The following is a 133316-nucleotide window of genomic DNA, read 5'->3' on the forward strand; positions in this document are numbered from 1 at the left end:
CCGGGGGCCACTGTCGGTACCCCAGGACTGGGGTACCCCCTCTTGCTGCGTCTAGGCAAGAGCCTTGTAGTTATTCTTAACTACGTCCAGCAGCCGGACCCCTGCGGTCCGGAGCCCTGCTCACCCAACAGCAGTCCCGGACCCGTCCCCTGGTTGGGAAAGGTCCGGGAGCACCACGTGTCCCGGGAAAAGCTGGCGGTCAGCCCAAACGGCCGGAAGCTCCGAACCTCCCGAAGAGGACCGGATCCCCAGGGAATCCCGGACCTCCCATGGGGTCCGGGACCCCCTGTATAGTAACTGGACCCCTCTCCAAGGAAAGGAATCGTCACCCCGCCTCGGGGTGGCCCGGGGCCACCACATGTCAACAGGCCCAGACACGTATATAAGGCCGCTTGGTCTTCTTATTAAGGCTCGCCTACCGCTGCATTCATTACAACAGGAGGACGTCCGCATTGATGTAGCAGAAGCCGAGGCGATACTTTGACCAGGGGACACTATTGATCGCGTATTACCAAGATAGTGGAGCTGCTGGCGCCGCCCACGCCTCGCCTGCCAGTCTGCCATAACAGATGGATACGACGGCTCGACTTCACCCATTATGACGCCTACATAATAGCCTCCACAGGCCACGCCGCAAGCTACGCTCCCCCAACGGACACCTTGCTGACGGGACAAGAGAAGACCACCTTTCGTCGTAGCGCTAGCAGGGCGTGGGAGCGTATCGGAGGAAAGATTCGTAACCACTGTAGCCATTTAAATACTCTGCGTAGTATGCTGCACAGTCACGTTGGGCCCACTTGTCGGGGCCCCAATGTCTTATGTATCCGCCCCCTTGGTCTATAAAAGGGGGCGCCCACTAGAAGGAAAACTCAGGCTGGGTGAGAGCCAGGGCCCGGCAGAGGATAGATTCATACACAACAGAGATCAAAACTTCTCCTAGTGGATGTAGGGTATTACGCTCCGACGGCCCGAACCACTCTCGATCGTGTGTTCTTGTGTGCTTATCTCAGAGCTAGATCAGCCCAATCGCCTAGTACCTTCCCGAGCACTCCCTCTCTGGGAATAGGTGGGTGCGTTCCGCCACCCGGCTGTGGGTACCCTAGAAATCCCGCGACAGCACTAATTCCCGAAATGTGACATCCATACTTACAAACAAGCGCCGCTCACTAGAACTCCAGCACTTGTATCCTTTCTGTCTCGTAGAATATCCCACAAAAATACATTTTATTGCCCGTGGATCCAACTTCCCCACTTGTGGTCTATGATCTCTAACAAAGCATGTGCATCCAAATACTTTTGGTGGAACCACAAACTTGTTTTCACCCCAAAGTATTTCACATGGAGTCTTCATTGAGAGTATTTTCGATGGAGTACAGTTAATAAGATATGTGGCTGTTAAGACAGCTTCACTCCACAAGAACTTTGGCACATTCATAGTGAACATCAGTGAGCGAGCAACTTCCAAAATGTGACGATTCTTCCTTTCTGCAACTCCATTTTGCGGAGGTGTATCTGGACATGAAGCCTGGTGCAATATCCCATTTTTTGATAGAAAATCAATGAACTCCTTATTCACGTACTCCGTCCCATTATCTGTTCTTATCATTTTGACTTGAGTATTGAACTGATTCTTGACAAGTGCACAAAAATCTCGAAAACATTTAAACACCTCAGATTTGTGCTTCATAAGATATACCCAAGTCATGCGAGTGAAGCAATCAATAAATGTAACAAAATACTTCATCCCATTAATAGAGACCACATGACATGTCCAAACATCCGAATGAACTAGCACAAAAGGGAACAAACTTCTGATTCCCTTACTCACATAAGATGTCCTTGTGTGTTTAGCAAACTCACAGGCATCACAAAATAATCTGCTCTTATCCACCCCACACATTATATTGGGAAACGCTTTACATATCTTATCAAAGGAAAGATGTCCCATTCTACAATGTAAAAGCATTACTGATGCTTCCTTTTCTCCCATGGTAGCTGCCAACACCGAGCATAATGCCTCATTAGTCCCTTTTCGATCCATATACCACAATCCACTATGCCTGGTGGCTGTCCCAAGATACTTCCCTGTCCGCCTCTCCTGAATTAAACAACCTTCCTGGTCAAGTATGACTCGACAATCCAATTGATCAACTAAAGCACTTAGTGAAATAAGATTAACCGGAAAAGCCGGCACATGCAAGACAGATGATAATTTAATAGTTGGAGTGCACTGTATAATACCAACACCTTTAATAGGTTGAGGTGTACCATCAGCAGTTTGTATAGTCTCTCTACGTGTGGGGGGATACTGAGTATATGATGCAAATTCACTTGTTGCACCTGTGACATGCCTTGATGCTCCAGAATCTAGAATCCAATTTAATTGTGATATTTGTGATGAAACAAATGTATTAGCATAATTACCTTCATCCATGTATGCGAAGTTGACGAAATCACCATAATGAATCTCTGAATCTTCCTCATTAGATTTTCCTTCACTTCCACTCACCTTGTTTGATTTTTCAACCTCGCCAGTCCTGGAAATCTCTTCTTCTGTACCTACTGCATTAGCCCTGTAGCCACTTCTGCCACCACGACCTCTGCCACCTCCACCTCTAGGAACACCTCTTGTTCCTCCTCTTCCTCTCCCACGATTGAACTTGAAGGGTTTAGGACAATCCCGGGCAATGTGCCCAACATCACCACAGTTGTAACACTCTCTAGTATCTCTAGTTCTCATAGCTGCAAAAGCCGGACGAGATGGAGTTGAAGCATCTTCTCTCATCACTTTGAGTCTTGACTCTTCTTGAGAAATAGCAGCTATGGCCTCCTGCAAGGTAGGCAAATTGGATTGATGAAACATGGTAGCACGTCTTCCCTCAAACTCTGGATTTAGACCCCTTAGAAACTGAACTACTCTCCTTTTTCTATCCACTTCTTTACCCAGACAACACATTCTAAGTGTGGCAGCTCAATTGGATCATAGTGATCGAAATCAGCCCACAAGCACTTTAACTCCTGAACATAATCAGCCACAGATCGCTCCCCCTGCTTGATATTATGGAGGCGATCTTCAGTCTCCACCATCAACATGACATTTCCAGCTCCTGAATACATCTGTTCTATGGCTTTCCACATTTCTGCCGCATTGATAATTGTATCAACAGTGTTAGCAATGGCTGGATTCATAGAGCTCAACATCCATGCCGCCACCAAAGAATTTGCAGCATCCCAATTCTTCCACTCGGCACTCAATTTATCCTTAGGCTCGATAGCCTCTCCATTGACAAAGCCTTCAAGCTTCTTTGCCTTTAACAGACGCAGTGCCCTCCTAGACCATGACAAGTAATTTTTTACCCCTTCCAATTTTACCTCATTCGGCATCAATTCTATTTTCTGGGCTTGTTCTGCACAAATGACAGTTTCCTTACTCGAAGATGGAGCCTCATTCTTCTTTGCTGTAAGCAGTTCCACCAGCTTCCCAAGAACTTGCTCAATGCCTTGTTGTTCACTCATTTTGACTTACAATGGCAGTGGGCAAAGTCCAGCTGCACCTCTGAATTGTTCAACGGAGAGAGCACAAACAGAAAGAAGGCCTCCCAAATCTGCCTCTCTGCATCTGCTCTACCAGCTACCACCACTGCTGCACTGCACTACTCCTCCTACAGAGCTGTGTCTTCTCTGCAAGCCGCCAATGAGGCAACCTTTCTCCAGCCGTAGAAGCAACAAGCAAGCCACTGCTCTCCTCTCTCTGCCTTTCTTCTTCTGAATCACAAGCCTCTGCTTCTACAGATCCTCCTCAAGCAATGCTAGCTCTTGCTCGCTCGTCGTCCTCCTGCTCTTCTTCGCCGTCCAGCTCAAATGCCACGGCATGCTCCTCCCGCTCACCAACACACTCTCCTCAGCGTCCTCGCTTCCCGCCACCAACGGCACTGCCGTGTCGATCCACCAACGACCGCGAGTCCAAACTAGACTGGAGCTCGCGCGGGCGCAGTGCGCTGCGCTGCACGCCTGCCTCGCGGCCTCGCCCGACCTGCCGCTCGCCTGTCCAATCTCTGGGGCGCTGCCTTCACCGCCGGCCGCCGCCTCCTACTGCTGCGCCGCCGGTCCTCCTGCTGCAGATCCGTGCGCCGCGTCCTCCCAGCGGCCTCCTCCTCGCCGGCCCACGGCCCGCCTTCACCTCCCGTGGCCTGCGCCGATGAAGACCGCCGCTGCCGCCACTACCGCGCCCAGATCCACCGTCTTCCGAGCTGCACCGAGCGCACCTCGGCCAGATCTGCCGCCTGCCAAGCGCCTCCTGCCGAGCACCCCTCCGTCCGCCTCAGGTGTGTCGACTCGTCGCCGCCACCATCGCCTCCTGGACCACTGGCTCTGATACCATGTGGAGGTTTGGAAAAAATCTAGTATCTTCTCAATTGCTTACTAGTGCTACATATACACATTACATACATGGGCTGGGCTCTAGGCCCAATAAACTCAACACTACCCAACATTTTTGATAACCGAGTAAAATTTCAGGTGGGTAATAAGTAATAACCCCCCACCGTATAGGTTCCCAAAAAATATTTTGGTAATATTGTTGTTCACATCACTAAGGAACTACCGCAGTTTGCTGTGCACTGAAGCCGAGTATTTCCACACCTAGGATAGCTCGCAAAAAAAAAGAAAATTTGGAAAAAAAATCTAAATAATTTGTCTTGCTTCTGGACGCCTCCATGTAGCTCTCCATATAGACTTCTCTAATAGAAGCAACTCCACGCCTGAAACTCTTTGCTTGCTAAACTTTTGCTTTCATTTTTTTGAACCAAAAATAGTTTGTTTGGTTCCCACAGTTTATTTGCCGAAAACTTTGTTCCTGAATGTTTTGCAATCACGTCCCATACATTCAGGCAGATACAATTTATCGGGATTCAAATGGCATATATAATCATGGGTCAGGATTCTAATGCCAACTGGCCTCTAGGCTAGCAAGTAGAAGTAGCAACCACGCCATGTATATATAGTATGATCTCTCGATGACCGGTGATTAACTGCTAGACTTGAAGTCCTAGATGGTCTGTGTTGGTATAGAGCATGACTGCAGTAAGTTTCTTCAACTGCCCACCGGTACAGTAATAAATTGAAGTTGCTGTCTATCTAGTATAAATAAACCTGTCAACTGGAAAGCCAGATGATGACCAGGAGGGTGAGCAGATGGGAAGGTTGAAATGACGGCAGTTGCATAGCAAGAAGACCAGTTGCCTGAGAATGGGATGCATGGGGAATGGTAGCTGCGCCTTTAGATCCAGCAAAGCTGAATTCACAGAATCTTCTTGTGCCAGTTATAGGAGCTTTTGCTAAGCATAGGACTTGTTTATGGACGGAGGGGCCTCGGGTGCAAGACTGCAAGGTGCACTCCCACCCGCAGTTGCAACGGGAGCTGTCAGCGCACGCTGCTACTGCGGTGCCACCCGTGGGCTTGCACATAGGCCGCATGCGCCATGGCAGCTGGTCTCGTCCTACTGCCGAACGATGTCACCAACAACCCGCTTGCACGCACCACGTAATTAATAGGAATGATGGCTTGATTATCTGCCTTCAGTCAAAAAGAAAAGGTTGGCAAATTATCACCGTGCGTGCCTTCCTTTTCTGATTCATGCTGGGTTTTCTACAAATCACGAGTTCGTTGTTGGAGATATCGTTGGTGTTATGTCATTCGTTCATCTAACCCTCGTCTACCCACGACCCAGCATTTTCTATTTAACTTGCGTAGTGATAATATTTCACTGACACCTCCTGGCAGCACCTCATTGAAAATATATATCGTACAAGAGACTTGCGAAGTCGATTTCCACTCTACAGCCAGCTAGCGCATGGAAGTTTATTGTTTCCCACTAAAATTTTGCTCCAATCTCACAATCGGATTTTCTTCTGATGTTCATGGTTTTCTTCTGGATTCTGAGGCATGGAAACCCAAGCATCAGATCAACTGATGATCTGATCCACTCTGAACTAGGCGCGGTGGCCACGATGGAGGATTTTCCGCGGCTTGATCACCAATTTGCTCGACCAGACGACCACTGGGCGCCGGTGATTAGTGACACGGCCGGTGAGACATTCTGCTCAGACTGCTCTTCCTATGGGTGCATGGAAACGACGCAGCAGGGAGCCAGGGAGGATTTCCGACGGCGTCCACTTTACCTCACGCTTCCAAAGAGCACAACCGTTGATGCTCTGCTTCTCTGGTGCACTAATAACCGTGCGGATGCAATTACGTAGAATCCTAATGCCCCCCTTCTTTTCCCCTTTACCGTCGTCCCGACAGGCCTGTATAACAGTGTTTTTGTTTTTTTATAACCGAGTAAAATTTTAGGTGGGTAATAAAGTAAGTAGACATTTTACAATGATTGGAAATACTTCTTAATACTTTCCAATGCCTCCCAAATACAAAATAGTTTTTTCGTGGATTTTATTGTTCCAAGGGCACTATGGTCATTGCGCATCCTAAATAGGCACTACCGGCTATCACGGAAGCGAGCAGGAGCACCGTCGCCCTCTTCCTCGCACGCCGCCGCCGCCGTGCCCTCGCCCTCGCCTGGCTCCCGCCGGCCGCTTGCAGGACATCGCGTCCCTTCGCGCTCCGGACGGCATCCTCCACCACGCCGCCTCCACGTCGCCCTTGCCCTCTCCCCGGCGCCGCCTCCGCCGCACCGCGCCCTCGCCTGCGTCGGTGCCCTGGCCCTCGCCCGCCGAACCCTTGCCCTCCTCCGTGCCGGTTACCCCCGCCTGTCCGCCGCCGCCTCTGTCTCGCCGCCGGCCGCCTGCCTCGTCGCCCTAGGGGCTCGTCACCCCCCTCCCCGTGCAGGCCGGCTCACCTGCCGCGCAGCGCACAGGCTGTAGGGGTGCCGCCGCGCTACGCAGGCTGCAGGCGCAGGCCGCCCTGGGGGCAGGGGTGCACGCCCAATATGCAACGAGCAAGAGCCAAGAAGCAGCCAGCCAGCCTGCAGTGAACCAAGGTGAGCATGAGATTGAAAAATTTATTCATATTCCTTGAAACTATGTCATTGCAATTTATGATTACTTATGGATTTGTGAAAGATTTAGCAGCAATTTAGACATGTAGTTAATATTTTTTTCTGATGATACATGAATACTTGTAGATTATTGTGCACTAGTGAGAAGAAGTACCTAATAGGGACTAGAGAAATACACAGTTATATACTCCGATTCGAATACTAGAGACGAGATTGTGAAGCCTGGTATTTTAATTAGTTTGGCTTGATCGTTGCGGCTGTCCAACTTGGATAACTTGTTCTGTTTGGTTTCTTAGAGTTGTAGTAGGCAGAGACATTTTTATGAAAAGAAAACAAGAGGATTAATTAACGTTATTAGATTCATGGCGAAAAGTTACACTCATCTCTGAAAATTTTTTGCAAATAAACTTCATTTAGCACTCCATGCATGCAAGATTCTTTGGGCCATTATCACCATACGTGCCTTCTTTTTTGTGGTGATCAGAGTGCTGGTTCATAGAGTCCAAGACAACATTCCTTGGATTGTTGAAGTGCTGGTTTTCTACAAATGGATCACGAGTATGTTAGTTGTTGGAGATATCGTTGGTGTTATTATACTATTGTTGGAGCATAATATAGTATCATTTCATTACAGCAATTTCAAATCACGGAACAATGGCAGTATCATCATTCGTCTAGCCCAGCATTTTTTATGAGTAAAATAGAAGGGCAGTTCTCGAGTTTTTTAGATTACACAGTACAACTTAGACACTCACCCCTATGAATACACGTACGCTAACTCTACCCCTATGACCATCTTCGAAGACTGAGCTGGCGAAATCTCGAGATTGACGAAGTTACCACAGGTATCTCGTTGTTGACAGAAACGTCGCTTACCACTGAATGCACAACGCCGATAAATCTAGAATATTCACTCTCATAGGAAGTCTAACCCAGGATCTGAGTTGCTACTGAAGCTTCTATAACTACTAGGTTACAAGCCCTTTCGCAGAGCGGTCCTCGAACATGTCTCGAGGTATCATATAGGTATAGTAGGGCCATTCGGGCCACCCGGCCCAGCATGGCCCGGGCCCGATTAAGCTCGATCTGATTGGCCTGATTACTTATTCACACTGGGCCGGGACGACCCATGTGCCGAGGCCTTGGCCCAGGCACGGCCCGAAGGCCTGTTATCTGTGCTGGGCCAGTCCAATATTCCGTACGGGCTCTGCGTGCCGGGCCGGCCCGTGAGTCCATATAGCTATCAACCCCTTCTTTAATCCAGAATTATCTCAAAATTTCAAATCTGACACAAAAAAATTATTAAAAAAATCTTGACATATTCTTAAATTTAAACACTTTAATTCACATATACACCTTAAAACATACATATACACAAAGACAGACGCATAGACGGGAGGGCGCTTGGACTCTAGGGCCTCAATAGGTCTTTTCTGCTCGGGCTGGCCCACGTGTCGAGGCGGGCTGAGCCTTAATCATGTCGGGCCGGGCTGGCCCAAATGCCGAGGTGCCGGCCCAAGCACGGCACGACACCCATGTCGGGCCAGCTTGAGCCCGAATAATATGGTGCCGGGCTGGGCTCATGCTGGGCCAAACAAGCGGGCTGTGGGCTGGCCCACGGGCCTCGGGATGGATGGTCAAATACATATAGGTCCTAAACTCTCAAAATGTTTTTTAGATCCCTAAACTTGCGTGACTGATTTTATCAGCTGCTACCGGTGGTGACCGATCATACTCCTAGTGCTCTTTTCACAATCTAATTTAGTATTTAAATATTTTTAGCTTAAAATTGTATAAAATAAGAGTCCAATTCTTAGATTATTTAGACTAAAATTTTAGGCTTTTTACCACCCCTGCTGCTACACTTGAAGCCCGCAGTGCCTCGCTCATAATTATTAGCTCGTATCCGTAGACACATGGAGTAGTTTGTTTCTTCATCTAATTAACCACCAGTACCGTAAGAAATTGAAGTTGCCGGTAGTGTGTGTGTGTGTGTGTATATATATATATATATATATATATATATATATATATATATATATATATATATATATATATATATATATATATATATATATATATATATATATATATATGACCAGTGTACACGAACTCGTCAGCTGGAACGCAATGGCAGCAGTAGCTAGCATGGCCGAGACGTTTTGCCTGGCCTGGGAACGGGATGCACGGGGAATACGCTACTAGAATTAGGGGTGGTAAAGGGTCCAACATTTTGAACTAGAAAATCTAAGGATCGGGCCCTAAAAGGGCCGGGCTCTAAACATATGTATTTTTGAACTAAAAATTTTAAGGGTTTTATTGGGCTGTGAAGAGGCCATTAGGGCCATGGCCCATTACCACCCCTAACTAGAATTCTAAGAATAGCCAACTGTTATTAAACCGTCGGGTATTACTGTATACCATCACCAAATACAATAGCTGAGTGTAAACCGTCGGCAACCTCCCGTCGGGCACTCTTGGTTAGGGATTCCACTTTTGCCTGCCTGACGGTTGGTCATACTATTGCCGATAGTAAGTTACCAACGGTTGGCTGTTTTGAGGCGAACTACGGCAGACCTATTGGACTAGCCTGAACATATATTTCCAAGCAAAGGTTACTGAAGACAGTTTACCGCTTACAGGAGCAGTGGATGAGTAGACAGGGGAATGGAGGAAGCAGAGGGAACAATGACAAAGCCGAAACGAAAAGGATTACCAACGGTTGACTGTCGTTTCTTCATGGTCAACGTGCTTTTTCCACGATGGATGAGTTTGGCATGCTTCGCCGATAGAGTTCTGGTCGGGGACATGTTCATTGAGAGTTTGTTTCACCCATCGGCGACATGTTCATTGAAAACACCTGTCTAAGATATAACCATGGCCTTCATCATCGCAATTGCCACAATTCTCATTACCTTCGTGGTCAAAGTATCCCTCACTGTCAGTGTTATGTATATAATCATCCTCGTCTTAATGTCTGTAGACTGTAGTCCCTTCCACCAGTGTTGTCCTACTGAAATTGCAGTATGCTTTTTGTTACTGATTTGGTACTGACAATCAAAATTAGCATGGAGTCATTTGATTCAGTCATATTGTTGGTTCAGAAAATGTCTTCCAAACCATGGAAATAGTAGCAGTATACCAATATTTTTTTTAAGAAAATACCTCAGCAGTACTTATGCTATAGTATTGACCAAAACAATCAGACTGGTACTAGCTATTAGAACGTAACTGATGACAAAGAAGTACTCCCTCCGTTCCAAATTTTAGGTCGTTTGACTTTTAAACTTTTTCGACCCCAAATTTGACCACTTGTCTTATTCAAAAATTTATACAAAACATCACTTCTTTTGTTGTGCCATGCTTTATGAATATATACAAGTTCTTCAAGAATGACTTAAATTTGACTATATTTGCACAATTTTTTTGAATAATATGAACGGCCAAACTTGGTATCAAAAAAATCAAACGACCTGCAATTTGGAATGGAGGGAGTAATATTCTAATTTATATATTTGTGTATGCAATGAGGAAATAGAAGCATGAACTTTTTTCCAAAGGCAGAAAAGGCCAAGTAAAATTTGTATCCACAACAAGTAATAGCTGAGAATAATAGCCACCCAAATGTGAATTTAAATCTAATTCAAATTTGTATATTTTTCCAATCCTTGCAAAAACCTCAAATTAAACTCCAACTTCACAATCAACTCAAAGGCTCGAGCTTTCTTCTGGCCCGAGCCCAACTTCCGGCCCATCCTCCTCCTCTTCTCTCCTTCGTTTCCAGCAAGGGGCGAGCCCGCCCCCATTTTCTCCACCCGGGCCTTTTGGATTGCATATGGCCCATCTATCCTGGCCCGTCTTCAGCCTTTCGGCCCACGCTCGGCCCGCCTACACCGCAAAACCCCTCGTCTTCCTCGCAGTAAACCGCGCCGCCGCCGTTCTACCGCCCCGCCGGTGCGGAGCTGCACCTCAGTCCGAGCGCGCATCCTATTCGCTCCACGTGCCCCGCCAAGACCCGAGCCACACGAGCGCATGCAACGCGCGCCTAATGGCGCTGCTTCCCGGTTCCCGCCATGAGATCAACTGCTCAAGCTCCGCCCACCACCCATGCGCAGCCGGTAAGCATAACCCGACCCCCTCTTTTCCTCCCCACCCCTTCTTCTTTCCTTTCGCGAGATATACCAAGCTCGCAATGGAGCTCCTCCATCCATCGCCCCAGCTTCCCGTTCCCGATCGCGGAGCTGTCGGCCACTCGGCCTTACCCTGTCCCTGACCCAATCACCCAACAGAGCCTTCGAGAGGTTCCCTCAGCTGAGAGAGATTGCTGAACACTGAACAGTGATGTTAGGCTTCTCTCCATTCCAAAGCAGCTGCGGGGACCTTAACTGCAAAACAGCTGTAGGCATTTACTCTTTCTTCAAAAAGTTTCCAGCATTTTCAACGAAGGTCCTTTTATTAGGAAGGAGGGAGCTGCTAGAAGAGCTACCAGGATAAAAGTTTGGAACCACTCTAGGATTTTGGTCTCAAAAGTGGAAAAAAAGGGTCCTAAGAAGTTTGCTTGATTCATACAATCCTTACACTGCACTGTGTGCATATATAGGGTGCTCAAAAGTCAGTAAATGGTCTATTGGTCAAAGAATTGGCCTGGGGCCAGCCTTTGTCCAGGTTATTATATCCCCTAAAATACCTTCTGAATTGGTAGATGGATAAACAAAACGCTTATTATAGTTAGCGTGTACACATCCTCAGGTACATGCATAGGCATCTACCTCGACAGTACAATTGTTAAACTATTTAGCACCAAATGGTGCATCAAACTACTCCAACTAGGAGTAGGAGTAGGATAATAAGCTGATGGTTGTCCTTGCTCTTTGTAGATTATGACATCGCCAGTCCCCAAGAGGTTTAGCAAAAGTGATCATGGTGATCACATCAACGTTGAAAGATATATGAATTTTTTGACCTACGGACTAGCAGGTTTTGTCATAACTCTTGTTTTAAGGGTGCATGCCAATATATTGTCGTAGGTTCCGTGTAAGTGTTAATAAGTTCCTTGTCACAACAAGTGTGACGTGCATCACAATTTTTTTTTGCTGAATATTAATGCAAAAGTAGGCAAAAACTTGAGCTAGATGGGTCCCTCTATAAAGAATATGTTTGGCGTCAACACTAAAGTTTGATAACGAACCAACACTTGCTATGACTGATTAAATTTCACTGCTTATTAGGGTGTGGAAGCATCAGCCACAATCCAAATTGGCCCTAACACATGATGTAAAAATTAATGAAACTGTGCTAATTGAAAACCATGATTTGTATTCCGTTGTATATATCTTGCTTTTTATGACTCATCAGCAATATATGTGTTTCTACATGTGTGTGTGCACGTATTAACAAATGTGTTGATCTTTCATCTTCTCCCTTCACGCGCACATAATTACATCACATTTTTAGTGCATATATACTTACATAAAGTAATAAGCGATGGTGTGTTCCCGGCACAAGCAGACACATATCAATTTGGCAATTGGATTAACAAGTTGTTCAAGTCCAACCAAAACTGTGTGCATTTGGTGGCTACCAATACTAACTTGGTGTTTGGTGGTGGGCACAATATGCAAATAATAGAAGATGTAACAATTCTATTGAAAGGTTAAAACAGCATCCAAGTTCATTAATGCACATCAAGAGTGGCTCTTGTGCAAAACATACAAAGTAACTAAGAGGGGTCCAACGATACTGGTAGATATACAAACAAAGCCTCTTCACATTTATATGTTACCAATGGATTCTCTTGCATTATTGGTTGCATATAAATTGCTAAGTAGTATGTCTTACATTTGGTTGTAGCTAGTACACTTGTTGTTAAGTATGGAACTGCATAAATTTTATGGTATTATGCACGTGGAGAGCACAAGCATGCGGTATTAATTATTGTAGTTGTCGATCAGACCATCCTCCTTGCAACATAAAGCTATGGTTAAATAGTATATATAGAACTGTTTACATTTATGGGATATATCTTCTGATCTTGCAGAAACACGTTAAAAAGGGTACAAAATATGGAGTATTTTCTCTCCTCTTCATGATTAGAGAACAAACATTATCCACATACATATTCATCGTACTAATTTAAGTGTCATAGCCTCCATGATCAGATTAAGCACTGTTATTGTTACAATATATGTGTTATTGTACTCTGCCCTGACTGTGTATGTTATATCCTGCCTTTGATTTCTCGATCTATGATATGAGAGAATCTTTTGTATTGTTTTTCAGTGATGCTAATGCACCTCTATTTACACTAGATAAAGGGATGCATTGAACCATCATGTTCTCTCATGAAGTAACATAGACTCCCATGAATTGTTATGTCTTCTCAATGTTTCGTTTCACTAATAGGTGTCCTTCCGAGAAAAGACAACCTTTCGTGAATAGATGTCCATGCATTCCTTCATACATATACACATGCCATGTAGTTTCTAAAGTAAAGAGGTTATTTAAACCCAATAATTCCAAATATTTTAATCTAGCAACCATCACATCAGGACTTCGATTATTGGAATACTATATAAACTAAGAGCCACAAAAATTAAGGTACTAATTTTAGTTGCAATTCAGTTGATCCAGCAAGCACCTAATATGACCTTCAACGTGACCTTAGAATTGAACCATTTCCCAGATGTCTGAATCCAGTGGCACATCTGCGAGTTTCTCGAGCAACTCCTGCATATCTTCTGTCCATTGTAGTGTAGCAAGCTCATTCTCTAGTATTTTGTGAGATCCAGTATGTGGAGACACTATTTCCTGTGATCCAATAATGCTATCCGAACTCATCATTGCACTTTGGGGAGTACTCGTCTCAATGATATGGGGCGGAGCAGGATCGGTGTTGGCCTTGCAAGTGTGGTGGCTATAGTAGACAACTGTGTACATCACAGATTCAGTGGTGTTGTGTTCCTGTTGCTGCACGGTCTTGGTTGCCATGCAATTCTGCTCATGCTTGTATGCGCACCTATAGTAACACCTGTTTTGTAGTGCTATCTATTAGATACCTATATGAAAGCTGGTAAAAACTTAAGTTTGCTGTTACTTAATATGTGTGTGTGTGTGTGTGTGTGTGTGTGTATATATATATATATATATATATATATATATATATATATATATATAGGCAAATATTTACCTTTGGTGCTTTGAGTTTTTAATGGTCTTCTGCCCATATTTCCTCCATTGGTGGCCATCATAGTGTGGAACAGGCGTCATATATGATGTTGAGTCACCATACCTACTGCTTGAACATTTTTCCCATAACCATTATTACTTTTTTTTTATTCGACGAACTGTTCATTAAATTGATAGAAAAAAACTTGAGAAGAAAACAGATAGGGCATTCAACAAGACCCTTTATATATGTGTGCCTGAAATATATTCTCTCTCTTTCATTTTATACTATTGGAACAAAGAAGAGTCATGTTAGGATGCTACTTTACAATAATGAACATCTATTTGCTGTCGATACAATGTGATATAAAAGGTGAGGCCTTGGCTAGCTTCCTTTGCCATCCATACAAGAAATTAAATATTGGACAAGGACAAAAGCCGAAATAAATTCTTCTAATGAACAATATAGCTAGTTGCCTGACACTTTAGGAAAAGCTTGTCCTTTCTAGGTAAGGTATCCTATGGCATATTAATTAATATTCATGCATATGCTTGAAGGCCAACAAGGTGAATCAAGTATCAGTGTATACATGAAAATGGATAGTAATTCACATACCTGTTTATCCTAGATTTCTTCTTTGCACAAACCTTCTTGCAATCAGAAATATTCGCTGCTAACCTCCTCCTGTCTATATCGATCATTTGCGCTCTGTGGTGAGTCTGCAGCTCTGATATCGCCTTACTTGTGCAATCTTGAAGGTTGCCAAACAGCTGGGAGACGAGTTCCGACCGAAGGTCGGCCATCATTTCACATGCCGGCAGAACGATGGCCTGTAGCTGGGCAACAAGTGATTGCACTTTGACAATCTCATTGATCGCCGGCTGGTGGTCACAGGCAAAATGTTCGAATTCATCAGCACAAGTTGATGAAGATTGGGGAAGATACCTGGTATGAAGCTTCATGCCTCTACCACTATTGGCAGCCTATATTGCTGCTTACTTGTTCGCTCAATTTTGTGAGAAGTTGTTATCTAGGCAGATGGATTATTGTTAGGGGATGAGTAACTGAGTAGGATCAACTTAGTTTGCGTGTGTATATATAGGAGAGCCGCGAGAATGCATGGACCCTACCAACTTGCATGAATATAAGCTAGCAACTAGCAATCCTACATGTGCAGTTAGAAAGAAAGTTCAAATGTACAAGGTGAGGGTTCAGACTTCTCTATCTATTACTTACACGAGCTAGATGTGTGCCATGGGCGTGTGAATTGGTTATTATTAGTTCACTGTTGATAAATCACTGTGCCATGAGAGCTTCAAACCAGTCGATGTCATTAGTGTTCAACACTTCAGCGTCTATAAAACCTTAGGCAGTGACTAATAAGATGCACATATATACTAGTTTCACTGATACTTGATTTAGAAACACAATAGAGGTGGATATACCCTCATTGCACTGCTTTATGTTCAGACGAGAGGTTGCTGGTGGACAAAAAACTGGGTGGTGGATTATCTATATCGAAAGTTCACACCTGCCCGTTACAACCAGATTAAGTACAACTGGTAAGCCTAAGCTAGAATTGATGTCGGCATGTGCCAGAACTTCAAACAGGTCTTTGCCGTTTTTTTCCATCGTCTGTACTGTACAACCTTGGCCACTGATTAATCGAATGGAATATTTTATTTACGGGTGGTATACACCAGTACTGTTTTTTAGCTCATTGAGCTTATATACATCAGCACCGTTATTTTCCATCGTCTATACAATCTTCTTCAGAGTTTTGGTCTGATCCATCCCCCCTTGAAAAACCTACAAACCATAAAAAAACAGTTCGAGTTCGTTCAAAAAAAATAAATAAAAATAGTTCGTATGTGAGCTGGGAGAAATTGTATGGGCATGAACAGATAGATTTGTGGAAAAAAAACATAATTCCTGAGAGGATAACATTCTTTTTATTAAACACCATCAATTAGAATTCAAACTCAAGGTATCTAGCCCTTATATCATATTGATCTGCCTGTAGCGGCAAATTGCAACCAAAGTCTCGGGAAACGCAGATGATTCAATTATCTCAACGATTCCTAAAGAATGGATCATCACCAGCACAAAAGAATCGAGAGAGAATTCTCATGCAGGAGAAGTGGAAAGCAAACAAGTGATTGAAATTAATCGATGGGCAAGGTGACTTGAGCTTATTATGGGCCTGTTTGGTAGGGCTCCGGCTCCTCCAAAAACAGCTCCGGCTCCTCCAAAAACAGCTCCGGTTCCTCCAAAAACAGCTCCGGCTCTGCCTTCTCAGATGGAGCGGCTTCTCTGGTGGAGCTGAAGCCGTTTTAGAAAATGTTTGGCAAAATAGCTTCACTTGTTAGATTGATGTGGAAGCCGCGTGAAGCCACGATTTCATGGCTCCACCTTGCCTGTATAAGCCGCCGATGGCTTCAGAACCGGCTTCACACGTGAAGCCGGTTACAAAACTACCATTTGGGAGGGCTTCGCCTGGAGCCGCTCGTGGAGCCGCTCCCGAAGCCCTCCCAAACCGGGCCATGTATGGTGGAAGGAAAACATAGTCAAAATCTCTGTAGATACTAATGTCGGCAAAATGCAACGAATGGTAGTAGATATAACGTGTAATGACTACTTGATACTGAAGTTTTGTCTCTAGCACTCTCTAATTTCCGCACGGACAAACGTATCGCCTTTCAATTTGACTAGAAATTCAGAGATAACAACAAGCTGAAACATTCGGGAGGCACCTCTGATCTCAGTGACGCAACCAAGGTGACGCGGGCTAGCTTTGGCCACCATGACGATTGGGAGGGTTTTACATGTATACCGTTATAAAATGTGGCTCCGACATCCATACTACTAAAAAGTTGGTGACACTTCTATATCATCGCGTTTTTTCGTTTTGACGCCTGTATCATTCCGTCCACTATCCGTTAGCAATTAATAGATTTAGGGGTCTGACATGTGGACCTAACCTAGTAAATTGACCATTTTGTCCTCCCAATCTCTACCTCACGCACTCGACAGCAGGACACAACTCCAACTCACCCTCGTCGTGGCCCTTCGCGCGGGCGCAGCGCCGAGCAGGCTCCACGCCGGCTGCGCCCGGGGTTGCCGCACGGGCTCCGCCGGGGGCCGCCGCGCCGGGGGGAGGCGCGTGCTAGGCACCTGGGGGCGCCGCGCCAGCCGTATATGGGGTCGCCCCCTCCTGGCTCGCGCTCTCGCCCCTCCATCGCTCGCCTGCAGCCTCGGATCGCTGCCGCGGCGAGGGACGCCGGGGCGGCCACGCCGAGGGCGGCCGGAGCGGGGTCGCCGTGCGGCTGCGGCAAAGACTCCCCATGGCCAAATCATCTGCAGACGGATTAATTTGAGGTGGCCGCGGCGTGGACTCCCCATCGTTCGTGCCTCAATTGTTGGGATCAAACTGAATTAACTCAGATTACTTGATGAGAATGGTGTAATTGGCCATGAGGAGGCCAGAGAACGGATCAATTTGAGGCGCATATGGACTAGGAGCTCGAATTTCGGAGAATCATGGAAGCTCGTAGTGGTTGCCTCGGCCAGCCATGGCAGAAGCTGCCGCTGAGGTGGAATTCGTGGCCATGTGCGGCGGCCGCGGAGCGGGCCTTGCCCACACGGCCACGGCGGAGGTTGCGGCCCCACATGCGCCGTGGCGGCGTTGCTCGCTGCTCCAGCACATGCGGGCGGGCACCCAATTTTTGGCACCCTCCGTTAGCACTGCTTCCATCCAAAATGGTACAGAGGTCAAAACAAAAAAACGCGATGAGGTGTCTTCGAATTTTTTTAGTGGTATGTACGTCGGGACCATCTTTTGTCATGGTATACATATAAAAGCCTCGACGATGGGGGAGCAACGTTCAGATGCATCAGCCATCAGGTGCAAGTTGTGCTGCTGAGAAATTGCTTTGACACATACATGGGTCCAGGCCACAGAGCCTTCCGCATCTGTTGAAGGATAGGCCTTCGGTAGACGCTTGGAGAGATTGATTAGCTGATTCAGCTACGTATAACGAAGCAACTGCATGACGGCAACAGACAGCATTCTACAGGAGCAGGTGTAATAGATTCAGAAAGTTTGTGCCATGCTACTGTAGAAATGAGAAGGAGCAGAATACTGGTAGTAAAATAGAAGTTGCATGAGCAGCCCTGACTACCAGCCTCTGCTCCTTAACCGCAGGAACGGAGGCTACTGCAGCTGCCTCTGAATTTTTCATTTGACCAAGATCCCGAGCTGTGTATGCAAACTGATGATTCTCTGCTAAGCCCAGCCAGCACGGAGGTCTGAACTCTGTACCTGACAAGGGCCCTCCGCCTGGAATCACGCGGAAAAGGAGGTGCATAACTACACACCACTACAAAACATGTGCCATTTGGTGGCATTTTAATATGCCTGAGGCCTGGAAAACACCTTGTAAAAGTTTTGAAAACGCCACACACCTGTGACCTTCCCCTTCACTGATGTTCTTAGCGTTCTCAAGGCATTTACAGAACACCTCAAGTAGGCATTTTCAGAGAATGCCTCAAAACATTTTCTAAGGTCCTTAATATCAAGTAATACAATGCTCTGAAATTTACATATGGTGCAAGGAACCTAGCTCTACAGCCAGTGGCGGAGCCAGGATTGAAACAGGGGGGGGCAATTTAGATCAAGGGGGCCACACCTTGTTAATGAGCAATATTAGCAACGAGATTATGGGGTTTTATGTGGAGTTGCAGCAACGTTAGGGGGGGCCTGGCCCCTGCCCGCCCCCCCTTGTCTCCGCCCCTGACTACAGGCAAGCCGCTCTGCTAGAGCAGGGTGCTACAGCTGCAACAGATCGGCATCAGCCAGGCCTAGATTTTGTTTATGAGCAGGAGAAGTGCACTATAACTTTGAAGTATCTCCTCGACAAAAGGGTAAATACAGGACAGATCTATCTAAAATTGCCGCAACATACACAATTCTCTCCATTTGGTGCAGACTGCAGCAACACTGGTTTATCTGACAAGACCCATCTTGAGCTACTGACTATTATATGCTGATCAAGTTTCAACAGACAACAGCAAAAACAAATATTTTCATTGTTCCCTGACAGGTATTACAAGCGATCTGAGACTACTCAATTTAATTGGGGACAAACCAGCAACAAACTATGAGGTTCGTAGAAGCAAACTATTACACTGTTTTGTGGCATGTGCATCACAGGGGGAAAAGTAGTGAGAACTATTCAGGATTCATAGTCATAAGGCAAATTCTTTTTTCTTTCCTTTGCTACTATATAAGAGGAAGGAAAAATATACTTACAAGGCTAGAACTGGCCAAGTTATTTTATATAGTAAGTCCAACAAAGAATCACAACTAAGAAATAGCAACTCCTACATCAACCTAGCACACAAACCATTAACCATGGGCACCAGCTAGTTGAAATCAAGCATAGAAATAAGAGTTTAGCACCTAAATCTGCTACCGATGAATTGACCTACTTCATTTGCTAAGTGATGTTCTGCACACGACTTTTACGACCTTGTTTCATTGTTGAAATTTAACAGCATCAACAAGCCATGCGCTGCCTCTATCTCCTCAGGGATCCACCCTTCCGCTGCATAGTTCAACAACGTTAGCATTGGCTTCCCTTCAACACGGAAAGCCCCAACCTCAACCACATCACCCTCGCTCATGCCATTCTGTGTCAAGAAAGGTGCCCACTCTTGCATAAGGCGGTATTGCCTGGCACTATCGATGTACTTGAGCCTCATATTGTAGGAATACCCATGTCGATCAATGGCCTCCAACTCTAGCCCATCCTCATTGTCCAATTTATGCACATATCTACGCTCCTTTGGTGTGAGAATGCTCATCAACGGTGACTCCATGACCTCCCGAGGTGAGAATTGCAGGCGGGATTGGCTCAAGCAGGAATCAGTGGCAGTTAGAGTCTTGGCAAGAACTGGTGTCACATCGGTCACTCCCAAGCATTGAAGCCCAGAGCTCAAGCTCATGAAAGATCGTGTTGGGGTCTTACGACTAGAATGAATTGTCTTCTTGCGACCACGCCGACGAGCACCGTTGGCTTCTCGCGTAGGGGAGCTCCTCCTTGTCAGTTCCTGGGTTCCTGTGAATGGAGCTGAGGGTATTGCTCTGTTCTGATCAACAGCACCATTGCTGCCCTCACAAACTACCACGGCGGCCAGACAGCTCCTCTTGATCAGCAAACATGCATCCTCGCCATTGTGGTGGTGATCACACTCCACAGGTTTCTGAACACGCAGAGACGACAATGCAATGTCCAGTGCAGTAACCTTCCAGTCTTGGTGCAGGCCACCCAAGCCATGGACAGAGGCAGCGAACATGGAAGGCCGAAAATTTTCTTCTGTCTTCTCATCCATGGCCACACCAATGCTCCCCCACGGCAAGTGGTGACCCTTCTTGCAGATGGCATTACCCCCGTCCCTGTTGCCTGCCAGTTCTTGCACAATTGGGGATGACGTGGCAGCAGCAACTGCATTGGCGATCGCCTTGCCATTCTCACGAGCTGCGGCGTTGGAGGAGCGCAGCTTCTTGGACGCCCAGATCATCTCGCCGTCGAAGTCGCGCCCGCTCTTCTCGTTCAGAGGAGGAGGAGGTGCTAGGGCGGCCAAGACGACAGTGTCTGGTTCATGCCCGGGCTTTTCTTGGTTTCTTGCATCCACGGCGCCGGCGGCGCAACTTCCCATCAAGCGGCGATTCTTCCATTTCTTGAACGACGACGCCAGCAGCGGGAACCGGGAGCCCGCCACGTTGCCGCCGCCATCGCTCGCGGCCGTTCCCAAGGAGGTGGCGGTCATCTCGATGGATTTGCCCAGTTCTTACGGAGAAAAGAGGGAGGAGGGAGGAGGGAGGAGCACGGCAGATGTTCGACGAAAGGCGTCGTCTGGGGAACAGCGGCCGGGAAAGGAGCAGCGGCAAGTTCTCAGCGCGAGGAGGTGGGGAGGGCTACGCAGCAGTAGTGGAATGGTGAGGCCACATCTTGCGGCCGCGGAGCTTTATGGAGCGGCAGGGTGGAGCGGAGAGGGATGATGGCATCACGTTGGGGGAGAGCGGAGCAGAGGAGAGGAGGGAGGGTGCGATGGGCGATGGCGGCAGGGAAGGGATAGATGGAAAGGCGGCGGCGGCGGCGGCGGGAATAGGGCAGCGAGGATTTTATGGGCCCTGTCTTCTTCTTTTTTTTCTTCTAAACTCGTTTTCTTTGTTTTTTTCCCCTTCACATTTCACCAACGGTCTCCCATTTTTTTGGGAAAATATTTAGTGCAGAGTATCTACCAATATAATCAAGGTGTAAATCTCCCCTTTAACGTGCTGCCTTCAGTTAAACGGCAGCTGATTCTAGATTAGAGAGAACGGAGAGAATTGGAGATCACGAGACATGAAGTGCCATACTAACCACCTCTTTTTCTTCAGGGATGAAAAGGAATCAACAGTTCAACATCGTTTGACCCACTCGTTCTCTCTGCTTAGATGGGAATAACGGCAGAGCATCTTGGAAAACAAGTTGACTAGCGAAAAATAGCAAAATTAGGATAAAAATCGAATTCAACCGTCTCTCCAAAATCATCTCCTCACTATCTAGCTCGGCAGCCTCCGCTAGCAATCTTTCACAAGGCCCCTCCGCTCGCCATCCCCTCACCCCGCGTGATTCGTGGGCCTCCGCTCGCCATTCCCTTATCCCACGTGGTTCGTCTTCCTCCGCGCCGAGGAGGAGGCCGCCATCCCCTCACCCTGCGTGATTCGTGGGCCTCCACTCGCCATTCCCTTATCCCACGTGGTTCGTCTTCCTCCTGCGCACGCCGAGGAGGCGGCCGCCGTGGCGCGGCGGGAGAACGCCAACCTCACCTAGACACGCCGAGCGCTTGGGGACGAGAACGACGCCCTCTGTCACACGCTGAAGCGGGCCGCCGAGAGAGTCAATTGCAGAGCCTGTTGGTTTTCCTAGATTCTAGAAAATTTTCTATTTTTAAAAAAAAGATTACAATCTTCAAATTTAACTAACATAATAGCTAAGCTGTTGGAGACGCTCTAAAATTCCACTGCAGCAGGAGTAGAATGCCTAGACGCCGTTCACCATACCAAATTACTCGAGTTCAGTGACAGCCCTGGAGCCAATCTGACGGCATATGCAATAGTCGCATAGATTTGACTTCGGTTGAATCCGTTTATAATACACGCTTAGTTTATTTTTGAAGAGGACAACCTGGATGTTCTTTTCTGTTTTGTGATTGGTAAAATTGCCACTAGTTAGGGAATGGAATTGAAATGCCATTTGGTACAAAGGATTTGAAGCAAACAAGAATCCAGCACTGGCGCTAGACGCGGCGGCGCCTCACAGGCGTTTCCTCGAGCACCTGTCGAGCGCCGCCGGACGAAGCATGATCCGCCCGCCGCGGCCTCCCCTCTTCCTTCTTGCCGAGTTCCTCGCGGAGGGCGCCGAAGTCCAGCATGTACCCCTCCACCTCGCTGCCATCCGAGTCGTCGTCCTCCTCGCCCGCGGCGTCCGGCTCCGGTATCTCCTCGCGCGCCCACTCGTCCGGCTCCTCCTCCAGCTCGCCTTCTGAGGTGGAGTACCCGTCGGGCCTCGCCGCCGGGATCCGCCGCGCCATGCGCCGGTAGCCCCGCGCGCCACCCAGGTGTGGGAGCCCGCGGCGGGGTTGGAGCTGGGCCCGCGGGTGGTGGCTCCCAAGCTGCGCGGGCGGGGGCGGAGGCGGAGGCGGAGGCGTCGCCGGCCTACGGGGGAGGCGGCGGCGGAGCCACGCCGCCGCGTGCACATCGAACGTGGAGGCGGCGCGCCGGAGCATGTCTCGCCGCGACCGTGAGGAGGGCTCGGGTGGGGGATCGGCGGATCGCAAGAGTTGCGTTGGCAGTTGCACGGCGCGCTCCCCGACTCGTCCTGTGTATGGACGGCAGCTTGGGAAAGGAACGGGCCTCGATAACTTGTGTTTGGAAACCTAGTAGAAATCCATCTCACCTCGCTGTCCCGAAGAGCGCTCTGTTGTCCTCGATCCTGAGCGCCCGCGGCGGCCGGAGTCGCCCTGCCCCGCGCCCGCAACACAGAGTTGAGGCCCCGGCGGCCGGAGTCCTCGCGGGACGGCTGGGCTTGGTGTCCTTGGCGGGCGGCGTACGCCGGAGAGCGTCGCTGTGGGCGGCGGTGGGTGTAACTGCAAGTGCAAAAGGCAAGATGGTCAATTTACACGTCCAGTCCCACCTGTCAGTGCTCGTTAAATCCTAACGGAAGGTGAACAGAATGTTATACAGAGCAAAGAAAATTTACATGATGGTATAGAAGTGCGAACAAACTTTTTAGTGGTACATGAGTAAATACCATCTTTTTTAATGATACATAGATAAAAAACCCGTAGAAATGTAGTAGAATATACTCCAGATGAGATGACACCTAGCCTAATGTAGTAGAATATACTCCAGATGAGATGACACCTAGCCTAGTTCATACGGTATCGCGTTTACACAAGCTGGCCTAGTTCTTCCACTGCAGGTCACTACGGAGCGCAGGGTTTATCAAGTCATTTTATAATTATGCTTAAACATTTCGGTTAATACAGTATGACTACTAGACAAACAGCACAACATGCTGAAACCACAGGTTCATCCAACAGCTTAATACACGGCAAATCCACTCTGACATCTTGATGCCATGGATACAGGAATTGGTTATGCATAACAGGGTAGATACCTCTTATATAAGATGTCAATTTTCAGATCACACCACAATTAGGGGTGGATACTTCAATACCTAGCATCTAACACCGTCCACTGTTCTCAGTTCAACTCGACGCTAGATGTACCATAAAGAGAACGAAAGGAGAGCTATCTACACAGCATTCCTATGGTCAGGCAAAAGCGGAACCAACAGCTTCATTGGCTTTCCACTCCATTATGAAACCTCAAAAGTTAGAGGAAATCTGCTGCTCGAACCATTCCGTTCAAGCAGCCACCTGCTGGTTCTTTAACTTCTGTGCACGGAACTTTGCTGTGTCGGCGCCCTTCACATTGAACTCCATCAGGAGCTCCTCAAACAGAACCTCCAGGTTGGGCTTGAAGGATGCATTGCGATTGGTGCGCAATGCAGGCTTATTCTGCTGCGTCAAAGCCATGCTGCTACTGCTGGATCCTCCTTCCCCGTCTTGGCTCTCTTTCTTGTTCTCATCCTCCTCAGGGACTTTGGATCCAACCTCATGGCCCTCAATGTAGTATTTGCATGCAGCTAGAATGGCACGCCCACATTCACGGAAGTGGCCTGCGACAAGGTCTTCAAAGTGCTGAAACAAGGAATCACCAAACACAAATACCATCAGATTTCTGGAACCTAAGGTTGCTCAGAAAAAAGCACCGATAACAATTATTAGCCTACTACCTACGCTACTTCGGACACAGAAGTAGGTGTCCGAATACAGACTTAACTTGGGTGCCTGATTTGGGGTGGGGTTGGGGGGGGGGGGGATGTTTGGACATGTGAAATGTAACTTGGACATGGGCACAGTTTCTGAGAAAGAGCACGCTATTTGATAACACAATGGATGAAAAAAACACATCACCACATCAACTGAAAACTGTTGTCTAGCCTGCTACCCAATGTTACTTGGACACATGTCAGATTCTGGCTTAGGTTTGGGTGTCTAATTTCGGCAAAAACATTACACACATGAAAAGTTAATTTGGAGGGACTTGGTGTCCACATGGCAAATATATCAATAGATGAATATCCATTCAACTAGAAACAACTCAACTCTTTTTCAAAGTTAAAGAGCCTGAGAATTTGCAAAACATTACCTGTGGAGGTCTACGAAGTGAGTATAGCATCGTCCTGCATGAGTACTGAAATGTTGTATCATTATAATCCAAGGCAGACCACAGTCCCTCAGGGCTATTGGCATAGCGTTCGTATCCTGGCTCATTAAAGTATGGCTTCTCATTCAATACGAGAGCTTGAATGGAGATTAGGACCTGAAGCATGGTTGACTGAGCTGGATTCCATTTCTCACAAGAATGCCCCTGCCAGGTGCCTAGCAGGCTAAGACAGACTTTGCCACAAGCATATAAATTTGGATTGAGCCTTAGCCCTCCTGAATGGTAGTATACCACCTGCAAAAGCATTACACAAATATTTTTATCAAAATATGGGAGTGTATTAGTGCCAAATGGCCAAAGTTTCAATACTAACTGGGGGAGTAGCAGGATAAGAAGCCGGGAATTGAGCATCAAAGAAGAAAAGGCCATCATGGTAGGGTGTTCCTTGAGGCCCAATCATTACAGCCCTGAGAAGGTCCATTCGATTTTCCGATACACGAACATATATTAGCGCTGCACAACATAACAATATTCAGGTTATGCATCAGATGGAATATCATATCTTCAACTTAATCTAGTTTTTTTTCCCTTAAGGTGCAATTCTGAGTTGCATGGGTTAAGCCAGGAGCTTCAAATTTGAAAATTACAGAAGGATGGGCCCATGAATTTATAGAGTCAATACAACAAGGGTGGCATAATTGCTCCAGCTAATTGCCGACCTGGTAAATCTTTTTCCAAGAGACTCCATTCATGCTGGATTCTTTTTGCCCATTCTTTCCTAGCCTGAAACAGTGTGAACATTCATTGAAGAAAAAGATTTTCAAATGAAAAGCTAATATGCATAAGGTCCCACCTTTCCGACAGAAGCTTTAGCATAATGATGATCTGAGAAATCCTCAACAGTATCAAACTGTTTGAAAAAGTTATACTTCTTAGCAATTTCCTCCTCTATTTCTGACATTGACTTAAATTTGCCAGGCACATCCCTTTCAACTTTCTGCAACCATGGTACTGTAGCCTCCACACCTGGAGGCAGATCTAAATGATCAAATTTATCAGCCAGCAGTTGATTATAGTCAACTGGGTCAAGCTCATATTCAGATCCGTCCTCCTCCTCATTATCATAGCAGCCATAATCATCATCTTCAAAATAGTAATCTTCTTCCTCTTGTTTCCCATACTCAAATTTTAGCTCAGGTCCAGATGCTTCGAGAGATTTATTCTCTGTGCTGGATCCAACTTGATCGTTAGAAGAAGACTCCTGTAAAGCATGCCAATATTAATAATAAAGAGTCGAGTACTTGTATTTTTCACAACAGCACAGGCCCAGCAACCAAGAAACTAGTAGAGTTGCAAAGCCTACTTGGCTACTTGCCTTGTCAACATCACTATTCAAGGCAGGAAAAAGAAATTCAGCATTGCATGGCTTGCACATTTGAGGTATATCCCCAGCCCAATATTGAGATATGAAAAGAACACACCAGAGTGCTCTCAAAAAAAAAAAAGCTGCTCGCAATAACAACAGCAGTAATAATACCTTCTCGGAAGCATGGTTTTTAAAGCGTTAAGGCGAGGCAAGGCGAGCCACCACCGCCTTATCGCCTAGGCAACGCCTAGGCGGGCTAAGGCGGGATAAGGCGGGCTAAGGCGGACTAAGGCGACATCTTAGGCGAGGCGAGCCACCACCGCCTTGTCGCCTAGGCGACGCCTTGAAAACACTGCTCAGAAGAATTTCATTTTTGTCCCTTTAACACTTTACATGGAATGATTTCACCCTACATTGTAAAACAGTCTATGCTGAGAGCAGTAAGCTGAAGGGCCAAAAATGGTCTTCAAGAATATAGACTTCTATTGCATCCATAAGTAGTAAAATGTATTAAAAAGTTCCTCCTGCCCAGACTAACACCTCAAAGGTCACACCATCATACCCCACTGCTAAGAACAACATTGGGCGCTCCCTCCTGGCAACAATGTACAGCTAAGCAGGGACTACAACAAAGCGAAGTAGCGACAAATGCAATCAGTGATTTTGTCATTCAATCCCTACAGGCTACAGCAATATTGTCTTCTGCTTCTTTCCCTATCGACTGATAAGGTGGACGAGAATATACCAAATAATAATCACACTATGGAACATTCGCGCCTTGATTTCTACCTTGAACAATGAGGGGACAGATCATATGGCAGTGCATATATAAGCACATCTCACAAGGGTCCTCTTTATTCAGTCACACCACTAGCTGCAGCTTGAATAACACTACAAGCTGTTTTTATCATGTTTGCACATATGATTAATGGGAAAGAAAAATTCAGTATAGTGAAGCTGTTGAATACTTGAATGTCGACTATAAAAGCATGTCTTAAAGTATCACTGTACCAGTCATAACACCAACGCCTATTCAACTTTACCAACTCCTTTTCTGGAAAACAGTTCGCCTTTTATGAAGGTGAGACTAAATATGGATGATACTTTTCAAAACAGTGAATTACAGCCACTTTTCCAAGCTAAAAAAAAACCAAATCATCTTGACAATGGACAATATTTTTTTTTAAGAAAAAACAACCCATTAGCTGCTCAAAATCTATTGTATTCACAATGTAGATAGTGCATACAAAAACAGGCATCTCAGATCCCGTAAACTTAACATTCCTGCAGTTGTCATACAGCATATCATTTTCTCCTATATATTTATTCTTTTTCATTATAAAACAGTAACTTGGTCCTGGTGACAGCGTCTGAACTGGGTCTTCTGTGGATGATGGTATCTAAGCAAATATGTGCGAATGCAGCAGTGGGATTCTGCAGCTTGCTCAAATAATGTGAACTTTGTATGTAATTTCGGGACATAAGGATACTGTGCATGGTGGATTTTGTATGGTATTGTTAAAGCATTGATTTGTTCCAGTTCAAGTATCTGTGGCAAAATACGAATGAAAGAAGATCAAAACTTTCTTAGTACGAACAATATAGTGCCACAATGTCCACCAAATAGATCATATACAGGTAACAGATCCAATTGCAGTTGCAGAAAGTTACATTTAAACAACGTCACATTCCAATATTAGACTTTAGACCTATGATGGTACCCTACACGCATGTAATTTGAGTAATGGCGACTGAATCAGTCAAAGACAGAGCAGGCAAATGCTAAAGGCAATAGAACATCAGACATACAGAAACCAGACGGTCAAGAAATTGGACCATAAACCCCAAGCAATGGTTGACCAAGGTGACACTAACATCCATCCCCACCCAAAACACACCGCGGAAACGGATACAATTCTACCACAGTATACAACGAAATTGCCCCCAAAACCCAAACAAAACCCCTGCTGCTATACGATCCATCCAGGCAAATTCCATACCACGGCATCCAACCACCAGGAATGAATTCCACCCAAGCCTAAGCCACAAACACAAGGAAAAGCGAGGGTGAAATCAAACGATCTCTCACCAGGTGCGATTTTCCCCGACCCAGATAACACAGCTTCATCCAAAACCCTCCCACCATACTCTGCCGCAACGCACTAGAAGGCGCCCCCCAAACGAACGAGACGATCGCACCAACCGATTGCACGAGAATCGCGAAGATAACGACCGGAAACGCCCAACGGAACGCGCGAACCCTCGGCGCGTAAGAGGCGGGCAAGGGAGAGCGCGGGGGACGCGGGTACCTGGCAGCGCTGGCGCTTCTGCTGCCGCGCGGCGTCCCACGCGGCGGAGTAGTCGGCGGCGCGGCATGACGAGGATGCGGAGGCGGACCCGCTCCCCTGCATGGGCGGGTACCTGCGGAGAGATCAACAGACCCCACGAAATTATCCAAGAGAAAAAAAACAAGAAAAAAAAGGAAGAACGCAAAAAACCCCGATTCTTCGCTGGATGGGGGAGGCGGGGAGCACCGAACCCTGCGGCGTCCATGGCGGCAGCCAATGGCGGGGGGAGCGTCGGGCGGCGCCGCGCGGGGAAGACCACGGGCGGGGTAGGGGGGGCGGAGCCGCGGGTTTGCGATGGGGGAGGAGAAAAGATCAGAAAAGCGAGAGATCGCGGGTGCGCCTTGGCGATTTATCGCGGCGGCACACCCCAACCGCTCGCCGCCCGTCGCTTCCACGCGGGCCCCGCCCCGGATCGCAGCGCCTTGCGCGTGACGCCAGCTACCCGGGAGGCCCACCGGTCAGCGTGAGACCGAGAGGGAGGGAGGCCCACGCGGACGGTGTTGTGTTTTTCCTTTTTCTTTTCGGCGACGACGACGACCCGGGTTCCCGTTCCGAGTTCCGACCGACCATTGCTTGCTATTGCTAGGTTCGGCTGGTAGAATAAATAATATTTAGTTGGTAGAATAAATAGTATTATATAAGAAAAAATAAGTTGAAATAAATTAAAATCCTACTTGGTTTACAAAAGACTCTAGCCCCTCCAAAAAATCCTGAGTCTAAAAAAAAGTTCCACTCTGATTGTTTTCAATAATTAAATGAACTAAATCTCATTAAATGGTGTGTTCAAAAGATATTTTTATTCCTTCTCCCTACATGCATGCGGATAGGGTAGGGGGCAGTAGGTGGAATTATAGAAAAAAAATCTCCTCATGAGGGTCTTCTTCAAAAAAATCTCTACCCTAAAAAAATCCCTAAAAATCACACTTATTTGATTTAAAAGTCCCATAAATCCTAAGCACTTCACAAAAGTCCCTCAAAACCAACAGCGCTCGGCTGGTAGATCAAGTCGGCGAACAGGGCCTCGGAGGCTCTCTCCCTCGGAGGCCGCGCCGCGTCCAACCGCGGGGACGGAAGTCAAGGTGGGGCCGGCGTGTCAGTCGACGAGCGTGCAGGATTGGGTGTACTAGTAGTCCGTACCCACCTGCCCTCTCCGCGTGCGCGTTTCAGCGAGGCCCCGCCGGATCTTCGGCGCCGTGTGGGGGCTGGGGTACTGTGTGGCTCGTCGGGAGGGGCGACGCGTGGCGTGTGGGGAAGACGACCCGGTTAGCGTGGATCTTCGTTGCTGTGTGGGAAGCTTCAAGCTGGATCTTCCCTGCTCCGAAGGGTGTGTACGACAATCTTCCCTCGGAAGCCATGCTGATCGGCTCATCCAAAAGCAGATCATCGCTGATAAAATAAAACATAGTATAAATAAAAATAGAGAGATGTAAATAAAAATATAGGGAGTATTTTTATGATGCCAGTAAATGAAAATAGTTAGGGCGCTGGATGCTAAACTTTAGCTGACTTACTTGGTGGCATGCCAAAATATTAGCATACCAAAAATGAACCAACCAGCTCTCGGTGATCAGCAGGAGCACTATGCCACTATCTTGTATTGGATATCTATAGTTATTACCAATGTCAATGTGTTCGCTATGTTCATCACCAAGAATGATCCGAGGGAGCTCGGAGGAGGAACGAAGAAGCTTCCATTATTACGTAGGATGACCGCGTTTTCGGTCATTATTACGTAGGATGACCGCGTTTTCGGTCTATTTTGCCATGTGGTGGGCTTAGGCCTACCGATCTAACGCTGGGCAGTATAGGCCTTTGAAGCCAAGCTTTGGCCTCTTTTCGCATTTTTTCGGTTGACCACTGTTCTTGGTCGCAGGAATAGGCCCATCGAAATGAGCCCGAAGGCCCAAATCAACTTCCCTAGCAGGATTTTCGTCACTTCATGGTATCTAAAGGGGAAGAATTCACATAGAAAGGACGAAGGTCTCTGAATGCAGAGCTGCGGACTGCTGAAATTCAGAAGCAATCTCACTGCACTTGCTGAAGCATTTGCATGGCGCCATGGCTTACTCTGCAAGGCCGCCGGCGGTTGTTCTTCAGTCTCTGTCTCGACGTGGGCACGCCCCCGGCGGTCGCACTCCCACACATGTATACGTTCTGGTAGGTGATGAGTCTTCTGCATTTTCCGTCACATAAACTGAAATTCAGTGAAAGAGTTGTAGTTCTGTGGCCGTGGCTAAGAACATATAGTAGTGCTGACCTGGAGTTTCAGTTGAGGGGAACCCAGCACAGGCACAAAATGTGCAGCCATAGATGGATGAAGTTCATGCACACCCTTCTGCTTGTAAAGTTCAGGAATCATTGGCTGGATCCGCAGGTCCAAAAACAGATGAGCTAAAATGCTTAAGTCGAAACGTTTAGTTTAATAGGGCTCTGCTTTGTTTTGGTTTCTAATTAAAATTAAAATACAGTATAACTAAACTTTGAGTGCTATGTACAAACCAAGAACAATTTGCTTCCGATTTCTTCTAAAAAGTAAAGTACAATCGTATACAATTTAACTCGAAAATCCCTTCACATCCCCATATTTCCTTTACATGGCTAACCAATACCCTTAATAATTCTTTTGACAGAGCCCTCTCAAAATAAGAAGCCCTTCACAGAAAAAAAAAGAAGAAAAGGGATGAAAAAAATAGGACCCTTAAGCCTATGAACAATTTCTACATCCAACAATTCCCTATACATGGGAACTAATTTTACAGCAACCTTCTCTAACTACCATGGCCAATGTACCATCTATATAAAAAAAACAACCATGCTCATCGCTCAACGGCGAGCCTGATCGTTAGCAGTCGCCGTTCAGCAGCGGCTCGTGCGTCTTGTTGACCACGAACAGGGACTCGTAGACGACCGCGGCGAGGGACCCACCCAGCAGCGGGCCGAGCCAGTAGACCCAGTGGTGGGTCCAGTCCCCGGTGGCCAGGGCCGGCCCGAAGGACCGGGCCGGGTTCATGGACGCGCCGGTGAAGTTGCCGCCGGCGAGGCTGTTGGCGCCGACGATGAGGCCCGTGAGCAGCGGGCCGATGCTGCGGGCCTGGCTCCGCGGGTCCAGGATCATGGCGTAGGTCACGAAGATGAGGGAGAAGGTGAGGATCACCTCCATCACCAGGCCCTGCATCGGCCGGATGCCAGCGCCCAGGGCGTGCACCGGGGTCACCTGCATTGCGCATTTGGAGAATGATCTTGTCAGCGTTGGTTGTAGCATCGATCGAAGTCATATGTACATGTCAGTCTTTTCTTTTTTCATTCTGTAGCTTTCTTGCTTCCTGATCAACAGAATACACTATTTCTGTGGCAGGTCAGGTCGGTAGTCGGTACCTTCAATGTTTCTTTTTGAAAAAAGGATGTTAATTCAACGTTTCTTTTTGAAAAAGGGATGTTAAAAAAAGATAGGTGAGTCCATCAAGTCTTAGCAGATAAGATGGAAGCTAGCTATATATATTATTATTACCACTGTCTAAGTTAATGGACAAGTATGACTAGTCACTTGGTTGTAAGCTCTTTTATGTACTAGCTCTTCTACTTCTGAAATGTCACACTCGATGGCTGCTTGGTAACTGAGTAAAATACACCACCGGCTTTCAACTTGGCTCAGGGTGTCATCTAGATCCTTAAACTTTCAAAATACACATTCAGATCCTTAAACTTACTAATCATGTCCGGTGAGATCCAAATCACAATTTTTTAAGCTAAATTGAAAGTTATATAATTTATTCAAATACAAAATTCTATACAAAACATATACACACAAAAACAAATCATAACAAATTTACTTGTACAATTATGTTGAAATACCATAGATCTGTATAAATTTTTTGTAGAAAAATGAAACTCATATGCTAAAAATTATTAAAAAAATAAATGGAATAAAAAGAATAAATTTTGGAAGAATCATTGGGAAAAAAATTTGGACATACTCGTATAGTTTTGAAATAAATTTTGGGACTCCACATCAGCATAACTACTTCCGCTTTATAACTTAAATAAAAATTGATAATTGGACTTTCCGACATAATTAATAAGATTGTGGGGCTAAATGAGTATTTTATAAGTTTAGGGAACTGGATGATACTACGAGTTTCAGGATCGACGATGTCTTTTACTCTTGTAACTTCACTAGAACTTTTAGGCAAATCAACGCTTACTTAGGCCAGTCTCAGTGGAGTTTTATGGAGAGTTTCATAACATTGAATATCATCAATTTTGCTGACGTGGCAAAGAGAGAAAGATGGAGTTTTATGGTATGGGAGGAGAGTTTCATCACCATGAAACTCATCTGGCCCGATTACCTAGTTTCCAGTCTAGATATCTGTGTCCATAAAACTCCCACTGAAACTGGCCCAACATCACCATACATATGAGAGGCTCTAACACGCGTTCCAGGTATACTCAGGCGGTCAGGCCCAGCCCAAATTCATTTGAAGACAGGCATGGCCCGCCAAAACCTCCCGAACAATCGGGGTCCGACAGCACGACACCAAGCCACAAGACTCATCGAAGAAGAACGCGAAAGTTTCATCCCCTTCCCCGGATCCTCCGGACAGCGTATTCAAGGATAGGATAGCAGAGTAAAAATAGGCAGGTAGATCTATGGATGGGCGCACGTACCAAGCCGCCGGTGAGGTAGCGGAGGAGGATGCAGGCGAGGGAGGAGGCCAGCAGCTGCGCGGCGACGTACAGCACCGTCCGGAGCTTGCTGAGGTGGCCGCGCACCATCATGGACACGGTCACCGCCGGGTTCAGGTGGCCGCCGGAGACGTGGAAGCCCGCCGTGACCAGCACCCCCGCCGCCAGCGCGTGCGCGATCGCCACCGCGGCCAGCGTCGCCATCGGCATGGCCTCGCCGGGCTTCCCGCCGGATCCTGCTCCAAGCCGCCGCCCGGGCAACAACAACCATACCAAAAGTTAGGGGAAAAAATCCTTTCTCTTCATCCGAAAAAAGAAGAGGGGAAAGAGAGAGAGAGAGAGGAAATTGGTCGGAGAGGAGTCGGCCAGGCAGCAGGGGGTGCATGGACGTACCGGCGGCCATGGCGGCGGAGACGCCGGTGAAGACGAAGAGGAAGGTGAGGACGAGCTCGGCCAGCACGGCGCGCACGCAGCCGGCGTCCTGGGCGTCGTCGCCGTCGTCGTCGTAGGAGTCCACAAACTTCCGCACCAGCTTCGCCATGGACGCACGGGCGATGGATGGAAGGATTCCGAGCCCTGCCGCCCCTGTTCTTGGCAGGGACGAAGGAGGAGGAGGGGAAAGCGGGGGAGGTAAAAGTCGCGGGTTTCCCTGTTGGCCCGAGGGAAAAGCGCACGGAAAAGTGCAAGGGGATATTTCGATTTCCAGTGCGGTGGGGCACGGGCGCTCCAGCTGAGTGGCGCCTCGCCTCGAATGCTCTTGTTTGTTTATAGAGGAGGAAGAACTGGGAGGCAGCCAGGAGGCGTGGGCAAACTTGTCCGGCATTCTTGTGGCTGTGGGGGTCGCCATCTCAGCCAAGGAAAATTTAGTAGCTGGCTGGACTGACAGTGAGGTTGTTGGTGTTGACATGGTTGATTGGTGTTCAGAGAGTGGTGTGGGCGGCTCGGTTTCTTCTTATCTTCTTTTCTTGAGGGGTGAGGTGACTAAACTGGTTTGGACGGCGAATTGGTTTACCTTTTTTTTATTTGATTGGCCAAATTTTGCAAAGTTTGGTTCGGGAAATATTGACGTGCGAATGTGACGGCAATTATACTAGGTATGTGTTTGCTGTGTTTTGTGGTCTCTTGAATGAATCCAGAGCACGCTACGTAATGTCATCGATAAGAAAAAGATAGGCAGATATCATGAGAGAAAATGAATTTTAGAAAAATAAAGTAGCAAATTAAAACTATAATTCCACAGCGCCACATGTAATAGGTAGGTAGATATAATACTCGTTACATGACAGCAGCAAAAAAAATGTTACAAAAAAGGCAGCAAATTAAAATTCTAGTTCCACAGCGCCACGTGTCATCTACCAGCGGAGTACTCCATTTCAAGCTGGCACATTTCAAATTAGTCTGCCAACTCGGAAAACCCGTCCATACAGATGGCACACACCGAGCAGATTAGACACCGGCGCTGGCGGTAAACAAAAGATTATCGATGAACTTGGGGGCCCCACATGCCGCGCCATACGTCTCTTGTACCTGACTCGTCGTCCACTTAGTCCTGAGCACATTTCTCACCAATTCCGGAAACGCCCTTGGTTGCTTACGTACCACGTCACTGTCCACGTCACTGTCCGGCCGGGACCTCACTAGTAGAGAGAGAGAGAGAAGAAAATAAAACAAGAGCAGTGATGACAGGTGACCTGACCTCTGCTCTTTATCTCTTTTTGAAAGTTACTCTGTTCTTTATCTCGTCGAGGCCGAAAGAATTGCATGCTAATACGCAGTCGCTAATTGTAATTAGCCGTGGCTGCGTGGAGTCTGATGCTGATTCAGACTCGCTGTTCGGTGTTGCCGGCCGCGCTGAGATCGATCCATCGATCTCGATCGCTTTGTGTCATGTGCCGGGGTTCAGTCAACTAGTCGAGGCTCTCTCTTGCGATCCGGCTGAAGTGCCGGACGGTGACTATTGCAAACGTTACATCACAAGTTGCCAGGGAGGTGGCTGCGGCGGGCTTATTTCGACTTTTGGCTCCATCTGCGTGTAAATTAAGGTTCCCAAACGACGGCATCTTACTCTAACTTGGACGTGTCGCTCAGGACCAGGGTGTCTGAATCGGAAGAACCCGTCGTGGCGTGCGGTTCATTTGCAGATATTTTTGCTCACGGTTGGATTGAACTACTGTATGAATCTTGACCGCGCGACGCGATGAATATACTTCCTTTCGTGTACTACCCAGCTGTATGTATCAAGGTACAGAAGGACCACAATGTGGCTTCATGGTGCCCAGTCAGCACCAGTTGATGTTCTGTCCTTTTTGCAAGTACGAAAAAGTGCACTGTGCCCAAATATCTTGCTGCTCCTTCTCATCCACATCGGCACCAGCTGAGTCATTCGAACGATTCCTAATGATTCTTATCCAGACTATAACCGGAATGATGAAGGCTCTATATCCACTCCAGTAGTCTGGTCCTCGCGTCGTCGACACAGCTAGCCGATTGCCCAGCACCCACCAGTGTAGGAAAGGAAACACAGTAGCTAGCTGAAAATATCTGGAGCGCTCTCTGTCTCTAATAAATATCTACTCTACGTCACTGTTGGGAATATCTCCCTTCTCTTCAACTTGAGTCTGCATGCAAGTTGCATGCCAAGTTGGAAATGACACCAATAATAGATATTTTCATGACTACTCCAGTACACACTACATATGGCCAGTGTGTGTAGGCGGCTTCATGACTAGTACACACTAGAGATGGCAGTTTCACCAATACTTGGGTTTGCAACTTTACAAATCAAAGTTATCAGCAAACATTATATAATTGTGAACTTCCACGGCTTTTCAACTGAATCTCAAATGCCAAACAAATCCACAATCTATTGCTACATGTTCTCTTCACGAACTGTGCATGATCTCATTGCAATGAAGTTTTAGAAATGCACAAAGTTCACGAAACACTACTACAAAACCGATTTATAGGGGCGGATAAAAACCTACTTTCCGCAGCTAAAAATAGTTGTTTGTTGGAGCACCCATGCCTAAAAACCAATTTCTATGGGTGGGTCATGTCCTCACCCGCCCCTAGAAAATTATTTTTAGGGGCAGGCCATGCCCCCACCCAACCCGACCCTACAAATCGAATAAAAAATTAAAATAAACGGCCGACAGCAGGTGTTGCGAGCCACTGCCGTGGGCTTCGCCATGCGTCGCGACAGCCGCAGATCTGCTCCCCGCGCCGAGCTGTCGCGCATCCAGCACGCCGCGCCACTGGTGCCATGCTCGGAATCGCCGCCGTGCCACCCCCCGCCGCTGCCGCGACCCGGTGTCGCGTCGGAGGGGAAGGAAAAGTCGAAGCTATGGATGCAAGGTGAGGGCGCCACTTGACTTCAGACCTCCACAACTCACCGAGATCAGCCCGAGACCGAGCTGCCCCCGCGAGCTCCGCCCAGATCTGGCCAAGGGACGCCCATGCGTTCGCCGGACTTCCGGCAACGTGCTCTGGTGGCGGCGAGATAGTGAAGAGGGAGGGAAAGGGCGCTAGGGTGGCGGCGCAGTTCCGCCCGAGCCGCCCGTCCGAGGCGACGTGAGCGGCTGTAGGTATTGGTCTTCAGATTCGGACAAAAAAAGGCACGCCACAATTCACCATTTAAGGTACATATATTCTTAGGCATTGAGAGGCCATATTTGGCTCTCTTGATAGCTTAATGTTTCTGCAGGAAGGAAGCATGTAAAAGTGTGTTGTTAGTATAATCAAATAAAGTGCAAATTATAGGATATGGAAGATGACGGAGATATAGCTTTTCATGACCTACCAGCATAGGCTAACATTTTTTTTCTTAACTCCAAAGTTCAGGCGAAATATAAGAAAAATTGCATATAATTGAAAACAATAGGGTTCATGCTCCGGCTTGCCTTCCCAAGCAAAGCTAGTTTTGGACTCTTCCGAATTTTGGTTCGGGTCTTCAACAACTTCAGTTAGATTAACTTGAGCCTCGCGCTGCTCACTCTCGAACTCGAAAATCAGCTCGTACGTTCCATCAGCGAGAGCGGTAGTGTCCAGATGAAATGCACATGCATGAGTTGTTCAATGAGAAGATGCAACTATTATTTCACTATAAAGTTGTAATCCAACAAAACTCAAGCTTGATTTGTAACACATTTTATTTACATTTCATTGGTGTGGTGTTCTCATAACATCATTACATGCAGCAATTTCTATTTTCCCAAAATAATTACAAGCCAAACATGTAGTACACATAACTGAAGCTAGATAAGGTTTATGGTCTTGATTTTTATGCACAGCACATCTCGTAGTGGTAATGTCAGCTCGTTTTATGCAGTAGATTTATTGTAGAAATTAGTGCAAAGCCACACCAGAACCTAAATTAGTTTATACAGATAAAAACATGCATGGTCTGGCACTCAAAATTTTACAGAACACTGAAACACATTTAAAAGATGCTACTGTGAAATTCTCAGATTTTATTGAGCATTAAACAGAGCATGGTAAATAAAAAATACAAATCTATGTCTGCAAAGATTAATTTTTAGTTGAAGTTATATCAGTAATCTGAACTTCCAATTTCTCTAGCTTAATGAACTATTCAAATCTAGTCTCTGGTAAAAGTCTCATATTTTTCAGAGCACAAGAATTATCTATACTGATTTAATGTATTCATTCATAGTTAAAATCATACGAGCATGTTAGACGCAAGAAAAATGCATCAAACTTTTTTCATAGCATCTATGTGGCAGTATAACACTACTGTAAAAGTTTCAAGCTTATAATAGATGTAGAACAACGTGAATAAATAAAGCTAACAAACTAGTGCATAAAGCAAGATCTAGCAAGAACTACATCTAGAGACTTGTTATGTTCATGAATCTTTTACAATAGTCTCAAAGTCTAAAGATTAACATACAGTCCAAAAATCATCCTTAGTGCTTTCCTATAACAAGAGGTATACATAAAAGCTATTTAAATTTACATTTAAATTAAAGCAAAAATTATTTAGAAACTGAATACGTGTCTGTAACGAAAGTTGTATATCTCAGAAAAAGGAAACTAAAACATTTTAGTTTGTATTTTTATAATTTTTATATGATTTTATATGGATTTGACAAAATTTCAACCTTGCGAACCAATCCTTGGCTTGTTGCGCTAAGGGCCCTAGAAAAAGCTCGATCCTTACAATGTCATCCCTGGGCGCGGCTGCAGCGGTGGGGTGAAATCCCCGGGGAGGGAGGGCTCGCTGGAGGTGGGGGAGTACGAAGGGGTCACCTGCAACCGATTTGAGGAAAGAGCCGAAACCAGAGGTGGTCGGGAGGGGGCTGCCAGCGTACAAGGGCTCGGCCAGCGGTGGCGAGGTCTGCTCCAGCGAGGTAGAGGGCCAGGGGAGCAGTCTGGTAGCTCATGGAGGTGCAGTGGGAGGAGGGGAGCATGCACAAAGTGTTGGGGAGGTCAAAGCCAGCTCGAGCGGCGGCTCGGCGTGCAGGGCGAGCTCGGCGACAATGGAGACAGCTGGAGCGAGCTTGGGCGCGAGCACTGGGGGGGGGGGGCAGGGCAGCTTGGGGAGGGGAGGAGGGGGCTGAAGCGCATCGGGGCAAAGCAGCTCGGCAATTAGGCGCCGGGACAGGTGACAGGTGCGTGGTGGCGTCAGGTGGTGGGCATGGCGTGGTGGCAGGGGTGCCGTGCCGGGCAGCGGTGCAGTGGCTCGGTCGAGCATAGCAGCAGGCGGCGGTCCTGCCATGTCGGAAGAGCACATGAGCAGAGGAGGGAGGGAGAGAGAGAGGGAGAAAAAAGGATAGAGAAAGAGAGAATCGAGCCCACTGGCTTGATTTCAATTTTTCTGAAAAGTTTTCATGTAAATTTGAAAAATTGTCAACACAAAAGTTGTAGGAAATTTAAAATTCTTCAACTTTTATTTTTGGGCAAAAGTTCATTTGAACTATAGTTTTAAAAATAATTTTTAATTCAAAAATTCCTTAGAATTTGAAATACTTTTCATTTCATATTCCAAGATTTAAATCTGCACCAAGGCTTCACTACACTTTTGTAGACCAAGTCAAGAGAACAGTGTGGGTATATTTGAGTAATTTGACTATACATGTTGAATTAATTTTGAAAAGTTATAAAGCACCCGATACTTAGCATATTCACACACAAACACAAGCATATACATACATACACATGCATACATACATATAAAAAATGCACTTTTTTAATTTACTCTTGGTTATTATGCACGATGTCATGTTTAGAATTTTACATTTAGTATTTTAAACACCTGGAGTGTTATAGGAGAGCAGACTATAGGGGTTCGGCCAACCCTCTACAACAGCCTTAACCGCCCACCTTTGGCTGAGTGGCTGTTAGGTGGGTCCCTAGCTTGGATATGGGTGTGCACGCGGTGTTTTTAGCTTATTTACTCGCGGTTGTGGGCCCTTCAATCAGTGTGCTTTGACTTGATTGGTTGGGAGTGTGCTTCTTTGCTTTCGTGGGCCCATAGATCCATATTCTGCCTAGTTGGCGGCCTCTCATTGGTTGGAGCTGTCTCTTTGGATCCATAGGGTGTGTTTTCTCCTTCTCTCTAAGGATAAATCACCTGCATATAAATATTTATCAACACTCGTGAAATTTGTCAGTAATAGCTCCTATCACTACTGTTGATATTTATTTTTCAAGTATTTATGTAGGAGTTGACAGTCTAAAATCGGTACTTAATTGCCGTTAACACCCTAACCTTTTATTATAGATTTGAACTTGTTGAACTTAAATAATCATCGATCTATGAACTTAAGACCTAAAGTATTGATGTACGAACTTGTAATGTTGTAACAATCGTGGCATGGATCTACCCCTACTCTTTCCATAGAACTCATTATGTAACTTGTTATGCATATACGTGATATTTGAGTATTGGATCTCTGAATGGGTTAATTGAGAACCACATTACTAAAGTCTTACAAGATAATTAATAAGTCTTACAAGATAATTAATAGGTCTCAGAACATAACTACTTAACTAGTAAGTTTTACAACATAACTAATAAGAAATGTTAATTTTTTCCTTGATGATTTTAGCTTCATAGTCAAATATGTATCCATGGCTAGTTGGATTTATCAATGCTTGCTTCAACATGCTAGATTCTTTTTTTATGGTATTTGAATAGGACCAATTTCTCATGCTGGCCATTAAAGAGCTGCAAATGTAAGAAGCCACCCACTACTCAACATATATTGGTTAACAAGGTCACTAACCTAAACACACCTGCTCAGGCTCAAGGCCCTCAACCAAATCAGAGTGCACAGTCTTAGGGCCCTCAACTAAATCAGAGGTTAAAGACAAACGAATGAAGGGGAATTTTGTTTGTGCAAGAATGGTTATTGAAGTGCCTAGACATATAATTCAACATGTTTTCGATAACCCTGCTACGAAGGTGAAGAGCTGTGTTGATCCAAGTATATATCTTTGGCCATACATTGAAGACGAAGTTTTGCATCTCCTTCTTTTTATTTTTGGTGTCACACTAATCGAAATAGAAGAGTACTTTTGTATCTAGGCATGTGGGGTGAACTAGGTGTGGAGAACTTATGGCCAAGGGATCTCAACAGAATGGGAGGGGTTCCTATACCAAGCAAGGCGGAGCAAAAAGCAATCCATCAAGCTGGAATTCATTTAGTGGATAGGTGAACAGAGTGTTGGATGTAATGGTACTTGTAGAAAAATGGTGTGTGCCGAGTTGTGGATCTTTTGGTCATTGCACAATTCACAAAAGGTAGCTGAGATGCGTTACTCACATGTGAGATGAATGAGTATGAATGTGTTGGTCTTAGTAATGAGTATTTAGTAGTGGTGGTCAATTGTTTATGGAGTTGTAGTTGCTTTCCATTTTTATTCATTGCATAAAGCAAAAAGAATACTAGTATGTTACTATTCAAGCTCTTAATTTTAACATTACGCTTAAAAACATCAGTTTGAAAATACGGTGGGGACCGTTTCACCCCCTCGGCCGCGTAAGTGCAGGAAATACATAGTTTTTTCCAATTTTGTTTTTGTTATTTGATAATATAGTATTGTTGACATTATTTTTTAACTCGTGTCTGGCCAATGCTGTGAAAAGGAAGGAAGTCGATAGTGGCGGGACTAAAAAGCCAATGGAGCAAATTCGAAGCTGGTAGCCTGTGTCATCAGAATAATTATTGGTCGAATCCTGACTCCATTGTGCGTCGTTATTTTAGTAATATTAGTTTCTTTTTGTCAAAGTTCATCATGTCATAATTGATAAGGAGTCTGTAACTTAGGATATAAATAAGCAGCCCTGCGGGCTTGTAAGATCATCACACGCCAATCAAACAAAACTTTACTATTCAAGCATCTACATTCTACATGCATCTACTTTTTCATGTCGACAACTTCGTCTTAGTTGCAGTACATTTTCTCTTTACGAGTTCTTCTGATCGGTAGGGTGTATCAGCTTGGATCTCTAGCTGGCTCGTAAGTTTCGCATATCGAATAACGTGGAAAGATCTAAAATTGATGGCACATCTCTTTTTCCTCTATTTATTTTATTTACAATTTATCAAATACCTTAGATTCTAGATTTAAGTCTTATCACTTTTATCTAATCTAATTTGCACACCAGTTATCGAGTTCTACTTATCGAACGTGCTTAGATCAGGTTAGGTTAGTCTTTATCGATTTCCTTGCTCAGTTTTAATTACGTTCACAGTTATACTCATCGAAGGTTCTAGGCCCCTAGCATTGAGATATGTTGAGTTTTGGTGATTTCTGGATGGAAGAATGGTTGGTTGATTTTACTGTGGCCGGTCATCTGAAGCAGCGTGAGTAAAAGGCATATTTTGTGGAGTCTTTTGTGTAAAAATTGCTTTAGTTTTTCCATTTTAACATGGGAATTAGCACGCATGTTATTATTACTAGGTGATTTTCCCGTGCATTGCTGCAGGATTAAATTAGTAATTTTTAATAAATTCTCAATCAAAATTTTTTATAAAAACTAAATTGAACACATAGAAAAATAGAATTCGATTAGATAACCCAGCAAACAAAGTGGAAAAGAACAATGCGGCTGCCAGGCCTGAAAGATGATGGGTCTTGAATCTTTGCGCTGCGCTGATCGATTCATCTTCATCTTCTAAATACCATTTGTTGCATTTATTTTTAATTGTTATTATGAGTGGGTGTATCAATGTTAGAAGGTAGAAAGATCATATAGAAAGTCTGATCTAACTGTAACACCCCTGTGTCAATCGTAATGCTAATTACGTGTTTAATCACTATTTAGGGCTAAGCGATGTCATTAGCTGGTTAATGACCGTCGTTAGTACTCAACCCTAATCGAACTTTGAGCGCGTATTTCTCCCTAATCCGAGCTCCAAATCAATTTTCGCCCAAAAGCAAAGTTGTAGATCTTCTCTTCCTCTACAACTATTATTTTGGTCAAATTTCATGTTGCTGTGCGAAAATTTTAGTTTTGGGCGCTCCAAAATTGAATCTGTTTTGCCCAAAACCCGGAGGTTCCGGGTTTGGAAACCGGAAGTTCCGAGTTGGAAACCGGAAGTTCCGGTTTTGCTCTGTTTTACCTACTCTGGCGCCCATACCGGCGACTGTGCCGCCGGCGACGCCACGCGTCGAGCATCCCGGCGAACCTCGCCCTCCGTGCGCCGCCCTTATCCTCGCGCACACCCTGTAAGCTTCTCTTCCCTTCCCTTCCCTTCCCTTCATCTCCGACCTCGAGCTCGAGCTGAGCCGGGCCCGAGCAGCCCCGCCACGGAGCGCCCCTGCGCCGGCCTTCCCTCGCCACCCCGCTGCGATTCCTCGCACCCTAGGCCGCCTCGCTTCGCCCCGCACCTGCTCCACTCCTCCTAGAGCCGGGCAGAGCCCCTGCTCACGCGCTAGAGGCGCCGCCGCGCGCCATCAGCGCCGCCACCCCCTGCTCGCCATGGAGCTCCACCCTCCGCCCTCTCTCTGACCAAGCCGACCCACCCACGGGCTCCCCCACGCGCCGATGATGCTCCCAGGCCCGAGCCCGCCCCGAATCGGCTGCCGAAGCGCCGCCTCCGCCGACGCCGACCACCGCCGGGTGCCGACCGCCGCGGACATGCCACCTCCGAGCACCTCCTCGCGCTCCAAACCCACCTACAGGTTCGCGCCGCTCTCCTCTTGCGATTCCCCCACGGGGCCCTCGCCGCCGGCGAGCTTCCTCGCCGAGAAACGGTGGCGCCGCCCCCATGTCGCCCTCCCCTGTTTCACAGGCCGGCCAAGGGTATGGTTGAAAGGAAATAAAAGATTCTAGGGGCATTTATGCAAGAAACCAGGGACTGGTTTGTAAGGTTTAGTTAAGTTTTTCTTAAAATCTTGTTGTGAACTTGGAAAATCGTAGTAAATCATAGCAAAATCATAAATACAAACTAAAATTTGTTGGATTCCTTGTTCTAAGATCTACAACTTTACTTAAAGGTTGATCTTCAGTTTCTAAATAGTTTTTATTCTAATTTAAATGTTATTTTAAGTGGTTGCAAGCTTTGAAAATGCATAGTAAATAGTATAAAAATGGCAAAAAAGTAAAACTAGTTGGATTAGCTTTGTTTTGCCATGTATAACTTAGAAAAAATATGTAACCTACTGGTTGTTTAATGTTTCTATGATGTATTGATTTAATCGTGGTTAATGCTTGTTTTACTTTGTTTATTTAATATCTGCAGTTCTGGATGTTCAACAATTATGAAATTTATGCAGTAGCTTACTTCTTGTATGCTTAGTTCACTGTAAAATTTTGTGCCCATAAGCTATGTGCATGCTTGTAGATATTTATTTGTTCAGTTTGTCCTGTTAAGGCCAAAATAAATACTTTTTGTTATCAATAATTGTTGGTAAATTTTTGTTGCATGCTTTATCTATACCGTAACCTGCTAGTAAATTTTTGCTACTAGGTTATGGCTGCATGTCAAGTTTTTGCATTTGTTTAGCTCTTAGCTATTGTTTTCCTTTTACATTGTTGCTAAGAAATGTTTTCTGAATGTTTAAATACAGCAACTAAATTCTTGTTCATGTGTAAATCATGTTAACCTTGTTATACTAGAACATGGTTGGTTTTATTTAACTTGCTTATGATTGCTTGTTAGCTAAATAAAGTCTCTAGTTAATCCTTCTTGCTTTATAGCATTGCTTGGCTTTTCTAAATAATGTTTAGTAATGCTTTTCGAAGGAATCACTTAAGGCTGAAGTGTTTGAAATCTGAAATCTTACATCAGCAACAAACCGTTTTCTTTTTGAGCTTGTTTGTTTTGTTGCTATGGTTAATCAGTAAATGTTGTCCTAGCCATGTCTGTTTGATTGCATTGTATTGCGTTATGTGTTTTTCTTATGTTTATACATATGCATTGTTGCATCTCATTTAGGTACGATAGATGAACCATATGAAGGACGTGCTGTTGGAGCCGAAATCGAAGACGATGTTTGGTGGACATATCCAGAAGATGGATGGATGGATCCCGACATGCATGACCGAAGGCAGATGCTCGCCAAGCGAGTATCATCTAGCTAACACTGACTTAGTGTTAATCACAGGCAAGCCCCGGAGCATAACCCTAATTTTAAGTATTCAATATTTATTTAAGTATTTTGTGCATTTACGTTCTAGGAGTTGTATGGAACTCTAGTATGCATGTTCTCCCTAGGTACCTGAGGGTCAATACTAGTATGCATATGTCGTTAGAAATGCTCTGCTAAGTAAGATCTCGGTAGAAGTCGAGTGATTCCTGTCACTCGTGAGATTTAAGATCTTGTTACTTGTGGTAATATGGTTTGAGAATGATTCAATGAGGAAAGAGAAATGAAGACCGGGCGCAGATGAATTGGTTCTAGATATGAAATGGATGGAAAGTAAGCATCTGCCTGTGTCGATTGAGGACCGTACCGTTGTTGGCATTGCTGACCGAGTTTGAACAGTACTAACCACATGCCGGAAGTAGGAGGTAGTCGAAACCGGTAAGCTAAATACCTGATTTGCAATGATACTTTGAATCGCGACCTGCTACTCTGGGAGTGGGATGATGGCGGGTGTTGGAGTGTATGTCGCCTCCTAGTTCTCTGGGAGTTCGCTGTGAGGGACCCTTCCCCCCGGGTTTTGGCAGGCGTGATTCAGACGTCAGGATAATGATGGGAATGGTTGACATATGTGGTCCGGCGTGGCTGCACGTGTCGTGTGAGTTAGGTCCACCTTGCAAGGTTAAATCGGATCGATTCACCGTCTCTCTCGGTTTAGAGAACCTTGGTCATTGTGTCACATCGTAGTAAAGAAGTGAAAATGAGAAGAGAAGTATGATGAGATATGTTTGTGGTACTCTGTAAAGATTAATGTGATCAACCATGCTTGCTTTAGATGTGAGGCAAATCTAGTTGGTACTTGATAAACTTAAATTGAGCTAAAATATTGAAAGTAAGGATCCAGTATTAGTAGCCTTTCAGCAAAACAAACTCCAGAGCCAAAAAGCTTTGCATGTCTAGATAGTGGGCTAAGTATACCCGTGTCGGGTAAGTCTTGTTGAGTATTAGTATACTCAGGGTTTGTTTTCACCCTATTTTCAGGTAACTACTGCTGGTTGGAGCTAACCAGAATTCACATTGGTGGGCTCGATATGACGTCCTCACGTCATCGTAGTTATCGTGGTTTTCAAACTAAACTTCTATTTAAATTCTGCTGCATTTTGAACTCTGATATATTACATAAAGTCATTTTGTTAAGCTCTGTTTTGTAATTTAAAATTTGAGAAAATTTTATCTGCTTGTAATCATCTGCGCTCGCCTTCGGGTGAGACTTCCAGTGTTTTCGATCCTTAACCCAACAGGCTGCCGGATTACACCGTTTTAAGTGCGTGTTTACTTGATTAACGCTTAAGATGATAGTTAGCGCACTTAAGCCGGTTTAATTTGGGCAGTTCTGTTACACTAACAAATATATGAGCTCACCGGAAACAAACGAATGGTCAAAATTTATGTTGATAATGTGACTTGCTGAGGTTTGAGAGAAATAGATATTAATATTTTGTAGTGCTGAACAATTATATAGGTATTATAAATTATAAATTTCTCATTTCCTAATTTTTCCTGCAGCCTGCTCAGTTCAGTGCAGAGGCCTCCAAGGCTCCAACTGAGGGCCTGTTTGGCAGGGCTCCGGCTCCACCAAAAACAGCTCCGGCTCCGGCTTCTCTGGTGGAGCGGCTTCTCTAGTGGAGCTGGAGCCGTTTTGTAAAGCGTTTGGCAAAATGGCTTCATGCTGATTTTTATGAATGGATAGAACATGTGAAATGTCCAATATGCCCTTTGCTATTTGACATGTTTGTGTACTAAATTATATATGTTTGTACCGAGTTTAAACCTTGAAGTCATGTGAAAATAAATAAATAGGTAAATAAATAAATAGAAATATTAGTTAGGTAATAATAATTTATCTTCTCATAATAATAGTTTGTCTTCTCAATCGTCACATAAATCATATAACCATGGATACAAGCTCATGATGATCTAGTTATTGCCCGTGCAAGGTCATCACGGAATCTATCCATAGACAAATCGCTAGATTCTGGAGTTGATGTATCTCCTGCATTTTGGATCAGTCAACTTCTTTTATACCTTTCCGGTATAGTGGGCACATAATCTGGATCCCGATCACATTTAGAAAAATGTTTATCTTGTGCATTATTCTCATGAATGAAGTTATGGAGGCACATGGTTGCAGCAACAATCATCTTTTGCTTTTCCATTGGGAAACTGTGACACCCTAGGTGTCTGCACAATAAAACTACATTTATTTCCTATGCTTCATGTGTGAAATTGATTGAGCAAGGGCCTATTTTAAAACTTTAAGGACCTTTGTGTAATTATGAATTGTTCCAAGGTCAACTTTATAGTTTTATTTGAATAGGTGTGTGATTATAGCTTTTGTGGAGGGTTTATTTGCAAAATGTAGTGTAATCATTGCTTGGCAGGAAATCTTTCATTTCAGCCTAGATTTAAAGTGAATTTGGTTTGAAAAAGACAAAAATCCTTTGAATTCAAATTCTCCTTATGTTTTCAAAAATAACTCTTTAAGCTTTGATCAAATAAATTTTTGCACAACATCAAAGTTGTAGATTTTGAAAAGTTGAACAACTTTCATGTTGGACACTTTTTCATTTGAGCCCCAAATTAAAAGTTATTGCTAGTTTATAGTAAGGTCCCTGAAATTTCGGAAATTGCAAACTGGTCCCTTTTCCCCTTCCTCCAGCCTGCCTGCTCTGCTCCACGCCGCCGCTGTTCAGCGCCGTCGCCGCCGTGGAGGGCCAGCCCGGCCACCTCCTGCTCGCGCTGGCGGCCCAAGCGTCACGCCCGACCTCCTCCACCGGTTTTTGCCTTCGCGCTGTGCCTCCCCTGCCTTGCCACGCAGCACCGAGCGCCCGCCGGCCGCCACCTCGTCGTCGCCGTGGCCCGGCCAAGACAGAGCCCGCCGCTCTCTCCTCTCGCGCGCAACATCACTACAAATACCCCAGCAATCCATTTCACTCGTCCTTTCGCCAATTCCACGACCCCAGACCCCAGAACTCCGCCGCCGCTCTGCTCGAACGCCGGCGAGCTTGACGCCACCATCGACCCGCCTCTCCGCAGCCTCTCCGCCCACGTTGACCCCTCCATCAGTTGCGCCTCGACCTCGCGCAGCTCACCCACCCCTCCTCCTCGCCCAATCCCCACCGGAACACCCCCGCCGACGAGCGCCTCCACCGCCACCTCACTGTCCACCGCCGACCGCCCTCCTCCGACCCTCTCCCGACGCGCCTCGGGCCCAAAGGGTGCGGCTCGGTCTCCTCTTTGAGTTGCCCAACATCTCCCTCGCCGCCGGTGACCGGAGTCGCCGGGATCCGCCGCCTCCATCGTTCCCTGTTTTTCCCCAGCGGCCGAGGACCCCCCTGTTAGAATTCATGGAACCCCAGGGGGCTGTCTGCGAAGCCCATGACTCATTTGAATAGTGTCAGCAGGGACTTCTTTGTTATTTTTATTGCAAACTTTGAAATTCCATAGAAATTCATAGAAAAAAACAGAAAAAGGCAAATCTTGATGTTTTGGAATCCTATTGAAGATATCTTTGCAGTAGAATCATAATATGTTGGGTGTTAGTTGAGAGTTTTTGCTGTAAAAATAGATTTGTGTTACTAGTGTTTAAATGCTAGCTGTTTTTATCTTTTTCTTAACTGATGATTCAAACCATGTTTGGCTATGAAATTTTTATGGTAGAGTAATAATGTGATGCCAGAGTTTCTAAAAAATTTTTGTGGTCAGTTCTCATGTTTAGATATTTCTTTGATTTAGTAATTGTTAAGTGAGTTTTAATCACGTTAAATAGTTTCCTTTATTATAAAATCCTGATAATTTTTTAGAGCCTTTTTTTAGTCATATGTTTCTGTCTGTAAAATTTGAGCACCAGTTCATGATTATAACAGAAGCTACAAATGTATCTTGTTAGTTTGCTGTCAGTTTTGTTTATTTTCTCAGAATAAATTATGTGTAGATTAAATCTTGAAAAATTTACAGTAGTTAAATTAGCTCTGTTTCGACCTTTTGTTAAATTTCTAGCTTCTATGTTGCTCTGGTCTAACCTATATAATTCAATCTTTTCTAGGAGTTATCTAAACAAATGATTTTTCCTGAATAAATGGCTAAAAGTTTTGGGATGAAATTTTCAGGATAGCTTGTTATGTTTACCTTATATTTGATGTAATTTTTTCTGAATTTACTACTATATGTGTGATGAGTTATTTATTTATTAGCAAACCATGATTTACTTGCTATAGGAAACAACTACCACTTGTTTATGAAGTTAGTAATCTTCTTTTGTGCCGTTGATCATGATGCCTTGTGTAGTTAGATATGTTAGTTATATACTCTATAAACGATTGCCCATATGCTAAGTTGTGTTGCTATTTGTAGAATACAACTTTACCGTGAAATGAGCATGTTTGTAATTTCATCTATTGCATTATATATAGATACGACTGCTCTATCAGATGGACGTACGAGCTGATCCCGGATTCCGAAGGAGGTGATCTCGAAGCTCAAGTGAACACTGCTGTACTAACTGAAGCCCCGGACCAAAGTTCGGAAGAGCCCAGGGCTGAAATAGTTAGTGACTACCAAGAAGGCAAGCCCCGGACATAACCTATATTTCAAATTATTACCATTTATCGTTATTACTTACTTGTGCATTTACAGTTCTTAGGATTTGAATTGAAACCCTAGATGCATGATCCTTGGAACCTATGTACTGAACACTAGACCTGAGTTCGATTACTTGCTAGGCTTATAGGACCGGTAAAAGTCGGGTGATTGCCTGTCACTCACGAGCTTTATAGGAGTTACTTGTTTTACTTACTGCTATCATTATAAGGATCACAGACGGATTTGTTGAAGTTCGTCTGTGTTGATGAATTTGATAAGGTCGCGGTGTGTGGTAGTGGTGGTTAAGTTTTTGAACGTACTACCACATGCCGTAAATATGGTACGCGGTAAGCCTAGTAGCTGATCGGACCGGGTAGTGGATATTACCTCTCACTCTCTCTTAGAAATAGGTTTTTAATTATGTTTATGTTGATCAACGCCACGGGTGCAGGGAGGAAGATGGTGCCCTGTAGTCGGGGAGAGTGACTCTGTCCACAAGCCGGAAAGAAAAGCAAACGGTTGTTTGGAAACGACCCGATGTTGTTCCAGACGTGTGTGTTAGGTTTACCTTGCAAGGTTGAAATTTGATTCGAATCGTCTTCTTCCCACAGTTTGGGACTGCTTGATCCTTTTGCCACACAGAGTAATAAGATAAACATTATTATGATTAATCTTGATGTTTGCTTAAAGTTCTACCATGGTTGAATAGGATTAGTTGCTTACATAGAATGGTTAATCAACTAGAATATGTAAAGCTAAAATATGACATTAAGGACCTACTCTTTATTGCTTTTCAGCAAAAGAAAACCAGAGCCTCTCAGAACCCTGCATAGTCTAGCTAAAGTAGGTTTAGTATACCCGTTGACGGTTAAGTCTTGCTGAGTATTAGTGTCGGTACCCTGCAACTGGGGTACCCACTCCTACTGTGCCAAGACTCGCGTAGTTATCCGTAACTACGCCCTAAGGAGCTGAGCAGCCGGACCCCTAGGGTCCGACTCCATCTCACCGGACCAACGGTCCCGGACCCGCTTCCCGCTCGGGGTCGGGCCCGGTGTCACCACGTGTCCTAGAGATGGAAATGCTCAGTACCTGTGGTCGCGGACCCGGACCCCCGCAGGTGGGTTCGGGACCTCCACGTGCCATCCGGACCCCCGTGAGCTCTCGGCCCAGCTAGCTGCTCGGGAGGGGTCCGGAGCCGCCACGTGACACGCAGACGCGGGCGCAGGCGCAAGCCTTCCGCTGGAAGCTCCCTCACCCACCGCATTAAGTACGAGTGGTTGAGGCGGGCTCTGCTGCCTCTAGGCACGGGGCAGTTTTTGTCAGTCCACACTGTGGATCGCCAGTTACCGAGGCGGCTCGTCTGTTACCGAGGCACGCAGCAGTGTCTCAGTGCCGCGCGCGTGGGCGACAGTGCACGCTGCTACAACGGACTAAGTCAGTAGTTCGGCGTTTCATCATGATCTTGACGCGCGGCTCCAGAGGCTGGACTCTACTCTGACAGGACAGCTCAAGACCATCCCTGATCAGAAGCTACGCACGGAAGCCGACGACAAGATCTCCGGATCTGAGGCATTGAAGGCCAAAGTGTAGTTTATAATACATCGTCGGGCCCACCTTTCGGGGCCCCGCTCAGTGTACGTGCTCCCCTTGGACATATAAAAGGGAGAGCACGCCCTCCTTCTAGGGGAGAGATCTCTCAGACAGACTCTAGGCTCTCCAGATACACACAAGCTCTCGCGAACTCTCTCGAGGCAAGGCAATACAACAAACAGTGAACGTAGGGTATTACGCTCCGGCGGCCCGAACCACTCTAATCCCGCTGTGTTCATCGTGTTCTTGAGCGAGATCGAACTAGGACTAGCTAACCCCTGAGTACACACCCTCTGGGCTTAGGCGGGTGCCTTCCGCCACCCGGCTGTGGTTTGCAGCACCACGACAATTAGAATACTTAGCCTTGCTGTTGAATCCTTTTCAGGTATGAGTTTTGAGGACCAGGTCACTAGTTTGTCTTGGCCCTGCTCTTTGCCTCCTGGCTGGTCCGTAGAGTGGGATATGTATTCGGTCGGCAATGACCCTGACGAGTGATACCATACTTGGGCTAGCCTGATATACTTTTGCAACGTGTTGTAGCCGTCGTTTTCTCTTTCCGCTGCTTTTCAAACTCTGAACTTACAGTTATGGTTTGTACAACTATTTTACTAAGTTTGGTTTCGTAATAATGGTTTGAACTAGTTTGTAATCACTACTGAGCTTGTGTTGTAAAACATGCGGTTGTAATATCTCTGGACTCGCCTTCGTGCGGGGTATGCTTGTTCGATCCGAGAACCGGTGGTTGTATCAGGACGTTACCCGACAGACCAAGAATTGTTCCGTTTGAAGTGCGTTTGTGTCGGTGTTACCTTTATGGTGATGGCCAGCGCACTTGAGCCGGGATAATTCAGGTGGTTCTGCCACAGAAACTAGGCATCTTGAGAAGTAATCTCCACTTCATTTTTAACACACCAAAAGCACGCTCTACTACATTGCGAATACTTGAATGCAAATGGTTAAAGTGTTCATGCTCACCACTTGGAGCAGGACCTTTCTTCCAATCTGGAATATGATACCTTGCACCCTTGAATGGTGCCAAGTATCCAGGCCTATTTGGGTAGCCAGCATCAACAACGTAATATTTTCCTAAAATAAAGTAAAAAAAATTTATATGAGCTACTTACAAATAATTTACATGTGCAGTAGACTTGTGAGTACAACCAATGTTCATACCTGCCAAGAATTCAGTACCATAAGTTACTACATCAAGTTACTACACAATCCATTTGAAGTACTGCCCATTCCATTGTGAAAAAATGCAAGCACACAATGGGTTCCATGTTCACATTCTAATACATGATACGGCACTCCAATATTATCTAGAAATTTGGTAGCAAGGGAAGTGTTCTTACATTGGATCAGTGAGATCAATGTCGACAGTAGCACTGGCAGCACGAGCCGCTGCCCGCGGCCTAGGTGCACAACCACCACGTCCTGCTCGTCGGCGAGCAGGGACTCCTTCAGCGGCCTCTGCTTCTCCTATGGTTGCATGGTTCCCCATGGATGTCGAAGCCGGCGCCGTCGTTGCAGTCAACACGCTAGCGAGCCACTCCGGCCCGAGTGCCGCCGCCGCCGCGTTGGTCCACCAATCCAGCAACCCACCTGCCATGGCCCCCCCTCCGCCAAGCACGCCGACGCTAGGCAGGAACGCGGTTGGGGCAGCCGCCGAGGAGTTCGGCCACGCTGCATCCGCGCTCCTCCCCCGCGCTGCACCTTGGCCGGCCGTCACGCCTCCTCCTGCACCTTGGCCGGCCGCCGCGCCTCCTCCTGGGCGCAGAGTGCCATCCGGCTCGTAGGAGAACCCTCTGCCGCCCCCAATGCCCGGATCGAGCTCTGCAGGTGTGGATCCGTCGATTTCGCTCGCCTAAGTGCCCTCCCGGCGCACCGCCGGCCGGCGGAGGGGGTTCATCGGGCGCCGCCGGTCGGTTTCCGAGTGGGGGAGAGAAGCGTCGTTCTGTTTCGCGTGGACTGGGGAGCGAGGCAGCCGCGCCGAAGCGTCTTTTTTTCCCGAGGGCAGTGGCAAAATTGGTGTAATTAATTGGAAGTTGTGGGGCAAATTGGGAGCACACCCGTGGGCCTCAAGACGGAGCCACGAGAAGCCTCCTTTCCCTGGCTCCGTCGCTGCTACGGGAGCCGGTTGCAGCTGCATGTCCAGTTCCAGACCTGGAGCACCTCAAATTTGCACCCTTTGGCAGGGCTCCGGCTGGAGCTGGCTTTGGAGCCGGCCGTGAGCCGTGAGCCCTGCCAAAGAGGCGCTGAAGATCACCCCACCTCTTTGTTATCGCGCCACCGTTCTCCCGGCGAACCACCGCTCCGCCATGGCCGCCTCCGCCAAGGTCGCGCGCCTCACCACCCTCGCCCTCTTCTCCCGGACCCCGACCCCCTCCGGCCCGAAGCCCATCAACCCCAGAGCCCGCACCCCGCCGCCCATCTCCATCTCCATGGACCCGGCCCTCGTCGACCCGGCCCACCTCCAGGCCCTCATGCTCGCCTGCGCCCACTCCTGCGCGCTGCGCCTCTCGCCGGCGGCGCCGGCCTCCCCCGTCCAGCCGGTCGACCTCGGCAAGCTGCGGACGGCGATCGCGCACAGCTTCATCGTCGTGTCCGTCTTCTGCGGCGCCAGGTACTTGGCTGACGCCGGGGAAGGGGAGGGGGAGGAGCAGAGCTTCTTGGGGCTAGGCTTGGACCTCGGGCTCGGGCGGCAGGGGGAGCAGCGGCTTGTCGGATTCGGGCGCGCTGTTTCCGACCTCGGGCTCACTGCCTCCGTCCATGACGTCGTGGTAATGTTCGATCTCCTGCGGTGAATCGGCAATGGGGACGCTCCCTGATTCCGTGCGCGTAAACTTGTGAAGCTCCTCTTTTTCTATTCAGCTCTTTTTTTTGAGGGGTTTTTCTATTCAGCTCTTGATCGTACTCCCTGATAGGCATTAACATATTCTTACACTCGCAACGTTCTGATTATTTGGAATTCATGAAAGACATTTCTGGATTCTCATTAGTTTCTGATGGATGATCGAACTGGTACCTTGGAACGACTAGCAGATTCCATCTATTAATCCAACTAAGAGTACAAGGCTGCAGCTCCTTAGCAAGTACAGTAGAAATCTCTCACGCTCAATTACATTGCAAATAGAAAGAAACATTGGTTTTGTCGCAATGCTATATTACGAGAGAGATTTTAAATGCAATTCAGGTTAGGCCTTTGACTAAAAAATGACATACAGAAGAATAAACTTTCTGCATTGATAGGGAACACACCTAATAGCATGTACTTCTTACAATGTGATGCGCTTCTTTCTGTGCTCCTATGTTAATAGTCAGTTATCTTTTAGTACAAATGAACCAATTGTGTGTGCTCTTGTTGTGCATTTGTGATGAATTTCTTTGGGGCATTCAATGCAACTTGGCAAGTGTGTTTGAAAGTTTGAATGGATTGAAATGGAATGCTAAGCATCAGAGTGAGTAATGTTTGTGTTCGAGTACGGTCCCGTCGATGCACAGCAACCTAGATTTGATATCTCCTATCTCCTATTTCAGTATTTCTATTCCTAGAAAGGGAAGAAAAACTTATAGCCCTGTCGCTGTGTCGCATGTGTTCATATGACTGTCTTCAGTGACTTTCAGGTACATCCATCACTACAGAGGAGAGGAATTGGCCGAAAAATAGTAGAAAAAATTACAAGGTACTTGAATTTAAAAATTGTTATATGTATATGATCATACTAGTAGAACATGCAAACTAGCAATATCAAACAATCAGTGAGACATGTTCCTATTACAGTTGCAATATAGCAGCACAGTTGACCGTTAGCCTACAGATACAGATTAATTTTCTAACCATATTATGTGTTCGACCAATAATAAATGGATCTCCGAATCAACTAATCATAAGATAACAGGCAAACAGGTTACAAGTACTTTAAGTACTTGTAACCTGTAATAAATTGTCTGGCCCAAAGTTAGAGCTTCATCTAATTGTCTTTTGCTGGAAAAATATCTGCAGGGTACTTCATAGTAGAGGTATATATGACATTTCCGCATTATGTACAGAAAAGGAGAGGTACAGCATTCATCGAAATTGGTAGATGTCGCATGAGTTTCGTTGTTTTTTTGCATCTTTAATGGCATATCATTACCAGTAAATGTGAAGATGTGGATCACTTAATCTTCACAATTGCATGATGACGTTCATTCATTTGGTGCGTCTTGCAGGTCGTTTTTTGAAGCTTGTGGTTTTGGTGATGATATCATGGGTTCAACAACGATGTTGTATACTAGAAATGTGCAAATGTTGTATAATAAAAACACGCACAAATAGAGTGCACACAGAAAATCGCCAATTTGCACGATGACTAGTCCATACGATGGCTTCTCTGTTGGTGTTTACTCTTGCTGTTTGAAAGCACTACTGCCAGCAAAAAGGGTGTCATAAGATGTCAGTGATCTCAGTTTGCCCACCTATTGGAGATTTGGAGGGAGTAACCACAAGACGAGTTTGGAGAAGCCATTGAATATCATATTCATATGGGTGCAAGATAGGCATTTTTCAGTGTTCAGATCAACATCTTTTTAAAACTTCAAACTACCACTAGCTGTAAAACATACTGTAATTCGAGAGATACATGTGTATAAACTGAATGTTTCCACTGATTCAAATATTTTACAAGCTTCCATGCTGTAATAAAGTGGCAGATTGCTTAGCTTTTCATGGAGCGCATGTGTTGTCCTCGGGTTCTGAAGTGTTTATGAACCAAGTCCCAGACTATGTAAAGGACCTTGTTTTGGGCGATTTGCCCAATAGTATCTAATGTAGTTGCAATACGCATAAAAAAAATATTTTACAAGCTCGACAAATTTTAGGACATTTTTCACATCTGTTCGCAAATGTAATAGAGCAAATAGTATATGAAAAGAATTTAAGCTTTTATATGTTCCTGGTGTGCGTAAAGTGGGTGTTAAGATGAGGTGCTACTCTACAAATTTCTGAGATTTGATTCAATTTTTTTCTATTATTAACGGTTTTGGAAGAGGATTCAGGGAGCCTGATCAAATAAGCCCTTGCTGGCACTGCGATCTCTCCAAGATTAATTAGTGTGCCGCTTCTACCAATAATGGTAGAAGGATGAACCAAAACGATTGTTTAATCAAGGTAGATGTAATGCACATTTCTAACTGTATAGACAAGATTTAAGGGAGGTTGATACTTATACAAATCAGTTATTCTAACAAACCTCACGATGCAATAAATTCCAATTGGACCCCTAAATTTCCCACAATTACAGCTGAACATCTTCAGTAGTTTTGCTTTACAGTATTTCTCTTCGTGTCTCCAATCCGCAAATTTGTGTTTGCGTGTATGAGTCAACATAGTGTATCATACAGCTGCTTGGAACACCTGCTCATTTGGAGTTCGGAACACTGTCTGTAGAAACCTTCCAACGACTGACAGGAATTCTTCAGGTCTTTCCTCCTGGGGCAAGTGCCCACAACTCTTGATCACCTCAAATCTTGCCCCAGGTATAGCATGTGCTACACGCTCAGCGTTCCAAGCAGGAACGATGCGGTCAGTATCACCGGTCACCACTAGCACTGCAATGATAAGACATACAATTTTCAGAATTGAGGATCACGTTGTCTGAGTCTCATATTACATTCCTAAATCCTTATCAAATTTTTTTCCAAAATGTCTACTTCAGAAAGATATACTACCAAATATTTTAGTTGAGTAGTAGACCTAGTTTCTCTTAACTGTGTACCCTCAAAGAAAATTAATTGAATAACCTGGGCATGAGATCTCAGAAAGCCTCTTTGAAACTGGTACTCTAGTCGCTGATGCAGAATCTATGATCATGGATATGGTGTGCTCCAGAAGAGCGGTCTCCCAACCCCTGGATTTTAGCGGCTGAAAGGCCAGCAGAGTGTGCACATATTAAATCATGACTAAATATTTGATAACTGAGAGTTTTCTAAATTGTGGCGTAGAATCTCAGCTTTGTGTACCCTTGTATGACATGATCAGTTACTTTGCTTGCGTCATACCATGCATTACGGACGCCTAGTATTCCAAATTTATCCATGACCCATCTTACCTAGGACACCAAAGTCCAATCAGGAACAATGAGGCAAAATTTTGGATGCATACATTATTACATTCACATATGACATATCAACATAACATACTTCAGTTTGAGTAAACATCTTCCCTTGTGCACATTTAGGATTATGTCAGGTTGTGCAAACAAGAGCAAGCCAACACTATAGTTGCCTAAGTGTAAACAAATTAAATTCTGAATTCTAACAATTTGAACCGGTAAATCTAATAAAAATAACCTAGCAATAATAATTTTCGTTACCTAAATATTAGCAATTAGCTCTATACATAGACAGATACTTACCAGCATAGCGCCCAATGATGATCGAAGAAAAGCAACAAGAGCTTTAACATACAAAGCTTGAACTACGCCTCTTATTGCCATTATCATCTTGGAAACAAGCCCTGCAATGTGCTTGCATAGCGCGACAAATCGACCCCAAATCCTAGCAAAGAGATTGAGAGGTGAATTTTCATCATTGGGAACAGTCTGCTTTCGCCCTTCCTGTTCCCCTGTTTCGCTATCTTTCACTCCCTTCCTCGGTGCAAATATTGCTGGTGCAACTAGAACAAGAGCAGCGACCCGTTCCGGTGCCTCAAAGTATGCATCCACTGCTACAAGGCAGCCAGCTGAGTGCCTGGAGAACAAGATCATGACACATGCCAATTACATCGCACAAAACAATGCATGCAGACAGAAATTCAGAACGATGCACTTCATACTGTGTTTTAGTACCCGACAAGGACAGCCTTCTCCGCGCCAAGGTAGTCGATGAATGCCAATGTGGCCATGACAGAGAACGCCATGGAGTACGGGTTGAGAGGCTTGCTGTCATCGCCGGACCAGCTGGCCCGGGATGTCAGCCCAAACGCCGGCCGGTCGAATGCAAGGACCTTGGCACCGGCAATGCGGGCCAGTGGCCGCATGACACGGCTCCAGGAGAAGACCGACGCGCCGAAGCCGTGCAGCAGAAGTATTGGAAGGCTGATCCGACTCTGGCCAGGAGCTGAGGCAGTGGCGTCCGAGGATTGGTCGCTGGGTGAGTCCTCATCCTCGTGGCTGCACACCTTGTGGTGGAGCCTGACGCCGTTGATCTCGTAGAAGCTGCTGTCCGGGTCGGCGAGGGCCTCCGGGTCGAGGAGCTCGTCCTGGTCGATGCCGGCCACGCTCCGGCGCCGGCGCCGGAGGGGCGGCATCTGGGCACCGCCTGGAACGGATCCTGCATTTGCTCCGGGGTTTAGTACTGCAGTGTCGAGCTGGGGTTCTTGCTAGGGGAAAGTCCAATATTTTCGTGGATGAGTTCGCATCTCACATGGTGGGAGGAAAAGAGATGCAAATTTGAGAAACTTTGCCCAAGGAAACGCCCATTTAATTAAGCATCTTTATCCAAAGATTATAAAAATAAAATCAGAAAGAAAGAGAAAAGGTACCCGGGAACTCGGCGGAGGCGGAGGCTTGGGGAGGACTGGCCCGCCGGCGCGCGCGAAGCGGCTGCGTCCAGGCGGGCGCAGCGGCGCGGAGGTGGGCGGCGGCGGGTGGGGGCCGGTGGGAGAGTAGCAGCGGCATCTGATTGATCCGACCGGCGGCGGGAAGACGAGGAAGCCCGCTGTCCGCGAGCGCAAGTGCTGGGATATTCTCGGTCCCACACTGCAGTCACACACACACCCATCCAACTTGTCTGAAAACTAGCCTTTCGTTGTTGGCTCATTATCTCAACAAAATTATGATTTTTGGATGACGACAATAATCGGGTTGCTATCGCAGAATATGACTTGCGGGAGCAGCCTGCTAATAGCGACAATGTTTCTTTTTTTATATATAGGAATAGCGACAATGTTTGTGTAGAGCAGAAAATTAAAGGAAATGCTTCACAAACGTTCGCATAAAACTAATCGAAGGACGTATTTGCCACTGCACGGCACCATCTGAAATTCAACCTTGGACGACTGAAGAGGACTTAACCACGAAGAAGCTGCACCTGAGTGAATTACTTCATTAAGACAGAACTAGTCATTTAACATTAAGATTTACAAAACACACGGTCAGAGACCGCATGCACTCATATAAATCTAGGAGGTACCACTAGGCCAGTTACTAAAGAAAAATAAAAAATAGGGAAAATAAAATAGATTACATGTATAACTTAAACTGCTTGCTACTTCTCTAACATCAGCAATCATCCCTAGAGGTCCAGGGTTAGCTAAGTTAGCACAATGGCATATGGTACTGATACATGAGATTGTGAGATAGGCAGCCAACAACTGTACCAAATGCCACTCCCAGGGCGTCATCAGGATGTTTTATTCAGTCCCAAAATGCACAGCTCATTACTTGTCGATCTATAGGGGTAGGCCCATCAATCTTCTTTAATGACTGAGGATCTTGGACTCACTGAATCACTGACTGCATCGAAGTCGATCTTCCGGCAAATGCTTGGGCTGAGTTTTAACACTTTATGAGATGGTCTCAAAGGTGCAGCTGGGCATGTGGATGCAATGCCATTAAGTAGAGGCTTTGAATCGGGTGTCTTACAGCTTTCATATAGGCTTGAATCTATCAGGATCTTTCCAGACTCTTCCTGCTGATCAAGAGGAGCATCTGAAATAAATAGATCAAGGATCATCTTCTGAATCACTTGGAGATATCCATCCTCCTCTTCAGAATCACTCCAATCAAAACTTAACCTTTTAACCGGAAAGTCACCTGGATCAAAATTTAGCTTCCGGCGGGAAGTAACATCTGCACCTCTAATCACTTGCTTCTTTGGTGCCCACGCCGCCACATCTGGTGCTGGAGCAAAAGGATCAAAGATGCTTTCACGTGGTGTCTCACAGCCCAATGAAAGACTGTCATCTGGAACCTCACTTGAGACAGGAAATTCAAATGCATCTCCCATAGGAGTGATGACCTCAGCAATATTATCAAGATCATAAGCTGGACCAAGGGAATCTTTGTTTTCCTTATTTTCCAAAAGACCTAGCAGAAAAGGTTCCTCAATCAGGCTCTTTTCCACCTTTTCTATGACTGTTGAATCACAGCTCACAACTTGCGAGGTTTCAACCTCACTTATATCCACTGCATGCTCTTCTGGTAGGGGTGATATGGACTCAAACCCCATGATAGGGAAAACAATATTATTTCAGTAACAATGTTGACACAACAGTGAAGTACCAGAACCTGCAAGACAACAAACAATACAAAACTTAACACCATAGACAAATGGTACCAAAAGATGCAGAATCTAAGAAAAAATATATAGGCGTAAAATACTACTTGATATGCTAAAAGATACATGTTTCTTAATCAGCAATAAACATGACTATGAAAACTGAACCTCACAAACAAGAAGTTCAGCAAGCCAGTTTTTTAATCAATGCATAACACTGTTAAGCAAATACATATGTCGTAAGCATGTAACCTGTTAAAAGCTCTTTGAAAAAAAAATGTTAAATATTACATCCTTTGGGATAACTGAAATTTCCTTTTCACACATTTATAACGCTTTAAATGAGGGACGACTCCTCAAGCCTCGATAAGAAAGGAAACGAACAATTGACCCATCACTCAGGTTGAACTGCAGATATACAGTTGGACATACACATAGACTTTTAAAATCCAATACCGACTACAAATATACAAAACAGCTTATAGTGCATAACAGAATGCTCAATCTGCATCTGGATACCCAAAAGAAAACCTGTATGCGCTAAGGCCTCAACATGAACATGGCCGCTAACTCCTATTCTACAAACATGGTGCATCACGCATGGACACGAAACGAGATCACGTGGCGTTCAGGTTAGATCACGACACAACAATCATTTCGTGCAGAAGCCAATCCATCGGCCATCCTAAACTCCGAATTCTCGAAACTAGGAACATGCATACTCCATATGCAGCGATGTTTCAGGTAAATTGCAGATTCAGCTAAACCCCAAAAAATCGTAACCGCAAATGCTATGGCACAGTGATGCCCACGAGGCATTGGGGTTTACCTAAACCTCCCCTCTCACCACGAAATCAAAGAAAAATAGAAAAACAATCTCCAATAGTACTCGGCCCGCGGCGGCGGATCAAACAAATCTGTGATAAAGTGGACGAAAGGGAGCGCCCCTCCATCCATCAAACCCAGGTAGAAAGGTTTGGATTCGCGGACCCCTCCATCCAACAAACTCAGGAAGAAAGGCTTGGATTCGCGGGCAAACGGATAGACTCAAAAACCAAAACCCTGCCCGAGTGACCTAGGGTTTACTTACCAGCGAAGCGAAGGGAACGAGGAGCCAATCGACCGCCTGGATGGATCCCGGTTGCGGGAGCGTGGCGGCGGCGGCGAGCGGGGGATGCGGTGAGGACGGACGGAGCAGATGGGATCTAGGGCTGGGCGCGCGGGTTTTCCGCGCCGGCGCGAACGAACAACGGGGGGGGAGGAGAGACGAGAAGCCAAAAGCAAGTCGGGGTCGGGTTGTGTACGAAGGAAGGAATGAGCTGGCACGCGGGTTCAATTTGGGGTGCTTATCCGTGGCACGCAGTTGGGCTGGGCCGGAAACTTTATTGGATCTGGGCTCCTTTCGAAGTCCTGGGGGCAGGCGGCAGGCCCATCCTCTCGAATGGCAAGAAGAAGAAGAAAGAAAAACACCCGAAATTCTCTGGAAAGAAAGAAAAAAAACAAGCCCAGGCGCAAAGCCTGATGCCATCACACTGGCCCCACCTCGGCGACCTCACGTGACTGGGCCCATCTGTCAGACAAAGTGACCGCCCCCGAGTCCCCGACCGATCCCAGCCGCGACCAGGACGGCAGGGGATAGAGCGAGCGGCCTCTCGGAGTCTCCCCTCCTTCCCCCGTCCCCGTGTTCCTCGCCCCCGCTCCCTCCCTGCTCCCCCAAATCCCTCGCCGCGATGGCCCGCCTCCTCCTCCCCCTCCCCTTCGCCGCCGCGTCCGCCTCCTCCTCGCTCCACCTCGCGGCCTCGCGCCTCCGCCTCCCCGCGGTCTCCGGTACGCAGCCCGTCCTTCCACCTTCCCCACGCCCCTCGCCGGGCTCTCCGCCGCTCTTTTTTTTTCCCGGGTGAGGAAGGCTTGCCCCGTCCCCCGTGTGACGTCACTTAGTTTTTGCCGTTCCTGTCGTTTCAGTGGCGCGGCGCGAGGGCCTGTTCGGGGGAAGGGCGGTGGGAGCAGGAGCGGTGAGGGCGCCCGCGAGGCTGGCGAGGCGCGGGCTGTGCGCCGGCGCGGAGCCCGGCGGCTCGGCCGGCACGGCGGTCAGCCAGGAGGAGGCTTTGGAGTGGGCCAAGAAGGACCGGAGGCGCCTGCTCCACGTCGTCTACCGCGTCGGCGACCTCGACAAGACGATCAAGTAGGATACGCCCCGGCGCTTGTCACCCTTGGCTTTGGGTCGCTGCTGTTTGCTCCAGTGTAATTGGGAATGGGGGTTTATCGTTTTACCTGCAGGTTCTACACGGAGTGCCTGGGCATGAAGCTGCTGCGAAAGAGGGACATCCCGGAGGAGAGGTACACCAATGCCTTTCTGGGCTATGGACCTGAGGATTCACATTTTGTTGTGGAGCTCACTTACAGTAAGCTTCTTCTGCCGAGATACCTTCACCATATCTCCGTCGTTCAGATAATGTGCACCGTCTAATGCAATCAACATATCGAACCCCTCTGGTACCTTTTCTGGCAGATTATGGTGTGGAGAGCTATGATATCGGGACTGGTTTCGGCCATTTCGGGATTGCTGTTGATGATGTAAGCTAATATAGACATTCAGCTCTGTGGCGATGCAGTATAATGCTCTTATTTTTCTTCAGCCAGCCATGCTGCACACACAACTATCAAGATTTCATTTATGGATTTCTTCGATAGGGTGTGACCCCAAGTTCATATTTGCCACAAGCTTTAGCACCAAATGCAAACATGTATTTCTGCTGCCTTAAATAAAAATAAACTTTATTTGGTTAAGGAATTATCATGACACTAACTCATCTAGGTATAATCAAAGTTTTTTCTTAATATTAACCGTAAACCGTGTTCCTGACACATACTTTGGCACCCATGACCCATAACATAGGTTCGCATCGGGTGCTTATACATCCCATACAGTTTAATTTAGGGACCATCAGATTTGGCAGACTCAGTCCCAATCTCAGCAGCTAATCTCCATCGAATGTCATAAAGATAAAATGATAGATAACAGATAAAAGGGTCTTTGATTGGATGTTGGCAGTTTGGTCAAAAATTAAAATAAGAAGCTTATATTATAGATAAGCATAGAAGGTGTCTGTTTCATTGTTTTTTGCTATAGCAGATCTGCAGATGTTTATAGAGCATAAAGTTCATATTTATAAATATAAAATCTTCTTTGCGATCCATAAGGCATGAAACTTCCTACCATGACACATATTTTTTCACTTGAATTAGTCATGATGTATTATCAAGTTATTGGAAAGAACTGAAATTTGTATACATAAGCAATATTTTTTGTTATTTATTTTACCGTTTCACTCTTGATTATGAACTAGTTCGGCACCTTGAGTTTCAATGCTTGAAAATTGCAGGTTGCAAAAACTGTGGACCTTATTAAAGCAAAAGGAGGAACAGTAACAAGGGAGCCAGGCCCTGTCAAAGGTGGGAAATCAGTAATTGCCTTTATTGAGGATCCTGATGGTTACAAATTTGAGCTTATAGAAAGAGGTCCTACTCCTGAGCCTTTGTGCCAGGTAATGCTTCGAGTGGGAGACCTTGATCGTGCTATCAGTTTCTATGAGAAGGTAACTTGACATGAACTGGAATCGATATTGAAGTTTGCTCCTTTTCTAATTTTCAAACGAGTGATTAATTCATTTTGTAATATTTTGAAGGCATTTGGCATGGAACTTCTTCGCAACCGAGACAATCCTGAGTACAAGGTTGGTATCTTCTGAACCACCCTGTGAACAAACCTCATTACATTTTTGTTTTGTCCCTTTCTTTCTTGCACTATGTTTAGGCTTGCGTGCTAAGCATGTTTGTGATGAAATTAGATTACAGATCTTTGTTGTAATACTAATGTTAGGAATGATTGTAAGCTTGGTACTTGGTGGGTGTTTTTATTTTCTACTTCATTCTTCTGGTATAAGCTGTTCTTTTGTAGTTTATACATTCCTACTTTCAAAGACATGGTGCATTTTATGGTGCATGTGCATATGTTGGTCTATCTCAAGCTTTAAATAGCAGCCACTGTCAAGGTTGCTGACACTGTTTGCACAATTGCACCTCAATTTTTGCATTCCATTCTGTATATAACTAAAGTTCTTAAACATGGAAGGGGTAATAAACATCCTTGGCACAATTGATGTCCGAATTGTAAACAAGAAGTTCAGCTTGGATTATTGGTGGGCCTTCTAATAGAAATCATCCAAACCCATCAAAACCACTCAGTTTAACATAACCTGCTTGCTAATTCCTCTCCTCTCCAACCTATTGGAAACCAGCCTAATCCCTATGCTGTTTCATTTGCAGCTTTGACCAAAACACCAGCCCAGTCTTTGTAAACCCAGCTGTGTTCTGTCCTTGTATGAGTGCAGCCTAATTGCAACGATATGTATCACAATGATTATGTCAAGTAGCTTCCATCTCTGTTTCATAATACTTTGAAATAAAAAAATTCATACTTGTCATTGAGTTGGTCATTTGCTATGGCATACGTATGAGATCATCATTTTTAAATATGTGACACCTATTTGGTCATGTAATTCATCATGCATAAAAATAATAACTGTTGTTTCTTTTCTTTAGTATACAATTGCAATGATGGGGTATGGTCCCGAAGATAAAAATGCTGTATTGGAGCTGACCTACAACTATGGTGTCAAGGAATATGATAAGGGAAATGCTTATGCACAGGTACGTTTTCTTTCATTGTTCGGGTGTTGTCCGATTGGCCCTTTTCCTCTTGCTGCACTAATGGAGTTTCGTTATTTCCTTACAGATTGCTATTAGTACTGATGATGTCTACAAGACTGCAGAAGTAATTCGACTAAATGGTGGACAAATTACTCGTGAACCTGGGCCATTACCTGGCATTAACACCAAGATAACTGCATGCACAGATCCAGATGGATGGAAGACGGTATGTGCCTTTTCCTCTTGTTTTTAGTGGCAAACTACCTTTCTACTCTTTCTTTGTGGGAGGGGATATGGAAATTTGTTTGTTACAAAACGCTATTTATTCTTAGGTGGCATGCGTGCTCAATTTCCAGCCGATTCCTGATGATGCAGTTTAAAATGCCTTTTGTCCAAATGTTCAGTAATAAAAACAGGATAAACAAAACTGATTGACTACCTATTCTTTTTTTTCATTTGATGATGTGCATATTAAGTAATATTGTATAAGGAAGAAAAGCATAAAGTTAATTAGAGTCAAGTGGAATTAGAATAGCTTTGACCGAGTTACCTTGTTAAGTTTGCTCTAATCTGAGCTTCAAAATTCAACCCACCCAGTGACATTAGTGTTCCCTGAATCTTTCATGCTTAGTGTTCACCTTTAGTGTTGATTTTCTTGATTATTGTTTATACTCACTACGAATAATTTGTTACTGTATAAGTGTGTTACATGGAATGGTAAAAATGATCCTATTATGTTGTGAACTTGATATTCAAGTATTTAAAGCTTGTTTTGCTTTATTTACAAACGTGTGCGGGGTGTTATAAATAGTGTTTCCACGTTATTGATTGAATCCAATCTAATTAGATTTGCAGTTATGCAAATCTGGTGTATTTTTTAATTGCTGATTTCTCCGACTGAGTTTGTTTATTGAATACTAGGGAAAAAAATTGTTGTTACTTACTCAATTTGATCATATAATCAAACTACATACTGAATGTATATCTGTCAGAAGGAAAATATAGACATATTAAGTTCTAGAAATACATAATTTGTGTTCCACTTTTCCTTGATGACATTCTAGCCAATGCTAACATTTCTTTACATATTGCAGGTGTTTGTTGATAACATAGATTTTCTCAAGGAGTTGGAAGAATGAGCTTTGCTGAAGGTCTCAACTCACAACCTGGTACAACAGAGGGGTTTTTCCTGTGAGTTCCGAGCATGACCGCAAAATCTTTGTAAAAGCCACCACCTCGAACTGAGGTTTGTAGATAGGTCGTCCAATCTACGGCGTCACAATTGATAGTTGATAGATTCACCGTCCGGAGCGATGTAGGTTTACAACCCGTTTTTGTCAGTAAAATCATGTGTACAATTTTTCCACAGAAGAATATTGTCATTAACTGACGTGCATCTTTTCTCTCAAAAAAAAGGACGTGCATCTTTTTCTTGTCTGACTTTTTGGTTATCCCTAATTAGGGTTCCATGTACTGGGCTTGGTTTTGGAATGTAGAAGTTTCAATGAAGTGGTCCATGTAGGCCAAAAAAAAACTTGTTTCAGAGCAGGCCTGTGAACACAGTCTGTACTCCGTAGCCCAGTCCTTGTTTGGTGGAGCAAGCCCATCAGGTGCTGGGCTAAGCTATCGCTGTTTCTTTTTCTCGTCCCGTTCTTTGGTCAAGTGTTTTTTTTAGGATCTTTGGTCAAGTGTTGCTGTAAAAGAAGAGAGCCCAACTGGTGTCTGCTTGGTAATCTTTCATTATTCGAGTCTAGCCAACTCAAATTGGCACAATAGCCAAAATCGTCCTGAACTATGGGGCTCGGCTCAATTTGGTCCCTGAATTATGAAAACGTCCAATTTAGTCTCTGAGCTATCCTAATCGGCTGAACTTCATCCTTGAATGTGATGTAGCACGTCACGTAGACTACTCTAGTCACCGCTGAGTCAGTTTGAGGTGTGAAATACCCTGGTTCACCCTCCATCCATGAGCATGGTTAATACAAGCAACTTTCAGCCCGCATCGAGCCACTTCCTCCCCTGCCATTGATGACTTGCGCTACCTAGGAGGCGCAACGATCTGGCTGGCGAGGGAGCGTGGCTTGATGCGGGCTAGAAGCTGCCCGTGTTAACTCTGTTTTATGGATGGAGGGTAAAAAGTGTACTCCCTACATATAGAATTTAGATGTCGTTTTAGACAAAATTTGAGTCAAACATTGGAAATATAAATCATAAATAACTTTTAAGTTATTGAGTTTGAAAAAGTGAAAATTATATGAATAGATTTGTCTTAAAAACATTTTCATAATATATATATATCATTTTTCAACAAATATTTTTATAAAAATAAGCAGTCAAAGTTATGCTTTGAAGACCGTGTCGCTGTCCTAAACGTCATCTATTTCCTATATAGAGGGAGTATTTCACGCGCTCAAGCTGACTGAGCGGTGACCGGATAAGCCTACGTGGCATGTCATGTCGGATTCAAGGATGAAGTTGGACTGGTTAGGATAGTTCAGGGACTAAATTGGATGTTTTCATAGTTAAGGAACCAAATTGAGCTGAGCCTCATAGTTCAAATATGATTTTGGCTATTTTGCCACTCAAATTAGATGGTTTATGTCTGAATTTGTTAGATTTCCCGTGTTGAATTCTTTATACTAGTTATAGTAGCAAACTGGCGGATCCTTCTTAAAAATCCACTAATTAAAAAATGAGTGAGCACTATAAATATGTAGATAACGATGAGATGAACTGATGATTATGTGATGGCTCATGGCTATTGAGAACCGATCAAGTAAATAATTTAGATCAAATTATCAGCCTTTCCTACTTCCTCCCACGGGAGACAAATGTTGATCCCTCAATTTGTTTCAATAAAAAGGGGGAGACCAAACTGTTGTTAAAGTTTTTTTCATCAGCACTGCTATTTGGATTCACTAGTGCTGAAGTTTAACACTTTGCAGAAGAGGCATGTGGTAGAAAACGTCATATTTGAGTGGGCGTTCTATTAATGCCCTTATATTTTTACTCAAATAGGGAATTCACAAAAGTTATTAACCTTGAAAAATTTTACTGGACCATAGATTCTCTTCTTTTCCATGAGAGAGATATTTTGTGGTGATTTTGTCTATTTTTCCTCGCATGTGGTAGAAGAGACAAAGATCGATGCTGGCCATTTGCAGCTGCTGCAGAAGCAGACAGCCAGTTTGGGGTCAAGCTTGCGCAGTAAAATACTGTTTTGCTTTGCAGTTGATACCAGACCTGACAGTCTCAAAAAGTGTTATGACGCCAGGTCAACACTCAACCGCATGGTAATTTGTGCCTAGTAAAATACTGTTTCCTGTCAACTTCAAACCATTTTTCAAAAAAAAAACTTCAAACCACGAATTTACGGAATTGCTGGGAACAGTTTTTTTCCTTCAAAAATATGGGAGATTCCCACGCATGAGTAGTTGGTGTCAACTGCGAAAAATCTACAGGGTCTGGATTGAAAGCCAGAGATGAATTAATCGAAAAACAGAATCTCGATTTCATTCATTCGCTTACTAAAAAAAAAGATTTCATTCATTCACAGGGGGCAGCATTTGTAGACAGACAGACATGCAATACGCATGAGGGCAGTAGCACGCAGACGCAGCAGAAATGATGTAGACCTGCAAGACTGGAACTTGTGGAGACATTTGCCTCAACTTGATAATCATGGTTCCCCAGCACAAGAAAAAGGTTGGTAGTAATCACTGTAATTAGGCAATAAAAACACGCATAGCCATGTCTCCAGAAAGGTAAAAGTGAAAGCAGTGAAGCGGTCCAAAAAGCTTTCGCGGTTTCACCCATTGCTGAGCAGTAATCTGGGGACAAGGAAACATGTGGAATGAGCAAACCGCCGCATACAGGAGCATAAAAGAAGCGCAAAGGCATTAAACTAGGTCCTAATGCGCGGCTTTAGCGGTTAAGAAAGGGATCAAGCAAAGGTTTACAATAATCATACCGACATGGTGGCATCGCAGGACCACCAGGGAGGGAACAAAGGAATCCAGAGCCTACAAAGGTACTGGATGCTGCTGTATAAACTACACGGGCAAGTTCAGGGTTAGAAAACAACAGCATGTCAAGTGTTGGACAACCATACCATATGATCCCAGAATTGCTCCATACGCTGCCAATCCGTGAGAACTGTAAACCCTATCGGCCGCTCTCAGCCGATGCGCGCCGCAGCGTTTGCTGTCGAACAAATTCGGCACTTGGGACGCGACAACCTGCAAGCTATAAGAGATAAAACAAGTGCAGATGAAGGCTCACTTGGGTTAGTGAAAGATGCCTTTTTCAGCTGAAACATGAGCAGAATCAGAATTTTAAGTGGGTTCCTTGGAACAAATAGACAGTGCTCCACATGCACTCCAACTAACAGACACCAGTAAGGAGAAAAAGGCACCACAAAAGGTGCAGAGTGGAGCATAACTTGTAATGGGGCAGACATATACGAGGCAAATAAAGCCTGATTCTAAGGGATCATAAGCCATTGCCATCTCTCTAGAAATCATAATATTATATGCGACCTGAATGATGGTTCACATGGAACCCTTTTTAAAATGACACTATGGAGTAGGATCATAGACAACCATCATGACCTTCAGCAGATAAGTAACTGAATACACTGCATGCCCCCACCCGCAACTAGGCACTAAAGCTGGTAAAAAGGAACATGGAACTTACAGAAACTACTGTTAGATGGCCACAGTTGCAGCACTAGTTGATTCAGCATACTTCAAAACAATTAAGATGAATGAAACAGAACATGAACACCATTAGACAATACATTCGCGAGCTTCATTGAACATTATATAGAGAAACAACAAACAGTTCATGGACACCAACCCTTTTGCAAACTAGGTAGGAGGACTGCTCAATCAAAGTAGCAGCACACAATGAACCAAACCATTTACACGGATACGAATAACACTCGTACAAAGCCTTAACCACAATCGAATAGAGGTTTGGTCCATAGATGATTTTGCGAAACTAACATAACAGACATGGAGTTCTTTACTCGCGTAACAGCAAACCATGTAGTACAGACCATAAGGCAGAATTCGTCTTAAAACTGTTTGACTTTTCGGTTTTCATAAAGGGCCCTACAGCCATTGGATCTCCCTCTTGCTCTGGACTGTAGTAGCAACCATTCTAGTTGCGGTTCTTGGACTTATCAGCTGCCCTTGGAGCTGCAAAAGGAAATCAAACAAGGGACAATTTATTCAGGGAAGTCAGAGTAAAACATGGAAACCAAACTTTCTAAATTAACTCTGAAGATCAAATGAAAATATCATATTAGCAAATGACAACTATGATTCAAATTTTCAGATTTGACACCAACAATATATACTCAATACATGTTTCTTACCAATGATGACGTGCACTCCAAGCTGATAACAACATACCCGGTTGCAGCGTTAATAGTGTACCGATCGGGAAACTAGGCATCTCATTGTGGATGGAGCACATTTCAAATTTCCTTTGAGAATTCAGCTATATTTAATTATTTTGCAGTAGTTATATACATATACATCATTTTGACTGTAATTCTACATTGTCTGGTTCATCGAATTATGCTGATCTTGTGGGCCTACATTTTAGCACTATGCGCAAGAAAATTGCAAATTGATCAGCCTAGAGAGCTGTCACCACTGAGCCAAGGACCATGAATTATTTTGCCTTTGTAAGGAACTCCTAACAAAATATAGTATCATGTACAACCAACCACACAACCTACTTGGATCATCATATCATGGACCATCCCACTATATCCACCCAACCAACTAAGATGATATGATTAGCCCGATAATACGCTAAACAAAATAGGAGTACATGCTTACCAAGTCCAATTGCATCTGAACCTTTCATGATCCTGAGCCTACGGCAAGAGTCAGCAAACATCCTGCAATTGAGTGAAAGAAAATGTGAAGTCTAAATATGTGCTTAGTTGAGAAAAATGAGCCACAAAATCAGATCGTTGACTCATTTAATTTCCATTCAGTGTACTTACTCCCATGGCACGTCGCCGACAAGCATCCAATCTCCGTCCTTGTCTTCATAAGTCAGAACATATTCACCATCCTTGCGGTACTCAGATAAGCCGTCCTTGCCTGATATGGCATTACACCCATACTAACCTGTAAGACCAATAAAAAGAAAAACAGAAGAGAACCTCTTCTTGTACTAAAATTTCTACTCAAAAGTCTTGGACCTTATATTCACGTCACTCTCATAGTATTTAGTAGCTTTCTGGACCAATACTCAGGACTACAGGATATCCTCGAATACTGATATACATGGAGCAAAAAATTTATTCTGCCTTAGAAGAAATAATATATTTCTAAGAGAGATGATAAGGATGCAATAACTGAACAATCAGCAAGGTATTTTTTCGCACTGAATTGTTTGTTATCCTAAAACTACTCAAAATAACAGTAAGCTAAAACTATTGCTTATCATTAGAACCAAGCATGTTTTTAAGGCTTCTACGATGTGTTTCCAAAACTATCCACATCAAAATGAAACACAATTACATACTGAATACGCCTGGTAAAAGTGGAGAATAACCCGAGACATCTCACCATTACTAAAGCCACTGAACATCTTCTCAAGTGCAGTGGAGAGATCCTTGTAGTTCTTGTATGTCTTGAGGTCAATCTTCCTGAGGTACGGGGCTCCATCCATGCTGACCTTCACGTAGAGGAACCCTTGGCCCTGCTTGGCCTCAGCATCCTCCTTGCTGCCCTTCTGCTGGGTAGTAGCCATCGTGTTCTTGCGGTAGCTGCGGATTGGTGGCCATCCCACCACCTGAGCCCTGCACAGCACGAAAGGAGTGCTGTTGCTCAATAATAATTTTTACAACCACGCAAGCAAGAGGCAGATCACGATATGTACTGTTGCGAGAAAAATAAACGAATTTTGGGTTGAGCTTGAAAAATATCTAAGTATGGTAATGGCAAATCAAAATGTTGTGAAGAAAAACCGACAAAAAAAACAAAGCAGGGAGAGCAGAGAAAGGATTGAGGAGCTTGAGCAAACGAGAGAAGTGAAAATACAGGAAAAGCTCAAGATAAATCGAAAAGGGGGGCATTTTGTAAAGTAGAAAATTTTGGGGAAAAGTGGAAATTTAAAAGAACATCACAAAGCTGCAACTTTAGTTTCCCTCCTCTAGTTCCCAAGACAAACCGAAATTCCAACCAAACGAAGGGGCCAAACAAATAGAAACCACGAAGCCAAGGGAGATCTCCATGACATACAATTCAGCCGTCCCCCCCCCCCCCCCCTTAATTTACCCTTTTGGTTCCCCAAAACGCACAGAATTTCCAAAGAAAATTTTGGTTTACAAAACCTGCAAATGCCCTAATAAACTACAAAACCCAGCAAGATTTTCGCAAACAACACAAAAGGTGCTCTCCCAAACAAGCGGGAACAAAAAGAATCAGAATTCGCTGACCACTCGCTGCGGCAGTCCCAAGAACCAAGGAGAAACGCCGAAAAACACCCTCGCAGAGCCCCCAAGAATTCCTTTTTTTTGTTTGGGGCAGCAAAACCCCAAGATCCAGTTCCACAATCCACCTACTTGGCGGCCGGCTGCGGGGTCGCTGCCACCTTCTTGTCGTCGTCCTCCTCGTCCGCCACCTTCTTGCCCTTGCCCGCAGCGGCGGCGGGCGAAGGCGGCGGCACCTCGTCGGAGAACCCGCGCTTGGCGCCTTTGGCTGGGAGCAGGTCCAGGGTGGTCGCGGTGGCAGCCGCGACGCGGCGGTCCGGCGACTCGGACCCCGGCAGGCCGAGGCGGAGCTCGGTGCCCTTCAGGTCGTCGGCGGCATCTGCGGCAGCGGCGGCCGCCGGCGGCGAGAGGCCTATGTAGTCGAGCTCGAGTGGGGGCGACATGGGGAGCAGCAGGACATGAACCGGAGGGTAGGGGAGGTGAGGAGTGGCTGTTTCCGTGTGTGCGTGGGAGAGACGAGAGAGAGAGAGGAAGGAGAGAAAGTGGAGTGGGGGGAGTGGTTTGTTTGAGGTGAAGCTTCCCTTCTTCCCTCCGTTGAAGTGGAAGAAAGCTGGAAATGGAAGTTGCATTGGTAATACTACGTGTCTATGAATTGCAAATTTTATTTAATTACATTATTATCTCTTGTTTATGGATATAGGATATGACGATTATTTTACTATTTTAGCACTCAAAGATGGACTAAGGATTAGGTTTGCACCTACTTGCCTATGTTTGATTCCTCAAAGGCTTCTTTATTAAAAGTCAGAATAGACAAATTTGTCCTTGAACTATCGCCGAAAGCTCAGTTCCGTCCCTAAACTATGAAAATGGCCATTCTCGTCCTCAAACTTTCGAATCCGGCTCAATTTCATCCCTGGTCCGACGTGGACGCCACGGTGGCGTGCCTTGTCATCACTCAGTCAGCTAGGGACTGTGAATTTTCATTTTTGTGCAGTCTGACTGTAAGAAAAAAAAATGGTCTCCTTTGCAAACTCGTCATCGCCCAGTCAGCTAGAGTCTTTAATACAAATGATTTTTGTGACACGCACTGGATACTCAAATTATATGGTGCTCTTCTCTAATGACACTACGTGCTTTCCTAATCTTTTTGTAGAGAAGCTGCTTTGTCGTCCATGTCGAAGCTCGGATGGTTGCAAATCCAGTTCCACCTGACACATTGATGGGTTGCCTTTGCACATGAGCCAGTAGCTATGCCGGCACTTGTCTCAATTATAAGAGATGCACTCCTACCAACAGTGCCTTTCTGATGCTTGAGCAATGAACTTCGAGTTTGCAAAGGAGATCATTTTTTTTCTTACGGACAGAGTGCACAAAAATGGAAATTCACAGCCCCTAGCTGACTGGGCAGGGCTAGATGACGAGGCACGCCACCATAGCGTCAACGTCGGACCAGGGACGAAATTGAGCCAGATTCGAAAGTTTAAGGGTGAGAACGACTGTTTTCGTAGTTTAGGGATAAAAACTGAGCTTTGGGCGATAATTTAGGGACCAATTTGCCTATTCCGCCTTATTAAAACAAAGTCACCAACTAGTGCAATGCATTATCCGTTACAAGCTATTTATATAATTTTGCAACTATTTTCACTATTATTTCTTTTCCTTGCTCTCTCCTACCCATCAAACCGAATTTTGCAACTATTTTCACCTATACGCAACTATATAGGTGTTTCCAATTTCGACCTAGCCTTAAGACAACAACCATGATCGGTTTCTCTAATAAAGAAAATAATAATCTATAAGGTTGCACCATTGCAAATAAACTAAGTCCTTTTAGAATGATGATAACATTTTTTTCTCTCTTTTCCAGTTTTGCCCCATGAAGAATGTGCTAACTGTTACTTTTTCGGTTTCTAAATATCATATTTTCGAAAAAATTATTGGTCATGAAAGCTTTTATCTCATAAACCATGCATGTGTCCATGTCGATGTCCTAAGTGGTATATATTTTGAATCACAGGAGGTAGGTTATTGATTTCTCACAAGCTTCTTTGGTGGGTGGGGTTCAAGAAGACGTGTTTCGGCCTCTTGGAATAATTGTTTCATTGAAGTACCAAGTACTATCTAGCAACCAATGTGGTATGCCACCCCTTAGCTAGGAGCCATATTCTTCATCTACTTAATTACAACCAATCCTTTCTTCACTCCTCTTTTCTTTGACCATCAACAATCAGTTAATCACCCTTGCACTAGATATCATGCCAGCTTCTACTTACCCATGAAACCACATGGGACCTCTTGTATGTATGTATATAGGCTTCCCCCCCTCTAAGTTTGTCTTGAGAGAACAAATATGGCAGCAGGTACACCCTACGTCAATACACCAAACGAGCTATAACCTGCAAGTTCACACCACTGCAACCAGCAGATCCAGAGCGCGCGGATGGGCCTAGTACCACTTTTTTTTTATTGGGGACTGCTAGAACCAGATGGCCAAACTAGAACCATTCTGTGTACCATCAAAGTCTCGTGCCACCAGTAGCCCGAGCTCCACCATGTTTCAAGGATCGATGTGCCCCTCCATTGTTGTCAACTACTTTATACTGCTAAAAAAACATTAACCGTGCCTTAGAGGCGGAAGACACAATAATGAACCGTTTCGGTTAATGCTTCGGATTAAGCGAGACAGTCATTTTGTATTAACCGAGATAGATAGAAATAACTACCTCCTCCTAAAATTAATTAACCGAGGCTGGCAGTGTAATATAACTACCTCGGTACATCAATTAACCATGTCGTGGCACGGGTGCGGGCGCAACCCCCTGCCGCTGGCGCACGAGCGTGGGCACGGGCGCAGCCCTGGGCGCGTGACCCGACCCCAGGCCGCCGGCGCGGGCATGTACGTCGCCATCGTCGCGTGCCCCTCCCTCTCCCTCCCGCTGGGTGGCCCACCAGGCGGCGGCGGCACTCCTCCCCTTGATGGCGGCACAGGGAGGCCGGATCCGGCGGCCACGGCGTCGGCGCACCTCTCCCCATGGCGGTGGCGGCACAGGGAGGCTGGCGGGGCTTGGATGGGCTTAGCGGGCCTCGTCGATGGGCTCAGCAGACCCCATCGACGGGCTCGCTATTTTTTTTATTAACCGAGGCATGCATTCAAAACGCCTCGAAAAAGGTCCGATTAACCGTGACCTTGGATTGGAGTCATTTTGGATGCCCGCCTCGGTTAACCTAAAATGCCCGCCTCGGTTAAAATTATTGTTGTAGTGCTACCAACCCGTGCTCCCGCACGGGCTAATTAGATTTAATTTAAAAATGAGATTTATAGCTAATAATTATAATTATCTATTTCACACCCTTTTTCATTTATTAAATACTCAAACGCATACTCTAAAATACATATTTATTATTATCTAGTTGCATTAGACATTTTGCATCACTCCTCAATGTGTGCTTGATATATATTTAATTGAATCATTTGTTTGTGAATTGGTATTCTATCTCTTTCATCATACATAAATACATGGTGTCACGATATGACACATATCATGAGTGGTATTTTTATATAAACAATAACATAAATAATATATTTACAATGCTAGAAATAGTAATTTAGAATTTAATATTGGTGCACTTGATACTTTATTATAATTATACAATTTAGATTCAGATGTAGGGGTTACTTTAACTCTTAGTAATGACATAATTAAATAATTTATATGCAAATTTAGGGGTTATTTGCATTATTTTTATAATGGCATAGGTGGGTTATTTGCATGAGTATTAGGGGGTTATTTTAGATTTTTTATAATGGTAGAGGTGGAAAATTTAGGTATTTTAGTCTATTTTCATAATAGTAGAGGTGGGTACTTTAATAAGAAAGATAGATAACAGATCCACTGACTATTATTGTTAAATTTGTCCGATTGATAGCCGAATGTTTCTGATTGTCATGAGAATTTCTATAATTTTTCTATTTTTAAAGTGTCCACATGGGACCCTAAGTGACTTTACGTGGATGCTCTAATTAGTAATAGTAAGATTGCTAAACTTCATTGTACCCTTGATGAGCTCGATATGTGTGGCGGAACCACCCAAAACTACTGGGCCCGGGTGCACTGATCTTTGTTGCTAAGCAACTCTGACCCAATTTGGCACTCACCGGTAGTTCCTCGAGTGAAGCCTCGATAAAAGCCACGCTATTCCAAGATCAGCAGACAACACTCACACGAAGGTGAGCCCAGAGATTACAACACAAACCATTTCATACATCTCAGAGTGATTGCAGCGGAAAGAAAATTTATTACAAACCAAGTTCAGAGTAGCAAAGTACCACGGAGTTCCAACTACTCAATTATTCAAGTCTCATGTTCAGCGGAAGCAGTAAAAGATAACTAGCGAGATATAGTGACGCATCGATAAAACCCGTACGAAGGCGTCACTCAGCGGGAGGGCGATTAGCACCAGCTGAAGGGCCATCCCACTCAACAGACCAACCCGGAGGCAAGGTACAAGGCCAAGTAAGACTTGCAAACAGATCTTCAAAGTTAGTACCTGAAAAACAGTGCCACAAGCAAGGCTGAGTATACTAATACTCAGCAAGACTGACCCGTCTCCGGATATAATATAGTCCGATAACTAGACATGCAAGGCTTTTTGGTTGGTAGGGTTTGTTTGCCATAAAAAAAATGCCGCTAAGTGTTGATCCTTACTTTCAGGTTTTACTTAGCCAGATTCTAGTGGGATTAACCATTCTAAATTTGCAACTAACTCTACTCAAACATGGTAGAGCAATCATTTAATCAACCAGCAGTATTACCATCATCATGTTCCACTTGTTACTCTATGTGACCGAAATCATTAAGCAATCTCATGCCGTGAGAGGCGGACGATTCCGAATCGAGTTTCAACCTGGCCAGGGGAACCTAGACCACACGCATGGGGATCGACTTCGCTCCCGCCCACGCTACTTTTCCCCTTTCTTTCCAGTCCGTGGATCCGGAACACCCTCCCCGACTACAGAGTCCGACCACTCTGCACCCGTACGTCGCGACATAAAAATAAACCCTACTTCTACCAGGAGGGTGCGAGATCGTTCCACTCGCCGGTCCAATCAGGTACTTCAGCTTACCGATTACCATATTTCTCGGTATGTGGCTAGTACTTTCAAACGCTTAACGAGATGAGCCACACACCGCGACCTTAGCCATTTCTGACTACACCAGCGGGGTATCACAACTACACAACCCCGCCCGTTGTCCTTACATTTCAACAGGAATTAAAGTCAGTACAATTCCTATTTGCTCGCGAGAGGCAGGAAACCACTCGACTTCTACCGTACCTATTTAGCATGGCAACTAGTCGATAAAAAGATCCGGTATCAAACATAGGTTCTTATGGATCATGCATCTAGGGTTTTCGATCAACGCCTCGAGAACTTAAATGCAGAAAACCAACTATTACCATACATTAATAACTAGATAGCAGAATGATAATTCGGAAAAAAATAGTGGGATTATGCTCCGGGGCTTGCCTTCTTGGGCACTGTCAGGCAGAAAAGCCTCTGGGGCTTAGCCCAGGTCTTGAGACAAGTTAGTACAGTTCAAAGAGGCCTCCTGCTCCGCATGAGAGTCCGCGGGCACCAGTTCGTAGTCTCCGTCCGCGAGGTTAACCGTTTCTATATGCAATGCAAGATTATGAGTTATTCATGGATACAATTTCTTTCCTTCACGATAAAGTTGTAGTCCAACGAAAGTTAATTTAGTGATGATTTCACATTTCATTGCATGGGCAATCGTTTATAGAGTAGTAAACATAACTACGTTTATTCATGAATGAGTGGGGGTTTTAGTTTTCATTTTTCAATTTCAACACATAGCATGCTTTCATTATTTCGTAACAACCCAAATTCACTAATGAGCTAGTGAGGAAACACCAAAGTAACCCAGATTCAAAATAAGTACTTATGGTATAGATTTCAGCATTTAACCATAAAGCAAAAACTATAACTATTCATGCAAGTAGATCACTCTAGTTACTTCATCTTTTTGTACAGAACGTTTAATATGGGTTCTGGTGCTACAAATTTTACGAGAGCAACTTCATAGCATCTACTCAGCACTGAAATTTTTCCAGATTTTATTCACTTATGTAACTGAGGTAATAAAAAGAACAAAAACAGCAAGCTTGTAAATAAGATTAATTCTATAGAGAGTTTTACTAGGGATATGGCTCTCAAATTTTTACCAGAGACTAGCCATGAGTTAAACATACTCCAGAAAATTTTTCAAGATTTAACTCACTATGATAAATTAGTTATTCAGTGAACTTAGCATGAGTTTGCATAAATTTCTCAAGGTGCATTTAACCAGTATTGCTTATGAACTTTTTATTACAGGTAGAGCATACTCTAGAAAAGATTGTGCCCAAAACTAATGATCAGAAACATTGTAGATTACTCAGAACAAAAATAGTAAATCTAGCCCTAAGATGCTAAGCATGATTATTCAACAAAGTAAAACTCAGTAACTGCAGCTCAAAATTTTTAGACAGGACCATAGAGCTAAAAAGAGACTCCAGAAATAAATATAGATTTTTCTGAGCATAAGAACTATATATGAGGAATTAAGTTGATTAAACCAGCATAAACCATGGTATATAGCACATGAACTCTAATAAATTTGAAATTTAGAGATTAGCAGGGATTCAGTGGCACAAGACTGTAGTAAAATTTTCAGAGCAAGTTCATGTGTATATTTTCCTGAATTAAATCGAAAATGCTAACAACAGATTAGAGAATCTTGATTGTTCCCATAAGATAATGCTTTGTTTGGGTGCCATCTTTTTACTGTGATCTTAAAATTCCCTTAATGACAACATATCCAAAAATCAAGGTCATTTGATGGGTAGAACTTCATGAACATGCATAAGGTGGTTTTCTTATTCTTTTCCCTAGATTAAATTCGGTTGAGTTTCTGCAAATATGAATGTTACAAAATTTGTAGATCTTATTACAAGGAATCCAGATCAATTGAGTTTGCATTTTTCTGATTTTTCTGTGATTTGTTTCGCATTTTAGGAGTTCACTGGTATACACTGAAAAACTTGCAGAAACACCCTTAAACGAAAAAAACAAATTACAACCGGGTCCTTCGCCGGCCTTCTCCGCCGTGGCATCTTGCCGGTGGTGTTCTGCGGTGCAGGGCTTACCGGGGCTGCCACGGGGAGGCGCGTGGGAGAGAAGGGATCGAGGAACACCTACCCTAGTCGACGTTCGAGGGTTTGGTGCACGGGTTTGAGCTCGTCGGCGTTGATGGCGGGTCGGTTGTTCGGTTCGCCGGCGCTGGAGGTGAATGAGGGCTCGGGGTAGGGGAACAAGGCGCGCACGAGCACCGCGTGAGCTCGTGGATGCTTCTGGGGTAGCTGTCGGGCTCGGTCTCCTTCGGAGCTGGCCGGTCCGCGGTGAGCCCGAGCTCGCCGGCGGCGGCGCAAGAGGGGAACGGCGTCGGGAGGGGGTTTGGGTTCGATTCCGCGCGCGTGGAGCGTAACTAGGAGGTGGAGAAGCTTCTGCGGTGGTCGGAGGGGGCAATGTGGGGCTGGGCTAGCCGGCCCGCGCGAGCTGGATCTCAGCGGCCATGGCGGAGCGGCGGGAGGAGGAAGAAGGGGGAGAAGGGGCGCGACGGTGGAGCTCTGGGGGTCTTTATAGGCCATAGAGCTCCTGGGCGAGGGGTGCAGCGACTGGGGGAGGTCGATTTGGGTCAGGGGCGCACGACGGCGAGCGGGCGGAGCGGCAGCGGCGCGGCGCATGGCGGGGGGTGTCGTGGCGGCACGGGGAGCGGCCTGGGACGCGTGTGCGCGTGAGGAGATGCCAAGGGGCGGGCCAGGTGGCGCTGAGAGACTCTCTGGGTTCATTTGGCCGCGGGCGCGCGGTGGACGAAGTCCACCGGCGGCGTACGGCTGGCGGCGGGCGAAACAGAGCCAGCCGGGAGAGAGAGATGGAGATGGGGGCTCTTTTGCGATTTCTGAAATTTCCAGGGACCTCTCGGTAAACAAAAATTATCTCCTATTTGGAGGGCTCAAATGGAAAAGTGTTGAATACCACTTTTGCATAACTTTTCAAGATCTAAAACTTTTGTGTTATGCAAATTTTCATTTGAAACTCACATTTTGAACTATTGGTACATTTGCATATTTGCACAAAAGGACTTTAGTTTTATTCAGTTTTTGAATTGATTTTGGCTGAAGTTCAATTGAGCACATGTCAATTGAAACACCTCCCATGAGCCAACTAAAATTTTGTGCATATTTTTGCATTAACTTTTGAGTAGCTTTTCACCCTTTTTCTTTCTCCTTTCATTTCTTATGCAATAGTTGGTCTTTTATTTGAACCCTTCTCTTGAATTATTTTCCCAAATTTTTCTTTTAACTTTAACTAAGGTACATTGATTGTATTTAAATGTACTGACACCTGAGGTGTCACAATATGCAGTGATGCATGTATTTGTAGGGAAGAGATCGACAAAGCAGCTGACAAGGAGAAGAGAAGAGAGAGTGCATGCCCAAAAGAGTTCAATATATTAGTATGTCTTGTTAATAACTAGGCATGCCGGCTTGTTAACTCGATCGATATCTGTATGAAATTAAAACGAGTTGCTCCGAGAAGCTACAGGCATAGTATACAACAACACTCATGCTTGGCTAGTACTCTCTCCCTCCACAAAAGAATGCAACTCTAGCTTACCAAAGAGTCAAATGATTTCAAGTTTGATTAAATTTATACAATAAATTATGAATATTTATGTCTTTAAATAGATTTAGTATAAAAATATATTCCGTAATTAGTGTAATGATACTTATTTTGTATCATAAATGTTACATTATTTTGTATAAATCTAGTCAAACCGTCGAGAAGTGAGAGTTGTATTTTTTTTATGGAGGAAGTAGAATGCATGCTAGGGGCAGGTAAAAGAGGGGTGGTGCTTTTTGGCGCTAGCTAGCCTGCACGGCTGCACCAGGCCGAGCAAGGCGGCAGTCCAAATCAAGTCCATGCAAACTGTCGGTACCCTGTAGCAGGGATACCCACTTCTACTGCAGCAAGGCAGGACCCACGTAGTCATCCGTAACTACGCGGTAAAGGGCGGAGCAACCGGACCCCACAGGACATGCTCTTACCTCACCGGGCCAACGGCCCCAGATCCGCTCCCCGTCCTGGGAAGGGTCCGGAGACGCCACGTGTCCCCAAGAAAGGGAAGCTCCGAGCCAGCCACCGAGATCCCGGACCTCTCATAGGGGTCCGGAACCTCCTCACGCCCGTCCGAACCTCCCACGCGCGTAGACTTAACATACTACCGGGGGGGTCCGGAGCCACCACGTGTTCCGTGGGCACAGACGCGAGTCTTCTAGCATCTTCCGCTGGAAGACTCGCCCACCCACCGCATTCAATGCGGGGGGTTGAGGCGTGCTCTGCCGCCGCGGCTCGCAGGGCAGACCTTGTCAGACTTCACTGTAGACCGCGATTTACCGAGGTACACAGTGAGGCTGCCTGCGCCGCACCCACGCAGAGTCGTATGCCGCATTAATTGGATATGATGGCACGACTCTATTTCATCATGCCTCCTACGCCGCAAGCTACGCAGCCGTTCAGCTATGTGGCAGGCGACGCCGCTTGCTACGCCTGGCGCCGTCTCGACAAGACAGCACTTGGACACGCTGAACAGGGGATTCCAGGAGCAGGCAAGGAAATCCAGGAGAGAGATCTCCTTCGCCTGCGACGCCATAATGTATGAGCAGTACGATATTTTGTACTACATCGATGGGCCCATCTGTCGGGGACCCAACGGCCATGTATGCGCCTCCCTTGAGATATAAAAGGGAGGCGCTCGCTGTGCACAACAGACACACTAGACTACACATAGTCACATGCTGGACTGGGCTCCAACTCTTCAGTCTTGAGCAATACAACACACAGTGGACGTAGGGTATTACGCTCCGGCGGCCCGAACCACTCTAATCCTGCTGTGTTCATCGTGTTCTTGAGCAAGATCGAACTAGTCGCTAGCTAACCTCCGAGTACTCACCCTTTGGGCTTAGGCGGGTGCATTCCGCCACCCAGCTGTGGTTTGCCACACCACGACATTTGGCGCGCCAGGTAGGGGGATATAGCTGGTTACGGTTCATCTCTTGCTCGTCTCCATGGTTCGGGTAGACGACGTGGAGATGACAGAGGGTGTGGCGTCCTCCACTGCACATGCCTCTCGCTTTCCTGCTCCAGGGGCAACCGTCCTCCACGCCAGATGCGGTGCGCGCTACTCGTCGGCAGGAGTTAGGGCGCCCGTCAAGGGCCCCCTTACAAGCTGCTAGCGGCGGAGCGCTGGCCGCAGCTAGGGAGTTGCTTCGCAACCCTCCGGCTACTGCAGCCTCGCCAGACACCCTGAGGTAGTGGCGGGACGACGTTGACCGTCTCCTCCATCTGGCTCAGGCCTCCCCCAGTTCTGCAAAAACTGGGCAACGACCACCGCCTGGCAATGCGGTGGTACCCTACGACCGGCGCCAGGGCGGCGTGTCGGTATCCGTGCGCTCCCCCACAGTGAGGGGTGCACGGACAGAAGACCTGCGGGCGGAGCTCAGCCGCAGGCGTGCGGGTGAGGACGCCCGCATCTCCGTGGAGAGGGCGCGAGAGCGCCGTCTCAACATTGAGGGCCGCAACCTCAAAGCCGACTTGGACGTGGTGGCACCAAAGCCTCCGGTGAACACTCGGATACAGACGGGCGCCCCGGTGGTTGGGGTGGGCCGTGCTGCGTTGGTGGAGCACCTCTGCGCGGTGGCATGGCCATCCAAGTTCCGCCCACACCTGCTGGAGAAGTACGACGGTACCACTAACCCGTCGGAATTCCTACAGGTGTACGTTACCGCCATCACATCAGCTGGTGGTAACGACGCCGTCATGGCGAGCTACTTTCATGTAGCCTTGTCTGGGCCAGCCCGGACCTGGCTCATGAACCTTACTCTTGGGATGATCCAGTCCTGGGAGGAGCTCTGTGCGAGGTTCACTGCGAACTTCGCTAGTGCGTACCAGCAGCATGGTGTGGAGGCCCACCTCCATGCCGTGAGGCAGAAACCCGGAGAGATGCTCCGGGCATTTATCTCGCGCTTCACCAAGATACGGGGTACCATTCCTCGTATCTCCGATGCATCTATTATCACTACATTTCGACAGGGGGTACGTGACGAGAAGATGCTCGAGAAGCTGGCGACGCACGAGGTGGAAAGCGTTACCGCGCTTTTCTCCCTGGCAGACAAGTGTGCCAGGGCCGCAGAGTGTCGCGCATGGCACTTAGCTCCCCAAGACGGAGACACCAAAGCTGGTGGCTCCGGTGCTACCGCCCAAGGCGGTGCAAAGAAGAAGAAGAACAAGAACCGGAGTCGCGGGGAGCCGCAACCTGGCGGTCCAGCCATTGCGGCAGCAGCACCAGCTGCAGCGGCAGCGGCTGGGGGCCAGAACGCGCATGGCAAGCATCCGCGCCCGCAGGGTGGCAGGGGAGGTTCATGCCCGGTGCTGAAGTTGGAGGCCGAAGTCTTCCAGCAGCAACAGCAGGAACGAAGAGATCGGCAGCCCCACGCCGGTGGAAATGTGCGAGGTGAATAGCACAAATTCCCCGGCGCGGAGGTTGCCGAGGGGAACCGAGCCTGCTCGGATCCCCCAGCCAGTCTCCTGTGCACTCCACCCAAGCAGGCGGCGCACCGTGCTCAGCTCTTCCTCGGTCTGGAAACAACGGGGATGAACAAAGGATGCCATTTCGCTGTGGAAGTGTGGAGCAATCTACGCGAAAGAGCAAAAGTCAAGGGGTGCAAAGGTTGGAAGGAAGAAGGCGAATGCGGAAAGGTGACCGCAGTATGCGGTACGTCCCTTTATAAAGCCTGACCCAACCGGCGCGCCCCGGAACTGTCGCTGCAACCCAAGCGACGCACACGCCTGGAGTTAGCCGCCCAATCCTTGACAAGGGGGCCCAGGCCCACCTGTCAGGGAGGGCGGGTAACCACAAAGGTGTGAAAGGGCAGGATCTGAACCGTCGTCCGCGCACGAAGCGAGGCGGAAGTTGAGCTGACGTGCGCGCGTTAAGCGCTGGCGTGACCAGGCTCTTCGGGAACTGCGCTGGTGGTAAATACCCCGTTTACTCCAGCCGCAACAATGCCGAGCATCGCGCGCGTGGCAAGGTGAACCACTGTGCGAGGGGGCTACAAGTCAGTAAGCCGTTGCGATGTGATGAGGTAGCAACCAACCCGATGGATGGTCAAGGCCGGTCAAGACCCTTGCAGAGAGAAGCTTTAAGCTATGCAGGGCCAAATCGCAGTAGTGGCCCCACCTGCGGGTTCGAACCTCCCCCGAGGTGGGCCCGGGGGCCACTGTCGGTACCCTGTAGCAGGGATACCCACTTCTACTGCAGCAAGGCAGGACCCACGTAGTCATCCGTAACTACGTGGTAAAGGGCGGAGCAACCGGGGCCCACAGGACAGGCTCTTACCTCACCGGGCCAACGGTCCCGGATCCGCTCCCCGTCCTGGGACGGGTCCGGAGACACCACGTGTCCCCGAGAAAGGGAAGCTCCGAGCCAGCCACCGAGATCCCGGACCTCTCATAGGGGTCCGGAACCTCCCCACGCCCGTTCGGACCTCCCACGCGTGTAGACTTAACATACTACCGGGGGGGTCCGGAGCCACCACGTGTTCCGTGGGCACAGGCGCGAGTCTTCCGCTGGAAGACTCGCCCACCCACTGCATTCAATGCGGGGGGTTGAGGCGTGCTCTTCCGCCGCGGCTCGCAGGGCAGACCTTGTCAGACCTCACTGTAGACCGCGATTTACCGAGGTACACAGTGAGGCCGCCTGCACCGCACCCACGCAGAGCCATCTGCCGCATTAATTGGATATGACGGCACTGCTCAATTTCATCATGTCTCCTACGCCGCAAGCTACGCAGCCGTTCAGCTATGTGGCAGGCGATGCCGCTTGCTACGCCTGGCGCCGTCCAGACAAGACAGCACCTGGACACGCTGAACAGGGGATTCCAGGAGCAGGCAAGAAAATCCAGGAGAGATCTCCTTCGCCTGCGACGCCATAATGTATGAGCAGTACGGTATTTTATACTACATCGATGGGCCCATCTGTCGGGGACCCAACGGCCATGTATGCGCCTCCCTTGAGATATAAAAGGGAGGCGCTCGCTGTGCACAACAGACACACTAGACTACACACAGTCACACGCTGGACTGGGCTCCAACTCTTCAGTCTTGAGCAATACAACACACAGTGGACGTAGGGTATTACGCTCCGGCGGCCCGAACTACACTAATCCTGCTGTGTTCATCGTGTTCTTGAGCAAGATCGAACTAGTCGCTAGCTAACCCCCGAGTACTCACCCTCTGGACTTAGGCGGGTGCATTCCGCCACCCGACTGTGGTTTGTCACACCACGACACAAACATTTGGGAGAAGCAGCTAGCAGAGCAAAGCAATGGAAAGCACACGGCTGGGTGGGCTGACCGCGCATGGGTTTGGAGCACAAGGGGGTGCGTGCACTTTTTCAGTACTACTTTGTTGCTTCTTCTTCTTCCTCCTCATGCCCTGTGTGTAATGTGAAAGATATGATGGAACCGTGGTTGCTAAACTCAGCAGCACACGGGTTACACGTTAATATAGGGAGGAGTACCAAAGACTCCTGATGTTACAAGGAAGGTAGGTGTAATCGGTTTAGGTTGTGTATAATACAACTTGAAAAGCTAACTCTATCAATAACCAACCGATACACAACTCCTTAATAGTTTGGATTACATACGACACATTTATTCTAACACCCTTCCTCAATCTAAACTGTCTTTTGTCTTGAGATTTAGATTGCAGATGAAGTCTCCAAACTTCCCAGCAGAAAGAGCTTTCGTGAACCCATCTGCTAACTGATCATGAGTGGAGATGAGTCGAACTTGCAACTGTTTGTTGACAACTCTTTCTCTCACAAAATGAAAATCAATCTCAATGTGTTTTGCCCTTGCATGGAACACTGGATTTGCTGATAAATAAGTAGCACCCAAATTATCACACCACAACGAAGGAGGTTGTCTCAATTTTATCCCAAGCTCGGCCATCAAAGACTCCAGCCAGATCAGTTCAGCTGTGGCATTTGCCATGGATTTATACTCGGCTTCAGTACTTGACCTTGACACAGTGGCCTGTTTCCTAGCACTCCAAGAAATAAGATTGGCACCAAGAAATATTGCAAAACCACCTGTAGACCTCCGATCATCTATGCTGCCAGCCCAGTCAGCATCAGAAAATGCACTCAACATCATAGAACTGGACTTCTGTATGTGCAAGCCAAGTCCAACCGAATGCTTCACATATCTCATAATTCTTTTAACTGCAGTCCAATGCAAGGTAGTTGGTGCATGAAGAAACTGGCACACCTTGTTTACTGCATAAGAAAGATCAGGCCGGGTAAGGGTTAAGTACTGCAATGCTCCAACAATGCTCCTGTATCTCGTACTGTCTTCAGCACTTAGTGCTTCTCCTTCATGGCGAGATAATTTTTCTGAAGCAGATAGTGGCGTAGATGAGGACTTGCACTTTGTCATACCAACCCTAGTCAATAAATCATGTGCATACTTCTCTTGTGTTAGAAGAATACCATCTTTGCACTTTGTAACCTCGATCCCTAAAAAATAGTGGAGATCACCAAGGTCCTTTAGCGCAAAGTCCTTCTTGAGATCTTGAAGTAAAGCCGTGACTGCTTCTGATGATGAGCTAGTAACAATGATGTCATCAACATAAATAAGCATATACATTGTTACATGGCCTTTGATATATATGAAGAGAGAAGCATCAGACTTTGAAGCCTTAAAACCAAGATTAATTAACTTCGAGCTCAACCTTGAATACCAAGCACGAGGAGCTTGTTTGAGGCCATAGATAGCTTTGTCTAATTTGCAAACAAAGTTAGGCATCTTTGCATTTTCAAACCCAGGTGGTTGTCTCATATAAACCTCTTCTTCCAGAACACCATGTAAAAACGCATTCTGTACATCTAACTGCCTCAAACACCATCCTCTTGTTACTGCAATCGATAGTACAAGTCGAATTGTAGCAATTTTTACCACCGGACTAAATGTATCCTCGTAATCGATCCCATAGCGTTGTTTGAATCCCTTTGCTACCAATCTAGCCTTGTATCTATCAATACCCCCATCTGCCTTCCTTTTAATTTTATAAACCCATTTTGAATCAATCAGATTTGTACCTTGCTTAGGAGGAACAAGATGCCAAGTGCCATTGCGAAGTAGAGCGTCATATTCATCTTGCATAGCTTTTTTTCATAATGAATCTGCCAAAGCTTCGTGCAAAGAATCAGGTTCTCCTGTTGAACTAAATAATCCATACCTTATCATGCCATCATAAAGCTTCTTGGGTTTCACAATCCCACTCTGAAGTCTTGTGCGTCGTGGAGAAACAACACTTGATTCAGAAACAACACTAGGATTGGCAGCTTCAGGAACAGCTTGCTGAACATCGTTGCTAGTCTGGACACGCTGCATCAAGCTTGGAGAGGCTGTCGGGGAGGTCGTTGTCGCGGCCGGAGATGCTGGCGCTGTTGGTGTTGTTGCCACTGTCCCCCCACGCGGCAAGCCAGAGTTGGCTCCCAACCGCACGGGGCTGACCCGTCCGGCCAGTGAATCGGCCGTGAGGTCGGAACCCAATCCGCCGGTGCCGTCTTCGTCAAAAAACTCCTGGAACTCGGCGTCGTGATCTTCGGTGTCTGTCGGAGGATACTGTGGCAAGTTGTTCGGGAAGGAGAATGCACCATCCGAAGCCAAATTTTCTGCAGATTTCTGTGAGATAGCACTTGAATCACTAGAAGCATTAGTAATATTTGGGTTAGCACAACTAACATCCCCCAGATTCTTAAGGTGATCAGGAAGAAGAACAATCTCCTTTCTCAATTGAGCTCCCGCATTTGAATGAAGGTGAGCAAAGGGAAAATAAGTCTCATAAAAAATTACATCCCTAGAGATGTAAATCCGGCCCGTAGAAATATCAAGGCACTTAAATCCCTTATGTTGAGCGCTATAGCCAAGAAAAGCACAGCGGGTAGATCTAAAGGAGAGCTTTCGAGAGTTATAGGGACGTAAGTTGGGCCAACAAGCACATCCAAAAATTCGAAGAGAGTTGTAGTCTGGTTTTTCATGGAGAAGGCGAGCTACTGGAGTTTCATAGCCAATGACCTTGCTGGGTAGAATGTTGATAAGGTATGTTGCCGTAAGGAAGGCTTGATCCCAATACTTGAGGGGCATAGCAGCATTGGCTAGAAGAGCAAGCCCAACCTCAACGATGTGCCTATGCTTCCTCTCGGCTGCACCGTTTTGTTGATGGGCATGGGGACATGACACACGGTGAGAAATGCCAATTCGTTGGAAAAAAGAATTAAGTTTTTCATACTCGCCCCCCCAATCACTTTGTATGGCAACAATTTTCTTATTGAACTTCCTTTCTACAAGGTTCTGGAAATCTTGAAACACTTGAAATACGTCAGATTTCTTGCGAAGGAGATAGACCCAGGTATATTTGCTATAGTCATCTATGAAGCTCACATAGTAAGTATGCCGACCAATAGAAGGAGGTGCTGGTCCCCATACATCAGAAAAAATTAATTCAAGAGGAGAGCTTGATATACTATTTGACTTTGAATAAGGAAGTTGATGGCTTTTGGCCATCTGACACGAATCACAAACAGACTCTGCATTTTGATCACTAACACAAGGTAAATTATTCAAACTAAGAACTCTCTCTACAATAGGGATGGCTGGATGACCTAGCCGACTATGCCATCTAGATGTAGACGGCTTATTGACTCCATAAGCTTGCTTGCTCAAGGCTCCTTTAGAAGAACTTGGCGCTAAGGGATAGAGGCCACCTTTGGATCTACCCCAATGAAGGATTTCCTTCGTTTCTTGGTCCTTGATAAGAAAGAAATTTGGATGAAATTCAAGGAAGGCATTATTATCACGGGCTAGTTTGTGGACTGAAACAAGGTTCTTGCTAGCACTAGGAACATGAAGAATATTATTGAGATGCAAAACCTTAAGAGGGGTATGTAAAGTTGTATGCCCAATATTACTAATTTTCATACCTGCTCCACTTGTTGTATGCACTTGATCACGTCCTGTGTACTTGTCACGAACAGTAAGCTTCTCCAAGTCGCTGGTCACATGATCCGAAGCTCCACTGTCTGCATACCAATTTGTATCATAGCCATATCCAGCTGTGGCAGCTCCTGCTGTTTTGTCATTCTGCTGATCTTCTTCGTCATCGTCGTAGCGGAACCAACAGCTAGGGGCTTCATGACCAACCTTCTTGCAGATTTGGCACCTCACCTTGATGTTCTTCTTCGGTGTATTTGGACCAGCATTGCTGATCTGTACACCGCGTCCTCCACGACCGCGACCACGATTGCTGCCACGGCCACGGTTTCTACCACCACGCCCACGAGCAGCAGCGTTTGCAGAGGATTGATACTGGCCGCCATCTTGATACATCTCCATCCGGAGATCATAGGACAGAAGTTGAGAATAGAGATCACTCAACGAGATTGGCTCCGCACGACCAAGAATAGTTGAAACAATTGGATTGTAATCAAAATCGAGGCCGTTTAGGATATAGGAGACCACCTCATCATCGTCAACTAGCTTGCCAGCAGCAGCAAGCTCATCCTTGATTTTGCGAATCTTGTTGAAGTAGGCCTCCATGGTCATGCCACCCTTCTTGAGATTTGCGAGCTGCATGCGCAAATTTGTCACACGCGCCCTAGATTGCGCTGAGAACATTGTCTCTAGCGACTCCCATGCTTCAGCAGATGAAGTCGCGGTTGCTACTTGCACCAATACTTCCTTGGTAATGGAGTTCAGCAAGTAGCCAAGAAGCTGTTGATCCTTGGCGTTCTAGGAGTCGTACTCCGGGTTGTGAACACGCTGCTTCTTGTCGTCCTCCACGGTCTTCGGTGGTGCAGGATCAGACCCATCAAGAATCCCCATGAGTTGAGCACCACGAATGGTGGGGAGGAACTGGGCTTTCCATAGGACGAAGTTATCTCGAGTTAGCTTCTCGGACACCGTCGGGCCGAGCTGAAACGACGACGAGGTTGACGAGGAAGCCATGGTCGAGTTTGTAGATGTATCTTAGGAAGAAGATGCTCTGATTACCATGAAAGATATGATGGAACCGTGGTCGCTAAACTCAGCAGCACACGGGTTACACGTTAATATAGGGAGGAGTACCAAAGACTCCTGATGTTACAAGGAAGGTAGGTGTAATCGGTTTAGGTTGTGTATAATACAACTTGAAAAGCTAACTCTATCAATAACCAACCGATACACAACTCCTTAATAGTTTGGATTACATACGACACATTTATTCTAACATAATGTAGTAGTACGTGCAGTGTTCCAAGCATAAGCATGCATGCATGCCTGCATTGTTCTCTCTGGCTTGTGGCTTGGCTCTGCCTGCCTGTCCGCACGCGTGCGCGTGAGCGTGTCTGCCGGCATGATTCAGTTCCCGATTAAACAATGCAAAGGGAAGATCCTGTGCCTCCTTTTAGCATTATTAGCATTGATGGTCGGCGCCGGCGGCACTACTATTGTTTAACGCTGAAATAGCCAGAGAAATAAACAACTTCAATTTGTACGTACAGTAGTATGGTATAGTCACACTTTGATTCTTTTTTTTTATGAAGAAAGTCACACTTTGATTCAGTAGCCACGCGAGCCGGTACGGTGCACACAGTGTACGTGCGCTCTGCCATCGTGTCTGCTCACTAACCGGCGGCGACCTTGCACGCACGCGTATAGTATAGCGAAGGGCCGGCCAGGCAACTAGGCAAGCCCAACCAGCACGCCCGCGCGGCGCCGGCGAGCGAGGCGAGGCGGCCGGCCGGTCGTCGTCGTCGCGGCGGAGGGAGAGGAATTAAAGGAGAGGCTTGGGAGGGGAGCGGCGGAAAAGGCCGGACGGCGGCACGGGTAGGCGTGGCGTGTCGGGCGCGGCGGCGACAGGGCCCCGACCGAGGGATCCGCCCGATGGCGACGCGGCGCGCGCCTCCTGCGGGGCTGGCTGCCTGTGTCCTCCGCCACTGCACCGTACGAGACTGATTTCCCTATACATGTACGTCTACCTGCACATCAGATCATCGCTACAACTACAAGAAAGCAGCTAAGGGCATCAGTAGTGTGGGAAACAGAGAGGATCTTAAGGCGACCTCGTACCTAACACCAGCAGGTCTTAACGAGGCCCTAAGGTTAAAAAAGTTAGAACCCGGCCATAAGCTTGAGACCCGATCTCAAAGAATAAACAAGTCACAGGAAACACATGAGGACTAATCTGAGGCAGCGGTGGTAGAGATTCTCATCGCATCACGTGTTGTCTGAATCCAGAATCCCGCTACACTAGCACATCCAAGGCTTTTAACCTGCGATTAGTTCCTAAAAAAAATACAAATCCTAACCGCACTAATTAAGCTACTTATTTGAATGTTTCAGCTGAGACCCAGCTCTACTACAATTAAGCTCTCTTCTGTCAGGTTCCAGGATACGGATGAATGCATGCATCAATTGGAATTGGATTCTGCTAGGACGGACGCGCAGCCAAACTTTGGTCCTGCAGTGGCCACTGCAAACCGTACGTCGCCCTCCTTCCAGCTGGCAGCTGCCCACTCTAAAATAAAGGGTGGGGGTCCATTCCAGCAGACTGCAGATAGCCATCCCTCTGAGAGCCCGATTCCTAAAAATTTTCACGCGCCACAATAACTTACAGCGTTTAATTATTAATTTAGAGTATTAAATATAGATAACTGACAAAACTCATTCCATAACCCCAGGTGAAATCGCGAGACGAATCTAATGAACCTAATTATGCAATAATTAGACAACATTATGCTACAGTAATCAACCTCTAATGACAGATTAATTAGACTTAATAGATTCGCCTCGCGATTTCCCGTCCATCCGTGTAATTAGTTTTATAATTAATTTATATTTAATACTTCTAATTAGTAGTCAAACAGCTCCAAAAAATTTTGAGAACTAAACGGCCCCTAACTCTGCTGATCCTAGTCGATAGATGCTGCAAAAATCTCAAGGAAGCAAAACCTCCTGCACACAACGCAAGCGCATCGCACTTGAAAAATTTCCGTATCAAGGCCTTGCCTTCAAAATTCCAAAACTTTATAAGATTTTTCATCACATCAAAATTTTTTCACACATACATTAAGTATTAAACATAGCTAAACAAAATAAATAATTATATAATTTGTCTATAATTTGTTAGACGAATCTTTTGAGTCTAATTAATCCATGACGGGATAATAAGTACCAAATACAAACGAAAGTGCTACAGTACTTTACACCCAAAAATTTTCGCATTTAAACAAGGCCCAAATCAATCACTCATACATGCAGATTCAATTTCCTGCTAATTAATCAAGGTCCACCTCCATGGGCATCCATTATTAGACTTAGACGATCGACAACACCTCAACATGGGTTGAATTAAGCACAGCCTGCCCCAGAGTTCATGGCGTAAATTACCATGGGAAGATTCAGTGATCGATCATACATTCCGATTCGTGCCTTTCAGTCTGGTTCACTGGTTCCAATCTTGTATGTAAGCGATCTTACTCGATTCAGAGGTTTTCTTTTTACCCCCTGCGATTCAGAGGTTGACGAAAGCAAGGGAACCACACCATACCATTTTTATGAGGACGACGACGATTAGTGTCATAGGATGTGACTGATGCTAAAACATATAAATATGAGATAACATGACATGTGACCATGATCTAGAGAAAACAAATCATACACAAGGCTCAATAAAAAAAATTGTTTTCAGCAACAGCAATATATAGTAGGTTCCTCTGTTCGAAAGGAAAATGACCTGCCTCTTTCAGCATGTCTAATCCTCTTCATCAGCAGCAAAATGTCGGTGAGGGCATCTGCTAATAGGAAATCTACTTTCAATGCAATGTTCACAGTGGACACATGTTTCAACCGACCTCTATCTAGCTTTAGAGACGGTAAAAAGCTAATAAAGTTTCTCCAAAAGTGCATTTGATCTGGTCTCTTCAGCTATACTATTTTCAAAAATGATGAGTAAGCGTTGAGAGAAACTCAGTGTATCTCAATGCAACCAACCACAAGTAGTGTGCAGGTGATGTACAGAAAATATTCCGACTACAAATACAGGGAGAAATTATTGTGACGGGACTCGAATATTTGTAGACCATCAACTCACCCAGGAGACGAGCTAGCTAGTTTGTTGCATTGCAGGTAGTGGAGAAGTTTCTGCTCAAGGCAGGAAAGCACTGAACAAAAGGGAAAAAGAAAAACCGAGAGCTATGTAATGGAAAGGGGAAAAAAGAGAGAAAAAGATCTGATTGTACATGTACTTTGATTGACAAGCAATAAAATTTGCACCACAATAGTGTGCCCCCACCCTAGGACCCTACTAGGTTCCAACAAGCCCGGGGCGTCACCGTTAAATATGAACAAGTGGTGAGGCATCGATCTGCTATCTAGACAAAGAGTAATCTGGACTGGAATTATTTGATGGGATGTGAGTGAAAATCTAGAGTTGAGATTTGCAGTTAAAAGATGCAAACAGAAAGCCAATGGAGCCAATGGAGACTTGTAAATAATTTTTCTATCGTCTTAATTGAGTGGCAGAGCTCCTGTCTTTTATTTCAAAAAAAAAAGAAAGCCAATGGAGAAGTCAAATCCTAATTTCTTTTTTTTTCGAAAGAAAAAATCCTATTTATTTGTGCTGTTCTAAAATATCGTGGTCTTACAAATAGAGCCTATAGAGGAAAAAAAAAGATCTGGACAGTTTATAGCTAGTGTGCATCAGATTCCAGGGGTGTCAAGACGAGGGCCTTTCAGAGGCTATGAAGAAGCGCAGATCATCAGAGTGCCCGTGCTCTCGGAGACGTGCGCCGGCCAGAACAGCACCGGTCCCAGCTCAGAACACGTGGCGGGGGGCTCACCTGAGAAGATCCTCCTCCCCTACCCCCCTCCTCCTACTGGCCGGGCGGCACGGCAGTGACGACCCCGCCGACACAAGCAGACAGCGAGGCCATGGCCCCTCCGGCGACAACCTGTTCCCGGCGAAAACCCTGATCGATCGCAACCCCTCAACACCATTACCAGTGCCTTTCGCGGTGGCTCACCGTGGCCCGGCTCGTTCGGGGGAAGCCTCCCCTGGGCTCGTCGCCACCGGCACCGGCCAACCTCGTGCGCCGTGTCGCGGCACGGGCGAGCAACAACTTTCCCCGGCCAACGCCGGATCCCGGCTCATACCGGCGGGGAGAGGCGTCGGCATATCTGGCTCCCGTCACGGCGGCGGCTCTGCTTGTGCCGGCGGTGGTCGACACATTTCGGGCATGGTGAGTCAGGCAGTCAGCTCCCGCGGGTGCGTCTCTGTCGACACCCCCATTTCGCTCGCCCCGCCACGGTGCCGGCCCAGAGCTCTCCATCAGGTGAAAGGCCTCTCACATCGTACTAGGCCGCTTCACTTTGTGCTAGTGCCTGGGAGTACTTGCGACTCTGAAAAAAAGGAACGCCCTGGTAAAAGCGGCCACCATAGCTGTTGCAGAACGCTTCAGGCCCTAGGGTTCTAGCTGAGCCCCAATCCAAAGCGAAAGACGAAGTTGCGAGGATTTGACAGAATCACCGGTGCAAAAGCGCGGGATCGGGTCATATCGGTTGCGGTAACCATCGGTTATGGGGGTCGATTATCAGTCGACCGAGGAGGATAACCTGGTGAAAGTGTGAAAGCGAAGTAGGGTTTGCGGTAAGCGGCGTCCGACCTCGCCACAAAGTATGGGCACGGAATTGATCAGGGGTTGAGCAAGTGCAGGAGCAAAAGAATGAAGCACCAGGAGGAAGAAAAGCAGAGGCCACAAAGTGTGGAGTGGACATGACCGCACCTGCTGCCTAGGCTGCAGCTGCTGAGAACTCGACCTCCGAAGCCAGAAATTTTTGGCGTCGGGCCCGATGCATTCGGCGCCGGAGTCCACCACACATATGAACAGTACTAAATAGTGATTTCCCCTTGATTTTCGCCTTGTTCGGCTGGGAGATTCAGCCAGCCACAACAGTATTTTTCTCTCACGCCAAATCAGCCAGCCAGCCAACCAGCAGTATTTTCCTCTCACGCCAAATCAGCCAGCCATCTAGCCAGCCGAACAAGACATTTGACGAAATCCGTCGGGGTCCGACGACCCCGGTGCCTCCATGCAGCTCCGCCCCTGCTCCACTCCATCTCCCCGCAATTGCTTCGGCCAGAAAAGCCGTCGATTTACCTCATCTCTCCCGATCATGGCAGACATCTCACATCTCACGCTGCCACCATGTGCCGGGGCGACGAGCTCCATCATCGGCAGCATACCACATTACCACGAGTCCCATGACTAGAGCTGACGACCACAACCAGCCTACCACCACAGAAAGCCATACCTTGGAATTCTGCTTGGACAATCCGAGAGCCATACTACCAGCTTAGGTTGGTTGCAAAAGGTGACGCGCATGAGGGACCTGAGACAAGCTTGACGTGCTTGCGTGACACACTGATGAACTCGGGTACGAACGACTATGCCAACACTTTAAAAGATCCAGAGTGTGACAACAAATAATATGCAACTGTGCACCATCTAGATAGGTATTTCAAAAGAAAGCATCTCATTAAGAGAATACTACAAATCTTCAAAAAAAAAAACTGACTTCTTTTGCGCTTGTTAGTTGTTACCGTTACATACATGAAAGATCTGACTGTAGCAACGGCAATACTGTGGGCAACGCTACAGAACCTTCGGAACCAAGGTATGTCTTACAGAATGAAGGTTGGGCGGCAGCTGCAACACAGAGCATCTTGTAGCCCAGCCTATCACAGGCTAACAACAAAAGTAATGACAAGGGAAGAGCAATCCGGTTCATCAAGAAAGGTATAGTGATTGAAACATGTGCTCATTAAGCTACACGTGAAACGGAAAACCTCTGTCAACAACAATAACTACAATCTGCTAGAGTTTGATTGCAGTGGTACATCTTACACATTATAAGCCATCCATGCGCACCATCTGCGCTCTTGCTAATTTTTTTCATGTCATGTCCAGTATTTATAATTGCACAAGTGGCTTTTCCTATAAGGCTTCAGCAGTGTCAATTCACAGCAGGTAGGCCTTGTTGTCAAACGGTTACATGAATAAAGGTCTAGTCAAAAGTGAAACGAACCCTAGCACTAGAAATGAAAAGGTGGAGGAAAAGGAAGCTGACTAGGGCCCAAAATTTCATCCGCATCAGAATGTTGAGGCCTCACTCACCTCCACTTGTCTCTCAACTCCTTTTTCTTGGACCAAATCCAAGTAACAATAATGGCAGCAACCAAGACCGCAATTGTGATTAGAAGAAGTGCATAGCTGAATTCGTCGGTGAGCGAATCATAGGTTCTTGACGGAGCAAGCTGGGTGTAGAACAGATCAACGCCGTACGTGAAAACAAGAGTAGTGGACTCCAACTTCGCAGGAATAGAAACAATTCCTCGCAGGGCTTCCACTTGATGAGAGTGCGTCACAAAGGACTGAAGAGTAAACAATTAGAAAAGTGTGAATCACCAATTAGAACAAGGTAAATCAGATGTACATAAATTGAATGAATGCCATCTCATGAATGTGGCTGATGTCAGCAGACCGCCTCAGACATTGAACTAAAAGTAGGTTATTTGTTATTCCACTTTATACATTTCAGACATGTCAGTTTTACTTGATAACATGATATCTAATAAACTGGGCCCTCAGGTGTATTTGAGGTATTTCTTTTAGTTCCAATATTGTTTCTTCAAGGGCTGAGTCATCCCTATTGTCTCTCTAGTATTCTATCACGAGTCACAGAAAGAATTACTCTATTGTCTCCCTAGTATTCTCTCGCCCCAACCTTTTTCTCATTTCCTGTTTCCAATGCTCTAAGCTTCAAGACGGACTTATATAAATAACCACTATGAATTAAGTCTCACAAAAACACATTGTACTATATGAATTTACAAGCATTATTGGTGATATCCACTACTAACGCTAGACATCTGGTTAGTAGTCAGGAAATATGTATGGAGTTTAGTCATGGAACTTTCCCAGACCCAGCCTAAAGAATGTGCAGACAACTTGAACAGATATATTGGTCAAGTATAATAAAATAGTTCTGTTGAAGGTAATGGTCCTAGCTATTAAATTACAAAATAGAACACTGAAAATCAGATAAATTAATAAGCTATTCCTGTATTTGAAACAACCTTACAAGCACTGTAAGTCAGATATGCAAGTTGAGACTCTTAAAATGTTATGTTAAAAACATATTCTGCCACTTTAATCATATCAACAACAATGAATGCAATCGTAACTGTATTCAAGCTTCTAGCTTCAGTTGGAACTCTTTATACAACTATAAATTACAGGATATTATTTCTGGAACCAAACTCACATTGTGCCTATTCTACATCTAGAATTATCAGCACATTTTTGTTTAGAAAAAGTCCGTCTGGTCCATAGCGGCCCTCTATGATACGGTACTTGCTTATTATTGCTATTTCTTAGAAAACAGCAAAAAAATACCAAATACAAAGAGACTCACCAGAACCTTAAACAAAACATCATAATTTGTCAAATATATAGAAAGTTACTCATGTATTCTACAGAAGCCCTCAGATGTAACCAAACAGTAGTACCCTCAAGCCAAAAAATATGGTGATAAACTGAGAACAGCCTGTACTTGACTCTTATTAATATTTAATAATAAGATAGTAACACCTATTGAAAATTTCTCCCACACAAGACCAATGCAAACATGTCCATCCTAATTAAATATTGTATGAGGCAGGTGCATTGATCATCAAGACCAAAACAATACCTGGGGAATTATTGGCAAAGAATCTGTTAATGGTATAATGCCCTCTTCTTTCTCTTGTTGTGTGGGATTCGCTGAACGACGAGGATCAAGATAGCGCTTATCAAGTGCCAAAACCTGCAGTAAGTTTGAGAAGAATGTAATTCTAGCATTCTTTACGCATATAATTGACAATTAACCCTCCATCTCAAGAAATCTAAACGCATTGCACCCCATTAATATCCAGCATAATGTTGACCAAACAAATATGCCCCGCTAATCTTCAATGAGCTCCTAGTAAGCTTGAACACCAAGTTTGAGCACACTCTATGTTGGAAAGAATCCATACTCTATGTCACTGCTACTTCAAAGAGCTCCTGTTAAGGGACTAACTACTATTATCAAAGACTTAGAGGTAATCATCAAACAAAGACTCGGTACAAAATAGATTCATTTCACTAATGCATAGCATTCTGACATGTTATTCTAATTCAGCTAACTACACAGGTGCATGGGAAAAAGCTCCACCTTACTGACCGAACAAGAATGAATTATATTCCAGTGCGTTGGACAAGCAGCAAAGACATGTTAAAATGCTGGTTGAATTGCTATGGAGCCAGAGACTGGGAAATTCCTATGCATTTTCACTCTCGACAACCAAAAGTCCAAAACTACAGTACTCTAATAAAACCTAAGTTTTATTGAATTAATAGTATCAGATAAAAAATATTAATAAAACAATTTCAAATAAAATTGAATCTGGCCGCAATGGTAACTTCTTAGTTATCCTTCGAAAAATGCTATTAGTTCATCTTCATTTACAAATTGTGAACAAAGGCGACACAACATACAGAGCGACTCAGCGAGTAAAAGAAATAGTAGCACATGATACACTGCTCTATTATACAATGGAAAAGTAAACAATAAAGAAGTGACAACAGACCTGGTCACTGATCGTGCCAATCAGAAGCTGCTTGGAAGTAATCCCCTTAGCTGTTTGTGTAACTGCCATTGCTTTTACTGAATGGGTGAAAAAGTATGACTGGGATTTTACCACCACCTCTGGACCGGCATAAGATGTGATTGGTGCTGAGAGATTATGCTTCCCAAGTATGAGCTTCATGACATCTTTATTATCCTGTGTAAAGACTTAGTGCTGTTAATACTACAACCATCATCATAATGAAAAATCTGCTTAACTAATTAAGACCACATATTCATACCGCTCTAGATTGATCATATATCTCAATCACTGCCATTTCAAATCTGTGAGCTCGAAGATTAAAATAATGATAGACAACCCAGTTCTCGCTTAAAACCTTGAAAATAAAGCATAAATCATGTCAGTACTTAATAAAGCACGGAACCTTTTAAAATCAGAAGAGAATAAATCCACAAAACCTTCCATAATTCACTGCTTTGTTGTGATTGTGCGTCTTTCAAAACTCAAGTATCCCAAGCAAGCCAGTTTGGTAGCACCAAACGGGCCATCACATGAAAACACGGACTGGAAGTGCAAGTGGAAAAAGGCAAAACAATACAGATGCACTTACTGCATGGATAGGGCCTTGTGCACCATGATGAGTCACACGATGCAGTATGCGACCCGTGACTGCATCAATAAGATATGCAACAAGCGAGGCTTCTTCAGGCAGCGCAGATCCAATATCACCAGCAGCTTTAGGAGACACAGTAGCAACAAAAACTAAATTCTTTGATAAATACTTGTACATCACATCATGATCACCAATTGTCTTAGCTTGTGTATGAACAACCTTCAAATAAGAAAAGGAACAAAAAAAAATATTATCATTATAATTAGTTTCAGCAAAAAGATAAAAAAATTCAATGAATAAAAGCGACAGAGGAAATGATCAGACCTCATTCATCTTTCGCGTTTCAGAGATAGCAATCCTTTCAGAATCAGATGGAAAAATGATTGACCATAGCTCCTTTGTACTGAAGCAGTACTCATCACCTTCGATATCACATGACTTCTGTAAAGAATATCCTCTAATAACATTCGCCAAAATATCTACAGAATAGAAATACAGGTTTGGCATTTCATGAAGAAATACATCCAGGGCATCCGGAGATTTTGGATACAAGTGAGCATTGGAATTGGAATCAACAATCAGATGAAGTCGCTGCTCAGATAAATCCTTCAGTGTCAAAGGGATAATCTGAACAACAGAATGGTCAAGCTTCATAGCATTCAGTTCTTCTCCAGAATATGAATCAAGAATCGAGAAGACACCAGGTGCAGAAGATTCTGCTCCAGATTTGCCAACAACAAGTACCGATGGGTTCTCACGCATTACGCTGTGATGTGGGACCTGCCATTGGTATATCCTTAAGGCAGAAGGCATCACACCAAATCTGGAGGCACGAAGGGATGGCAGCAAATTTGACCAGATAATGCGGCCATCTCCAGTGTGCAGAGCTATCACTTTGCCAGCCTTTGTCAGTACAATAAGAAGTTTACGAAATCCATTATGATCTCTTGTCATCTTATTTTTCTCAGAGCTTTTGAGTCTCAGTGCTTGGATTGCAGCCACTTCATCAGCATTTGCAAGCATTAGAGTTCCTTTGAGTTTAAGCATGTGTCCCTAAGTAAGAACCAACAAAAAGTATCATAAGCTAATTCTGAGAAGCAAAATCTAACAAAATGTCAGTGTCATATGCAGGAGCACATGCACGAACGTCAACGTATATGAGAATGGAAACAGTAAAAAAAATGCATCAACACCAACAAATTTCTTAACATGTTCTAAATTAGATAAAGAAAAGCGTGCACAAACATACAACCAAGACATTAAATTCTGGAGCATTTGAATAGGATTTAAAATTCACCATTAACTTGGAGCCTTCCAATTTTCTAGCAGATTTTCTGAAAAATCACTTATCTGAAGCATTTCCTAAAAACTAAATAATGAATAAATAAATAGCAGTTTCTCTGGGTCACCTTAAGCCACTCAAAGAGATTGTGTTCCACATCGGCAACTGAGACACCATCCTTCTCAACAGGCAATTCTGACGTTGTTACATCAACAATTGAAGCAAGCCCATCCTCTCTGCTCCAAACAACCTTACCTTGTTGAATTAATAAGAGTGAATGATCTTCCATTACAACCAAAGCTCGAAAACCATGAGATTTGTCAGTTCGAATATAGCTATTCAAGAAGACCTTCTCAACATTGCCCCGATGCTGATCTATATTGACTTTTTCTCTAATAATTTCACTGCTTACGTCACTTGTAAATTTCACGATAAATTCAATTTGGGATCCCACATGTCGGACGACAGCAAAAGCTTGATCTTTTTCAGCAATTGTTAGGGCATCACTCAGTGCAGCTGGTTGGTCAAATCTCTGAACTACTTCCAACCCATCAGTATCTTTGAGTTTTAGGAGGGAAACAGTAGAAGGTGTTTGTAAAGCTATGACACCATTGGACAAAGATTGAAGTTTGAATGTTCCAGATAAGTCTTGAACAAGATCTGAAACATGCACCTTGTTGTAGCTAATTCTTCCACTATTAAACTTAATAAGAAACAGACTTGACCTTGCCTTATTCAATGCTACCAAAACATCATCAGAACCGAGTACTATTTCACCAGATAATTCACCAGGGAGTGACTCTTGGATATCCTTTAATACCTCTCCAGTTTTAGCACTCAAGTGATACAAAGCTAGCTTCGAGGAACGAGCAATTCCTACAGCGTATACAATATCATTCTCAGGCGACTGGAGAATCTGCTTGGTTTCTAAGCTGCAGAAGGTTTAAGTTAGGTTGGTACGGTATTCCCAATGTCCTCAACAAGAAAAATGGCAGAATAATACATACCCATCAAGAGAAAGCTCCTTTTCCCATGAAATTGATCCATCAATGCTTGATACAGCATAAATCCATCGTCCAGCCGAAACTAAAACCAAATTATCCTTTGTCACTTTACTGTTTGGCTGCAAAGAGTAAAGGTATGTAACTCGAGAGAAGTGCAACAGGAAAATATATTGAATTATCAACTTTTGATTTCCCAGATGATGGCAAATGCATTGCCCACACAGACCATAACATGCAGCTGTGGGTTTGATGCTGTAGAAGTTTGAAGGTTTGTCTCCCAGATCATCTGTCCATCTGGAAGATTCCATGCCCTCAATATAGTTCCTCCCGAAGAAAGAGTTAGAACATCTGGCAGGACATGCCACAAATCAGATTGCACTTAACAATTTATGTAGCATACAACAGATAATTAGTGAAGTAAACATATGCAGATTAACTAAAAAATGAAAAAAGGACTAACAAAAAGGTGAACTACCTCCCATAAACAAATCTTAAAAATCAAAAGTTCTTTCATAATCAGTGTTGCTATTTAGTAACAAAAAAGAATCACAAGTATATGTTGCTTACAGAAGGGATAGCAACAGAAGGGCAAAATCTGCACGTATAAAAGAGGCAAAAATTTCCTGCACCGCAACGCTAATGGCATCTCTTGACTTTATAAGTTCATTAATCATCTAGGAGTGGAAGAAACCCAATAGAATGAAACAAACAGACAGTAATAAGAAGAGAAATCTTCTCAAGGGCAAATCTCCAAAGGGAAACAAACATAGACTCACATTTTCCAAGTGATAGACTAAGCTGATCCAAGAGGTCATTCTTGTCAATGACATGTCGCCAAACTGCATCAAATAAAATCCACAGATATTAAGGAAAAAAATAAAAAATGTGCGCAAAATATTTGCATGCAGCATCCATGAACCTGCAGTTTTGATTTCTGAATGTAGGACCAGGAAAACTCACATATGTCTCCTGAACGAAGATCAAGAGAAGCGATCACATTTTCCTCTGTCAAGACCACAACACGCCTCCTTCCACTCTTCTGGCTATGGTAAACTGCTTGCTTTACTTTTCCAATGTACTTCTGATGCCTGCAAAGAACATGAAAACATTAAAATGGTTCTATTGGGTTTTCCTGAGAGACTACATATAGCTAGCTACATATCAAATGGTTTTAGTAGGTGCAGCAGGAGTGTTAACCTAAACACTGAACAGTTGGTCATCAATCGTTAAGCCAATTATTGGACAAAACAGCCAATTCGATAGGCTAAAGGGTCAATTAAACAGGCTATACAACTGATTAAACGGGAATTGTTGACCACTGTGTAGCATTTAATTGGTGTTTCAACAGGCTAAACGGTCATTTAGGCGAACAGAACAGCAGCAGCTAGCAATAACTGATTCCACATCAAAACAGTGAACTCTAATGCAGCTTACTAAGTAAAGCCTCAGATATAGAATCACACAACACCACAGCATGCATGATGAAATAAACATAGGCTTCTCAATGGAAAGCACAGCATGTTAGCAATTGTTGTAGAAAACTAAATGTCAAAGCACCCATAAACCTGATAATAACAATCATGAACACCGAAGCAATTGAATAAAGCCAGGACCCACTAGGTTTCCTTGATAATGTCATCATGTGGCGTATGCTAGTACATCGGGTGGATAACCGGATGACTACTGTATGAGGAGATCCAGGATGGCGCACAGGCTAAACACTAGAGGCTTCAACGAGTAAGATAAGCAAGACCATCAAGGAAGAACATTTAGGGAAAGAGAAATCCATCCTTCACGATTAGTGATTAAGAAGCTTACCCCTAAGTTAAGGAAACTTGACTTTAATGCAAAGAATATATTTAGAAGAAAATTGATAAAAATTATACAGTAGCTAAAGGTTCTTAGCTCCCAACTTAATCCTAACTACCCTATGCACTACAGTAACCTAAAATCCTAAATGCAACTGCCTGCATTTCATGCATGCACAGAAGGTGGACCAAGTAGGATCTGTGGTAAAAATCCTAACTAACCATGAAAAGCGCGCACCAGGGAAACACATCCAAAACCTATACCAAGCAAGACACTGCAAAGCACCAAGTCATACGTAACACAATACTCCCACCAAAATTTGAGCGCACAGGCCACAAGGCAATCAGACCTCATCCACAAAACACAAACCGATCCAAAAACTTCAAGCAGAGTGCTTTAGTCGGATGAAGCCTGCCCATGAATCGAGCCCGTGCACAAATTTCCCGAGGAAAAACGGAGAAGCTTGCACTAAGATTGCAAAGTAGGATGCAACCACTGTACTCACTAGCTGATACCGAAACAAACTTACTCACTAGCACGACATGCCACCAGAATCATCCGCAAACTCCACCGCTACTACGGAATTCACTTGGAAGCTCGTAAAACCACTCCCTGATTCGACAAAACCTCCTGAATCTACACTGCCACCGCACGAAACCCCACCGCACAATTCGAATAGCGATCTGAACTAGAAGCTCGAAAGCTCCGCTGCGTCGCGCTTGCCCAACCAGATCTAAGCTAAGGGCGGGTTGGATCTAGGCGGGCGAAACACGCACCAGTCCGCGAGGCCGACTTGGTCCTCGTAGATGGCTTCGGCGAGGGTGGCGAGTGAGGCGACGACGAGGAGCCCGGCGAGGAGGGTGAGGAGGGGGCGGCGCGGCGGCGCCGCCATCGCGGCGGAGGAGGGGAGGTCGGAGTCGAGCTCCGATCTGACGGCGGCGGAGGTGTGGCGTCGTTTACTGCTCGGGTTTGGGGCGAGTCATAGGGGACTTGGGGTGTGTTTAGTTCCACGCGCAAAAATTGTGTTGGAATCTTGTTAATTTGAACTACTAAATGAAGTTTATTTATAAAATTTTTTGCAATTTTTGCACAGACTACGAATCTAATGATGCTAATTAATTCATGATTAATTAATAATTAGTGGATGATTACTGTAGCATAACTGTTGTAAATCATGAATTAAGTAGGCTCATTAAATTCATCTCGCGATTTACAGCCCATTCATGTAAAAAAATTTGTAAATAGACTTCATTTAGTACTCCACGTATGTATCGAAATATTCTATATGACGTTATTTTTGTGTTTACAGGGGTTTAAGGGGGGTGTGATCTGAGCCTTCGGCGTTATGCGCTGGGGCAGTGCCCGAGGAGAGCGGGCCCACGTGATGGCGGCCGGCTCGTGCCGGAGACGATCTCCAAAAGAGATAAGAATTGCTATATTTCATTTTTACTGCAAAAATAAAAATCTAGCTGTTCAAATTGCAAGTACTCCATCCGTTTCAAATTTTTTGACTCCAAACTTGACCACTCATCTTATTAAAAAAATTGTGTAAAATATCACTTCTTTTTGTGGTGAGTTGCTTTATCAATATAAGATTTTCAAAAATAACTTAAATTTGGCAATATTTGTACAATTTTTTTCAATAAGACGAATGATCAAACTTAATGTCAAAAAAGTCAAATGAACTATAATTTAGAACAGAGATAGTAGTGGTTAAAATTTGCATTGGTCATATGCATTTGCACAGTTCAGTTGCATTACTAACTTAAATTATACAAATATTATCTGCACCTTCAGTTTGGTAAATAGTCATTGGTTCTTATTGCCAACAAATATAGCAATTGGATTTGTATCATGAGTAACTCGTCTGTATGAACCAACATTCATTTCTACAGACATTGCACTATAACATGTACAAACGGTCATCAATACATTGTGCATCCTGAACATATGGAAACATAATGTATTTGTGTTTTCAAGACATAACTGGTGTTGAATTCAAATTATACATGCGTATGAGATAACAGTATCTTTGAGCCACTATCATATCATACTCATGAGTAGCGAGGACTCTTGATGCTCCCTCCGATTGATTGCACAATATAATTAAGGTCACGCCTAAAAGAAAAATCATCCAAGATGTAAAAGTACATAATAGGGTTTTGGTCACTCCAACAAGTGGTATAATTTAGAGTCATAATAGACTATTGAGTGACATCAACGAGTAATATCAGATCTAAGAACAATAATTATAAGTGGAATGCACATATACCAAGCACTGTACCAAATAATCATAGCGTATGGCACTGCAGCTTTTCAAACAAAAAAATAGTGTATGGCACTGCAGCAATCAAAACCATATCCTTAGTCTTGTTGCTCCTTGCTTGATATATTTTTCAATTATCTACTCATTTACTAATTCAAAAGTTTTATTTCTTACATTTGTTTACTTTTACTTTGGTTAAGGTCAAATTCACATGTTTCCCTAAGTGTAAAATATCAGCAATCACAATTAATATGTATAATAAGGATACTTTTACGCTGTTGTGTGGACAAAGGTACCAATTTAGGGTACTGATGTATAATGTATTACTCTATCTCTCAATACATTCACCATACACAATACTATGACAAAAAATGGCCCATGGCCAAGTGTCGACGATAAGATAAGAACGCTTGCATAGGACTATAGGCTAAATACCCCCGCGATGCAATTTTCTTGGCATGAAATCAATCGCCAAGTGTTTACTACGTGATATATAAAAGGTATTGCAATTTCTTTTTATAGTTTGACTAAGGGGCCGTTTAGTTCCCAAAAATTTTCACCCAAAAATTTTCACCTCCCCTTTGAAATACATGTATGAAGCATTAAATGTAATTAAATAATAAAACTAATTACACAATTTGGATGTACACGACGAGACGAATCTTTTGAGCCTAATTAGGGCATGATTAGCCATAAGTGCTACAGTAACCCACATGTGCTAATGATGCGGTCAAAGGCCTCAAAAGATTCGTCTTGCGGTTTCCAAGTGAGTTCTGAAATTAGTTTTTTAATTAGTGTTCGAAAAGCCCTCCCGATATCTGGTCAAATATTGATGGGACACCAAAAAATTTTCGTTTTTGGGAACTAAACGCACCCTAAGCAATATAACTAAACATATGGGCGCGGTTTTTTTTTTTGCTTCATTTGTTCTAACAAAAGAGAACAAACTACCAACATATAGTTTTAAACAAATATACACCATTCATTAATAAAAAATTACAAATATTTATGGACAATATATTCACATTTCACAAACATGATTTTAGCAAATATAAAAAATGTGAGCCCGAGTATCTACTGACATCTAGCTCTTCCATGCTCCCAGTTGTTCCTCAAAAAGCCAGCATGAACGAAAATAAAATCTGATGATCAAAAACCAAATTGAAAATATGAGTTCAATCCATCATCAAAGGATTTAATCATCAGGGAAGGGTGCGACCCTTCTCCCCTCTATACATACTTACGTGGCACAGATCTCATCAATAATTCAACTCATGCATATGTGTGTGAGTTTGTCTAAATATATGCATGGGGCTATACGACATTAAGTGATATGTTTTTTTTTCAAAATAACCCAGAGCCCATGGATGGAAACTTCACTATCTTCAACCAGAAAAATAAGATAAGAGGTAAAAAGCAAAACAATAAAATTCAAGAGCTCATATACTCACGTTTCTTGAAATTAAAACCCTCACTCCAAAATTACAATGCTTTAAGAGAATTCATTGCTGAAAGCATTTCAGTTGTTTCTTCATTCCTTAACTATACTGTACACAAATCAATTAATTTTGAAAAAAGGCTTGAACAAAAGCATGGAGCAGTAGTTATTAACATTGATATTTTCAGGATGCGTAATAGGAAGTTGTTACTCAATATATTGAATTATGCCTTCTAGTTGAGTTGCATTGATCATAAAATTCATTAATCATTTCATGTTTGATATAACAAACACAAATCTTGCTATTGCCATTACGACAAATAATTAGTACATAGTCACCTTTAGCGATGATGACTAAGTTACAAAGTAGCAACAATAATTTAGTTAAACAAAAAATTAAGAAACCAAAGTATCTAGCATGAACTTTTCCATATAATGGCCAGAATACCACAGTAAATCGGTCATAAAATGTGCAACAAAATCAAACGGCCGCCATATGTACCACAAAAGCATTATAAGAAGGCATACATACAAGTAAGAAAGAAACAAACAAAAAGAACAAATGCACCAATTAATATAGCACCATGTATATATCGCATAAACCATATACATGGATGCAGGCAGGGGGTAGTGTTTGTGCGAGAGCTGCACTACCATGAGATCAATGCCTGGGACGACGCCCAAGCCTGAGCTCCAAGTCCAGCTCCCTTTCCGACTCGCCGCCGGACTGCTGCCGCTCCAACCCGCCCTCCGGCGTGCGCGATCCGCCGCCGATGTGCCCCTGGCGGCCGAGGCCCAGGTGCAAGTCTTGATCGCGATTGGCCTCACCGTCACCGAATAGGCTAAGCTCCTTGGGGCTCACGCTGCTAGGGCTCCCGCCCTCGGCGTCCAGCCTAGCTCCGGCCGCCGCCGAGGTCCCGGAGCTCACGTAGTACATAGCGAAGCTGCTGCCGGCACCGACCGGAATCGGAGTCGACGACTGTGCCGGAGGATAATACGGCGGCGACACCAAGTGGCGGTACTTGTTGTAGCACTCGACGTTGTGGGACACGGACGTTATGCCGGTGGGCGAGTCGCGGGCCGGCGGCTTGGCGCGGTCGCGGCGGTGGATGTTCATGTGGCCGCCGAGCGCCTGCGCCGTGGTGAACCCGCGCTTGCAGAAGACGCACTCGTAGTACGGCCTCGGGCTAGCAGCAGCAGCAGCAGCTGGAGCCGCCGGTGGCGACCCGGCCGCCTCCTCTCCGGCCACCTCTTCCTCTCCACCCCCGCCTGCCGCCGGCGGCTCAGGCGATGTTGTCATGGCCTCGCCGCCTGACGCAGCCTGCTTGCTGGATTCCATCTTGCTGCCGCTATCCATGGCCTACACTTTGCTAGCTACGATGGTTTTGGGGATTGGTAAACGAAGTCTTGACGAGCTGATGATAGTGAAGTTTGCGTCCATGGGGTCCAGGTTATTATAAAGTCGGAGACATGGCCAAAGAGGCGGGCATTGGTTTTGTCGGCCGTTTCTGAATAAAAGATGGTACACGGTTTTGAACAAGCTAGCTTTATTTGGAGGTCATCTGCTGTGCCGGCCGGCCTTCAGCTTGGAGCCTAGCAGCTGCCCTCGCTATCCAGCACTGTGCCCTAGCTGTCTTGAGCTCGCTCCTCTCTGCAGTGGAAACATGCAATGGATCGGAGGTGCTTGGCATAGAAGCACCCCTTTTTGACAGTATAATAGTGCAGGCTATCGCAGTCATTGCTCATTACCATACGGGTAGGTAAAAGTTAGTATCGTTGCATATATAACGACATAACCTAAACGTTGGAGATTTGATCAGTAATACGTGCGACCTTAAAATATATTTATCTATATAGCTGTTATTTTGGCTGGGTGCTTGGGTGAGACATTTATAAGGCTATAGTCCAATCGTCGTGCTCTGTCTTACATGTCATCCTATGTGTTACCATCATGTACTGCGTAATAATAATCTTCAGATGACATGTCTTCTCGGTTATCTTATGTTTTTTGTGAAAATTTTAGTAATTTCACAAAACCTTGACTTGTGTGGATAGATCAAATGTTTGTTATCTTGAATCTTATATGGCATATAATGCATGAGTTTTGGCCTACATATATAAGATAAGCAACAGCGGCCCTTCCCCTAATTGCGTAGTGAATATGCATGAAATGTCGCACAGTATCAATCGTGATCGATGAATGTGTCAATACCAGCTTCTAAAAGTTGATTAACATTCATGCCCAGATGATCCAACACATTCCCCTTTCTCTAAATGATTAACATTATATTAAAGTTGTTCAGTACAAAATTACACTTACCATTGACCAAGTTATATATAAAAGAGTGGAGTTAAAACTTTTTACTAGCAGTAATGCTATATTATTTTGAATTATAATCATTGACTTTTGTTAATTAATTATAGAAATGAACACACAGTAACTAAGTAGCAATAACTAATTTGCTGTTGCCTGTTGGATTCTTTGGTTTCGTCATCATGGTTATATATATATTAACACGAAAGCCAACAAATATATCGTGAGAAATATCAAACAGCAGAATCTTTTACACGCTGCATTAATACCGTGACACAGTATAATTATCAAAATCTTAGACTTTGCGGTCTCCTTCTAGAAGGGGAATGAATTCATAATATTTAGTAGATGAATTTGCGTTGGAGCGGCCTTCTTCGGCGCACACATGGAACGAACCAGTTCCTTTTGTTTTGTGTGTACCATACCGTGTTTACTAGCTAATTAATTCGGTTAATTTATTTGTTGTCCCATTTAATTTTACACTGAGTTGGCCTGGCATGTGGCTGTTTTTGCAGCTAAGCTATCTAGCTGCTACGGTTCTGGTGGTGTTGCTGTCATCCACAGACCTATCATTGACACGGCCCTGCCTGTGCCTAGGATGCGTGCAACTAATAATAAATTAGTATATATGTGCATATATATAAGAATGTTTCCGCAAATGTAATACAGGTTTCAGACAGGTACTGGATCGGCCATGCATGTTTATTTCAGCTCTGCTGAAGGCCAGCAAGCCTGATGACTCCCAGTAAATTAAAAAGAAACCAAAGACTGCAGCTAGACATATACATTGTCTGTTGCTGTGACGTTTCTTCTCGCATCAATTTTTCGTTCAATCGTGATCAATTAGGTCCACGTGGCTTTCTTGGTCGAAAGCGTTTGGACTCGGAAGGAACCGCTCTGCTGAGTTGCCGCTAATAATATGTATTGTGTATTGTCGACTGACTGAATGAAAAGTTAATTAACCTGCCTGTTGGATCGGTCGATCTTTTGTCGCTGGTTCGTCTCTGAACTCTGATGATCGATGCATCATCGATCGTCATGCATGATACACAACCCCTGCGACCCTGGAACTTTTGTATCGGTCCCTGTCGCGGTCAGTGCAGACTAGACTGGAATGGAATTCGTCGTGCAGGTTAATTAAATTTCCTTTTATTTATTTGCAGTTGCAGTTGCGGGATCTGGTAGTGTATGTGTTGTGTGTGGATCGTTCTCAGGCAATGCATGACTAGGACTAGCTAAAGGAGTAAAGGTCTTACTACTAGATCTAGAATTCTAGATGCATGCCATTCATCATTAGCTGATTGATCACACGCTCGGTTCATTGATAATAATTTCACACACACACACACACACACACACACACACACACACACACACACACACACACACACACACACACACACACACACACACACACACACACACACACACACACCCCCTCGGAATATAATCTATCGGAGCACTTGGAGCAACGGGTGCAACAATTCGATCGATGGCCGCAACGTCAGGCGTGCAATGGAATTGTTAGAAGTCGACCGGAATAAAAGAAAAAAGTTAACCTTAAGTTTAGGTAATGCGACTGCGGGCCGAACTCAGCGAGAGGACTCTTACTTGCCGAATTCAACTGCAGCATATCATGACCCAGGAAGGGGAAAAGGCCCAATTGGACAACGTTTGGGGCTGCCGGGCTTTTGGTTTCGTTCATTAGTCAAGTGGACCATCAAAAAGCACACGGATTAAATGGGCTGTTACGTCGTTAGGGCTAGAATTAGAAATGGTACAGCCCAGTTGCTCCGCGTTGTCAGTTACCTTCCAGCTATAACCAGCAGCAACTACAATTCGCTACTCTGCCCTCAAAAAGAGCATATATACAGCCGCCAGAATTGCCTTTAAAAAATAATCCAGCAACGATGTGGTAGCAGGAAATCTCACTCTGCTGTGGCTGGTGACTGATGTTGATTTATTATGAGAGAAAAGTAAGTACTGCTGACTGACTGATGGCTGGTGCTGGTTTGGTGTGAGAGAAAAATATTTTTTTTGCGAGAATGATGCCACGTATATTAAAAGGATAAGGACGGGACATTACACCCTTCTTTTGCAGAAAGATCCCCAAAAGATAAAACAATTACAAGCAAGTCCCTACTGTTGGCACTACTGTTCTTCGTCAACGTCGCACCGAGAAGACGCCGCCCTGCCGCTCGCAGCTCTGCACATCGAAGCAGCCAACCTCTATCCACTGTCCCCCAGATCGAAGATCGGACAAGAAATTGAAAAGCTGCAAAGGATCTCCGTTGAAAGAACAGCAGCCGTCGGACCTCTCGATCTGGCACTTCCCACGCCTCCGCACACTCATCCACTTCAAATCATAGCAGCCATAAAACGAAGAAGGCAAGCAACAACTCAAGCAAAGGCGAAGAATGAAGAACCTGGGCCACCGCCACCATTGGCCGACGGCACGCACCTGTACAAGCCTCGACAAGATTTGAAGCACTGTCACGGACTCCAAATCTGACGAGGACGAACCCCACAAGCTCAATCGCCGGCCTCGGAGCGGAGGACGACGAGATTGAGGAAGAGCCGGAGGACCAAAATCCACCGAAGCGCTGCCGGCCTCACCTTGCAACCGACACCGGGATACAGCACCACCCTGCAGACAGCAGCACCCGCATCCACGCCACAACAACGGAGGAGAGACCTCCTCGTCGCTAGTCGGACCGCTGCCGCCACCGAGGAGCCAAAGATCACAAGCGACCACGTCGCCACGGACCAAACCTAAACTATCCTAGATCTACTACTACCTAGGAAGTATGCACAACCGGCGGCCGATTCCCCGCTCCCCTGCTTCGCCGGCGCCGGAGGAGACGCCAGAGAAGAGGGGAGCTGCCGGAATCGGTCCCGGAAACAGATTCGCCGCTCCTTCCGCCTGTCTTAAATGTAGCTTTCGAGAAAGGAGGAGAAGGGGGAAACTAGCTGGTTGCAGTGAATCCTTGCAAAGCTCGAAAACTTTCAACTTCTTCACCACCCTCGCCAGCGATACATGCTCGCGCTCCTAAATAAAAAGACCCACTGCACTGTACCACAGACTGTTCAATTATTTCTCTAAATTACTTATCAATTGTACATTTTCTAGCGTCAAATATTCGGATTAGATAGACGCGCGCCAGGGACGAGTAGCTGGGCTGCAACTTCTAGCTATCTGATAGCAACATACGTGTAGAGAGGGTGGTGGCCGTCGAGATCGAGAAATCGAAAAGGGCTCCGGTGGCGTGGCGAGACCAAACAAAATCGGGGGTCTACGGGGAGGATCGATTTTGCCTCCCGCCCATCGTTTGCCCCGCTTTTTAGCCGTTTGGGCGGAGCACGCGTGCCGTCGCTCGCCGGCCCACCTCACCCTGCTAGCTAGGAGGCGCCTCCGGCATGCACCACGTTTTATTTTTCTTTTTCACTTATCCATTTTCTAGCATTTTTATTAGTTACAGCTATATTCCCCATCTAGAACAATTTTCCCAAACAGAAATTGTTGTTTTAGCAAGTCTGCCATCAAACTCTTCACCTTTTTTTTTGCCAGTGCTGTTAAGACTATTTAGTTAGTTATAAACATGCACACTACTCAGTTTCAAAAAATAATCCCCACACTCAATAATTTTTAATGCCTATATAATTCAATAATGGCTTTAGGCAACCCCCACGAACTGCATATATGCGCATTTATACAAAGAGAAAAAAAAGGATTTAAAAGAATACACGTACCATCGACATGGAAGAAGTTGATTGACCAACCACACCCAGCTTTGCCATGAAGACCCAAACTTCAAATTGTGTTTAGGTGCATGCACACATTTTAAAGATTTATTCGATTTGAACGTTTTCAAAAATATTACTTGTTTTCTTTAATACCCATACCCCTCGACATCTTGAAATAATCCAAAATATATAGCTTTCACCGTAGTCTTTGAGGCCGGCCGGCCGATTGCCAGGCACCTACCAAATGGTCGACAAAAGTCAAAGACATGGAGCGTGGATCCGCGCCTGCTTTTGGCATCGATAGCCCCATCACAACATTCTTTCAATCAGTATAATCAACTAGTTGCCCTTACTGCTAAACACTCCCTTTTTCTTTTGTTAGTTGACTCGGGTTGTCGCGCTAATTATTTCCTTCTTTCTGCGGCTACCCTACGTCTGCTTTAACACTGTCACCTTTCCAGTAACTCGCCTAATTAGCCCGGGATTATGAGGCGCTGATTATACGCGTCGCTGCTGACGTAACACCAACATCATCCAGGAGTCACTGTACAACAAAGAGAAAACCATGCCAAACAAGCTGTATCACATGTTCAATTTTTTCTTCACTTTTTAGCTATATTAGGCAATTATGCCCGTGCGCTGCTACGGATAAAGTTGGCACTATAAGTATCGGATACATATTGGTGCCCGTGTGTTATATTAATTTATAGGGAGCTACGTGATAGAGTCATGGACGGAGGGGGTTGGTCCGACTCGCATACGAGATGGACTAAGGCCCACCTGTCAATAACACAAACAGACCAAACCAACATACCAAACCAAAAAATTAGGTGGAAACTTTACTCGCTTTAGTAATAGGTATAGATATAGATATAGATATAGATATAGCAGAGGTTTGCTGTTTATAGACCGGCCTACAAATACGGTGCTACCTTTTTCCTTGAAGAAAATGTATATGGCACGCTAATAATTTGAGACGATTTGTTTTGTTTTATGAAATGTATTCACCGCTACATTTCTACAAATTGTCCAATGTTTCTAGTACATCATTCCCCAACATTCCAACAAGATATTTTCTCTCTCTAGGACACCATCTTACTCTTTCTCAAGAAAAAAAAACATTTCCACTAAACATGATGACATTTCTCTTTGTTTTGAGAGGTGATGAAGAAGAACTAAATATATATAGTGTACATTCACAAGGAGTGAGCCCATTTACTTCCATGCATCTAGAAAGAAAGAGTTAGGTAATTGGCCAAGTAGCGTGATACTTGTGATACTAACGCAGCATGAAGAAAACCTACATGGATTTGGCAATGATGGCAATATCTCACGTCGTTAGCAATGTCTGCAAGATAGACCCCCCCAAAAAAAAAGAAAAATGTCTGCAAGATGGAACAATCACGCGCTAGCTCTGGTTATTGGTCTCTGCAGACCCTCTTGCCGTAGTGAGTACGGCTACTAGCTGTAAGAAAGCGAAATGGAAGACCTTTTTCCTGCTGGGGGCACTGTCATGCATATGCACTGCATCAGTATATATATATATATATATATATATATATATATATATATATATATATATATATATATATATATATATATATATATATATATATATATATATATATAATCGACCGGATCGTGATGAGCAAAGTGTGGCTATAGCTATAACATGCATATATATCGATCATTTGATAATGGATGGGCCCGGCCATGTTTTGAGATAACAGGGAATCTGTTTTGTCCGACCAGTTTTGCTTTAATTTGTTTATCTTAATGGAATCATATCTCAGTGCATCATCGCGCGCAGTCTGCGTCGCACGCATATAATAAAATATTCATCGCAGGAGCGTCTAGGTCTATATATGAGCCAGTCAGCTGGCTAGCTTGTTGTAGAGCAAATGAAAATACAGCAATTATCTACTATACATATAGTAGACACTTAAGTTCTAATAGTATACCCTTTAAAAGGAATCGGACTTGCTTACATTGCTGCTAGTCTCCTCATTAGCAACAACACTGTCGTACGTGGTTGGTGCAGAGGAAAAGAATGATCGAGAAGCATGCTTAATTTCCTTGTCATGTTTTTGCAATCCCCAACCAAGTGCATGCCCCTCCGAATTACTCCATCCTACATCAAGGCAAGCTATAGGCTAGCTAGCTTTTGTGAGGAGTAGTACAAACCAAGCTAGCTAGTCTCTCAGGATAGCAAACAACCTTATCATCATCCAACACCAAACTAACACATACAACACAACACAACACATATGCCAAATATTCCGATCCTGCTGGCTGTTACAGCAATCTAGTACCGGATCCTTCTTCCCCACCAATCACAATAATCATTCGGCCATGAAAACAAGCACAGGCCAACAACTCTTTCGACTTGACCGGTCGCCGTTTCGACGGGCTGATAAAACTAGCTATAGCTATGTCTAGAGACCAGTGGACACCCTCATGACATCACCGGACAGGAGCGAGAGCTTTGCTGCCAAGTCACTTCACGCACAAGATTATTATTAATTAATCTTGAAGCAGCCACATCCACAACAACAGCATGCCACAAACACACACATATATACTACTAGCTAGAGAAAGATAGATATCGATCGATGTCGATGCAATTATATGTCGATGCATTCGAGAGCATGCGATGCAATTATATATATGTGTTGCAGCAGACGCGTACAAGCATTGCTTTTTCTCGTTGCAATTGCAGGGCCCATGTAACGGCCACATGATGGTACGTCGAATGAGACACGTAGCTGGCTGGTTGGCTAGGGTTTCTACTTTCTATATTGAGGTGGCAGGTGGCCCTACTTACCAGCAAAACAGGAGGCACAAGTACCCCACAGGGATCGAGGTGATGAACTAGTTATATATACAGCATATATACAAATGTGTATGAATTTACATGCATATTTTATCTTATACTATTACTAATTGGAGGCTCCTTTAAAGCCTCCACGTGAAGCCACTTAGGATCCTAGGTGTACACTCTAAAAAAAAAGAGAAATCTTAGAAACTCTCACAAAAATCAGAAAGATCACACCATCAATCCAACAACTCTAATCATAATAGTCATTGGATCTATTATTTTTCCTAATAAATTACCCATATCTATCATTATGAAAATAAACTAAAGTAACTCCATAATCTTTGTGTAAATTACCCACATATACCATTATAAAAATAATGCAAATAACCCCCTAAATTTTCATATAATGTCATTATTAAAAGTTAAAGTAACCCTAGATCTAAATCTAAATTACACAATTATAAAATATTAAAGTGCACCAATATAAAATTCTATATTACTATTTCTATCATTATTAATATATTATTTTATGTTATTATTTATATAAAATTACTACCAATGATATGTGTCACCATGTATTCATGTATGGTGGAAGAGACAAGAATACCAATTCACAAAAAATAGCTCAACTAAATATATGTCAAACACACATGGAGGTGTCATGCAAAATGGTATCTGTTGCGATTGCAACTAGATAATGAGAAGTATGTATTTTAGAGTATGTGTTAGAATATTTAGTAGATGAAAGAGGACATGAGATAGAAAATTATAATTATTAGCTATAAATTTTATCTTTATATTAATTAATTAATTTTAATTAGCACGGGTTGATAGGCTAGTATATGATAACTAAAGTGTTGGTTGGTCTCGATGTATGGTACTAGTACTGGCCGGCAGGTCAAGCAAGATTATATATGTGTGTCGCTCAAAGGCAAAAGAGAGGAGAGAAGCAGTGGCGGAGCCAGGGGTGCTCAAGCCCCTCTACCACCTTGGCTTCCATGGAAGCCCCCCCAAGTTCCCCCTACAAATTTTGTGGAGGAAGAAGAAGGAAGGAGAAAGTTTTGAGGAGGAAGAAGAATGAATGAGAGGAGGGAGGAGGAAGAAGAAAAGGAGAGCCCCCTAGCTCTGGATCCTGGCTCCGCCGCTGGAGAGAAGGGACGCGTCCCGTCACACGCGTAAACTTTTGGGACGGAGGAATATAATCATGCACGCCATGTGTACGTGGGTGCCATCATGTATACGTACGAGCTTATATATAGTACGGCTCTACGACGACGGCGGTCCACGTGTACGTACGTTGCTGCCTAGCTTGCTGGTGTTCGATCGTTGACCTTTCAAGACCTTGCATTGCAAATAAAGATACTGGGCCCTGCTACGCGCGTCCACTAATAATCGGAATCACTTACAGTACTCTAGTGTCCTTAATTATATATATGCAGAAGCGCTCTCATCAGCTCATAGATGCATGCATGAATGTGTGTCCGTCCTTTAATGATTTGCTTCATTCTGCAGGCGCAATGCGCAAGATAATTGAAAGTCGTTGCATGCACCTACCGATGTGTATAACAATTTGACTTATCTGCTAGCTACTAGAATATATATCATTTGTAGTAGTGCCGGCCGACCCTAGTTGTCTAGTAGCTTTTCGACTCAAAGCAAAGCACAAGCACGCATGCTAGCGCACCCACCAATCATGTTAAATTACATACTAGTTTAGCTCCCGGCCTGCTGCTGTCCATTTCAAGTTTCAGATAGCATGCATCATGAAATTTTCAACCAAACGCAGCATCCAAATGGTACGGTACTATCCAACTGTGAAAAGTTAACCGCAGAATTTAATTATTTGTTGCCCTCTCGATCGGTAAAAAGCCAAGAAGAAGAGTGTGCTTGGTTGAAAAACATTTCCTTAAAGTTAACTAGAATATCTTCGCAAAAAAAAAAAGAATATGTGTTTATTTTGATAGGACACCGCTATATATGTGTGTTTATTTGGTGCACCAATAATCCAGCCCTAGCTAGATGCCATATATACGGTTGCTGTCCTTTCATATAGTCTCATCTCTAGAGGTATGTAGGGTTAAGCCTAGCTCTTGCAAGTATATTAGCTAGCTAGTGCTGCTAGTATACCCTGCCTGCTAGTACTGATCATGCATGGCAATTTAATTACTGCAAGCTGCTTCTCCGTTAATCGAGATTCGTGCTGTTCGATAGTGACGTGTGAGTGACTGACGACTGACGTAAAAGCGAGCGAGGGTACCCCGGCCCAGATCGCGTCGTCTCCGCCCGGCCGGGAAGAACGAAGAAAAGAATATGAACCTGAAGAAACAAGACAAAACCAAAGGAAGGAAGCGGCTCATCTGATCGATCAAGTAGCTCAAAGATTCCCTCCTCGATAGGGCAGTCATCAGACGACTGAACATAAGTATGAGAGAGAGAGAGAGAGAGAAGCTGTAAACAACGGGCCGGGGGGTCGATCGGATTGTTTCAACGATCGAACAAAAGCAGGAAAGACACGGCCGGGTCTCCCTTTGGAAAAATTAAAGACCCGTCCCGATGGACGACAAAGATGATTTCGCAGCATGCAGCGTACGGCGCTCCCACCATATACGTATTAGTATTAAGCGCATAATACGGTCACTATTAGTCATCACCAACAACGTAACCATGCTTTGTTTATGGTGCGTGGTGTGTGCGGGGGGCAGCGCCACGAAAACAGCCCAATTACGGGCGCATCAGTGGCTCCAAGTTCTAGGCCAATCAAAGCTTGCATTGTTTGCTGCTGCTTCTTTTGCTTACGCCGATGTAGAATGTCAGGAAGCACAAAAACATAATCCTTACATGAAGAGAGAGATCGAACCTAGGGTAGAGTTGAGCGAGCTAGTGTCCCTGCAACTTGCTTCCTTGCTTGTTTGCTCCCACTTTATCTCGCCATCCATGGCTACTTTAATTTGAGGGGAAACCATGGCGGCCATTCGATCGAGAACTGACGCCCCAGATAATCGATCAGTTGTTGCGCCGGAAAACAATATTAATCGGGGATTTTGCAGCTAGCAAATAAACCCGCAGAAAGGAAGAACTTAAAACAGCCATATGCGGCATCATCCCTTTATTCCCTTTTATATTAACTGCATGCTGGGGTATGAGCTATAGCCAATTAGCTAGAGCTAGTATCATGCATGTATTTTAGTTATTGTCATACCTTGTCCTATTATGCTTTGCATTTGTTGTTTACTCGAATTCCCACCGTCCCAAGTTATTAGTCGTTTTGACTATTCTATATACATAGATTTTGTCATGCGCTTAGACACAACATATGTCTATATGGCTTTTCCACAAAAACTCCTACGAGACGGCCCCCGCGTCGCTCTCCTCCAGGGGCGGCACAGGCGGTACCCAACCCACTGCCGCCACAGCTCCTCCCACGCTCATCCACACACCTCGCCACCGCTTGAGCGGGGCATCGGAAGCCCGTACCCCCGTGACGACGGCAGCGGCGGGGCCATTTCTCCACATCAGGTCCTGGGCAGCGCAGATCTGGAGCTGATGGTTGAGGGCGGCGCGGAGACCTCGCGCGTGGAGCGGAGGGGCACCGGCCCTACAGCGGCCGCAAGCAGCGGCACGAGATGGGCATCGGCTTGATAGCGGCCGCGGGCAATAGCTCGACGGCACTGAGGTGGGCGCAATTTGGCGCGTTCACACGGCGGCGACCAACGGCGACTTGTGTGCGCATCAGCGAGGTGCGTGTTGGTGGCCTTTTACAGGGGGATGGCGGGGGGGGGGGGCACGGATCTGCCAGCGCTTCGGCCGGGTCCAGTGGCGATGGCGGCTGGGGTGCTGCGTGTCAGGCTGGCGGTGGCCAAAGCCTTCTGCGGCGGTGTTGGCGGGGCCACAGTCCCGATGGCTCCGGTGGCTGTGGAGCGACAGCTTGACTTGTAGGGGGCGTGCACCGTGAGTGCTTCTGGGTTGCGAGCACAGCGGAGATAGAGGTCAGTAGCATGGTGCGTGGTGGCGCGGCGGTGGAGCCACTCCGAATAGGCTGCCATGGCTGTGGTTCAGGAGTGCCAAGCCGAAGCGTGTAGTGTGGGGTTGGATTGCTCCGGGCGAAAGCTAGCTCTTGTGGGCATTCTTGCCGGTAGAGATGACGGCGGCGCCCAAGGGCGTCGTTCTCCCTGCTGGGGGGCGTCATCTTGGAGCTGCAATCTTATTGCGTGGGGCTCTTTCTGCCGCGTAGAGTTCCCAATTGGGTAGTGTTTCCCTTTGGAGACAAGTGGTGCAGCTTGTGTCGATGTCCCAATCCAACCAGGCTAAGTTGTTGAGGACTGCTGAGTTCGGCGTGTGTTGATGCCCCAATCCAACCTGCCGGAGTTGTTTTTGTGGTTTTTCTTTTTTTTTTCCTTTTGTTGCCTGGTTATGTACTCCCAGAGACATAGCCTTGTATTTTTCTACTATATTAATAGAAGCGCACTCGTCGAGTGTTTCATTCAGAAAACATATGTCTATATGCGTACCGAAGTTAAAAGTATGCACCTAAAACAACTAATAATTTGGGATGGAGGGAGGAGCATATATATGGGCTGGATCTATGTACATTTTCTCTGCTTGATGTACCAATCAAGGTCAATAATTCTTGGCTTTAATTCTTGTCTTCAACTAGCGTCTAGTTTAAGCCAATAATCATGGATTATATCAGATCGAGCCGACGCTGCTGCAAATATATTTAGCATCATCTATAGCTAGCTAGCTGCTATGCACCTATAATATTATGTCTTAAGGGTGCGGTGAATGATTAGTAGACGAAGTTTCTTCTCGGGCAAGCGTGTACCACATGCCAGAGGGTTTATATATTTATAATACAACTACAAGGGAATGAACAAAGGTGAACTAGCTAGCTACATAATGCATTGCTTTCTATAGCCTCTTATATAAAGTATATGGCTGCTAGGCAACAGAACAGCAAGCATGTATCCAGAGATTATCCGTCGGTTTCCTAATCAAAGGGGACGACGCGGCACGATCGAGATCGATGAGGATCCGATACTTAATTAGTAGTAGTAAGACACTTCACACTTGGTTTATTCCTGCCCAGCTCAAGTAAGCTGTGGTAAATTATTACCAAGTACTAGCTACGAGATGAAAAATAAATTAAAATCCCAATAAAAATCGAATTATTTATTTGGCTCTCATGTAATGAGCATATCTTAGTTTTCATTATTTGCGGTACGGTGATGGATACTGCATGCAAAATTACACTATCTACAGCCTCGATCTGCTGTCACACAAGGAGATATGCATGCATTCATGTCAGTACAGGTATACAGCAACAAGCCAACAGGGTCCAAAGTAAAATAATTATCCAGGGTTAAATAAGTAAAAGACTAATAAACATGTGGCTGCTACTACACACAGCCCTTTGGAGCTTGATTCTATTAGTGGTAGCAATCAGAATCTGGATGCTCTATGGGGAACAACGAACGCACAAGATCTCGAGGCAGCTAGCAGCAGCTTAATAACCAGGATGGAATTGCATCGTCCATGCTCGCGACAAGTGTGTGTTCATGTAAGCCTAGATCTCAAAAGCAGCGAGCGAGGATGGAGCAAAAACAGCAGAGGGCCGGCCGGGGGGGAGCTGCCTTTCAGCTAAAGCGGCTTTCACCACCTAAAGTACTATCTATGTAGCCATCCATCATATCGATACACCCTCCCTACACACACGAAAAAAGACGCCAAATGTTCCTTCATTCATGTACCTGCACTTGCTTTCACATCCGTGCATGTCTCCTCTGACTAGCTAGCTAGCTTCATCGGAAAGTAAAATCATTACGCGTATGCTCAACCTGTACCTTACCCTCAAATCAGTAATTATCCAGTATCCATTCTTTGATTAATGAGCTTCTTTCTTTAATTATATCTAAACTAGCCTATCAACCAGTGCTTCCACACATACGGGCTAATTAAAACTAATACAAAAATAAAACTTATAGCTAAAAATTATAAATATCTATCACACGCCCTCTTTCATTTATTAAATATTTTAATACAGATTCTAAAATATATATTTGTTATTATCTAGTTGCAATAGATTTTATTTTGCATCACACCTCTATATGTGTTTGATATATATTTAATTAAACCACTTATTTGTGAATTGGTATTCTTAATTATCTCTTCCATCATACATGTATACGTGGTGACACATATCGTATGTAGTATTTTTATATAAACAATAACATAAATAATATATTAATAATGATAAAATAATAATTTAGAATTTTATATTTGTGCACTTAAATATTTTGTTATAATTATATAATTTATATTTTAATAATGATATAATTGGATAATTTATACGCAAATTTAGAGGGTTATTTGCATTATTTTGGTCATGGCATAGGTGGGTAATTTACATGAAGATTATGGGGTTACTTTAGGTTTTTTTTATAATGACAGAGTTGTATAATTTATTAGGAAAGATAACAGATCTAATGACTATTATGATTAGAGTTGTTAATAATAGTAAGATGGATTATGCATATGTCTTCATGTAATTTGGAGGAGTGAATTAGGAGCCAGCCTGAACATTTTATTGATGCTAAGTTGTTGTGCATACATTGTTTTGGTAAAAGAGGTGAAAAAGGATAAGCAAGAGTTACAACTGATCAAATTACAGTGCCTATTAAATTACAGTGGCCATCAAAGGATGATCAGCGAGCTCTTAGAGACTAGAGGTGGAGATCAGCAGCCACTACCGCTCGGATGACCTGCACGACGGAGTGAGATGTTCCTGCCTGAAGATGAAGGAGCTCCGTGCTTTCCAGATGTTCCAGATTCCAGAAGATAGCAGTAGCAACTGTGGACGCGGACTTCACGGAGTGGCGTGACCCTGGAACTCCAAGGTGTGCCAGACTGCTAGCAGCTCACACTGAAGCCAAGTGAGGTATATGGTCCCATCCCAGGTGTTTCCAGATCATCGTATTCACATTCAGCAAAATTGACATTCAATACGGAGCGTACTATTTAATATATGTTGGCTACACGTGCATAGAAACTTTCTTGATATGACCGATTGAAGGAGACAGTGGCGATTATGGAGTAATCAGTGGCGTAGTTACTTGGTGATGACATACAGACCTACACAGTTTATTAATAATAATTGGGAATGTTCAAAAGCTGGCATGTGCAAATACATCATTCGTCATGCTTTGTATTATTCCCTTGTTTGCGTGCAACCTACGACTTTTTTTTTCTTGGCTGGAGGTTTGGTTTTTTCTGGAGCCTCCACGTAGGACGATAGATGGCCATGATGTTCAATTGGCTCCGACACTTCACTTTCAAGACATGTATGTGTCAATTTTGCCGACGGCTCCGTGAATGCTTTGCTCGATCCTGACCGTTTTGTCCTGCCTTGCTTGCAACTATTTTTCCTCCTTTTGAATTTGGTAAGCAAATAAAGAGAGGGCATAACGTAAAAGCACCAGTGCATGCTCTATGACTCCTTCCTTTGTCTTTTTTTTATGATTAGGCATATTTGTTTCATTATAAAGAATGATAGAGATAGGGTAAATTTCATTGAACATATGGTATAGGGTAGGGCACCTGTTTGTGGCCCGTTCCTTCTTAAATTTATGTCTTACTAGCCTATATATCAATCCATCAATGCTCCCGCACGGGCTAATTAGAATTAATATAAAAATAAAGTTTATAGCTAATAATTATAATTATCTATCTCACACCCTCTTTCATCTATTAAATATTCTAACACATACTCTAAAATAAATATTTATCATTATTTAGTTTCAATAGATTTTATTTTGCATTACACCTCCATATTTGTTTCATATATGTTTAATTGAACCATTTATTTGTGAATTGATATTCAACTCTTCTATAATACATGAATATATGGCGATACATATCATTAGTAGTATTTTATATAAATAATAATATAAACAATATACTAATAATGATAGAAATAGAAATTTAGAATTTATATTGGTGCACTTTAATATTTTGTTATAATCATATAATTTAGATTCAGATTTAGAGGTTACTTTAACTTTGAATAATGACATAATTGGATAGTTTATATACAAATTTACAGGGTTGTTTTTATTATTTTTATAATGACATAGGTGGGTAATTTACACAAATATTAGGGGGTTACTTTAGTTTTTTATAATGGCAGAGATGATATTTTAGATACATGTTTAAGGTATTACTTTAGTCTATTTTTATAATGACAGATGTGGGTAATTTATTAGAAAAGATACAAAATCCAATGACTATTATAATTAGAGTTGTTGTATTGATAGCTGGATATTTTTTTTATTTTTGTGAGAACTTTTAGGACTTCTCAATTTTTTCAGAGTGTTCACCTAGGATCCTAGGTGGTTTCACGTGAAGATTCAAAAGGAGCCTCCAATTAGTAATAGTAAGATGAATTCATTCAAAAATTTTGTCCATTGCCGCCTCATCCTAGACGGAACAGCTAGTTGATGGCAGTAAGAATTAGATGATTTTAAAGCGACCAGTAGTAGAGTTGTGATTTGTGAGAGACCCATAATCGATAGTACATCTTTGGAGTTGTTTTAAAGAATCAGTGGTCGGTGTTGCTAAAATTTGTATCCTTTTACCATGGTTGTTGCAAGTGCATCATCTAGGATTCTCTACAAGGTCCATTAACGTTGTTCTTAATATTGCAGAAATAGTGGATGAGATCATCGTCACCACCTGAAATGCTACTGAGGAGAAGGCCATGACGTGGATTGGATAGCAGGGCAAGGGCATAGCCAGTTAAGCGAGGGGGTGAGGTGTGAGGAGTGAGAAAAATCCTGTTAATTATATGCATACGCACAAAGTGTCATTTATCCTTTTCCATGCATACTACAAGTTATTTCTTTTTATTCCCCTTGAATTTTGTAATCTAGGCTTAGAGCATTAGTTTGTGTCATCTGACTGCTGCTTAAAAAAATATAATGGCATGCTAGCTGATATAAAAAAAAATGTCGATTTGTTCGTTCTCGCGCAAAGTTCTTCAATTAAGAGCTTTGGCATATCCCTTCCTTAGCTGATTTGACAAAATATTGGAAAGCAATAGCATCTGCATTCCAGATTAGACCCATCACAGTACAGTAGCTTTATACATACGGCTTGTAGAATGTAGTGTACACGTATTTTCTGGACATACGAAGGAGGAGCAAGATATGTGACGAACGAGAGTACTCTATCTTGCCTGTGATGAGTGAATTGTCAACCGTGCGGTGTGATCGTGCACTTGGTCTTTGGATTGCAGGTACACGGGCGTCGAGTGTCGACGGAGAGTTGCCGCAGAGGAGCTCGGGCCAGGCGGCAGCTGTGGCGTCCATTCCTGGATTGAGGGCGCAAGCGGCGACGGAAGGCGGGTTTCTTGGTTTGCGCCACAAAACCAAGGAGGCCGACGGCGGTTGAAGACGCCAAGTCGTGGAGGCACGGGCGTCGGTCTCGGGACTGACGGAGGCGACGGGCGTCGACGGTGTCTAGGGCCTCGCTGCGGGCGAGGAGGTGACAGGCGTCGGGCGGCGTCTAGGGCCGTCAGAAGGCTGAGGCGGGAACGACGTCTAGGGCCACGGCGTGGAGGCGGGAATCTTCCCGCGCGTGAAGTTTTGGCGGTTTTCTCAAAACCGGCCACCTACCCGGGATTCGCGTACCCTCCAAAACCGCGGACCGGAACTTCGTCGACGTGGCGGCATCGCAGCAAAGACTTCGAGTCGAAGAAAGAAGCTCCACCGTCGACCGAGTCTGTACAGCGGGCTGCTGCAGACCCGACCGGTCTGACCGGTCTTGCCGCAGCAGCCGGGTATAAAAGCCCCCCTTCTCCAGGTGGAGGGCTTTGAGTCTCTTGAGTCCTTTTCGGTTTTTCCTTCCCCCTTCCCCCTGCTCAGGTTAGGGCCAAGGTCTCCAACACAAAGAGAGTTTAGATTATAGCTGTTCTGTTCAATCTAGTGGGTGGATGATGGGCGGATGGCTCTAGCTGTTGTATAGGTGAATTCCTCTGAGAATTAATGGATGAAATTTGTTTGCGATTCACTTGTGTGTGCTGAGCATCTCGTCCTCCCCTTCTCTCTTGCGTTTTGGGTTCAATTCTCCTCTTTTGGTGTGTTTCTTGTTTGGAGGAGACCAACCCTTGATTTCATGGTTTGATGAACTCTTTGGAACAATTCCTATGCATATAGCCTAGTGCCAAACCTCCTGGAATCATGGGTTCTCAAGAATTGGCGATTTGTGTTCTTGAGAAAACCCCAATCCTCTTTGATCTTTCCTCGATTTCTCTCGATCCGTGAATCTTTTGGGTGAAATCTTTTGGGGATATGTTCACGGGGTAGTTACGAAGCTTTCCTCCAAGTTTGGTTGGATTTGGACTTCGTTTGCTCGAGATTTGTGGTTTGAAGGTTTGTTTGCGGGTTTTCTGGACAACACCGGTCAGACCGGTGGGCGAGACCGGTCAGTCTGGGTTTGAACTGCCCGACCGGTCAGACCGGTCCAATGTACCGGTCAGACCGGTCTGTGTGTGCTGCGCTGCGGTTAGAGAAGTTTCTCTCGCCTTTGCTTCCGCGCTGCGACCTGGGTCTTCTGCTTCGAGATAGCTTGTCCATAGCTATTCTCGCTGACCTAGGTTCGAGGGCTTGCGGTGATTTTTGGGACAATGGCCGACGTTTCAAATTTCGAAGAAATTTTGATCGGCTCCCATTCACCCCCCTCTGGTCGCCAGTTTCGGTCCCTCAATTGGTATCAGAGCTTGGTTGAGGTTTTCAGTACCTTAACCGGTTCGAAAACCACTTGGCGACCATGGCAAGTCTTGGGAAGATCCCGGTGTTTTCCAGCGAGGACTATGCCCACTAGAAGGTTCGCATGAGATCCTTCTTACAGAGCATGGGAGCCGAGGTCTGGGATATAACCAAGAACCAGGCTTACGTGGTGCTTGCCGCTCAGGTCACTCCTCTTCAAGTGATTGAGCACGAGGCAAACGCCAAGGCTGTCAATGCCTTGTTCGCTGGCGTTTCTTGTGCGGAGTTCTCACGCGTCCAGGGTTTTCAGGAAGCCCACAAGATTTGGACGTGTCTTGAGAACTACCATGAGGGCACACCTCAGGTGAAGGCCAGACTATTCGAGACTCACTGGCGTGAATACGAGAACTTCACACAGGAGCCGGGTGAGAGCATTGACTTGATGTTCAGTCATTTTCAGTCGATTGTGAACAAAGTCAATGCGAACAGATCTGCTGATGCCCTTGAGTACACAGAGCACGAGAAGGCTCTCAAGTTGCTCTACGCACTTGATCGCTCTGTGTGGGATCTCAAGGTGAACACCATCATTGAGTCTGCTGGATATGAGACTCTGACGGTGAACGAGCTTTTCAGCAAGCTCAAGGCCACCGAGGTGGATAACCAGACACGAGCTAAGCTCAATGGTGCCCCTCTTTCCAAGAGCATCGCTCTTCTCCTGGATCCGAGAGCGATTCAGGGGTAAACTCCACGATTGACCTGCTAGATACAGATGTTAGGGAGTTGTACGCCGCTCTCGACAACCAGAAGAGGCTGCTTAAGGAAGCAGCTAGAGAGCGTAGAAAGCTTAGGGCTAAACTGGCTTGTGCTAGGGAGAAATTTAGTGAGGATGAGTGCGTTGACTGCATATCTCACATGAACGATCTTGTTGCTCTCCGTGCCAAGCATAATGAGAACGTCGCGAGCTTAGATGTTGCTAAGACCTCGCTTGCTGACGTGTCTCATGAACTCGCCAAGGCCAAGCATGAACTAGAACTGGTTAAGGATGCTCCTATTGTTAGCGATGTGCTTGAATATGATGAGTGTCCTATCTTTAAGTCCGATCTAGCTTTTTTGCAGTCCAAGTTTGCTTCTGTTGTGTGCGAGCTAGAGGAGATGAAGTCTAGGCCAGTTCTACTTGGTGCTTGCAAGCTTTGTCCCACGCTTAGGTCGGAACTAGATGAGAAGAACACCTTGGTTAAGTCTTTAGGGAAAACTAAGGTTGTGGAGTCTAGCCCACCTATTGACTGCTCTGTTTGCCCTGGTTTGATCTCTGATTTGGATAATCTTGCGGCAGAGAAAGCCAACCTGGAGAATGAGAATACCTATCTTAGGGCGATTCTTAGTTGGGTTTCTGCTAGTGAGCCGCAGTTGGGCATGATGATTAAGCAGCTCAAGCGTGGTGATGAGTTTGGGGTCGGTTACACATACACGAAGTCAGACTTTGACAAGTTGTATGGTAAGATCGGCAAGGCTGCTGGAAACACTGCTAGTAGGAGCACGCAGCCTTTGCTTGTTGACCCCGCGGATGGTGTGCTTAAAGAACCACCGAAAGGACCTCCGCAGAAGCAGGTTTGGGTTCCAAAGCCCAATGAGCTGAGGAATCCCCTTGACACGCTCCCTGCTGCCGCAGCCCAGGTTGCCCAGAAGAAGGGGGCTGCTCCTCCCTGTCCGCAGGCTAGGCCTCCACCTCCCAAGCGTGAGGTGAGGTACCACTGCGAGTACTGTGACAGGGAAGGTCACTTGGAGGAGTTTTGCTTCAGGAGGAAGCGGGCTGTGAGGCGTGAGCAGGAGAGACTGAACTAGGACATGTACTCTGCTCGGGTGCATGGTCCTCCTCGGCGTGATGTTAGGCAAGTTGCTAGGGCGCGCCGTGTAGGTGGAGGTCAGGGAGATGGTGGTGCTTACCGTGCTCCAGCGGGTGGTCGTTTTGCCGGTCGTGCTCCTGGTCGTTTTCAGTACGGCCATAGACCACGGGACCGAGGCTTTGGAGGAGGTTTCGAGGCACCACGCTTTCCTCGCGGTGGTGGTCGTCAGCCTCGCGGTAGACGGGACAGGGGACACGTTTTTGATCTTGCTAACCCTTCTGTAGAGCAAATGGCTCGACACTGGTTTGCTTCTCACTTTGCTAACCCCAGTGTTGAGACATTTGCTCACCCTTTGTCTCACTACTGATGTGCAGGTCGGAGGCTTGGAGAACAGGTGGATCATGGACTCCGGTTGTTCGCGCCACATGACCGGAAATGACAAATGGTTCTCCAGCCTCACCCCGATGCGCTCTAAGGAATACATTGTGTTCGGGGATAATGGAAGAGGAAAGGTACGTGGACTTGGCGCTGTTCGAGTTTCTGATCGTTTTACCCTGAGAGAGGTTGCTTTGGTTTCGAACCTTGGGTTCAATTTGCTTTCTGTTTCGCAACTTCTTGATGATGGGTTTGAGGTTCGCTTCAAGGAAGGTTGTTCGTGTGTTTTGGATTCCAGAGGAGATTTGGTTTGCCGGATTACACCTCGCGATCGGGTTTTCTTGGTTGACTTCTTTGGAACTCCTCTTGGTCCTTCTCGTTGCTTGTTGGCTGGTCCTTCTTCTGATCTGTGGAAGTGGCATAGGAGACTTGGACATTTGACCTTCGATTTGTTGTCGAGACTTAGCTCACTTGGCCTAATCCGAGGATTCCCAAATTGAAGTTTGAAAAGGACCTTGTTTGCCATCCTTGTCGCCACGGGAAGATGATTGCTACTTCACATCCACCTGTTAATCAGGTGATGACCGCTCACCCTGGAGAGTTGCTACATATGGACACAGTTGGTCCTTCTAGGGTGATGTCTGTTGGTGGGAAGTGGTATGTTCTTGTGACCGTGGACGATTTTTCTCGCTATTCTTGGGTCGTTTTCATGAGAACCAAGGATGAGGCTTTCGAGTTTGTTCGAGACTTGATCTTGAGGTTGAAAAACGAGCTACCCCAGGCCATGCGAGCGATTCGCAGTGATAATGGCACAGAATTTAAAAACGCTCATTTTGACACCTTTTGCAGTGATCAAGGGCTTGAACACCAGTATTCTTCTCCCTACACTCCACAGCAGAATGGAGTTGTAGAGCGGAAGAATCGGACGCTGGTTGAGATGGCGAGGACGATGCTCGATGAGCATAGGACTCCTCGCAAATACTGGGCTGAGGCGGTTAACACCACTTGTTACGTGTCCAACCGCATTTTCTTGCGTGCTTTCATGCATAGGACTTCTTATGAGTTGCGGTTTGGACGCTAGCCTCGTGTTGACCATCTCAGAGTTTTCGGTTGCCGGTGCTTTGTGCTGAAAGATGGAAATCTTGATAAGTTTGAGTCTCGCTCGTCTGACGGCATTTTTCTCGGTTATGCTTCTCACTCCAGAGCTTACCGTGTGCTGATTATTGATACTAACATCGTCAGAGAGACTTGTGAAGTCACTTTCGACGAGACTGCACCGTGCAATTCTTCTGTCTTTGAAGTTGCAGGAGATGATGAGCTCGGCACCTCCATCTTTGAAGATGAGAAAGAAGCTGCGGAGGGTGAGGCTAAGGCTACCACGCGTGCTGTGGACCCAGTTGCCTCCGCCACGAGCTCGGACGATGATGATAGCCCCGTTCCGACTACGTCTACTTCACGGGGGCCGATCGAGGAGGTGACTCAGGCTTCACCAGCTGCACCTGAGGAGACACCAGATTTGGTTGAGGAGGAGGCGACATCGACAAGGGAAGCACCGCGACACATTCAGCGTCGTCATCCACCTCAACAGATGCTAGGTGATCTCAACGAGCGAGTCACCAGGTCCAAGGTAACAAGTATCGCTGGCTTTGCTCATTCAGCATTTGTTGCCTCTTTTGAGCCCAAAGATATTGGACACGCTCTTTCTGATTCTAATTGGGTCAATGCCATGCATGAGGAACTTGAAAATTTTGAAAGAAACCAAGTTTGGGTCTTAGTCGAGCCTCCACCTGCTTGTAATCCCATCGGAACGAAGTGGGTTTTCAAATACAAGCAGGGTGAGGATGGGTTGGTTGTTCTTAACAAGGCTCGTCTTGTTTCTTAGGGGTTTTGCCAAAAAGAGGGTATTGATTTTGAGGAGACCTTTGCCCCTGTTGCTCATTTGGAAGCTATTCGAATCTTTCTTGCATTTGCTGCTTCCAAGGGTTTTAAAGTTTTCCAAATGGACATTAAATCTGCTTTCTTGAATGGTTTTATCGAAGAAGAGGTTTATGTGAAACAACCCCCTGGTTTCGAAAATCCCAAGTTTCCAAACCGTGTTTATAAACTTCAAAAAGCTCTTTACGGTTTGAAACAGGCACCTAGAGCTTGGTATGATAGATTGAAAACCTTTTTGCTAGCTCAGGGTTTTAAAATGGGATGTGTGGATAAAACTTTGTTCCTCATGCTGTCTGGCAATGACTTTCTATTAGTTCAGATATACGTGGATGATATTATCTTTGGTGGCTCTTCTCACGCTCTTGTCTCCAAGTTTTCTGAGCAGATGTCCAGGGAGTTTGAGATGAGCATGATGGGTGAGCTGCAGTTCTTTCTCGGGCTGCAGATCAAGCAAACTCCCCAGGGCACTTTTGTCCATCAAGCCAAGTACACTAGAGACCTGCTGCGAAAGTTCGACATGAGCGACATGTCTCCTCAGCCGACTCCGATCAGCACATCGACGGCGCTTGATGAGGACTTGGACGGCGAGGCGGTGGACCAGAAGGAGTACAGGAGCATGATCGGCTCTCTCCTGTACCTGACGGCGACCTGGCCGGACATTCAGTTCGGGGTCGGCCTCTGTGCGCGGTACCAGGCTTCTCCACGCACCTCCCACAGGAAGGTGGTGAAACGCATCTTCAGGTATCTTAAATTCACCCCTGAATTTGGTCTTTGGTATTCTGCGGATTCTTCTCTAGTTTTGGTGGGCTTTTCTGATGCCGATTTCGGTGGGTGTCGGTTGGATCGCAAGTCGACATCTGGCACTTGTCAATTTATCGGAACATCTTTGGTGTCTTGGTCCTCTCGCAAGCATTCTAGCGTACCGCTTTCTTCCATAGAAGCTGAGTATGTTGCCGCTGCTAGCTGCTGTTCCCAGATACTTTGGATGAAACAAACCTTGCAGGATTATGGATTGAGTTTCGGTAGGATTTCCATCTTTGTAGACAACATGTCAGCCATTAGCATTGCAAAGAACCCTGTCCTACACTCCAGAACCAAACACCTAGATATCAGATTCCATTTCCTGCGAGATAACCATGAGAGAGGACACATAGACTTGATCCATGTCCCTTCTGAGTGGCAAGCCGCAGATATCCTCACCAAACCGCTAGAGCAGGACACTTTTGCTCGCTTGCGAGGGGAGCTTGGTGTTTGTTATCCCTTTTGATCGCTGACTTTTCTTTGGTTAGCTTTGTAGGTTTTATTTGCTTCTCTTTGTTTTCTAGGTTTGGTAGTTGCATTGTGCATATGTATTATACATGTTTGTATTTTGCATTGTCTCACTTGCACTAGCATTCTTGTATACATTGCTATGGTCTTCTAGTGCCTGCTAGTGTGAGTTGATAAATTTGATCATGTATAGCTTGCTCCACTGTGTATATGACATCATTTGAGTTAAGCTATTTTGATTTGAAAATCTGAAAACATGATCACCCTGTTTTGGCTACTAGCATGTTAGGGCGTGTTGATGTGCTTTGCTATCTTAT

At 45.2% G+C, this 133316-nt stretch overlaps 10 protein-coding genes, 1 long non-coding RNA gene and 1 other non-coding gene across 15 annotated transcripts; 3 read left to right on the forward strand and 9 right to left on the reverse strand.

The window, feature by feature from the left end:
* Positions 1 to 6509: 6509 nt before the first annotated feature.
* On the forward strand, positions 6510 to 7714 carry LOC120700981. Its single transcript, XR_005685970.1, has 2 exons — positions 6510 to 6995; positions 7498 to 7714. It is a non-coding gene; the product is annotated as an uncharacterized LOC120700981 (long non-coding RNA).
* Positions 7715 to 13391: 5677 nt separating this feature from the next.
* Positions 13392 to 23884, reverse strand: LOC120697062 (probable WRKY transcription factor 63). Of its 2 annotated transcripts, XM_039980188.1 has the most exons (4): positions 23184 to 23884; positions 14794 to 15987; positions 14200 to 14304; positions 13392 to 14040 (listed from the first exon to the last, which is right to left on the reverse strand). In XM_039980188.1, exons 2-4 carry the CDS (start codon positions 15138 to 15140, stop codon positions 13674 to 13676), a joined length of 819 nt encoding a protein of 272 aa, XP_039836122.1. In that variant the 5' UTR covers positions 15141 to 15987; positions 23184 to 23884; the 3' UTR covers positions 13392 to 13673. The 2 variants fall into 2 exon arrangements, with proteins under 2 accessions (XP_039836122.1, XP_039836123.1); XM_039980189.1 differs by lacking the exons at positions 13392 to 14040; positions 14200 to 14304; positions 14794 to 15987 and adding an exon at positions 22327 to 23105 and having other exon boundaries at positions 23184 to 23271; positions 23307 to 23357.
* Positions 23885 to 29051, reverse strand: LOC120697060 (putative ubiquitin-conjugating enzyme E2 38). The gene is made up of 7 exons (XM_039980185.1): positions 28927 to 29051; positions 28697 to 28808; positions 25875 to 26282; positions 25741 to 25804; positions 25395 to 25534; positions 25004 to 25315; positions 23885 to 24492 (listed from the first exon to the last, which is right to left on the reverse strand). Exons 1-7 carry the CDS (start codon positions 28938 to 28940, stop codon positions 24157 to 24159), a joined length of 1386 nt encoding a protein of 461 aa, XP_039836119.1. The 5' UTR covers positions 28941 to 29051; the 3' UTR covers positions 23885 to 24156.
* Positions 29052 to 31227: 2176 nt separating this feature from the next.
* On the reverse strand, positions 31228 to 34208 carry LOC120697061 (aquaporin TIP4-2). The gene is made up of 3 exons (XM_039980186.1): positions 33812 to 34208; positions 33401 to 33654; positions 31228 to 31949 (listed from the first exon to the last, which is right to left on the reverse strand). The coding sequence occupies exons 1-3, from the start codon at positions 33957 to 33959 to the stop codon at positions 31578 to 31580; spliced, it is 774 nt and encodes a 257-aa protein (XP_039836120.1). The 5' UTR covers positions 33960 to 34208; the 3' UTR covers positions 31228 to 31577.
* A 19137-nt stretch (positions 34209 to 53345) lies between these two features.
* LOC120697063 (acetyltransferase NSI-like) lies at positions 53346 to 55913 on the forward strand. 2 transcript variants are annotated; one of them, XM_039980191.1, is made up of 4 exons: positions 53346 to 53828; positions 54820 to 54888; positions 55209 to 55286; positions 55418 to 55913. In XM_039980191.1, the coding sequence occupies exons 1-4, from the start codon at positions 53524 to 53526 to the stop codon at positions 55521 to 55523; spliced, it is 558 nt and encodes a 185-aa protein (XP_039836125.1). In that variant the 5' UTR covers positions 53346 to 53523; the 3' UTR covers positions 55524 to 55913. The 2 variants fall into 2 exon arrangements, with proteins under 2 accessions (XP_039836125.1, XP_039836124.1); XM_039980190.1 differs by having other exon boundaries at positions 53351 to 53985; positions 54830 to 54888; positions 55209 to 55265.
* A 335-nt stretch (positions 55914 to 56248) lies between these two features.
* LOC120697064 (2-hydroxy-6-oxononadienedioate/2-hydroxy-6-oxononatrienedioate hydrolase-like) lies at positions 56249 to 58931 on the reverse strand. 2 transcript variants are annotated; one of them, XR_005684356.1, is made up of 7 exons: positions 58728 to 58931; positions 58033 to 58516; positions 57601 to 57934; positions 57198 to 57294; positions 56987 to 57109; positions 56459 to 56794; positions 56249 to 56338 (listed from the first exon to the last, which is right to left on the reverse strand). XR_005684356.1 is itself a non-coding variant. In XM_039980192.1 (6 exons), exons 1-6 carry the CDS (start codon positions 58861 to 58863, stop codon positions 56580 to 56582), a joined length of 1389 nt encoding a protein of 462 aa, XP_039836126.1. In that variant the 5' UTR covers positions 58864 to 58931; the 3' UTR covers positions 56345 to 56579. The 2 variants fall into 2 exon arrangements, 1 of the variants encoding a protein (XP_039836126.1); XM_039980192.1 differs by lacking the exon at positions 56249 to 56338 and having other exon boundaries at positions 56345 to 56794.
* Positions 58932 to 59257: 326 nt separating this feature from the next.
* Positions 59258 to 61779, reverse strand: LOC120697065. The gene is made up of 2 exons (XM_039980193.1): positions 61554 to 61779; positions 59258 to 60474 (listed from the first exon to the last, which is right to left on the reverse strand). The coding sequence occupies exon 2, from the start codon at positions 60413 to 60415 to the stop codon at positions 59654 to 59656; it is 762 nt and encodes a 253-aa protein (XP_039836127.1). The 5' UTR covers positions 60416 to 60474; positions 61554 to 61779; the 3' UTR covers positions 59258 to 59653.
* Positions 61780 to 62088: 309 nt separating this feature from the next.
* LOC120697066 (lactoylglutathione lyase GLX1-like) lies at positions 62089 to 66610 on the forward strand. Its single transcript, XM_039980194.1, has 9 exons — positions 62089 to 62290; positions 62426 to 62645; positions 62741 to 62865; positions 62973 to 63037; positions 63847 to 64059; positions 64150 to 64197; positions 65066 to 65173; positions 65259 to 65399; positions 66268 to 66610. The coding sequence occupies exons 1-9, from the start codon at positions 62194 to 62196 to the stop codon at positions 66310 to 66312; spliced, it is 1062 nt and encodes a 353-aa protein (XP_039836128.1). The 5' UTR covers positions 62089 to 62193; the 3' UTR covers positions 66313 to 66610.
* A 3350-nt stretch (positions 66611 to 69960) lies between these two features.
* On the reverse strand, positions 69961 to 73251 carry LOC120697068 (auxin-responsive protein IAA17-like). The gene is made up of 5 exons (XM_039980195.1): positions 72765 to 73251; positions 71767 to 71999; positions 71196 to 71295; positions 71026 to 71087; positions 69961 to 70374 (listed from the first exon to the last, which is right to left on the reverse strand). Exons 1-5 carry the CDS (start codon positions 73073 to 73075, stop codon positions 70337 to 70339), a joined length of 744 nt encoding a protein of 247 aa, XP_039836129.1. The 5' UTR covers positions 73076 to 73251; the 3' UTR covers positions 69961 to 70336.
* A 16966-nt stretch (positions 73252 to 90217) lies between these two features.
* On the reverse strand, positions 90218 to 90356 carry LOC120701654. The gene has a single exon (XR_005686217.1). It is a non-coding gene; the product is annotated as a small nucleolar RNA Z247 (small nucleolar RNA).
* Positions 90357 to 96642: 6286 nt separating this feature from the next.
* Positions 96643 to 105558, reverse strand: LOC120697069 (ER membrane protein complex subunit 1-like). The gene is made up of 12 exons (XM_039980196.1): positions 105013 to 105558; positions 103388 to 103515; positions 103204 to 103266; positions 102654 to 102775; positions 102431 to 102546; positions 101551 to 102355; positions 100466 to 101194; positions 100139 to 100360; positions 99809 to 99904; positions 99529 to 99723; positions 98610 to 98723; positions 96643 to 97290 (listed from the first exon to the last, which is right to left on the reverse strand). Exons 1-12 carry the CDS (start codon positions 105126 to 105128, stop codon positions 97030 to 97032), a joined length of 2967 nt encoding a protein of 988 aa, XP_039836130.1. The 5' UTR covers positions 105129 to 105558; the 3' UTR covers positions 96643 to 97029.
* Positions 105559 to 108601: 3043 nt separating this feature from the next.
* Positions 108602 to 109297, reverse strand: LOC120700388 (transcriptional regulator SUPERMAN-like). The gene has a single exon (XM_039984599.1). The coding sequence runs from the start codon at positions 109295 to 109297 to the stop codon at positions 108602 to 108604; it is 696 nt and encodes a 231-aa protein (XP_039840533.1).
* Between the last annotated feature and the right edge of the window lie 24019 nt (positions 109298 to 133316).

Source organism: Panicum virgatum, chromosome 3K, assembly GCF_016808335.1.
Source record: "Panicum virgatum strain AP13 chromosome 3K, P.virgatum_v5, whole genome shotgun sequence".
Classification (NCBI taxonomy): domain Eukaryota; kingdom Viridiplantae; phylum Streptophyta; class Magnoliopsida; order Poales; family Poaceae; genus Panicum; species Panicum virgatum.

Coding starts and splice junctions, on each gene's coding strand:
- LOC120697068 (XM_039980195.1), bottom strand. CDS start 73,075: ATGTCGCCCCCACTCGAGCTCGACTACATAGGCCTCTCGCCGCCGGCG. Junction 72,000..72,764: donor ACCCCGCAGCCGGCCGCCAA/GTAGGTGGATTG, acceptor CGTGCTGTGCAG/GGCTCAGGTGGTGGGATGGC. Junction 71,088..71,195: donor GTCGGCGACGTGCCATGGGA/GTAAGTACACTG, acceptor ACTCAATTGCAG/GATGTTTGCTGACTCTTGCC.
- LOC120697065 (XM_039980193.1), bottom strand. CDS start 60,415: ATGGGGTTTGAGTCCATATCACCCCTACCAGAAGAGCATGCAGTGGAT.
- LOC120697062 (XM_039980188.1), bottom strand. CDS start 15,140: ATGAAGCTTCATACCAGGTATCTTCCCCAATCTTCATCAACTTGTGCT. Junction 14,305..14,793: donor AAGAAATCTAGGATAAACAG/GTATGTGAATTA, acceptor ATGTTCAAGCAG/TAGGTATGGTGACTCAACAT. Junction 14,041..14,199: donor AAAAACTCAAAGCACCAAAG/GTAAATATTTGC, acceptor ACTACAAAACAG/GTGTTACTATAGGTGCGCAT.
- LOC120697064 (XM_039980192.1), bottom strand. CDS start 58,863: ATGCCGCTGCTACTCTCCCACCGGCCCCCACCCGCCGCCGCCCACCTC. Junction 57,935..58,032: donor GAGAAGGCTGTCCTTGTCGG/GTACTAAAACAC, acceptor CTTGTTCTCCAG/GCACTCAGCTGGCTGCCTTG. Junction 57,110..57,197: donor TGTCATACAAGGGTACACAA/AGCTGAGATTCT, acceptor TGCTGGCCTTTC/AGCCGCTAAAATCCAGGGGT.
- LOC120697063 (XM_039980190.1), top strand. CDS start 53,524: ATGGCCGCCTCCGCCAAGGTCGCGCGCCTCACCACCCTCGCCCTCTTC. Junction 54,889..55,208: donor ATAGTAGAAAAAATTACAAG/GTACTTGAATTT, acceptor AAATATCTGCAG/GGTACTTCATAGTAGAGGTA. Junction 55,266..55,417: donor TTATGTACAGAAAAGGAGAG/GTACAGCATTCA, acceptor TGCGTCTTGCAG/GTCGTTTTTTGAAGCTTGTG.
- LOC120697060 (XM_039980185.1), bottom strand. Junction 26,283..28,696: donor AGAAGCGCCAGCGCTGCCAG/GTACCCGCGTCC, acceptor CATGCTTTACAG/GAGTCTTCTTCTAACGATCA. Junction 25,535..25,740: donor CTTGGAAAAAGATTTACCAG/GTCGGCAATTAG, acceptor TATGTTGTGCAG/CGCTAATATATGTTCGTGTA.
- LOC120697066 (XM_039980194.1), top strand. CDS start 62,194: ATGGCCCGCCTCCTCCTCCCCCTCCCCTTCGCCGCCGCGTCCGCCTCC. Junction 64,198..65,065: donor GAGACAATCCTGAGTACAAG/GTTGGTATCTTC, acceptor TCTTTTCTTTAG/TATACAATTGCAATGATGGG. Junction 65,174..65,258: donor AGGGAAATGCTTATGCACAG/GTACGTTTTCTT, acceptor ATTTCCTTACAG/ATTGCTATTAGTACTGATGA.
- LOC120697069 (XM_039980196.1), bottom strand. CDS start 105,128: ATGGCGGCGCCGCCGCGCCGCCCCCTCCTCACCCTCCTCGCCGGGCTC. Junction 101,195..101,550: donor ATCTCTTTGAGTGGCTTAAG/GTGACCCAGAGA, acceptor GTTCTTACTTAG/GGACACATGCTTAAACTCAA. Junction 99,905..100,138: donor CACAAGGCCCTATCCATGCA/GTAAGTGCATCT, acceptor TTTATTTTCAAG/GTTTTAAGCGAGAACTGGGT.
- LOC120697061 (XM_039980186.1), bottom strand. CDS start 33,959: ATGGCGAAGCTGGTGCGGAAGTTTGTGGACTCCTACGACGACGACGGC. Junction 33,655..33,811: donor CTCCGCCGCCATGGCCGCCG/GTACGTCCATGC, acceptor GGCTTGGAGCAG/GATCCGGCGGGAAGCCCGGC. Junction 31,950..33,400: donor GCTACCTCACCGGCGGCTTG/GTACGTGCGCCC, acceptor TGCGCAATGCAG/GTGACCCCGGTGCACGCCCT.
- LOC120700388 (XM_039984599.1), bottom strand. CDS start 109,297: ATGGATAGCGGCAGCAAGATGGAATCCAGCAAGCAGGCTGCGTCAGGC.